This window comes from Dermacentor variabilis, chromosome 6 (genome assembly GCF_050947875.1).
Source record: "Dermacentor variabilis isolate Ectoservices chromosome 6, ASM5094787v1, whole genome shotgun sequence".
NCBI classification, from domain to species: Eukaryota; Metazoa; Arthropoda; class Arachnida; order Ixodida; family Ixodidae; genus Dermacentor; species Dermacentor variabilis.
In genome coordinates, this window is record NC_134573.1 from 126,166,775 (window position 1) to 126,310,953 (window position 144,179).

Consider the following 144,179-nt stretch of genomic DNA (forward strand, 5'->3'; position numbering starts at 1 on the left):
GCAGTCTGCTACCATTACAGTCCAGGCTTTGCTGGACTTACGTGTGCCACCTCTGTGCTGTGCCACCATAGAGACCGAGGTGTAAGCTTCCCAACTGATTTGATTCTGCGATACCTTGAACAGGCGAGTCGGAGATCATTAACACCTTCTCCTACTAACCAGTGCTTTCTGTGATGTGTCACGTGAAGGTGATGTCAGGGTAGTCCACAGATGATGGCTGCAAACCAAGGTGACCAGGCTAATGTAGGCCACCAAGCAGATTGTCCAGTAAGAAGAACCCAAACAAGCAACCTGACCTGAGGTTGGCCGGGCAGGCCCATATCATATGATTAATGTCCGCTCGTCTGTCGTGGCACTAGGGGCAGACTTCAGAGTATTCCCCAGGATAAATTCTGGAATGTAGCTTTAAGTTGGGGAAGGCGCCCGTTTGCAGTCTCCGCCAAGTGACTTCTTGTCCCTTACTTAGAGATTTGCCGCCTGCAGAGTATAGCTTCCTGCTCAGGCGATAGTGGGTGGTGATCTCCTGGATCTCCTTTGTTCCTGGGCAATGAGGAATGCGGCGGTGCCCAGATAATAATGACGAGGCGCTGATATGAGTTTTGTTTCATGATGTTATAAGCCTCGGGGGAGATTACGCCCTTTAGAGGAATTACGAACAGCTGACTTGGAGTCGCTGATTATAATTTTGCAGTTGGAATAGGCGATGTGGCAGCGCCTGTCTCGGCGAAGCTTAAGGGATAGTAAATGCGTTGAACACACGTCATCTGGTATAGAAAATGTCTATTTTCGGCCTGCACTAGGAAGATTTTAAAGCAGTGACCGTAGCTTGCAATGTCTGATTACAATATTTACCTGATTCTACACGAGCCTTTTTCAAATTTTGGCAGAAAATTTGCCTGTGAGGTGCAATCAAACACTACCAAAACCGCCTTCGTGTCGTGTCTATGCTTTAACGCATAACACGGTATTGCGGCGAAGCCGACTTTTAAAAATTGTGCGGCGAAGCTGACTTTAGGAAGCCGACCGCCGTTGTGCAATACATATTGTCCTTTGCCCATTATTCTTGCTACAGAACCGGGTGCACATTACATTTCTACTTTGTTTAGGAACTTTGATGTCATTTCTGCGTTAGTTTTCTGCTTTGACTCGTAGAAAGTGGGTGCGCACTTGATTTGAGGGTATGTTAGAATCGAAAAAATACTGCCAAATGAATCAGTGGTGTGTTGGTGCTTTTCCTTCTCTTGTTTAATTCGACCCGCCGGATAATTCGATCAATTTCGCCGGTGCTGTCAGGGTTGATATAACGGAAGTCGACTGTACTAACAGTACCAATAGCTTCTGGGTGGCTCAGGAGTTGTTCCAAGTAAACGCTCGGCCCTAAACCACCTGGTAATTTGACCTTGTGGGAAAAACTCGTGGAAGTGAGAATGTGTGTCAGTTTACAATTTTTGCAACAACGCAGCATCAATACCAACAAGCTCCTTCAGTTGCATGCAAGTTGGCAAGAACAATGTCCAAGTTCACTCACAGTAAGCAGAAGAAATAGCTTTGCTACAAACCCATGCTACGTTACTTTGGGCAGCCATATCTTGCCCCTGTTTTCCAGCCTGTGTCCCTTCACTGCAATTCCCTGCTGTCAATTTACTATGATAAATGTAGGCTGGTTCCCGCAATGCCTTTCAGCAGATTTCCTTCCACTGATGAAGCTAATTTACAAACAGGTTATGTGACAGTTTCTTTAACTTTTAGTTTAGCTGTTTTCAGGACGTAATATTAAAGGAAATATTTTTAAAAATGCCAAAAATGCTAAAGATCAGTGTTGGTGTTCGTATATCGTACAGGCTGAGTGACACCCTCAACAGGTCCAATTTATCTTGCTCATAGTTATTTCCGAGAAAGAGGGAGATGATCATGTGTGAACACAAAACAACAATTCTAAGGAAATTTTGCAAGGAAAGCACATGACACGACTGCAGCCCATGTCCCCTCAGAATGATGCCATGCCAAATTATCAAAAAGTTTGTGTATACTACACATTATTCCCACGGCTATTGAATGATCCCCACTTGTAAGATGCAACAGAAAAATTGTTGCAACGACCGAAACTTTTGACATCTTTTAGGATCTACTACAGCTGTTCTTGCAATCGAAATTCATGTTGCAGTGACAGATTACTTCACTGCCGTCCAATTTCCTTAATTCTGTCATTACAGTAAAGCAGAAAATCTTATTCTATTGTAAGCCTGATGTATTGCTGTGACAAGGCTATTGCTGTTGTTCTTTTATGAAAACAGTGAGCTGTAGCTTCTCAGTAGTCCTTAGTAGTTCTCTCGCTGGAGCAACAAATTAGAGATGTACTGGTGAACAAAAGAGACACAGGAACAAGGAGGAAGAAGAATATGAATTTACGGGGCTTACTTCTAATAGTAACTGTTATAAAAAGTCAACAATGAAGGCAAGGAATGCATTGCATGCCTTTTGTGTGGCCAAATTTCTTTTCTCATTTAAAGGATAGCCACTGTGCCATGTTAGCCGTGGAAAGGGGAACTGTGCAAATGCATGATGGACAATTGAAGTTGATATGTTTTCAGTTGTGCTCTGCAAACTTTGTAGTGACATTGTGACCATGAAGTTAATAATTGAAAAATTAATCATTGCTCATTGTTCTATCAATAAGAATACACAAGAATACCAGAGGCTTCTTACTTTAGGGGATTGATAACAAAATGCATTTACTTTAATCTGCACAGAAGACTTTGCTTTAAAGGAAGAAAAACTTGCTGCACGTTAGCTGGGACACCCAGTAGATGTGCAGAGAAGCACAGTTAATAAGACTGCAGTGGCAGATACGCCACTGTGCAACTTCGAGAATTTGTAAATATGCACCAGTCAAATACGTAAGCTTATTTTGGTGACATTATAGGGAGGCCCACTTGTTTCGATGTCGCAACCCTGCTAGTTCGACCTTGGTTAATTAGACTTTTTGCTTAATTCAAACATGCTAAAATGTCCCAGCGAGGAATTGTATATTGCTATGGAAGAAATCTCATTTAGTTCAAACATGAAAGAATGCCACTTCGGTTTATCCCTCAATGGTGCCCCATCATAAATGTAGCAGTCACTAAAAGCTTAAAAACACAAGACAGTGTTGAGGTCTGTGGGTGACTAACCAACGAGGACCTCTAGGGTTATTGTAATACTGTATTGAAGCAGTCTGTTGTCACTAGACAGTTATAGTATAGCGTACGCAACTATAGCATGTGCTAAGCAGCGCACGTTTGTTATAGTTTTAGCTGCCCTGTGATATCTTCGGATCTCAGAGGCCATATACCGTCGTTGGGGCTATCTTGCGACTGGAGCAATAGGTGGCGCTGACAGCTAGAATGTTTCTTTCGTTAGGCTTCGACTTGTTTGAAACGAGAAGCGATCTCTAGTGAGTCCACAAGGTTTTCCATAATACTCTGTTGTCAAAGTGGTCTGAGACAAAGCGAAAGTCGTTTACACAATCATTTGCTACGAACAAAGTGCAAAGCAACGCCATATTCAATTCAAAGCGGGCAGCGCAAACCATGCACAGATGCCAATGCTAAATTTGAGAAATAGCATGCGTACGCTATACGCTATGGGTCGTTTAGCGTTCTGCGCATACACAGTAACGACCCGCTATATTATATCGTACGCAATGGTATAGCGTACGCTAAACTAAAACTGTCTAATGATGGCAGAGTACTTAAAGCAATGAAAAAGACAAAAATTCGTTCATTTTGTTTTGCCAAGGTGTTAATTTGACCAAATCTTGTAGTCCCGTAAGGGTCGAATTGATGGAAGTCGACTCTGTATCGACGTTCATCAGAATTGAGGATCGGAAAATGACTAGAAGGGAGCGTCACGTGGTAATATTGAAGCCTAGTTATAGAAGAAATATCCAGGAAAGGCTGATGGAAACTAAGTTCTTACTACACGATAGACAAGCAGTAATTTACATTCAACGAGCGCGCGTAGCCTACATAGCAAAGCGAGTAGTGAGGGCCAACTCGTGATGAGGGCATCACTATATAAAAACTACCAGGAGCAAAACAGTGCCTTGAAATGTTAGACAACCACTGAGGGCCTATTTCCCAAGAGTCAACGGCAGATGGGCCCCTAAGGAAAGGAGGGGTGGTGACACAGGAGGTTGGCTTGCCTAAGGTAGGTGCATGACGTCTTGCTCTCTCAGCCTTCTTCCTACCTCCATGTCCACCGGAAACTATTTTTTGGAGAGCGGAGGCACGGAGGGTAGGTGCACTGTGGTTTTGTGGGCGGATCTTGTAGCGCTCAACCATGCCTAGTGTGATGCCTCGCTGGGCACCATACGCAACTGTTTCTACCATGATGACCTTCAGCTAGTAAGCACTGATACAGTGATCGCAGCCCCAGCACAAAACGATGATGCCATTACAACACTCTGGGAGGAACTTGGTCGGCTTCTCGATGCTTTGCCCGAAGTGTTGCCTACTACTCGTGGTATTGTTTCCAATAAATGAATTCCTTCCTTGTCAATGGTTTCCATCTGACCTCGTTCACGCCGGTTTAAATTTAAAATAGGTAGCGAGGCACTGGAAGTGGTAAGGGAACACATCTACTTAGGGCAGGTAGTGACTGCGGATCCGGATCATGAGACTGAAATAATCAGAAAAATAATGGACTGGGGTGCGTTTGGCAGGCATTCTCAGATCATGAACAGCAGGTTGCCATTATCCCTTAAGAGAAAAGTGTATAACAGCTGTGTCTTACCAGTACTCACGTACGGGGCAGAAACCTGGAGACTTACAAAAAGGCTTCTACTTAAATTGAGGACGACGCAACGAGCTATGGAAAGAAGAATGATGGGTGTAATGTTAAGGGATAAGAAAAGAGCAGATTGGGTGAGGGAACAAGCATGAGTTAATGACATCTTAGTTGAAATCAAGAAAAAGAAATGGGGGGCATGGGCAGGACATGTAATGAGGAGGGAAGATAACCGATGGTCATTAAGGGTTATGGACTGGATTCCAAGGGAAGGGAAGCGTAGCAGGAGGCGGCAGAAAGTTAGGTTGGCAGATGAGATTAAGAAGTTTGCAGGGACAACATGGCCACAATTAGTACATGACCGGGGTAGTTGGAGAAGTATGGGAGAGGCCTTTGGCCCTGCAGTGGGCGTATCCAGGCTGAAGATGATGATGATGAAGCCTCCTCTCACGGTAAGAGAACTTTTTTCTTTCATTGTAGAGGCGAAATTTACCAATAGAGTCAAACCTCTCACGAAACGGTTTATAACTAAATAATGGATTTAACTAAGTGAAATTTCCCGTGAAGTCCTCATATCGATTCATAGTGCAGTACATGCGATAATGAATATAGCAAAGTAATGGATATAGCGAAGTAATTCTGGCTCCTCCTTCGACGTCGTTATAACGAAGTTTCGCTTATACCCAAGCTTATTTTACAGCTAAGCTGTTAGGGGGCCCGGTGATTTTCGCAGCCGTTTTCGTTCGGTGGTGAAGGCCGTCGTGCGCTGGCGTGCTCTGTATCAAGCCAGCAACGCAACTTGCATCGAAGTCTTGAGTTCTTGCTTTGAAATGTAATTATCAATTATAAAATTAAGGTTGCTTTGCGCCATATTTCGCTCAAATAGACAACTTCATTGCGCGGCTTTTTAGCCATTAATTCATAATTTTTTTGTCTCGCGTCGTGCTTTACCTCCTCCCCTTTCTAGAATTGAATTCTGGGCTTTTATATGCCAAAAACACGATGTAATTACGAGGCACGCCATAGTGGGGGAGTTCAGATTAATTTTGACCATCTGGGGACCACGTGCCCCCAATGCAAGGGGCACGGGCGTTTTCGAATTTCGCCCCCGTCGAAATGCGGCCGCCGCGGCCACGGTTCGATCCCGCCACCTCGTGTTTAGTCACCGCGGCGGGTCTCCCGTTTCTAGGCCAGCTTGGACTTTGTGAGGCTGCGGCGGTGAAAGGCTGTGACGGCGTGGTCAGTGTTATGTTAATCGAAAGGGCGTCGCTGAGAACGCGCAGGTGCATGGCGTCGGTGATTAATCATGCCAAGAACAGCCAGCATAGTAGTTATATTACTAATGCTTTACTAGTATCGGCCGTTGCGTTGCCAACAACGCCGCGGCCGCTGTATGACCAGGCGGCGTCGGTGATGAATAATCGCCAAGAACAGCAGTTAGTAACATTACCCTATAGTGCTTCTTACGAAAGGTGTGGGAACCCGCTGATACAGCTTTACTGGCTTTGATTTATCAGTTTTTTTTTATTTTTCGCGTCACTTCAACCTTTTATTGTAAATTATGCACAAGGTACTTGTTTTCTTGTCATATATATGTATACTGCAACGTACTATGCAGGGAATTGACAGTGTAGCTATAGTGCCACTCGTGCGGCGGCTCCGAGGGCTCGTTCAGGTGAACAGTGGTGTCGCCTTTAGCCACGGAGACCCCGCATTTTGTGTTTCATGACTCAAATGTAAATAAGTAAATAAATAAATAAATAAATAATACTGTCCGTCGAAGAGACACAATGGCTGTGTTGTTTTTGCTGCGGAGCGAAGTGTCGACGAGTTCGACTTCCCTGCAGTGGCTGTGGTCCGGTGGAGGTGAGTAGAAGAATGCTCTTTTGCCCACAGTGCACGTTAAAAGACCTCGTAACTTCAAAATAAGTGTAAAATCCAAAATATATTGTGCAATTGTTAATCTCGAGGGCAGGGAAAACGGAAGCAAAGAATTATTCCCGTACAGCCAAATGTTGTTTTTTTTTTTTTTGAAGAAGAAGAAGAGGCCCTTTTTTGTTTTTCGTTTATGAGGCAACAATTTCTTTGATCATGTGAGACCAATAAACTACTTAGCCCCGCCCCATCCCACGAAACTTTGATACTTGAATACAGCGCAAAAAAGCCACACATAGCATCGTCAACTGCCCCACCCCCTCCAACCCAAGCTCTGGAAAAAATAATAAAAAAAAAACTTGCGGAGAAACCATCAACAATTACTATCAACGTAAGCGAATGGCCTAACGCCTCTTATAGAAAGTTATTCGCTTTATTAAAAGGGCGATGCGCTTGATGGCGTTTAATTGTTACGGTGCGGATATTTAACTGCCGTTTGTTGTTTCATTGCGCGATTCCGTAGATAGCAGAGCCGTTAACCAGCACACCGTAGCGGTAGCATAGTGATATCTGTGTTGCCTGTATTGCCTGCATCGCCTGCAGCGGCGCGAGCGCCGACGTGATCCTCCTCTCTCGCCGGAGAGAGAGAGGGCAGGCGTTGGGAAAGGACTGATGTCCTTGCCGAGCGCTCCACATCCTTCAAACGTAACGCCGCGAATCTCACGAGCCATAGCACGCGTGTGTGTCTCAAAAGAGCTATTCAAAATCAAGCAGGGGGCCGACAGATGGAGCAGCACATTGCGGTGTAGAAGTTACATAAACATGTATAAAGTGCCTCAGAAAAGCTGGCCAACGTTTCGATAAGTGGACCTATATTTGTCAAAACGGCAAGATAGGTCAAAGATAAGTCCAACTACCGGAACGCTGGCCAGCCTTTCTGAGGCACTTTATCCTTGTTTATGTAGTTTCTTTACCACAAAGAGTTATGCGCCGTGCAACTTGATTGCGTAGTAGGAGCACGTGACACTTTGCATCGGCGCCTTTTCATCGACGGTGAAATTCCGACCGCCAACCACGAAAGCGGGCGAAAGAGTCGAAGAAAGCTGTTCGCATTGAAATCGGAAGAAAATGCATTTTACTGTTACACAACTCATTCCACTGCGGTGTGGCAATTCAGTATTGCCGTTTTCTTATTTTCTTTTTCTTTTTTTACACTGAACTCGAAATGCGCGCGGTATTGTGAAAGCTCGAACTGGGACATTGCGACGCGATTCGCGCATATTTTTGGTCAGTCGATCGAAGGGTAGCAGAATTTAGAAAACAGCGGCCGCCTTGCTCATGATTGTAGATCGCGTTTGTGGGCGGCGAAAGACGATGGAGCGAAACGAGCTACTGTCACGCTGTGTTATTGCACTAACTGCTGCGGCGCGGTAAGACGCAATGCCGCGTGGAAAAATCGCGATTGCCTTTAAATTAAAATAAATAGTAGGTGATAGTTAGGGCAGCCAAAGTCCATAGCCTATAACCAAAATTCCAACAAAAAAAACTAGCAGTTTACAGAAGTTTATCGACAACTATATAGCTTATTGGTCGAATAAATTCTTATGTGGAAAACCAAGTTGACAACCAATATCTATATTTGGAATCTAATAGAAATTATTTTGATAGACAATAGCATACTATATTTGTTGTATTGGTGTACTTACAACTTGCTAGGACAGAAAGCTCTATCTAATTAATTCTAATACATTGACGGCGAATTTAAAACGTACTTCTGTTAATCTATCATCAAGCACTGTCACACTTATCGCACTGTATATGAACGAATACAAATAACTTCGAAGTGTGCACCTAACAAAAGTTATATGCAGAAGATAAGTACCTAACGTAAATTCTTAACGGGCTAGAATTAATCAGCTATTGCACTATAAAGACTTATGTAAACTCCTGTCAGACACATATCTTACACATTATCTACGCCTTTTTTAGACTAATACAGATGTCTATTGGAACTTTCGCTGGGGTAAAAGGCGACGGAATGCATGAACTCTTGATAGCCAGAGGTGAAGACGGATAGCTGACAATTAATGTGACAATGCGAAAGCGCCGGAAGCTGTCGTACCAAAGTCGCAAGCCTTTAAGATCATAGCATGCTGATGAATTGAGACATTTATATCAATGTCACAGCTGCTGGTGCAGCTTATTAGCCGTGCATAGGGATGCCATTTAACTACATCGTTACGATACTGGCTACTAGAAAAAAAAACTGTTTTATAACGAACGTTAACGAATGGACAGCATTCTTCACCACTTATCGCTGGCGTCAGGTCAGCTATCTTTTCGTCAACCTCAAATAGCGCAAAAAATAAAACATAATAAATGATAAAAAAATAATAATAAGGAGATTAATGAACCAAGTTTGTTAAGCTATAGTATGACTCAAAAAGGCTTTCTAAGGGCCATTTAGTGTATACATGTCCCGTGTCCATCCCCTTTTCTTTGTCGTCTGTCTCTAGTGCTAATTAATCATGATGTTAAGCTAGGTTCACACTCTTTCATAACGATCTGCTAGTGTCTGGTCAACGATCGGTAGCAAAGGTGGCTCGATGCCAGCTCCAATACCGCCTATTCAAATGCAAGTAAAACACAGAAGTGCTTTTATGAGACACGCCCTAGAACGATTTTAATGAAACCTGTTGAATTTGAGATAAAAAGTTGTATTCTAATGACTTTATCAAGCGGAATTCTAAATATAGGGCTTACGATTTGTGCCAAGAATTTTCGAAAATTGGTAAGTTTCAGAAAATTGAAGCACGAGGCTTACAGATCCGTAGCTCTGTAAACTGCATCCGTTAGAGTATCTAAAGCGAACAAATTTGATTAAAGAGTTTACTGCCTGCGTAAAATTGTTAAAATGTTTGCGAGGGCGTTGCAAAACTCCTACTCACAAATTCGTCGTGTATTTCAGAGCGGCGTATAATGTGTTGTTGTCAGCTTTATCTTTATTATTAGTTGCAGTTTACATAGCTGTGACACTATTTTCTTGCTGAGTTACACAGTTGTAAACTTCATCGCTCATTTAATTGAAATCTTGCAATTTTCAATAATTTTTCTAAATAGGTTGCCCACCAAAAATAATTAAGATCCGCTCCCTATGGTCACTAGATCATAACTTCTTTTTCCCCTTTGAAATGCAACAAACTTTGTCAAAATCAGTGCAGTGATTGCTGAGAAAAACGATTTCTCAGTTCCCGGGTATCTAATCAAATCGACTTTTCATTAACTACAAAGGAAGGAGCAACGCGTAAAATATGCTAGACTAAGCAGCTTGACGAGGCGGTCACACCCATAATTGGCAGCTCGGGACAGTCAGTTACATATAGAGAAATAAATACAAGCACTGCTTCACTGCAGCATTCATGAGTATTTTTACTATAAATAAGAATAATAAACAGTATGTACAGATGTAAACAAGAACAGCAACAACAAAATATCAAGAAATTAGGCCGCGTGTAATGTAAACTATGTAGACAAAGCAAAATTCTTTGCATGCAAAAAGCGAGTAAAGTAGTCACTCCGAATCTATTTTCGCATGAATATGTCGCATAAGTTCTTCAAGAAAATAAATGAAAAATTTATCTCATCATTACACACTATACGGTGTGGGTGAAGCATCGCACTGAACATAACAAAGCGGAAAGAACACAAGGGAACACGACACTCTCCACTTTGTCCTGTTCAGTGCGCTGCTTCACCCACATAGCATGATGATTAGTCACCTACTCGCCCAACTTTTCACATTACTGATCATCATTATTGATAAGCTCATTTAGCAGTGCGGGTAATGTGAACCGGAGCTCCCATAATTAGTACGGCATCAACTGATACGCTAATGTTCAGGACGGCGAGCGTTATACACTGTTATATTCTCTCTAAGCTGGGCTAATTGCGCTATGGGGTCATCATTCTTACTCACATTTAATTTATAAATGCGACTGAGTCTAAATTCGCAGAGGAGCTCGTACATGGGAGCTCCCCGAACTGAAGCTTCCTTTTAAACCAGACAGACAGACAAACGAGCAAAGAAACAAAAGCAAGAATATGTCTTGCGACTGAGGAAACGCGTAACGTGTACCTGACAACGCACGTGAACTGATATCCCTTTATCGGCGAAGAATGAGTTTTCGATCACAAATGCCTCATCGATTGCGAACACCGGCAGGCGCGTGTGTTTTGCCGGGTAGAGTGGTCTCTATATACGTATGCTCTACAGTAACTCTAGTTGAGTAGTGTAGAAAGGAGTAAAAACGATTCATAATTTTTGCGTCACACACACACACACACACACACACACACACACACACACACACACACACACACACACACACACACACACACACACACACACACACACACACACACACACACACACACACACACACACACACGCACGCACGCACGCCCACGCGCGCGCACACATGCAAACACACACACGCGCACACACACACACACACACACGCGCACACACACACACACGCACGCACGCGCACGCGCACACACACACACACACACACACACACACACACACACACACACACACACACACACACACACACACACACACACACACACACGCACGCACGCACGCACGCACGCACGCACGCACACACACACACACACACACACAAAGAGCGACTAGACGGACACTCACGTTTCGCTCTTCGGAGAACGGCTGGTAACATTAATCTGCACGTCACAGCGCAATAGATAAGAGTTACCCAACAGTGATATAAGTAGTAGAACAGCCTGAAGCAACAATCGATAACGGTGGTAAAAGAAAATCAGCGGTCTTCAGGGATCCCTCCACGGCCCTGAACTCAATAACACGTCCCTGACAGCGGACGTCGCCAAGAATAACTTCTTTGCGATGTTGCGCAACGTATAGTCTTCGTCCGGTAAAGTATTGCCTGCTGTTGCCTACGAAATACGTGCTCAGGTGCCGCCAGACTGCGTGGCACGCCAAACCCTGCACGTAACTGTTTTGTTTTTGTTTTCATTAACCAATTCATTTTTGAGTCATTCTACAGCGAACTACACGCGCACGCACGCACGCACGCACGCAAGCACACACAAACACACACACACACACGCACACAAAGAACTGCAGCTCCATAACCTCTTACGGCATACTCGGTTCTTAACTGATTGGTGAGGTTGAAACTAAGTATAAGAACGGGGCCTTACGACGCAATAACGACGACGACGTAATGGAAAGGTCGGATGGATACACGGAACTTCCGTCGCGGCAAAATCGCATTCATTCACATGATCGCATTCACTTGAGCATTCACTTTATTGACGAGCGTTATAATAATAGCGGCGAAACTGCTATGTAATCTGAAATGCGTAAATGGTCTAGTTGTGAGAAGAAACGCTGAAAAGTGCGCATTTTCAGTACTTGTAGCTTTTCATCGACTTACCTATATCGCACATGGACGCACCCGCCTATAAATACATAGGAATAGCCTTAAAGTTGGCTTTGTTGCATTATTAGTGTTCTTGCAGAAAAGCCACATTTAAAGAGCGGCTTGCTTTGCGGGAGCAGTCGCATCCGACGAAGTAATGTTGTCCCGACCGGTTTTGTCAGTTAGTGCACAAACGCAAACAACCTTTTTCTGCGTATGAGGTAGCTACGCTGCGTTAATATAAGTGCATTCTGTAGCTTAATTTACGCAGTTCCACGGAATCATCGCGTATGCACCTTTCTTTCCCTTACAATACCTACATTACCACTTTCATCCTTAGTCGTGTGTTCACGCGGGGTTAAGTGTTATTTTTGTCCCTTTCCTCATGAGGCAAAGTTCCCCGCCTCTCGGTGTTACGTACAACATTGTTAATTTATGCTCGCTCCTCCGCAGCTGGCCCGCGCCGCAGTTAATAGTGTTCACTTTAGCGTCCTCGAGACCAGCACTGTACGTTTCCTTCAACGTCGCCACGCCACATTTCAACCCTTCGCGCCCACCTCAGTTTTCCGGCGAGGGGCGGTTACCGTCCAGTTCCGCCAGGCGTCTACCCAACGGAGAGCCCCGCTCTCGTCGCGCCTCCTGGAGGGCTTGCGGCGGAGCGCGGCGCTTCGACCGGCGCCTGCGCCCTGTGCCCGCGGCAGTGGCGACGGCCGCGCAGGCCTCGCGGCGGCCATCTTGGGCATGGGAAACGAGGCGAGCGCCGAGCTGCCGCCGGGCCGGGCGGCAGCCGCGGCGGGGCCCCGCGGAGGCCCCGCCGCGCCGCCCGACCTCGACCTGAGCAGCCTGTCCGAGGCCGAGCGGGCCAAGATACTGTCGGTGATGGCCCGCGCCCAGGACCTGGAGGAGCCGGCGCCGCCGCCGCAGCCACCGCAGCGGTAAGCGCTCGCTGCAGCCACTGCGGCGAGACCGGGCGCGAGACCGCGCTTCTCTGGGTGCGCAGGGAGCGATGTCCCCTGTGCGGTGGCTCGGACCTGGAGCTTTCCGGCCGATGCGTGGACTGCGGCCGCGCGGCGTGCGCGCGCTGCGGCTCGGCGTTGCCCCAGCCCGACGGCAAGGTGAGGATGCGCGCGTCCCCGCCGCGGCGACCGCGCGCGCCGCGCCGCTCACGCCGCGACCTGCCCCGCCCCCGCCCGCCGGTCGCAGAGGCCATGGGTGTGCATGGAGTGCCAGTCCAAGTTCCGCCAGTCGCAAGAGGCTCGACGCCAGGATGGCTTCCGGCAGCCGGCCCCGATGTCCAAGGCGCCGCCTTTAGCGGCTACGCAACAGCAGCAGATCCAGCGGGCCGCCGGCGTGATGCAGCCGCAGCAGTATCCCGCGGCGGCCTCGCAGCAGCCCGCGCAGCAGCGCGCCACGTTGGGCGTGCAGCGTGCCGGATCCCTGCAGCAGTCCGCCACCGGGCAGCAGAACCACCAGCAGCAGTACCAGCAGCCGCAGAACCACCAGCAGCAGTACCAGCAGCAGCAGTACCAGCAGCCGCAGTACCAACAGCCGCAGTACCAGCAGCAGCAGTTCGCCGCTGCACCTATGCAACCTGCCGCTACGCAACCTGCCGCCACGCAGCAGCCTGCCGCAACGCAACCGGTGGCTACGCAGCCTGCCGTGCGGCAGTTTACAACGCCGCAGCTTACCTCGTCGCAGTACGGCGCGGCGACAACGCAGTTTGGAACACCCACTCAGCCCACCACTACCGTGATACAGCGTGCCACGACGCAGCACGCCGAGCAGCAGCCTCCTTCTTCTCCCGTGCAACAACGTGCCTCTTTGCAGTCCTCTGCCACGCAGCAACGTCAAACCATGCAGCAGACCAACATGGTGCAGCAGCAGCAACAGCAGCACCAACAGCAACAACAGCAGCAGCAGCAACAACAACAACAGCAGCAGCAGCAACAACAACAAATGCAACAACAAATTCAACAAATGCAACAACAAATGCAACAACAAATGCAGCAGCAGTTGCAACAGCAGCGAGCAGCTGCGCAACATGCCGACGCCCAGTCTGCGGCAGCTGCGCAGCAGGGAGCTGTCCCAGGAACGGCCACGGTGCCGACAGAGCAGCAGCCGGCGCCGACCGCGGAGGACGAGCAGGAGGCCGAGCGGCGGCGGATACAACGCGAGCAGATGGAGCAGCACAAGCGAGAACAGGAGGAGCAGCGCCAGGCCGAGCTCAGCCAGGCGGAGCAAGAGCGTCGGCTCGAGCGCATGCAACAGGAGCAGCAGCGCAGGCTGCAGGCGCTCGCCTCACGGCCGCCGCCTCAGCCGCTGCCAACGCAGTCGGCCGACGAGGAAGAGAGCGACGAGGAGGAGCTGCCCGCGGTCGCCGCGTCCAGCAGCGAAGCGAACGCAGAGTCCATGGAGGCGGACGCGGCCGCCGAGGACAAGTTGGCCAACAGCGGCGGAGGCGGCATCCCGCGCACGGTGCCGCTGCCGGGTCGCGCCGACTGGTCGCCGGTGAGCGATCTGTCGCCCATACTGGACGTGTCGCCTTCGTTGGAGGCAGCCGAGCAGGAGCTGATGGAGCAGTTCCACGAGGAGCGTCGCATGCCGCGTGCCACGAGCGGCACGATTTCGGGCATGCTGGCCGACTTCAACAAGGCGCTCAGTTTGGCATCGCCGCCGCGCACGCCGCGCCGCCAGCTGCCCGAGCCGTCCCCTCCCGTGCCGGCGCCGCGGTGCCTGTCGGCAGCCCCGCCGGCGAGCAGCCCGTCGGTGACTCCCGAGCCGGCCGAGTCACCCGCCAGCAGCGAGCCGGACGCCAAGGTGCGCCGGCGACTACCACCTCTGCCACGCGACCAGGAGCCCGTGCCTGCGCGCCGCGCCAAGGACCGCGCACGCGTGCTGTCGGCACCGGAGCGGCCCAACAGGCCGCAACCACCTCCCCGGGCCTGCTCTGTCGACGGCGGCTTGGCCGCTTCCTCCGGCGCAGTCAGCGGGATGAGCAGCGTCAGTAGTGTGATCGGCACGGCCGGCTTGGTAAACACGATGAGCACGGCCAGCACAACCGGTACTTTCGGTACCTTCGGCAATTTCGGGACCCTGGGTTCCGTTGGCACCGGCTCTATCGGCTCCATGGGCACCGTCGGCGCGCTGGGTTCGACGGGCCCGATCAGCACAGTGGGCACAATGGGGACCTCAGGCACTATGGGAACTGTGGGCGCTATGGGGAGCGTAGGCACGATGACGAACGTGGGCACGATGGGAAGTGTTGGAACGATGGGGACTGGGGGCACGATGGGGTCTGTTGGCACCATGGGCAACGTCGGCACTGTAGGCAGCCGTCTTCCCTCGTACATGAACTCGCTCAAGCAGCAGCTGCGCGAGGAGCTGCGCAGCGTGACCGACGAGCGGCGGCGCCTCCTGGAGTTGCGCGATCGAGACATGCGTTCTGAGGGCGACCTGGCCGCGCTGCTCGGCTGGTCGGGGCGGCGCCGAGCCGCCGACCAGTCCTGGACCGCTGCCCCGGAACCGCGGCGATCCGCCGCCGCCGCCGCCGGGTGAGGCACGACGCAGTGGCGGCGGCGCACACCGCCTTCCGTGTTTCGCGCGTGCCCCGCACACTCACCCTGTCTATCGCGCAGGCCTGACCCGTGGCGGACGCGGCGGCGCGGTGACAAGGGTCGCAAACCGCGCTCGTGGCATCCATCGCCGTACGGCTCCGAGGACGAAGAAGACACCTGCGAGCAGCGCAAGGCGTCCATCAAGGCCGAGATTGCCAAGCGGAGACAGCAGATCGAGGAGAACGCCCGACTGCACGCCGAGCTTTACAAGCTGGCACGGTTGCGCCAAGGTGAGTCTTCCGCGCTTCTCGGACCGACGCGATATTTGCTTTGCAAAGCTTCAATCGCTTTCGCGACGTGACGATTACGTGTAGCTGAAAGCTGACACATTCTGGCCAGCTGCTTTCGTCAACAGAGAACGCAATAGGATGTCTGCACTGGCTCTTTCTCTGTGAGTTCTACAGGTGGCTGAGGTACCCCTCTGGAAACCCGTCATCCCATCTGTACAGCTGCACCTGTACAGATGTTCTGTACAGATGTACAGGTGAACGCTGTACACCTGTACAGCGTTCCTTTGGCCTTTTGACCTCCCATGCAAGCAGCCAGGACAGAGTATTCGGTAGAGAGCGCTTAAGGAGGCAAAGAACATGCTCCGCGGAAAATCATTGTTTTTACATTTTCTAGGGATGTGCGGATATTCGAAACTTTCAAATAACGAATCGAATAATGTCTTATTCGATTCGGTCATCGAATCGAATAGTCACTATTCGTAAATGCGAATATTTTCGAATACTTTACGAATGTTTTGAAGCGTCCACTGCAGACGGTAAATTTTCACCCCGCGGACATAGTGACATAAAACACGAGCACTTGCGTAGTGGAGCAGGCTATGCGTCGCTTAAGTAGCCAAATTTTACAGGCTATACAGTGATCATTCACACTTTCTGAAGAGTCCTGTGCATGCGGAAAAAAACTTGTTTGCTCCTAATACATCATTTGCGCTTTCAATAAACAACGCTTCATAACGTAATAAGTATGAATGACAGAAAGTTGCTAACTTTAAGAATGCTGGGATGTGAACATCGGTTGATGTTAATTGTTATAACGGCTGTTCATTATTCGAAAACTATTCGAAAAGCATTTCCTATTCGATTCGCTTCTGACCCTATGCGATTTGGTCTCAAAAATCTCTATTCGAACACTCCTATATTTTGTATTCTTGTTTTGCGTCTTTGCGCCGTTTAATATGCAGATAATTGATTATTGCCCGCCTGCAATACGCAAGACCGCTCATTATGGGGATTCACACAGAACGCGTCGTCGACACACACTATATGTCTGTTATCTCCTCACAAGCTCTTTCGTGACGTCTACAGGGTGATCAAATTCAAGTTCTACGGAATTTTCAAAAATAGCCTGTTGCAGATAGCGCAATCCTAGACTTTGAGCTGGATTATTCAGAAAGGCGGACATTACTAGCACGATAATTCGAAACACTTATTCAACCAATTAACGAAAATTCACGTATTAACTTCTGAATTAATTACTTCACGGCACACATTATAATTTACGAATTGTAGCCGACGGGCATGCAAGGCGTATCCACTTGGAATTAATTTCAAGAATGGCGCCAGTTTGGTGATATGCGCCATCAAACTCGTTGTAAAAATGCACTGTTGTTCCACTTCGTCGGCTACAATTCGTAAATTGCAATATCTGCCATAAAGTAATTAATTAAGGAGTTAATATTTGAATTTTCGTTAATTCGTTGAATATGTGTTTTGATTTCTCGTGCCAGTAATGTCCGCCTCTGAATAATCCAGCTCAAGGAGCAGAATTATGTTATCTGCAACAAGCTATATTTAAAAATTCCCATAACTTTATATATATATATATATATATATATATATATATATATATATATATATATATATATATATATATATATGTATATATATACTCACTCACATGCAGGGTGTTTCCTTAGCTGCACCAGATTTTAAAGAAATGCCTGTGGCAGATAGTACAATTCCAACCCTTGATCTAAATTACTTGATGAGGCGGCCATTAATTCTACGAGAAATCAAAATACTTAAGTGAATAAGTAGCATAATTAGAGTAATTAACGTTTTCATTTATTTTACGGCATATATTTTCATCTACGAATTGTACCTACTGAGTTCGCAAGGCACATCTACTGGAACGAATTTTCAGGACTGCACCAGTTTAGAGACATTCATTTTCAAAGCGTCAGACGAAGTGCATTAGTGTTGCAGTTACTTTTGTGCCTCAATGCATAAAACAGCGTTACCGTCAGAAAAGTGACTGGAAGGCCGATGCATTTCGTCGGCATCACGATGCTGGAGAACAGGCGGAAAAAGCTGTTGAGATCAATAACCTGACAAAGCCCCACGCGCCCACAAATAGCAGCTGCACACGTACATGACTTCACATACACAAACATGTAGCAAGCTTGCAGAAACATATTAACAGCTTCAAGGTGCATAATGAATTAATCGCGACAGTTTAGAAGAAATACATTTTACATTTGCAGCAGCGAGAAAGACTACTAACGAAAATCGATGTATCATGTACAGTATGACGCAATGGTAAAAAAAGAATACGATAGAAGAACGAGTTGTGAACATTAGCGTCGAATCTTGTGCAGCTGAGCTGATGCTTGGACAGACTCTATGCGACGACGGCAGAGGAAGGCGGTTTTATTTCGTGACGTGCAACGCATCTTCGTGCAAAGTGCACGAAGATGGGTGGATCACCGTGTCCCGTCTCTCTTCCACCATTCTTCGCGTATTTTGCGCCAGTACGTTCCCCGTTTCGTGAGATGTCTTCTTTAAAGGGACACTAAAGATAAAATATTACTCTGTATCAGTAAATTACCTTTTTACGACGCCAAAAACACCACTCTTACCACGATGAGAGGCTTGGAAAGCCAGAAAAAGCGCAAGAACGGAAGACGGATGGCGACGCCTCCTTGGAGTTCCCGCAACTGGTCGCTGTGACGTCATGGAATTTGATGGCATCTTCTAGGGCCTACTTAAGTATATAGCGGTACAGATTGACTACATTGTTTTCTAAAGGAACCAAGTATTAAACATGGCAAGTTTCGGGAACATTTACTCAGCCAACGCGGCCCAAATGCGAAAACATACTTTGGTATCCCTGACGTCACGCTGACGTACCGGCGTCGAGGTTTCGGCGCGAAATTCAAATAGGGATGCTTCGACCTTCCTTTTCTTATCTAATAATCAAACTATTATTTTCAAATGACTGCCCGCAGAGTTCTCAAACAATGCTTTATTATTCCAATTTATTGTTTCGCTTTAGTGTCCCTTTAACGAACGAAGGGTGGGGGAAGACAATGCGAAGAGCCACGAGTTGCTTCGTGAGGTCTGTGCCTTTTGAAATGGCCAGTGATGCGCGAGAGGCAGGGCCCAGTGCGTCTAGCAATCCTCTGCGTCGTTTCCGGCTACCGCGACGGAATGAATTGTGCACTGAAAACAAATACGCCGTTCTTTTGCAACGCTTGTTGGGTGGCCGCCATCTTGTTCTGGGGACTGCGGGAGCCGGCGAACGAGTGAGAGGGACACCGCTCAACATGCTCTAGGCGCATGCGCAGCGCTCCTCCCCCTCCCCACCATCGCCCGCTATTTGGAACGCGCAGCTGGCTTTTGTTGCCGATTGGCTGACGCGAGCCCTAGCGTTCGCTTCACTGCACGGAATTAATAAGACGGGGCATGCATAGCTTCCAGTGATCGGTGTCGCAGCCAAGTGAACTCGACATATATACGATGAACTCTCGTCATTACTTATTTGAACCACGTGGACCGCCTAAACCTAACGCACGACGCAATGTCACTTGTAAGCTGCAGAACCTCGCACTTTCACGCCTTTACATTAAAGCTCAGCTAATTAGTAAAGCTTTTTCACAGTCCAGCATGCTAGACATACTTGTGATAGAAGGTATAGCGCTAGACATACTCACACGGGGCGGGTTCAAAGAACAAGTGCTAAAGGCGCACTGTTTATTCACCGGCACGAGCCGTTTAAATATGCAGGATACACAAGAAACAAAAACCACACGCGCGGAACAGGGCTTTCGCAACGATGACTAGACGTACGCGTCAAGAAAATACTCCTCTCTGTTGCACACGTTGGTGGGACGGGTCGCTCCCACTTGTTGATATGGAAAAAAAAAAAATCCTATCCAGAATCTTTATATCGTCAAGTCGGGGATCGCAAGTGCATGTGCTAAATATTTCGGGGCCTCTTCTATGTTTTCCCCAATTCCCTAGTCTCGCAATTCACTCTGCGCCGTCTGTGTAGATGAACGGCTCCTCGCGGATAATCTGTGTTGACCATGACGGGAAGCGAATAAACATTCCAGACGGAACTAGCGCAATACAAAGAGCGCAGACGCGACGACTCTTACTTCATTATCATTATTTTATTTTTTATGAGGGCACTGGTAGGGAAGCCGAGTTTTGTTTTGCTTACACATACAACGCGCTGTCCACCCGCCTTATTTATGGCCGGGCGAGGAAGCCGACAGGCCCATATCACTAAAGTTTTCTTACGCAGGAAACGTCAGTTCGCGATGAGACACGCATCCGGTGCCGAAGCACTGGATGAAACTATACCCGAATGGTCAGAGAAGGAAGCGTTAACTCTCCGAGTTAGAATGCATGCGTACAGTTCAGGCTTTGAATGCCAGTACTGTGGTTGTGGAGTGGGAGCCAGCTATAACTAGAGCTTGACGAACGGTTTCATTGTAATTTTAAGTTAACCATAGCCAACTGCCAGCCATACAGTGAATTTTCAGCGCAACAAATTTTTGTTCACTTGTTCTTTTCCTTTTCATTTAGTTTGTCATTCTACCGTGGGCAGGAGCAATCAGGGCGGCCTATATCTGGACCAGTAGCGTAGTGATTTAGACAACATTCGGTACTTTTATTTATTTACTTATTTGTTTGTTTGTTTGTTTGTTTGTTTGTTTATTCACATACCATCGCTCGCCGGAGTCTACATTACCCAGATTTGCAACAAAGAAAACACTTCAACGGAGGAATAAGGACAGGTAGCAGCGTGGTTCCTACACAAGGCACGTGCAGCCGCGCAGTTCATGCGGGAGCTTGACGTCTTTCTCTGTGTCCGCAGCATTCCTGTGTTCCGCACGAGATTGCTTTGTACTCTGCACTAAAGCAATGCGGGCGTGCAAGGATCACATCTCGTACCGTCTCATTAGTTGTTTACAATAGAAATAAATAAGAAGGGTTGCCCGTTGCCGAACAATCACGTGTAGTTAGTAAATAACTACTGAAGCGCTCTCAGACATTTGTGAGCACTTACTTTTTTTTTTACGAACGTTATAGTGGTAGCGATGAATCTGTTGGAAAACCTAAAATGCGTAAATATCCCCTTCTTTTCTTAGAGCAACACTGGAAAGGACTTATTTTATATCGATGTGGCTCTTCCCCGGTTACCAATATGGCACGTAAAAGCGCCCGCCTATCAAATTGGCTGTCCTGCATAAATATTGTTACTGCGAAAAAGCTACATTTGAAGGGCAAATTGTACATCTCTTGTTCTCTTTCCTTCTTCTTTTCTTATCCTTTCTTTCTTTCTCTTTTCCTTTGTTTTAACAATATTATTATCTTTTTGGACGTGGGACGTTTTAAAAAAGGCTCGAACGGGGTGGGGTCTCTTGTTGAAACCGATGTAGCGAAGACATGTTACAGCATTATCGCTTATATCATTGCAGCAAAACTACCCACACACCTCACTTTGGTATCGTCGTGTAGAGGACGTAGAGGACAGAGGCGAATGCTCGAACCACACACGTGTTGCGAGTGCAGATGGCGCCGTCGCGGTGGCACGCATGACGCAATCGGAGCTAAATTAAGCCTCGCGCGCGACGTTCAGAGAGACGTAGCGCGGCAGTATGCGTTTGTCCATCCGAGCAGGCTTGGTCGCGCTTGAGAGAGCCCACTATACCATATATAGTAGGTATAAATTATCAAACTCACATTGGCGTTCATCGGGAGTTGTAAGGTCTATAGATATGTGCAATATTAAGCAAAAAAAAAAAAGAAAAAAAGTATTCACGCTTGCTCGACTTCCAGCGGGAAGCTCTTGAGGAGTGACTCCTTCAGGATAGCTTTTGGACGAGTTTGTCGAAGTTCATGATGTAACTGCAAATGCAAAGCACTGAAATGTGTGAAGAAAATAGGTGTGGGTAGGTACGTTCTTTCTCTAACCACACGCCTATGTTCTTCCGCAATTCGGTGGTTTATTTTGCTTTATATATGCCAGTGGCTTCTTTCTTCGGCTACACGGTAAAGAGTCTTCTCTCCATATGAAAGATAAATTTGTCGTCAACTTTACCGTAGCATGTTGCTACAAAGAAAACGAATACATGTTGTTTCGTAGTTCACGGATGGATATATATATATATATATATATATATATATATATATATATATATATATATATATATATATATATATATATATATATATATATATATATATATATATATATATATAGGTGAGAAAGATGGCTCATGGCCTACGTGGGGCTGATTTTTCTTCTTCTTTGTTTTTTAGGTTCCGGGGAGGGGGATTAAAAGCATACGATTACATATTTGCCGCTCTGGAGTGCGTAAAAGCCAGAGAACAATGATGTATTTCATGACGGGATACTGTAAATGTCGAGGAATCCAGAGAGGGCGAGAGATAAAAGGAAGGCAGGGATGTTAACCAGTCAGGAGTCCGGTTGGCTACCCGGCGCTGTGGGAAGGGAGAAGCGCAATAGAAAGAAGGGAGAGAAAGAGAGAGATGGGGGTAGAGAGACGTGCACGGACAGCACTACAGAGTCAAAGGCGCTCACACAAGCCAGACGTTCGCAAAAAGCACAGAAGTGCATTCATTGCATTCTGAGCCGGTGATCGGTGGGGACGGCGTTCTAGTATTGTCTGTTCACTCAGAAGACGATCATCTAGCTTCCTGAATGCGTTGAACATAGATTGCCTTTGGGCTTCAAACTGATGACAGTGGCACAATAGGTGGTCAGCGTTCTCCTCGCAGCCGCAGACATCACATGCAGGACTGTCAGCCATTCCAATTACTGCTGAATAAGCTTTCGTGAAGGCAACTCCCAACCACAACCACAACAACCAGATGCGGCAGCGGCACACCATCAGAAACACTCGCTCTGGTTTTGCACAGCTATAAAGCCAATCACGGCTGACAAAAAAAAGGAAAAGAAAGAAAAGGAATTCGAGGAAAATTATTCGCCTCGCAGTATTCCACAGAAATCACCAAACTTTCTTTCTTTCTTTCTTTCTTTCTTTCTTTCTTTCTTTCTTTCTTTCTTTCTTTCTTTCTTTCTTTCTTTCTTTCTTTCTTTTTTGCACCTGGGGTGCTAGTTTAGACTTTGGCAAACTTCGCCATATTGTTCAATTCACCGTCTGGTCAGCTCTTATTTGTCCATGGGGCTGCCTCTCTGGTCGGCTTAAAATGTCGCCATTACATAACTCGACAATATGGCTGAATTTAACAGTGTCCAGAACATGGCACGTCCTGCTCTGCCGTCTCTCAAGTCGCGTCATGCACACGCGCGTACAACTACCTTCGCACGTACGCGCATGAATGCGTTTACGCTGCAGGCGATACCGGAGTGTCGCCCGAGCTGAGCGTCGTCAGCAACGCCACCAGCACGGGCGGCAGCGTGCTCGAGGCCATCGACCAGGTGCTACGCCAAGAGAGGCGCCGCTGGCCCGCCACCTCCCCGGGCCCCATGACCAACGACTCGATGGGGCTCATGCACCCGCCTGCCGGCATGGTCGGCAGCGCGGGGGTGGGCCTCATGGGAGGCGGGGGCCTGATGCAATGCGGCACCAGCGCCGAGGACCGCAGCATGGCGCTCATCGCGTCCACCTTCCCGGACTCGCCCATCTCGTCGGAGGAGGAGGACGAGGAGCCGCCCGCCATGCCGCTGCTGCCGGACATGCCCCGCCGGCGGCGCCTGCACCACATGATGCCTCAGGTGACCGACGATATTGGTGCCCACTGGGGGAACAGGGGCGCTGAGCACCCGGGGTAGCGATAGCGAGCAGTCGGGTTCGGCATTCCGGTTCCTAGAACTGGCTGACCTTCGTCTCCTCTCTGTCAGACATACCTTGTGGACGGAAAAGACATCGAAGTGCGTGACTTTGCGTCTAAAGAGGACGTTCTACGACGCAAATTGCACCAAGTGTGGTTTTCAATGTGGCCCTGTGGAATATCTTCAAATAGACCAAAGCTTATAACGAGGTACTTTTCACGCGACTTCTCTGAGTTTCTGGGAGACGCACGGTCTTTATTTGCTGTAACTTAGTGGCGCTACTAATCGCACGCGTCATGTGAGCGGACCAATGTCGCCCCACAACCCCCAATCTTGCTGCAAAGTTAACCCTGCCTGTGACAACTCACTTGGTCGCTCGATCACTTATACGGGTGTCACACGGTGCACTTTTGATCGCGATCTAGCCCGATCCGGATCGAATTTCTCAGTCGCGATTGGCTTAATTCTTGGCTGAATTTGCGGAAGGGAACCAATCGCGGTGCAGAATTTCGATCCAGATGGAGCTCGATCGCAATCGAAAATGGCCTTGTGACACTGGTATTACACGCTTTCGCCCAGCTTTAAAATCTTTGATAAGCTAATGCGTCTCATAATTGCTCCGGCTATAGACGCTGCAATCACTGGCACGAGGAGTATGCATCTTATGTTGTGTCGCGAGCGTTAAACCCGCACTGACGACGCGTGCCCACAGAACGAAGGGCGCTTCTCCCTGGAAATGTACAGCCCAAATCTGACGCATGCTGCGTGCATAGAATTCCCAGAAGCGGTCTTTATCATAATAACGCACTACAGAAGCAAGAAGTCGTTGTAGCGCAAATAAACACGGACAAAGAAAAGGACAGGACGACGCGGGCACTAACTCAGAACTGGTTTATTAGGTCGCCCCAGAAATAACAGGAAATAATAGATTCTTCCTTCCTGTTTCTCTGGGGCGACCCAATAAACCAGTTGTGAGTTAGCGTTCCTGGTGTCCTCTCCGCTACTTTCCCTGTGTTTATTTGCGCTACAATGGCTTCAATGTGTATCGTCGAAGTCGCCCAGGAAGAAGCTTTACTACAGAAGCAAGATTTAACACGCTGCGTGCACAAACAGCTAAATCCAGAAGCGGGCTTCACTACAATAAGATAGATATTGTGGAGAAGCCAGCTTTGCTGCATGTTGCTGGCACTAAAAATTTGGACAGAACTCAACTGCAATTGCTATGAAAATGTGCGAATAGCTGAAGTGCGTCAAGTGTGAGGCGTGCCGGGATCTTCTCTCGCGTTTCACCTTCTGGCGGCGCCGCAGTGGAGTCCGCGCGTACACATTGACAGACGGTGACCCAAGTTGGCATCAAAGAGGCTCATTCAAAGAGCGGTACATACTCAGTGGTGAGTGCCCACGCGAACGGCCCTCAATTTTGGTGGGATATGTGGCTAGCTAGATAGCCGGAAAGAAAACTGTCTTAGTGTGCCAAGAATAATATTCACATCAACATCTGATTCCACATAAAGATACACACGGTGAGGAAAACTATCGCGCAGAGTGCGCGCACGAACTTTTACTTTCAGAAGCGGCCTTCACCATAATAAGATACCTATAGGGGAGAAGCTGGTGTTGATGCACGCTGTGTGCACCACGCTGTGTTCACGGACATTAAATTGCAAGGTAGGGCTTCGCCACACAAATACATGTACTGTAAAGAAGACAGCTTTCGCGCACGCTGCGTGAACGATCCCGTGATTTCAGAAGCGGGCTTCCCCGCAATAAGTACATTATAACAGAGAAGCCAGCTTCGATGCACATTGCGTGTACAAATATTTTATTCCTAAAATGGGTTTCGCCACACGAAAACAATTATAATGGAGAAGCTAGCGTTGACGCGCACTGCATGTAATATCTTACCTGCCTATCTTACTACTCCTGTTGTGTACAGGCCGGGCGTATAGATAGATTTGTTTCAATTACACGTGTTAACAAAGTCAGGTCCTTTAATGTACTTAAGAAAGCGGTGGAAGAAGAGCTTCCTGACTAGAGTGACTGCGGCAACACTACGCCATGTTTTTTCTCAAATTGTGGCGAGGGACAGGTCAATCGGAGCTATGTACAGATTAACGTCTCCGACTGTACGGACTCTATGCACAACTGGTAAATTTGTTCGCGGTCCGTTGGGCTGCCGATCGCTCGAACCAGTTCACCGGTGTCTTGTAGGCGGCCGCAGAGCGTAGCGAAAAAATCGAGAGTGACCCGACTGGTTAGGTCGAAGCTTTTGTTTCCGCTTTGACGAAAGGCAATAGCAGCGAAATGCACTGACGTTAAAGAGCCGCTCGCAAGTTTATTATAGCGCTCAGCAGGCCGTTTCCTGGGCCGCAAAGGCGAGCCGCGGAAAGAGAGAGAGAGAGATGGGAATACATTATTTTTCTGTTGGGTTTTTCCTTGCTGCGGTTATTCTGGCCGAACGCGATCGATACTGACGGCTGCTCGTACGAGAGCGGCATTCCAAACTGCTGTTGATCTGAAAACATCGCCGCATTCCAGCGCCACAGAAATTGGCTTTCACCGCTGAGATATATGCGCACCGCGCCTAAGCGAATACCCACACTTTTGGCGGTCCTCATCTAGCATGCGCCGGTTGGGCTAGGTGTTACTCTTCACAGTGTTCGAGGCCGGTGTTGGTGCCCACCGTGATAGGAATGAATAGAGTTCCGGTCATTATGGCTCTCCAGTCACCGTTCAGGAGAGTAGTTGAGAAGGCCCAACTTCAACAGCTTGCCTGGTTTAGACTTTGCTACCTCCGGCCCCCCCTCCCCCCCGCTTTTCTTTATACTTTTTTTTACTACCAATTCTTCATTCAAGCGCATGTCAGATATTATGCTAAACTCCGTGTAGAGCCCGCAATCCTGAAAAACTAGTATTTTTGTAGAACAGGGGCCCTATAACGTAAAGCTATTCCAATGTGTTTTTATTCCAATGTCCTGACTTAAAGTTTGCGTAACCACCGACGCAAGCATCGGGCGGTCACCCGCCGGGTTCTCTAAACAGACCAATCAAACGCTCTCCTTGTTCATAGGTCACTTTTGTTTGCTTGAAAAACGAATAACATTGCCTACACTGAGCGCGTTCTCTTATGTAATTGGCTCACAAGAGGCGAGGAGCACGCTCAAGTGGAGAGGGATTCGATAGGGCCGAGCCACTGCACTCAAAATTGATGACCGAATGAAGAGGGTGGTGCCGGCGTCTTCGATTGGTCCGCTTTCCCTTACTTAGCTTGCGATGGCTCGTCGACAATCGCGGCGGCATGCAAAGGAAGCATAAGAATGACGCTAAAACGGATCCTCAGCAAAGGAGAGTTGGCAGAATGAGGGGGTAAACGTGCCCAAAGTGCTCGAAAACGTTACATGGCCACGCAAGAAGCTTTATTATGCGCAAATACACCCATGCTCTCCGGCATGTGCGAGTTGCCAGCGTCTGAGCGATCGGCGGCAGCCATCTTTAATTCCTTTCGGAACGGGGTAGCCTGCGGCTATTCCGAAGAAAATTCAGTTTTGTGCGCCTTATTAATGCATCTTTATCGCGTACACGCCACTTTGACGCGGGGAGTTTTTGCGGTTTTGTGACGTCGCGTGAGAGGCAGGTGAAGTGGGCGCAGCCCGAAAACTTTTGACCAATGGCCGAGGGCTAATGGCCAAGAGGCGTCGAATCGGAAATAACTATATTTCTTTTGTTCGGTCAAATCATGCATAATCCGTGTGTACACGTTATATCAGATGGGGAGCTATCGCGGTTCTCGTGACGTCGCGTGACAGACAGGTGAAAGGGGAGTGGTCCAAAAAGTTTTTGACCAATCGCGGAAGGCTGATTGCAAAATTGGAATAGAAAAGTTTGGAATAGTTTTACGTTATAGCGCCCCAGTTGACAAAATGACATAAACATCTTTTTCTGTATTTCATTACATTCTCACGTCATTCAAATCAATTATTTCAGCAATCTGCTTAATTCACTGTAGCAATGTGTATACTGGCTAGGCCTTTCTTAGGGCGAGTGAATGCGCTTGTGCACAACCTTGTGTCTCATTAGACCAGCTTCGCCTGAAAATTGATCACAGAATGATCGTGTTCTAACTAGGCTCTTTCCAAGTTAGTCAGACGGTGACAGCAGCGCTCTACATCAAGACCCCCATATTAGTCATATTTATAAATATCCGTGTTTTGTGTTTCTTTTCTTTTCAATTTACGTGCTGTCATCTTCCCAGCAGGTTTCATCAGGTAATTGGAGAAATCGCGCTACCAGATTCTTGTAACGTCCGCACCTTCTATGAATAATTAATTCCAGCCTTCCTTCTTTCATTTCACTTCCTTCCTTCCTTCCTTCCTTCCTTCCTTCCTTCCTTTCCTTCCTTCCTTCCTTCATTCATTCATTCATTAAAGTGAAGACCACTGAGTTTGTGTGGATGCTCGTTGCAGGAGCCCGAGCCCGACATGGTGGGCGGCGGCGGCGGCCGGGGCGGCGCCCGGCGCGTGCTGCTGACGCGCGACCCTCGCCGTGGAGGCCTGGGCGTGCGCGTGGTGGGCGGCAAGCGCATGAGCAACGGCCAGCTGGGCGCCTACGTGGCCCGCGTCAGCCGGCCCGACACGCTGGGACAGCTGAGCGAGGGGGACCGCGTGCTCGAGTGGAACGGAGTGCCCCTCACGGGAAAGACGTACGAGCAGGTGCAGCGCATCATGGACACGCACACCACGGGCGACGAGGTCGAGCTGCTCGTGCAGAGGTACGCACGTCGCGCACACGCGTGGAGATCGAGCGATAGACAGGGTCGTATACACGCGCGCGGACAAAAATGCGCGCGCACATATTATACTCCCATATGGTCGCACCGACATTGCCTTCAACGTTCATACGCCACGGCATCGCCATATTCTCGGGTTACTGCTATCGAAGAACGTCGTTCTACCTCGTTTTCTGCCGTAATGCCCGTAGCTGCGTTGACAGTCGCGTGACTTGCACTTCTGGAACGTTCTCCCCCGAGGAAATGAACGAGGAAACCGGGGGGAACTAACTCAGCGTTCAATCTATACAGGCCTGCATCGCCCATCCAAAACCAGCAGCCGTTCTACATTCACTTCTCTTCTTTTTTTCCATGACATCTGTCTTGGTCGCACATGGACATGTAAATTTACATACGTGAGCACTGCGCAGTATAACCTCACCTTCTAAAGACGCGTCAATGCGTAGCCAATATACATTGGCAATGAATGACCATGTGCTGCCTGCCGTACGCCACCTCCACCTCAAGGAAACGGCACTCTTTGATAGTATCCAGCCGTGTGCGTAGTCGGGATGTTTAATTACTATCGGCATTCATGGCAAAACAAGCGCGCCCAAAGAACTGTGTTTGTTTGTAAGCTAGCCGTGTCCTTCGTTCTTTGTGCGGACTAGTTTTACCATGAACACTCACTAACTCGCCCAGCTTTCAGTACTACTTTGAGCATGCCCTGAAACGACGTTTTACTCTGAAGGCGCTGCAGCAAAGTACGCACTACAAGTCTACAGGCAAGCGGCCTCAGTAAAAGAGAGGCAGGCTAAGTTTAGCAGGGGGCTGGAGCCAAGGGTGGGTCCAGATTAGCACCAGTGGGTGGAGTTGCGTCTTACCTTTTTTGTGTACCTATGTAACTTGTTGGTTCAGGCTAAGGAAAGGAAAGACTGAAACGCAAGTTCCAGTATATACATCTGTTTGAACTGCATAAATAGTTTTCTTTTGTTTCTTTCCGTGCTGCTTTCCGAAATCTTGAAAACGTCTCAATCCTGTCACAGAGCGGCCATTCGCAGCATGACAATTGCGCTGGGATAAGTAGACAGACATTATTCAAAAGAACATTCTATGGGTTACTGCTTTGTCATAGGTCATAGTATGTGCTTATAGGACTTCGCCAGAAACAGGCGGTGAAAGCCACTGTTCGACATACACTTGCTGCGAACGGTCCACCAACTCGTCACTTTTTTCAAACCCTGCACGGCGCTGATGGTGTAGTTTGTGTAGCTTATGTCCAACTGTTTCTGAAATATTACATTGCCTTTCGCAGTGACTGGGATTCGTTTGACAGCCCTGCACCCACGCAACGACGACGCCAACACGGTAAGTGCCTGCAACTGCTGCACGGAGTGAGCACCTCCTTGTTGACTGTTACTCCCTTGTGCCGCCATTTTAAACACCGCGGGCCTGCAACCAAGGAGTTTATACTGAATATCCTTAGCTGCAATGACAAACGATCAGTTGTTGCCGTATCAAGTGGCACAACCTTTACGCAAATGTTGAGCATAAGTGCTGAGCTGTGACCAAAATATTGAGAAAGGTTTTGCATATTCGCACCGGATTTCAAGATCCGACGTCTGAGGGGTCTTCGTACAGACTGCCAAGTCTGCACTCCGTACCCATTTATTTAGTGCAATGGAGAGCTTAGTGGTCTGAATGTCCAGTCATACAGTTACATAGTTGTAAACAGTAAAGTGCCATCGAACAATTTTTATCAGAATTTTCCGATCTGCATTGAGGATGTACTTGTGCTCAATAAATGTGCTGGAAACAGTGATAGGTGAGCGCGATAGTGATTATATGCCGGCATTGGTGGGAAGCAGACAACAAATGCGGCTCTGGCTGTAAGAAAGTTATATTTTGTTTATCAAACTGATGTTCCTGCAGTTCCTGTTTTCTGAAGCGTTGAATTATTTCTACAGTAATAGGTGGTCTCCGAATCAAATCTATGCCCCAGTGTCGGCTCTCTCCAAGTAACACAAACTGATCTTGAAGGAAATGCTTTTGCTGGCTACATGTGCCAGGTGCATTTTTTTAAAGCCAAGTCAAGTGGTAGGATATGCCAGTAGTGCTATTATTAACGCAAAGTCATTATATGTCCCACGAGGCAGAAAATACGGCCTGACCAAGCACTTACCAACGAGCACCATGATCCGTCACATCATCATTGTCTTGTACGATGTCAGTAGTCATAAAGAAGATAGCAAATGGTATAACTTTAATTAGTAGTAATTATGGGTAACTAATGAGAAATATAAAGTTAATTAAGGGGAATTAGAGTGAAGTGAAATAAAGTTAGAACTTAAGGTGGAGTAAAGTGGATTAAGGTTGGTACAAATTAGAGCAAGGTAGATTAATGTGGATTAAGGTTTGTACATGTTAGATCAAAGTGGATTAAGGTAGAGTTGTGAAGGACACGTGACAATGTATGACACCATGTACCATGGACATAATCAATTAGAGAAGTCATAATGCTCTCGCATTAAAATCACATAAGGGTACTGAAGTGACTGTCAATTTTGCAATGCTGGCACCCATTCACGGCACAATTCGTCGATAGCATTTTTTTATCTCACAGAGACCACAGAACTCGGGTTACAAACTCGCGAATTCACGTGTGTACAACAGCCCTAATGTGCGCTGCAATGCACTGAACAACTCTGCCTGCTTTCCTGCTCCACTCGTTACCACGAAGGCAGCGTCGCTCGACTATCATTAGTGTGCACATTTAGAGCGCAGCTCTGAGGGGCCTGTTGAGCACGCTGAGCATGCGTTGAGCATCGGCATTTCTTGTAACCGAACAAACGAGCACAGCGAAGGATGAAAGAGCAAACGCAGAGCGCAGCAGAGGATGAAAGAGGAGAAGGAGGTCACAATGGAATCACGAGGAGGAGGAGAATATGGTGAAAGGGTGAGGAGAAAACTGGAGTGCCGCACGAGACATGCTCAATAGCAGTGACCAGGCATGCGGCGAGCGCGTCCACCGATACCATACATGGACAAAGCGCTGGCATGGGCTTCGAACCCATTGCGTATGCCCTACTTTGCCTCGCCGCTAAAGAATATGCTCCACGTGTTCCCGTGTTCGCGCTTTCTTTCTGAACAATGAGTGACGCAATCGGTGGAAATGCTTTGCCTGCCGCTGCCGCTAAACGAACTGCCCAGGCAGAGGCTCAACACTGCCTAGAGGACCCCTGTCATTGTGAATCAAATTATTTGACACAATGTATCGTGAATTCATAACATCTAAGCAGCTGCACTAAAACTCTGCATTAGATAGTATTGTAAACATTGGTGATTTTTTTACTTCGTAATACGTGTAGAATTAAGTGCTAAAGCCTAATAAAATATGACCTGCAATGATAAGCAATATTTCGCTGTGCTTAATAGACAGTTCTGGTTTAGCATACGCAAATTATAGCGTACGCTATATGCTATAGTGTAGCGTACGCTAAACAGCGCACATTTTTTACAGCTTTAGTTGGCCTGCGAAATCTTCGGATCTAAGTGAATTTTACAAAAGCAATGCCAAATTCAATTCAAAGTGGGCAGCCGGGACCGCCACCACGTTTCATGCAAACTCCTCAAACCATGCAAAGACGCTAACGCTAAATCTGAGAAATAGCGTGCGTACGCTATACGCTATGTGTCCTTTAGCGTTCTCCGCATGCGCAGCGACGACCCGCTATTTTATAGCGTATGCAATGGTATAGCATACGCTATACTAAAACTGTCTAATAACAGCCAACTTACGTACAGTAATCTCACATACTACATCCGAAGTACCAAGACTTCGTCGCCAGGTCGCGCCACTCACTGTTTTTTAAAACTTTCTTTGCCAATTTAAAATTATAATTCCTACTTGAATGGCGAACAGCATGCTGGATTCTCTCTCTACAAATAATGGGCATTTGATTTCCATCAACGTCTCATACAGATTCTAACCAGTTGTGTCCCTTTAAGTGTGGTGAAGTTACGCGCGTCGTACATTGGAGAAGAGAAGGAGTTATGGAAAGGCACACTTTGCGCATCATGTCTAATTACATCAAACGTGTAACTAAAGTGTGCTGTGGTATACATATGATACATACGCTGTGCTTCGCCAAGGCAGGCAGCTAAAGCTGTGAATGTCATTTTCTCTCAAGGCAGGCGAACGCGGTTCGAGTGGAGCCCACCCAACGAGTGGCCACAGTCGACAGCAGAGATGCTACAAGCGTCACCGCCGACATCGCTACGCTCCTACCGGTCAGTGAGTGTTCTTGCAAGGTCTCCATATCCGAACAGACGAGTGTTCTCACAGGAATATTACAGCGCTGACAGACTATGTGGACAAAAGGAAGCAAAAAGACCTGATTGTCCTGTAGTGGCCACCACTAGATGGTGTTTGATGAAAATATAGAAGAGGACGGTGGCTTGCACAGTGTATCATGTCAACATTAACATCAACCTTTTGCAGGCTCGTTTCCGTCTCTGTACACTGTATATTTTAACTAATGGGTGTATAAAGGGTGTTAGGAGGAAGCTTTAGTTCGGGGGCTAACTGCAATTGCCTTAATCAAATACATGTAATCACAGAAATGCTTTTGAGGGAACTGCTGGACCAATCTGAACGAAATTTGTTGCAACTGTAGTAAGCAAAATTTTGATTCGGGGACTGAAATTTTTTTTTACAAAAATTGTTGAGAATAAGCAGTTAAATATAATAGAAGCACGAGGTTTACAAATCTGTAACTCTGTACCGAAAACAGATATCGCAGTTCTGTAATGGCGACTCCAACTAAATGCTTGCCCCCTAGTGGCGATGCTGAGAAACAGCCGATCCAGGTTCAAGCTTGAAGTCATGTTGAAGTGAAAGAGGGCCTCCTATGATGCATGCGCTGAATGCCTTGCAGTTCTCAAATGCAAGCCTGAAAATGAAGAAATAGGGATGTCGAAAGACTTGCAGTGTACAATTATGTGTCTCATCGTGGTGGAAAGACAGCAATGCATGATTTCATCTTTTTGCAAAAGAAGCGGACGAAGGGTATTGGAGGGTGACTTGGGTAAGAAACTTCGCATTGGGAAAAGGTGACGACTGATACTATACCGGTTCGTTCGAAACGCTTCACTCTGGACTTTTCTTCCCGGCGAGCATAACATTGCTTTCAATATCTTGCCAGCATATTAAATTGCGGCGTGTGATTTTTATAGGCAGGCGCTTTAATAAATTATAGTGGTGTACGTTTAAGCTTCATTTGGTTTTGTTCGTTTATAGCTTTCTGCCCCAGCACGAGTTTTACCAATGCTCTAAGCAGAAGGAACAATCTTGCTAATGTACTTTCGTCTGCAGGCATGACAGCAGGAATGAAAACTGCCTCAAAAATTCTGAAGTTGATCATGACACATGTGCCATGAGGTGACATATAGTTTTTATGGCATGCTTTAATTTAGTGGCGCAGGTAGAAGATATGTTTTCTCTCAATGCACTGATTTTATTTGCTTTATTTGCTGGTTGCATGGTTTATTTGCTTGCTAGAAATTTAGAAGCAACATCAAACAGCACTCATTCCAGCTTTGGAGCGTTCAACCTACGCACAGTGCCGCTAGTTTGCTTTTCGACACTGCACACACCTAAATTCCATTACAACTGGTAGTTTGTTCCCAAGTCATGCATTCACACTAGTACAAGTGACTTTGCCCAGAAGAAAACCTTCATTAAATTTTGAAGACCCGTTGAAAGAAACTCAACTTCGTCCGATTGATTGTTATTCACTTCTCTCATTTCACTATGATTTGAGAATTTCTATGGGCAGCGGGTGTCTGCTGCGTTCGCAAGCCCGAGCCCTACCTCGAACACTGTGTACTGCAAGCACGAACAAGCACCAGTCATCAGACGCAGGCAACCTTATCACATCTATCAGCTAACTACAGAAAGAAAGGTGCGGTCCCCACTCACAAAGGAAACTCTCATTTGTTTCTATACCAAGATACATACCAGGTGACGTCACTTTTTTAGCTGCAGTACAGAGTATTCATATTTAGCTTCTGAAAGCATGACAGATGTTACTGCCTGTGTATGACGAGATGCTATACATGCCATACTACAACACAAGTCACAGTGCGGAGTTGCCTATGAAGGTCGAAAACAGTCGAGTATAGTACCTGTACGAATGGAGCAACCTTGAACAAGTGCTTACGCCTTTCAGAAGCCCACTACACACAAACAGCTCCCTTTTTTAAACCTCCGGCTCACTTGAAAGGCTGTTAAAAAAAAAAAAAAAGAAGCCTGATGCAGCTCGCTGGGCAGGCCGGACGTTGGCAGACACAGTGCAACTATTTTAACAGTATGGTCGCTGAAATCCTTGAGACCGATCAAAATAAAGTAATCGGCAGCAAGGACCCTATTGGTTTTGACGAAACACCTCGATTCGACACCACAAACGAGAAACGCGTAAGCGCAGCGCCAAGCAAAGCAGCCACCATGAACCTGGATGTCGTAGCCACCTCTGTTTATTTGGAGTGTTGCCAGCACAGGTAATGTATTTTGGAGTTGCCAAAACTGCACCCATTCTAATATCGAAAGCCGACAAATTTGACATATGAATTTAATGCTTATGTAAATTTGTTACAATATGTTTACAAGGGTTTCGCAAAAGTCCTACTTGCAAATTAGTGGCATATTTCAGAGGGGTGTATACCAATTTTGTTTGCTTTAAATGTATCATTAAGGGCAGTTTACAGAATTGTGATACCGCTTCCCAATGCTGAGTTATAAATTTGTAAAAAACTTGATAGTTTCGCTTTTCTGAGTTTGCATATTTCAACAATATTTATTAAAAAAATTGACAGCCTAAACAAAAAATCTGCTTCTACAGTCATCATACTATAACTTCTTTTATATATAACAAAGCTCATCAAATACGGTTCAGTGGCTGTCGAGAAAAACGATTTCACTGTTACCATCTAGTATTTAGATAGGAGCTCCTGAGGTGGGGTCAACTGAAGTTTCCATTTTTTTCATGCGATTTTTGTGGCGAGCAAACATCTTAGCAGCTGCAACAGACATGAAAACTGCACAAAATAAACTTAACACCCATCACTTTCAAACTCTCATGTCAGAAATCTCAGTGTGCACCAGGTGGTCAGAATACAGTTTTCAATGAGGACTTATTGCTATCACATACCAAAATTTCTATAGCCTCTAGGGCAAGGGTGTTAACCATGGGTCGAACCAGCATCCTTAAGCGTGTTGAAGACAGGGTCTTTCTAACCGACTTCACACAGGTTGGCATCTCTAGGTATCTTGTAACCACTTCCAGAAAAGAAAACCCTTTTGTGCATCCAGAGCATTGCAGCAAATTGCAAGAGGTATCAAAATGTACACCTCAACAACACACAAAGCGAGAATAGTCACAGAGTAGGTGATGTTGAGTCGATACTTAACATTGTACCTTAGACTGCATTATCTCCAGGATCGGCCCACCTGGCCTCTTGGTTAAAACGTGAAGGTCAACCAAGGGTCGATGCTAAGGAAGACAAGGTCGACGTCTTTGTGCATGAAACATGATGCAAATAAGATACCAAATGAGTGAATAATGAAGATTAAAATGAGACAGAATAGTTATATTGAACATTTAATCATTTGAACCACCGTGCATGTCGACTTTGTCTTCTTTAGCATCAACACTTGTTTGACCCTTTTATCTTTTTATACACACCCACACACACACACACTGTTTGGGCCTTCGAAGGCCCCTAATGTTGTGGCATGGCCTGGTACTGTCACGTCAAGATTATTTTTTTACACGAGGCATATTTAGTAATTTTCTCCTCCAATCGGTATGGCTGCATACGGCTTAGGAAAGCAACATTCGATTGCACATCCACAGGACGTGCCTTGGCACTCGTTTACAAGCTGGCTGGGACCCTGCACCCCTAATTCCTGCTCACTCTTCACACACCAATGACGATGCACAAGTCAATACCTTGCATGAGCAACATAAATTAGGCAAACATCACCATGATAATGCTGAAATCCAATTCTGGAGTGTCACGTGCCAAAACCAAGATCTGATTCTGAGGTACACCGTAGTGGGCAACTCCGGATTAATTTTCACCATGTGCATGATTTAAATGTATAATCGAACCTAGATAACTCGAATCAGAAGGGGATCACAAAAAATTTCGATATATAGGTAATTCAATATATAACATGCTAGGCCCCGAGGCAAATGGCGGCCTGCTGATTGGTATGTGCGTTTTCACATACCACTCCCATCAGAATGTGGCCACAGCGGCTGGCATCGAACCTGCGACTTCCAGCTCAGCAGAGCAACGCCATAGCCACTACGCTACATCACGACAGGTAGTAATACTGAAGATTACTTTTCATGCAGCGATTATGCTGGCGCACTTATTCTAACGAACCTATATTTATGCATCTTCCGAAAGTCGCATTCCCTCTATCCATGAATTTCATAACTAAGTAATGTTCGAGCAATTACACAGTGAACAAATTGAGTTCCAGAACTTCGTGTTTGTCTTGTCAATGTCCCATTTAGGCACTGTTTTGTCTTAGCCATGCATAAAATGGTTGCATGAACACGATATTGCAGCACAGTTGGCTGGCAGGTGGCAAGTGAAATGAGACGCTTAACACTGGCACAGTGACATCTTCAATGACACACAAAATTAGGCGCTTTTGACATACACGCTGTCACTCGTAAATTGAAGACGGTGACTAACGGGCACCTTTCCCCCGAAGGTCTTGCTAGCTTTGACGAAGACATTTTAACGTGATTAGCATTTTTCACCCACTCAGCAGCAGCATGTACATACGTACGTAAGAGGTAAAGCCATATCTAACATCTCACTAATTAATAGCAGTAATTTAACCTTCAAATCAAGTAGCGTGATAGGAGAACAACAGGCCATTCATTACCTCATGATGCATTGGGTCCGCTGTTAGTGTGTGCAGCCATCCCCGCCTTCCCTCTCCAGCTGTGTCTCATTTTCGAGCACTGAACCTTGCAGTTTTATATTCACAAAGCAGTGTATGACAAGAAAAGAAAAACAAATGCAGTGCGGTGTCCCAAGCACTTGCTTTATTCCAGCCGTCCACTTTGAAAAAATAAAATAAAGAATTATAGTAAAGCCTGCACATGCAGGCCTTCACACACACACATCACGCCCGCTTGCTTACGCCGTACACGTATAATGCGCGCACGAGCACCCAACCCGTTTTCCTCTTGTGCAATTTCTATCTACTCCCCTGGAATGGTTGCAGGGATGCTTAGCAAGCGCGAGAAACTGGGCTTGTCTGCAGGTCATGGAAAGACGCTTGTGTTATATATAACTCACATACTCTTTACAGGCAAAAAAAAAAGAGAATAATAAAAAAACGAAGAAGTAAAGTCTCTTCATCCACGTCTTTTCATTACCAGTGAGTCCTGGAAGTCCAGAGCAGGGTCCCGAGGAAATCAAGGAAAAAAAAAAAAGAATATGATAAAAGAAGCCGCCCTATGTGCTGCCCGTGGAGCGACTGACGCATCCGTGTGCTTTCGCAGGGCATCATCGGCGGCGGTGGTGCAGCATCAGCAGCTACAGCCGCGGCGGCGGCGTGGCCCGGATCCATTGACGGGCCGGAGGAAAGTGCAAGTGCCTTGAGGTCCGTGGAGGGCCCCTGTTTCTTCTTCCAGAGGCGCACACAGATGGCGCCAGTTGGGGGAGTGTCTAGCAAGCACGAAGTTGAGAGAGGGAGCAGAAGATATGACACAAACACACACGCGATCACAAGAAGGAATAAAGCCTAGGAGGCGTCAGCTGGCGGTTGCGGTTGCAATGGTGGCGGTGACAACTGCGGCGAGGATGACGTCCGGGGTGGTGGCTGCAGCTGTGCTTGTGGCTGTGGCTGCGCCGGCGGCAGCTGTGCCTCCTGCTGTTGGCGCGCGGCAGCCATCCAGGCATGGTGCTCCTCCTGATAGCCCCGCAGTGGAATCACGAACACGCTGATGTCGTCAATGGTGGCTGCCCGGTTGTCAACTGTCCGCCAGCTCCGTTCCTTGAGCTTGCCCCGGGAGTACATCACCAGGTCCTGGGCGGCGGAGATGTACCTGCGCATGCGCACGGCGTTCACAGACTGCTCTGCCGTGCAAGACCAGGGACTTCTAGTCTAGACTTGGCTGCACGGTCTTGGGCAGCACGACCAATGCCGCACTGATGGCTATGACACGACGATGACGACGTGGACCAGACCGGCACACACGGAGGGCGGGGGAACGAGGGCACGCACCCCCACACTTTCCGCTTTCCTTTCTTTCTCTCTCTGCCATCCCCTCCTCTTTCCTCAAATTGATACAGCAGCAGCTGCTAATCCATGTTGTAAGCTCAAATGTTACATGACTGTATTTAGTCGAATGAATGCCAGGACAATAGAGATAACCTATTCTCTGCAAAAAAAGAGAAAAAAGATTTAAGTGATGCGCAGTTGCTCGCTTACTCCCGAGATTGGGTCCTGCAAAGCGTCGCCTGTGTGTCTTCTGCCACAGTTGCTTTGGCATATGATACACTGACGGCACCTTGCAAGAGTATTCAACATCTCGGCATGCAAGCACCAAAGGATGTGTACTCGCGCGAGAACAACGTTTCGACTTGGCTGCCCACGTTATTACTTTGATCTTTTAACTATGTTTAGCTTCATCAAGAATTCTCCAAACAACAGTAAAATGTATTGCACATTACATTCACCTCTTTCATATTTTCTCAGATTTGTAAATAATTTCCGTCCACCACTGATTTAGAAATTCTTTTCTTGAACCTTCACTAGCTATAAAACTAGTGAAGACAAGTACATAAAAAGCTTTTTTTCACCAAATACAGTAATCTTGGTCTCATGTGAGAGGATTCTTTTAAATGTCACTCACATTAACGGGACAATCTGGTTAGCGAAAATTTCTATACTTATTTTTCCTTCCCATCTAATTGTATGCATTTCAAAACTGAGTCGGCATGCACATCCTGAGCGGATGTCCATCAGACAAGCACCGCTTACAATAATCCGCGATGCCTCAATTTTCCTCAACGCTTTACTAACTGTACAAAGTTTGGCTTGCCTACTTTAAAGTAGTAAGAAGGGCTCTTACAATACTACTCTTGAAATGGCCTTTCGGATGCATTCACTTTTCCGAGACTGGTCACTGCTCACCACATTTAGGTAGACCTCGAGCAAGTTATTAAGGACTAGAAGACCACCCCACCCCTCCCTCCCTCATGCAGTATGCGGTAACTGTACTGCTGCTCGTTTCAAATGGCAAGACGCATTATGCATGTACAGAAATGATTTGTGCTGAGCAGACTGGGTTGTAGTGTACATGAAACTATTCGCTCGCTCTTTAACGGCCGCTCATATCAAATGAAGGTACTGCCTCCCCCAGTGCATCAGCGCGCCTTCGGTTTTGCTGCACGAGAATGAGATTGGCTACCTCAACTTGTATTCTGCGGTGGTAAGCCAGCTTATATAGCATGTATAATATAATGACAAACAAAAATTTTGCTGCCGTTTTGTTGCTCCCGCCTCGGGTGAATACAACACTGTTGCTGCGTCTTTTTCTTCGGAAAAATAAAAAAAGTGGTAGTCTGTGCTCTTCCCATCTGCCTGGTGTCCCAAACTATTTGCTTGCCTGTATCCTTGTGCTTGGATTATAACCCTTTAACCCTCAAGCTCTCTCTAAACCTGCCTCAGTAGCCCAGTGGCTATGGCATTGCACTTCTGCACTCAAGGTTGTGGGTTCGATACCGGCCACAATGGTTGCATTTCGATGGGGGTGAAATGCAAAAATGCTCGTGTACTTAGATTTAGGTTCACACCAAAGAATCCCAAGGGGTCAAAATTAATCCTCGGCTCCCCACTACGATGCGCGTCACCATCAGATCGTGCTTTTGGCACGTTAAAACTCCAGAATCTAATTTTCTAAGCTCTGCACTTAAAAAAATAATAAAGAAAAGATTTCCAAAATACTTCATTTAATGAAATGTATATGGATAACATACTGGTTCCGAAGATATATGTATGATTTATCTGAAAGCATTGAGCCAATATATTGAACGCTACTTAGAAAAAGAGCCTTTCACTAAAACACGTGGAAGTTTTTACTTTCAAAACATGATGATAGAAGGTATGCAAACTCTTAAAATAAACAGCATGAGTTTATCATCTTAAGCACACTTCCTGAATGAATGAGTGCGGTTAATTCTAACTGACAAAAGCAACAAACCCGCGGCCTCGACAAGCAGAACTCGCACCCGTTCGACAAAGTGGTGAAACGAGTGCGGCTCAGAGCTTGAGAGTTGAAGGGCTCAAAATTCTTCAGCCCTGAGACACTATAGCAATTCAGTAGAGTAAATTACATGGTTCACTATATTGAAACTGAATGATGTGAGAAGGTTACATGTGATTGATGGTGTGTGAAACTCACTGTGCACATTTTGAGGTCCCTCTTCTGCCAACTGATTCTTTGTTCTACTTAAGTCATGTTGAATCTGGTGCTGTACTCAACTTGAAGCATAGGACACAGTGCACGGTAGCCCTTGGAAACAACTTATTGCAAAATGCTGCCTTAAAGTTGCAACGAAGTTAGCTATAGTTACCTGGTTGTGAATGCAATTCAGTTGTACTAACCACATCTGTACAGCTACAGTTACTGACCAAATGTAACTAGGTCACTTCCTATTTGCTTGGAAAATGCACCAATGCCATCTAAGAGTTATGCATTTATCAATGTAACCAGAGTACTAAGCCACTTCCCTAGTTTTTGATGACTTACCATTCCCTATCTCTCCAACTTTTCTTAAGAAAACTGAGAGCATTTTAGAAGGCACTGAATCAACCACACAGAATTCAGATACGAAAAAAACTCAATGCCACTAGTGAAAAACCAAGTTGTTACGTACAGCTGCTGGTAAATTTTGCATGACCAAGAGCTCAAACATTCAGTGTTCCTTTTTTTTCAGATGCATTGCTGCCTACATTTGCTGTTTAATATAATCCTGCCAGATGAGGAATGTGGCACATCACGTACGACACAGGGTTAAAATAGATGCACGCTTAAAAGGAACTAAATAAAAATCTACTTGCGTAATTTAAAAGGCTGCTCATTACATGGAGGTTGATAAGGTTGATGATAGCAGCAAAATTTAAGACTATTTTCAAAGCTTCTGTTACACAGGAGCCCTTCTTCATTTGTTGGCAGTTATGATAGCAACCAGCATGTTAATGAGAAGTTTGCCACTGCCATGGCAAGTCACTAACATCACCTACATAATAGAAACTTTATGAATATCTGCCCAGCTTTTAAACAGGTACTCCATGACAGCCTTACCTTAGCCACATCTGCATTCTGGATGAGCTCAGCTCCAACGAAGCATCTTTGTGTTGGCAAAGCATGGCTTCTATAATGTACAAACTTGCGCAAGAGGCTTCATTTGTAATATTTTTGTTAGTAAATTACTTTTAAAGTGTTTTATGGTGTTCTGAATGCTGCTTGTTTTCACAGTGGAGAAGAAAAATATTTTAGGCATGCTAGTGACTCGGAATGGATGGGCAAGAAAGGAAGCAGAAGATTGAAGGTGCTAAATTGATACTGGACACAAGTAAAAGAAGCAATGCTGGAAGTGAAACCCTTGTCAACAGATATTGCATATGCTCATATGACCTCTGTAGATGCTGCAACTACAAGTAAATGCATTACATGTTTGCTCATAAAAACGCTTTGGATTCTTTCCCCGTCTGCAACTACTATAACACGTTTATGAAACAAGTAGTACAGTAGAAATCCATTGATTCGTTTATTAGGGGACTACGAAAAGAGAGTGCGTGATCCAAGAAAATGTAGCATACGATAATGCTTGCTCCCAGAAGCCGTACAATTGTGGCAAAATGCTACTGTGATAAAAAACATTAACTGAAGTTGATTAGAAAGTCAACAAACTATTGAAATCCTGCTAAATAAAGCTTTCCATTGTTTCTGGTTGTTAGGTTGAATGTTAAACACCTTTATTTGGAGTGGTTGAGTCCTTGAATAATACTAAATAAACCTCTTGATTTTCATCTGGCACTTTTGTCGAATGGTTTATACAATCAAATCCTGGTGATACAATCACACCCCGTATGCATTTTTCGAAAGTCCCAGCTCAAGTCGTTAGTCCAATAGCTTACAACATGCTACATTTCGAATGCTGGCAATCACTTTTCATGCTGTGGTGGATGGTATGAACAATTGAACCATCGCGTGATCTCTGCCGGAGCTGATGAGGAGACGCCAGCGCACCACTAGCACCAGACACTGGCTGTTATCAGGCCAGCAGAGCGCTGCACCAATGCATCGATCACATTCCTGTTGCCAGGGCGACTTCCATCACTCTGCCTTGACTGCAACCCCTCCTCCCCCCCCCCCCCCCCGTCCGAACGCAATAACAAATTGTGACGCTAGTTTTCCCTTTATGTGCTTGCTTTTGTTGCTTTTATTTCTGCATGGAGAAATACAGTTCTGAGACTATCTGAATCTCCAATCTCTCATGTTTACAGCACCACCAAGATGGTAGCGCTGCATCAACATAAAGCTGTGCTTGCGCGATCAGTGATGCGATAGCGCCCCCTGAAGCCTGACTTTTTTCTCGATTTCAAAACACACTAAAAAGTGCACTTTTCTCAAATTCCGCTCCTTATTTCTTCTAAATATTGCGCCATGAGATACAGGAAGGTCTGCGAGTTTTGAGTTCTGCAAAAAAAAAAGATAATTTAAAATTTTGAGCAAGTCAGCCATTTCATTGCCCCTTACCACACCTATTCAAATCGACTGCCGGTGAACTATGCTTTAGAATGCCAATTTCCTCTTATTGGAGCCGTTTCTTATATGTATAAGGCCATCCAGTAGTTAGTGCAGGCACTGTACTTTCAGAATCAGTTTAAATTTTCGCACACCGGCGATTTCGTGATTTTTGAGAGACCTTTTTGCAAACTAATGTGCACATGTTGTAGCGAAAAGAGTTGCGGCTGTCACCTTCTGCCACGCTTGAGAAGAAAGCATGTCGCTTACGATCACGCCACACTAGCATCAAAATTTTGCAATCAAATGACTCCCAGCATGTCACGAACTGAATTATATCGCCTACTTTGCCATCAAACAGTGCTGAGCAGTGATAATTAACTGAAGATGACGCCACCTGTTCACTAGTGAGCTTTGGTTTGGAGTCCGAGTCGTTTTATTCCACTAAAGTGTATTTCTAAAGGTCCGCCACATGCCCAACATGTGGACCTGGCTTTGGAGCCAGTTTCCAGAAGTTTCTGTAACACTTCTCTTGTGAAATCTCGACAAGGGGCGTTGCCGGTGTCACTGCGCAGTTATTGAAAGTCGATCCCATGGCGTCGTCCCATGCGGCTGCGTCGCGAGAAAAGCGTATTGCTAGAAACTATGCTGCACCCGTACTTGAATTTAGTGACGAGGACTCGACTTTGATTCCGAAGACTACAATAAAGCAGATTCAAGCTCTGACGCCGACAATGTGTTGAGTCAGCATGGGACATCTGCAGCTGTTTACCGGCAAGTTTCCTTTACGGCCTTGAACGGTCTTCTCCTTGTGCGCGCTTATCTGCCGATCTTTTTTCATGACCTGAGAGCTTTACTGATTATCTTCAGGGTGCATACTTCGCTTGGTTATGATGTGCTGCCATCGGCAGCAAAGAAACTTTCGTTCACACCAAGAAGGCTGTCTGTAGCACATCTTGGCCCAGCACCACGAACCAGCGCAAGACAGTTCACAACGGCGTGGGATTTCTTTCTACTGTTTTTCTCTGTAGAGATGATAAAGACAATGTGTAAAAGTGCAAACAGATATGCTTGGATGCATAATCTTGTAGTTGGCCAGCTACACTGAAAGCGATCGGTTTTGAAAGAGGTCCATGACTCTAGACGAAGTGGTTAAGTACGTTCCTTGGACTTCTCATCAGACAGTGCTTAGAAGATGCCGAAAAGGCGGAACTGAAAATGTGTTACGAGGACCGCAAAGTTGAACAAAAACCATATGTTTTGTCGGAAAATTGTGCAGTGCACCTATACTTCACGAAATCCACGAACTGCTTCACTGCATGGCATGAGCAATGAACTGGTCTTAGTTTCTTTTTTATGTCCGAAGAACAGCATGTACTGAGCATTTTTTCAGACACTATTCCTGGGTTATTTATCTTTGAAATGTATATTCTGAATTTTCTTTGATATCAATATTTTTATAGATATCGTTTTTATTGTTATTTTTATCAACTGGCAGCAAAAATGGCACTTTCTAGAATTTTTGTTTTACCTAATAATTTTTTTGTTTTGTTTTTGGAAAGAGCGTTTCATTATGCACAATATGTTATGCTGCAATGTGTGCTGGAACATTATTTGTAGTGGTAAATAATATTTTTTAGAGACCTATAAAGAACGGCCGTTTTCTCGGGGCAACGAAAGAGTTAATTTCCACATCTTTTTTTTTTTCTTTTTCCTTTTTTTAAACATGTTTAGGTGACACACATTTTTGCTCCGTCTCGACAGATTCGTATCACTGAGATTCTACTCTAATAACAGCCTCTTTTCGAGCACTTGCGGCTCTTCTCAGCTTCCACAAGTAATCGTGCAATTGTGGAAGGCCACGACAATGGCAGGTAATGTAAGAAATGCAGATTAACAATGCTATGTTAGTAGCGCACCATCACAGTTTTCGTATGTAAAAACTGGGATGGGAAACCAGTGAAAAGCTAATACACATGTTGTGGGCAACCAGTGGGAGCCTACGGACAACAGCATTCTTGGCACTCTGCCAAGACGGTGCATTGCGCTGAAAAAGTCAGACAGCTGATTGTAATGTAAGAACTGAAGCCCGCTATCAGGGGAGCTTAGAACAGGTTCCAGATACACAGGAAAAATTGATGCAAATTTTTGCGGCATAGTGAATTTTTTTTTATAATTTTGTATAACAAATATTGCATAATTAGTTTCATACAGCTTAACTAACTAACTAATAAATAAATAAACTGATCAATCCCAGGTTCAATCCAGTGCCACAGCAGGACGCAGCAGCTGGCTTGACTGCTTACCTGAACTTGAAGCGTTGAGTGTCGCTAGCAGGAAAGTGGTCAAGCGACTTGAGCACAATCTGAGCTGCCTTGTCATTGGCTAGCACATCCCAGAGGCCATCTGTGCCCATGACAAGTACGTCGCCATCCGTAAGCTCCTCCGCACAGACATTGAAGATGCGAACCTGCAGGATGCACAGGTGTTAAATTAGTGCGCTTATTTGATGCTAACATGGGCACAAAGTTCATTCTTTTCCTCATAAATATAAAGCATCCAAAGAAAGCATTTGTGCATATGATCAGTTTTACAACCTACCAATGACATTGCGTTCCTGTAGCAGGGGGCTCCCATGCACTATCGCAGAAGGCAGGTAAACCACAAAGAGGATTCAAGCACGAAGATGAAATATACTGGCATTTCAGTAATGAAGTTATTATGAAGATGCAGTTCATCTTGTCTTGTAAAAAAACTGAATATGAAATGTCAATGTTTTATTTGAGTCCACTAATATGTCCACTGTCTTAAAAAGGACTTTCCGATGAACTTGCTGAGGACGCATTGGTGGCTTAGTTTATTGGCCATTATTGCTCTAAAGGCAGTGCACTTATTCACACATGGACAAATGCAAAAGCAGACAAACATGAACGCTTGTGTTTGTCCGCTTCTGTGTTCCTTCATGTGTAAACATGTCCGCTGCCTTTAGAACAAGGATCTTCCAATAGTGCTGTCTCAATTTGAATTTTACTGTAGGGCTTCATTTGCTAATGACAATACATTCTTTTTTTAATTTGGATGAACTGCATCTTTTTGAATAAAGCTACTGTAAGTGATCACCTTGTTCGCGCTTTCCCATTTTGTAGCCCAATTCTAAAAAGTCAGTTTACTGCTGGCAGTAAATATGCCTGATGTGGTTCCACTATGGAGCAAGCCAACACATTATACTATGTATACCTCGGGCTCTGGAGTCAGGAATGGCTTGATGTCCACACTGCTGCTTTGCGCCTTGAGATCATGGTCTCCAAAGCCTCGTGTCACTCCGATGGTCGCCAGAACTCGGCTCTGCAAGGCACAGGAAGCAGAGTTCACTCCATGATTGCAATCTTTAAAGGGATAGTGAACAAAAAATGTGTCGCAGAGATTTCTGTCTCCAGTGATAGCTGTTGCACCGAGAGCGACCAAAACAACTCTTTCTGAGGAGAAGTGAGCGAAAAGTAATTATTTTAGCGAATACGTCTCAAATCACAGCACCTACCGGCCTCCTCCGAAAGCTCCGGCAAAACCGGATATCGCGTCACGCTTACCCACCTCAAGGCCCATTGCGAGCGATCGTCCACACTGAGCACGCAAAGGGGCGAGTTGATGTTTGCAGCGACGTGCTTTCTTTGTTCGAGCGTCCCATTCGCACCGCTTCCTCGTGTGAGCTGTTCAAAAACCTCGTCTTTCATCTCGTGGTTTTGTGGATTGATGTGTGGAGCAGCCGTGTCAATGCCGCAGAATGTCGAGGGTCTGCGGCACGCAAGGGTGCCGAAATAGTATTGTCGGGCGAGACACGCCGTGCCACTCTTTTCCGAAAGATGAGAAGCTGCGCAGAACCGTAATTTGTTGTTTGTACGACGTTCTGAGCCAGATGTTTGGCCAATTCTGCCTCGCATCATCTGAAGCAACGGCTGACGAAAAAAACAAAATTCGCTGACATAAGACTGGCGGCGCCATCTCATTTGCACCAAGGTAAGGAGTGCTCAGCTGCGATGAAACAACGGGAGGGGGCGCATTAGCTAGCGCAAATGTGCTGAGGTGCATGTTACCTGCTCACCACTTAGGTTCCTTGTTGGTGGCAATACTGCAGGCTGTGCCTAAAAAATCGGCCTGCGATTATGCTTCTTGGTAATGCAATTTTTGAGGGCAGCTGCTGTGCTATTTCAACCGTAGGCGACCGCATACGCAACACGCTGTGCCGAACGGAGGCGGCTGTGCGTTTAGTGATTCTAGCCAGCGTTTCGGCAATCGAACACCGTGCTCAGGTCGCCGCCGCGGAGGAATGGGGGGGGGGGGAGGGGGGTAAGGCGTGCCTGCAGTGGATAAAGGAGATGGCTCTGCATTTCGGCTTGGCTGAGCGGGTGCTCTGGCTACCGCCGCGGAGGGGTGGCACTGGAGGATGAGCAAAGTGGAGAGCAAGATTTGCGTGCGAGATTGCGCCGGGAGCGCGCGCAGCTAGAGCAGCACGCTCGCGCCGTCTGCGGAGCTGGGTTACGGCGAGGGTCAAAGGCGACGCCGATGCAAAGTTCAGGAACGGCACGTAAGAGCTGTGCTCTGAAACCTTATTCCTCCGTGTTTAGATCAATCATCAACTTCTTGGTGAAAGTACGGAGGAACTTGACTACGCACCCCCCCTGCGCAACGCGAGGAAAACAAAACTGCGCAGCCTGTCAATTCGCCCCGCGGCTGCTGACGGTAGGTGTGACGTCAGATCCGCCGGCTCGTTGTCGGGAGCGCTTTGCAAGTGACGTGGTGGCTGCTCAGAGAGCATCAAAATACAGCCATCCGCTCAAAAGTAACCTAAATAATGACTATATACTATAGCAATTGTGTCTTAGGAATGCAATTGTGGGGCTTTCTCTACATTATTGGATTTTTATTCTGTATCCCTTTAAATAAAGGTTCCAGGCAATGTGAAGATAAACAATTCTGGCCTGGCAAAACCAAAATGTGCACCACCAATGTGCACCATCACTGTGCAACAGAAAGATATGTGAAATGCAACCAAAGAGAACATTTGTTCATATATAATGCAAGAAAGTGCAACTAGAAGCAATATAAAGATCAGGCTTGCCAGTGGGTCCAGGTGACGTATTTTTTACCCCAATTACAATGCTAAAAAAAGCCTAACGGTACTGTCCACGGCCGCGAGAACCTAAAACCGTCCCAATCTGCCCATATGGGCAGGGTCCAAGCAATTTTGACCTGTCACAGAGGGCTAAGGGAGGTTTGGAATAAAAACAAAAATAGATTGTAATAGCTTTACGTTATCCCAGTCTGTATCATTTAACCCTGTTGTGACAAGCAGCAACCATCAGTGGTATTTAGAAGGGCGACAGCACTGACTGGGCTAATGGCATGGCTACTGTCTTTTTGTGAAGAGACGGGGAAACAAATAGCCACGCAATTTTTACCTCTTCTTTGTCACACGCATTATAACTTGCAATAAAAGGTGCAGTTGACTTCAGTTAATCCGACCCTGATGATATCGACGAAATTGGTCATATTGATCAAGAGGCAGAAAAAACTTAAAAACACACATTTGGCACAATTTGTCGACTCCAATAAACCCCAAATCGGACACACAGCCACTTTTTACATGTTAAGAGTAGAAAATAAATGCAGAAATGGCACTTGACCTCCAAAACAAACATATCAACTGCACACTAAATTTATCAATAGATATGTAGCACACCTTCGATTATGGCAAAAAAAGAAGAGAAAACCATCATACCTTACCATCACAAAAGAGGGCTTTATTAACTTAATACGCATATATCATCATCACTAAGGCACTTTATCGCTGTCCATGAAAAACCACAGCATCTCATCCTCCACATGGCGCATAGCGCGTTTGATGATCTGCATTTATCCAACGACTCCGCAACAATCGCAAAAGGGATGGTGGCCCAAGCCTAAACTAACCACTTCGCTAGTCTGCCCAGTGACACGACTTGCTGCTGCGAGCTTAATGTGTAAAATACCTTACCTTTGAATGAGCTTTCCCAATTAGGAATGTATGAATATGCAAATATCACCAAATTGAATAGCGAACATTCGAATAATTCGATTTGGAAATTAAATATATGTAGTATTTGAATTTTCGAACATTTGGTAAATTAATATCTGCACAGTGCTGTATGTGCTGCAGAGCCCCTCATACTTAATGTTATGCAAGCAAGCACCTCACTTCTTTGTTTTCGGCGCAAAAGGAGTGCCATGCATTCAGTGGGGTGGGAAGCGTTATGCGAACTTGCCGTGGCCCTCCCGACTTAAGAATTTTCAACAGGTAACAAATTACGCCAAACCTGGAAGATGCCTGGTCTTTACCGTCGGCACCAACTGTGGTCTACCCACACAGCACCAACAATGATTATATGCGGAGTAGAAATTGAGTGACGTGGTGCATGGTCAGCGCTTTCGTTTGTCACACAGATTGGCTTAACGATAATCCACCTGCCGCGGTATAATTCAATGCTACACGAATACTGAAGCAGACACAATGGATCCCAGAGCATGATTTCGCGCTGGAACACAGTAGAAAATTACAGTTTCAGTGTCTGTGCGCACAACTGCACGATGTGGGAACAAGCAGACAAAACGGAAGTAGGTACATCTCTCTTGCTTCTCTGCAAAGTAAAGCAAAAAACACATACACATTCTGTTTGTGTGTTTTATTATTTCTCTAAACTTCAATTCGCCAATTCAAGCAACAGATCACATGAAAAACAGATGTTGCCTTGAATAATTCTCGAAGTCGCGTGTCTCTATGATTGACGTCACACTGCAAACATGAGTACGTATGCACAGGAACAGGTGTATGTCACCGTCCGGCTTGGAGAGCCGTCGTGCGAGGGAAAGGAAAAACAGCGTTCAGATTGAAATTTCAGACCTTTCCGCGGGGCGTAGCTATGTAATACTTTGCAAATATGATTGTTAGCACGCATTCTATGCTCTGTGCTAGTCAGTTCAAAATGGCCTGACCTGGTAAGCGGCCCTTAACTCTTTTGTTACCGCGAGAGAATGGCCATTTTATATAAGTCCTGGAAAAATATTATTTACCATTACAAATAATATTCAAGCACACACTGCAGCATATATATATATATATATATATATATATATATATATATATATACACACATACATACACGTAGCCAAACAAAAAAAATTTATTAGGTAAAACATAAAAATTCTAGAAAGCACCATTTCTGCTGCCAGTTGATAAAAACAACAAAAAAACATATCTACAAAAACATTAATATCATAGAAAATTCAGAATATAAGCTTCAAAGATAAATAATCCAGGAATAGTGTCTCAAACATATAAATACTCAGTACACCGCCATTCTTCAGACACAAAAAGAAACTAAGACCAGTTCATTACTCATGCCATGCGGTGAAGCAGTTCGTGGATTTTGTGAAGCATAGGTGCACTCCGCACTTTTCCCACAAAACGTATGGTTTTTGCTCAACTTTGCAGTCCTCGTAACACATTTTTCAGTTGTGCCTTTTCGGCATCTTCCGAGGATGGTTCGATGAGAAGTCCAAGCAACGTACTTCACCTGTTCGTCTAGAGTCATGTACCTCTTGCAGCACCGATTGCTCTCAGCGTAGTTGGGCGACTACAAGATTATGCATCCAAGCATCTATGTGCATTTTCGCAGATTGTCTTAAACACCTCTACAGAGAAAAGGAGTAGGAAGAAATCCCACGCCACTGCAAACTGTCTTGCGCTGGTTTATAGTGCTGGGCCGAGATGTGCTACGGGCGGCCATCGTGGCACGAACAGAAGCTTCTTTGCTGCTGATAGCAGCACATCATAACCAAGTGAAGTATGCACCCTGAAGATGATCAGTAGAGCTCTCAGGTCGTGCAATAAGATTGGCAGATAAGCATGCACAAGGCAGGAGACCGCTCAAGGCCGTAAAGGAAACTCGCCGGTAAACAGCTACAGATGTCTCATGCTGACTCAGAACATCGTCGCTGTGAGAGCTTGAATCTGTCTTGCTGTCATCTTCGGAATCATAACTCGAGTCCTCATCACTAAATTGAAGTGCAGGTGCAGCATAGTTTCAAGCACGACGCTTTTCTCGCCAGGCAGCCGCGCGGGACGACGCCATGGGAGCGACTTTCGATAATTGTGCAGTGATACCGGCAGCGCCCCTGGCTCTTGGAAGCTCTTGGAAACTGGTTGAAAATGCCAGGTCCACATGTTGGACATGCGGTGGACCTTCAGAAATACACTTTGACGGAATAAAGCAATTCCAACTCCAAACCAAAGCTCACTAGTGAACAGCTGACGTCATTATTGCTTAATTATCACTGCTCAGCACTGTCGGACGGCAAAGCCAGTGATATAATTTATTTCTTGACTTGTTGGGAGTCATTTGATTACAACATATTGATGCTAGTGCAGCGTAATCGTGAGTGGATGGCTTTTTTCTCAAGCACGGCAGAAGGTGACAGCTATGCCTGTTTTCGCTACAACATACGCACATTAGTTTGCAAAAAGGTCCGTCAAAAATCATGAAACGGCCTCAACATGCTGAAATTGGTGATTTAAAGCATTGATCACCAGTGATCAATTTAGATAGGCGTGGTAATGAAAGAGTTACGGGTGGACCATACTGTATACAGTTAAACCTCGATATTACAAAGCAGGTAAAATTTGCTTCATTTTATCAAAATTAAATTGTATTGAAATTCGGCCTTTTATGCAAATAAGTACAGTCACCAATCGATTTTTCTTACATGGAAAGGGGCCACAGAATTTTCCGAATTATTGGGCAATCATTTTGATGAATTTGGGAGTTGGCGCTGAATGATACAGTTTCGTGCCACGTTGACCATATCTTCACATTGGCAGTACAAATTAAGCAAAGTCAGCCAAGTTTTAACATGCACTCCGCCCCTGCGGCTGATAGTTTCACTCGCACTGGGATGGACGGTGCTATCATAAAAAGCGCCGACAGCGGGGAGCAACTGCTTCACTTCGTTTCCCTTTCACTCCAATGGGTCACCGAAACTCAAGATTACGCAATCTAAGATGCAGCGGGCAGACAGCTTACATGATGCCCTGCTGTCTCTGCACGACCACTCTTTGCACACGCGGCAGATTACTTCTAAAACAAGGTGATATATACGTATGCACTTACAGCGATGCCAGTCACCACCGAGACCCCGCACGCGCGCTTGATTGCATTTCCGTGAGCTCAGTCCCCTACCCTCTTTCCTTTGTACACAAGGGAAAGCGGCAATCGTGATGCCACCATCTTTCTTGTTTCATCCTCGCACACTTTCACTCGTGCCTAAAGCACAAAGTGCGAGGGGGGGGGGGCACGACAAGGATCTTATTGCACTTGGACTTTATTTGGAACATGATGCGGCTCCACTTTGTCGTCCCTCTTGTCCCTGGTGGCATGCGATTTGAGAGGTGAGTTTGCAAGCAGCCGCTTGTAATTCAATCGTTTGGCCATCTGCGTCCGTGGAAGTTTCCGTTTATTGTCTCGCCATTCCTTTGTGGCGGAAGTGAACTTTCGTTATATTGAAATTGCATACAAACACACTTCATTAAATTGAGGTTCTAAATACATGGTGTTCTATAGACAAGATGTTATGAAACATGTAATACTTCATTATATCGAGAATTTCGTTATGTTAAAGTTTGTTATATTGAGGTTTAGCTACACCTTATATTTATGTACCAAAGTTAGCTGTACGCACGCCAACCTGCTTCCATCTCCTGTGTCTTGTCGCTTGGGCTTGATTGCATTACAGCAAGCAACTTGAAAACAACGTCAAAGTCTGTGCCAAACTTACCCGCTTGCCTTCTCCATAAATAAGTGGAAATCGGAGATCCTCAGGCGTCACTGTCCTGTAGGCCCTGTGCATCGTGAGAAGGTACACAAAGTGAGAGTCAGTGAACAAGATGCTCATTTTCGTCGATGCCCAACACAACGATGAAAAAAAGAAAACAGTGGCACATCCGTGCACAAAAGTTCCTTTCGTTTCCGACCAGCATCTTTTCAACTATGTTTTTGCTTTGGACAATGGCAATGAAGAAATACCAGTACTACAAGCGATTAGTGACTGGGCCGGCTAAAGTGTGATGCTGCTGTGCAGGAATGCTTGTCCTTTCGTTCTCACAACAAGGACAGACTAGAACCATCACATCGGTTCCATTACTGAAGCCAATGAATTCAAGAAAGCGCTTATTAACGATTTACTGTAACTCTAGTATGGTGCTAAAATGTGTTCGACATTTTTGTTGAGATAACACCCTGTAATGCCTCAGCCCGGAGACAAAGTTAATAAACCAAGAGGCAGGAAAAGTAACATAGTGAAAGTGCTGGGTTTTTTCTCACGTGTTCGGCAAGGAGGAGGTAGGCAGGTACCTACAATCACGTTCGAGTGATTGCGAATCTGAATCATGATCTTTCCAAACTTGCGTTTGTATGCTGGCCAGCCATCAAAATGACAATAATTCTGAGCCGAAGCTGAGCTGGGTGTAACAAATTCAAGCTTTGGTTTGAGGCGTTATTCACTTTGTAATAAGATGTACCCAACCAGTCTGAACATTCCCTTAAATCGCTTTGTTTCTTTGATGACAAACTGTATCACGAGCCTTACGCTATTCATGCAATGCAAGTGACGAAGCCAACTCACCAGCCTGTCATGAAGGCGTCCCGGCACAGCAGGCGTTTGCCCAGGTCAGATCGCACTGGGCGTCGCACAAACTCCAGGTGGGTGAACTCACTGCCCAGCAGCTCGGGGCACTGCATGCCCTGCGAAAATTGCCCAGGTGTTAATGACAAGCAGCACTGCTGTGCAGCCATGCACTGGGCGACAACAGCAACCACAATGATGACAAGAACAATAATTCTGTTCATAAAACATGCTGCAAATGGTAAGCCGAAATTCCTGGACATAGACAGCAAAAGATACCAATCTAGCTGATCTGAACGATGCAATACAGGTGTGTGCATGCATTGTTCGCTCAAATATAAAATAATACATGTGTCAATAAATTCTGAATAGCTATTTCTAGCTATTCAGAATAGCTACCTAGTTCAAAAGATATGGTGCTTTGCCGGGCACCATGACTGGCTGCAATAATCGCATACTTCACATATTCAATAGCTTCACTCTTGAAAATGTAACTTATTTTGTGCGTGTATATGCACACTTTAAAATTTGCCAACAAATTTTATTACCATTGAGCTTCTGTAGAAGCTACCATGCTTTCTATCTTTGTGATAGTCCATAGAGCAGAATCTGACCCACATCACCATGGAGGAACACTGTATTTCTCACACAGCATATAAAACCTTAAATCAAAATAAAGAACAAGCTCGGATATGTAATACTACGACAACTAAAATTCCACAGCAGCACGACGAAAAACACAGCATGTGACCGCACTGAAGCAGACACTTCGGCAGCTGATACAATTTTACACGTCATTCAGGCACCGACAGCAGACGGCACCACAGTATGCCCTCGCCCCCAATAGACTCATAGCAATGGTTTGTGCTGCAAGTGTCCTATTAAGTCCTTTATTTCCTGTGCAAAGCTTACTGTGTATGCACTGTTGGGAAGAAGTAGTAACAGTAAATGGTAAAACGGTAATGCTATGCTAAAATACTATGATCTTAACCAACTGGCTGTATCTGTCATCAATGCTATTCAGACTGATTTTGACAAATCTTCTGTCATAACATATTTCCGGCAGACTGCAGCTCTCACTCCTGTACCTGAAGGTGAACATGGCAGTAACTGCCAGGTGAATAAATTTTAGTTGGGTCCTTTCCAGTCAAGCAACAGGGAGTGGGAGACAATGTACTGTCTAGACAAGAGACTGTCTTGATTTTTGTGTTCCTGTGTTGACAAGTAGAGTAACTCAGACGCTATGTTCTCTTCTGCCAAATGTATCAAGATGAAATGACGACATCATCTTAAGCTAAGTCAGCCATTGAAACAATTTCCAATCTCTTGTCACTCTGTTCTGCTGATTTTGAGTCAGGTGTTTGAGTCAGTCAGTCAACGTCAGGGTTTGAGTCAGAGCACACAAAAATGAAGCAGACAGAAGGCGCTGTGTTTTTGGTTTGAACAGCACATTACGCTAAGACATTTAGTATCTAGAATTTTTCCCAAGGTAATAACAATATTGCTTTATTTATACCACAAAAAAAGTCCACAATAGCAATAAAGCACAATGTACTTCTACATGTATAAATAACTACCAGTTTTGTATGACTGTCACCACTGCACATCAGTTTTTTATTTAGGAAGCACTTGAACATCTGTTTGTTTTACCATGCATCAGCACATAAGTATTTTTTCTGCAGATCCAATACACTGCAAAGCCAAGAGTCCATCAATCCTCAAAGCTTCAGCCTTAGCTTGCATTTTTTCTTCTTTCTTTAAGTAAAGCTGCAATCTACTGTTGACTGATATTTTATGCAATGCAACAATGCTTCATGCACTGTGGCAACACAGGTAACTCACCAAATGCTTGATCCGTGACCTCTCTGTCTCGGGTGTGAAATCATAAGACATGGGGATCACCTGCTCTCCACGACAGATGACGGCCCTACATACACACGAATCACACATGTGTCAGCACATCAAGCCACGAGATGCTTTACAGCTAGTTATTGCCGACAGCTGGGCGAAACAGTTATTGGAATGGCAAGACATAATAACAGCAATAAAAAGGTAGAACAAAGACCTGCATATGCCATGCGTGGTTCTTTGTACCATCCTTTTAGTGCCATAACTATAGAGTTCTAGCCTGCAATAGAGATGCAAAATTTCTGAAAATTTTGTATGTTCTTGCAGAAAAATACTGGAAGTAAACTAGGTTTCACACTGTCCCTTACAAATATTTTTTTTGCAAGGCGATTCTGTATGCTCTGCAAGTATAAAATATAAACACACCATCAATACTGTCGAACCCAGATGTATCGAACTCGAAGGGGATCGTGAAATAGTTTGATTTGATACATAAAATGGAAATGCCATTAAAACATTTTCAATGGGGATATTACAGCTGCTCGTTATGCACAATAATTTGTTATATCCAGGTTCAATGTAAATCTTACTCAATTGTCCACAAGTACAAAATTAAACAAATCTGTCAGAGTCAGCATGACATCGAAACAAGCTTTCTACAAACACAGTGTAAACTTCTTGAAATACATAAAAGAAAAACACAAACATAAACAAACAAAACACTTAAAGTAAACTACGCAGATCTATAATAATATAATATAATATTTGGGGTTTTACGTGCCAATACCACTTTCTGATTATGAGGCACGCCGTAGTGGAGGACTCCGGAAATTTTGACCACCTGGGGTTCTTTAACGTGCACCTAAATCTAAGCACATGGGTGTTTTCGCATTTCGCCCCCATCGAAATGCGGCCGCCGTGGCCGGGATTCGATCCCGCGACCTCGTGCTCAGCAGCCCAACACCATAGCCACTGAGCAACCACGGCGGGTTAAACTACGCAGATCAACTGTACCATTTTGTTTTTACCTTTTTGTCCCCTTTCTGCACATTTTAAAAAATTGTTATGTTGTTGCTTTTGGGGGCTAGATATTTCGACCAATTTTTTAGGAGGTCAAGAAAAAAAAACATATTTTTCTTCCGTAAAATTTTGTTTCTTTTCCCACCATTTGCGTCTCTAGTCTATCCACATAGGTATTACCAGCTAAAAAATAACCAGGTTACCAGTGACACAGGCTTGAGCAGCCGTGTTGATGATGTCAACCTGTGAGGCCAAGTTAACCAGAGAGAGCACAAAGCTTCTATTGCAGTGACTAACCACAAGTTAATTGGCTGCTGGTGTAGAGCATTAGCAGTGATGTAATAATAAACACCCAGTACTTCCTTTTTTTTTAAGAATTTTCCTTTGACAGGAACTTTTAATTAAGACAATGCTTTGTAAGGCAGGTTGGACAGAACATCACGAATTGTAGCCACGAGTGTTGCTACCACCATATACATTTCCTGTAACAAGTATTCCATAAAAGGTCCTGTATTTCCCAAAAACATGAAGAATTTCTCCCCACTTAGGTAAGGGATGCTTTTTTGACGAAACTATCCTTAGGCTAAAGTACCCATATAATAGCACCAAAGAAGAAAGCTCAAGTTAGCAAGCTCATCAAACAATATGTTCGTTTAATGTCTTAAATATATTACATGTATGCATTAAATGTTCAGCAATCTTCAAAGATACATCACAATGAGTAGGGAGAGAATAACAAAATCCTGTTTTATCTGGCATGTTCCTCGCTTAGCTCAATGTCTTTATCTTTAAGTGACTCCATTTAATTACATTCAACTTTCGCAGTGCAGCAAACTAAGAAGCACCACTTTCTGACTTTGGTTGCCCTGTGAAAACAGCACAGTTCCTCGAGAAACAATGGGGCAACATATAACTAGTTTGGCCTCCATCATGAGGTCACACCTTTTGGAATCTCAACCTTTTCGATGAACTCAGTTTATCCAGCAAAATTTTGTGTTGAGATTGCATTACTTCAGCTTAACATTTCACCTTGCTTTGGAGTACACAAAAGGTATCTTGGTTGTGTAGCAAGAAAAAGTAATTATTATGGGTTTGTGGATGCATATCCATTGTCCCAGAGCAGCCTTTACAAAAAAGCCCACTTCCATATACATTTGCAGAGCACCATCTGAATATCGCCAATGCATAGACTAAATGCCCCACATAAAAATTACTTCAATCATAGCCTGTTTCAGTACAGCACTTGTTACAGTGACACCTAAGGCTTAATACTATAGATGAACACTGTTACCTTTAACACTTTATGAATAAGTGTTGCCTAATAAACTATATTTTTTTTTTGGGGGGGGGGATCATTTTGTGCAGCTGCAAGTTTATTCAAATACGATTTTACATGTGACTCAACACTTGTCTGCAATATCTCATTGTATGGTGGTTTGCCTCTTCTCTGCCATTCTTGGTGCTTGCATTAAATATTTTAAGAAATTTTTACGTTTTCAATGAGACAAATGTCACAAGCTTTTGTCCGTTTGAAGCTTTATAAAAGGCATCGTTTGCATATGTGAACGGCATGGCATGCCACCTTTACTGTAATGCAACTTTAATGATCGCCAGGAAGAACTGCCATCCCATCATGTTTAAAAAAAAAATGCTTGGCAAATGATGTACAACTGGGTAGTGTTGGCTGGTGCTTTTTAATGTTTTTAGTTCGAGAGCCACATGAACCGATGCAGCTAGTACAATGACAGGGAAACAATGTTTGCTAAACTACCATGTTCCTGATAACACCGAATACATTTGAATGTTGTTCCATTTGATATTCCTTTAAGTGTATATTCATTACTTGCTGACATTGGAAAGAGAAATTTTAGATTTACTTCATTACACCAGCGATATATCAATGTTAGAGTTGAATTTTTAAGCACAGTACACAAGTACAAAACACCAAAAAAGCAGCTGGCAGGTTTCCCATAGCAACTGCATTGCCCTAGCATTTTGTACACATGCGATCAATGGAGCAATGTTTGCAATACATAACACAGAGTCAGTGAAAGGCAACTTTTTTTTTTTTCTTGGGATATTTTCCACAAGGCATATGTAATCATGTAATGAACAAAGAGGAAGAAACGAAGGACATCAGATGAATGGATGCATCTGCATGGTGCAGGTATGGGAAAATGTGGTTTGGTTAATAATTCTGTATTGCTAATTAATGAACAAGCCTAATGATGAGACGTGCCATTATCAAGCTTGCTCGCCAATTCCTTGCACTAGAAGTAGCACACTAGCAATAAACAACTGCGTTTCGAACTTTGTGGCCATCCAGAGAACTCCTCTTTGCATTGGTTGTTTTGGCCAAACAACACAACACGTGGAAATTGCTTAACTGCTTGAGTACAGCATGCCAACTGCTGTTCTAGAAAGGAAGATAGAAATAAGTTTTGCACTTGCACCTTTTCTGTGACTGCAATAATCTGTGCATTGAATTGTAACTGACTGAATAAATACAGTTTTCGATCGAACTACACACCTTTCCATTGGAGCAATAAGATACCCCTCTGGATTCTTGAGCATGGGTGCAAAGTGCATATGCTACTATTGTTCCTAGTGCTTTTGAGCAGTTTCTCAAAGAGTCCAGACAGCAAGGTGGTGGCACCAAGGGAGTTCTCAATGTAAATGTCTATAAACAATACTGAAGAAAGCAACACAGTGCACTGTGCATTCACACAAACAATTTGGTGTTTCATGCAGGTTACTACCGTACAATCTGCCAACTGAGACCACTCAAATTTTTATCGTCTTAGCGACATGTAAGCATGTTCCTATAGCAGAAGATTACAAAACACTCCTTGTTTCATTATCTGTAGTCCCAAGCACAATACTAAGTGGGTTCAATGTCTTCTTATAAATGGCGAGCCCATGATGTCACAAATGCCATATTGGTGTTTGTGACATTGTGACAACAACCTACAGCCACCACTGCATTGCTACAGATAAGTAGCAGAGATAGAATAACCAGATCAATACAATTTTTCAAGTGCCAGCCATCTGTATAGTTGGTGAAGGCCACTTATAGGAGCACGCTCTTGTCAAGCAAAATTAGATGCATGTTGGGCAAGATGGTGCAGTATTGATGGAATTAATACATTAACTATGGGGTTTAACACTAAGAAGCAAAACATGGGCTAAGAGAAGTGCCATAGTGGACTGTTTTGGGTTTACATTTATTGCCTAAGATGTTCTTTAATATGCACGCATGCAAGGTTTGCAGGTGATTTTGCATTCTGGTTACATCAGAGTGCGGCTGCAGCAGCTCGGAATCGAACCTACAACTTTGTGCTCAGCAGGAGAAGGTCATTGCTACTGTGGCACATGATTAATAAATCCTAAAGCATAACTGACAGAACAGGTTTGACATATTTTCTCAAAATGAGCCACATTCGTGGCACAACAAGCAGTTCCAAGTTTGAAATATGTCACTGTATCCCATTTGAATGTGTTATCAGTTATAAATCTTTACAAGCCAGCAAAACTTGAGCTGACAGCAGCCAGTAATTTGATGATTTCCCAGTATAACTGGTCATTTTTTTCACCTGAGATGCTATAATTACTTTTGACATATTTCATAGCCTTGAATAATAAATGTCCTAATATATATATATATATATATATATATATATATATATATATATATATATATATATATATATAATGCAATTTAGTGGTATGTCATATACTCTTAAGTGCTTGAACTCTGGCCAATGTGTAAAACCATTTGTGCTAGAGAAGCTATTTAGCTAAATATATTTGTCCTGACAAATGTACTACATTAGAAAGATGAACTAATTTCACACAAATAAAAGTGAATTGAACTTTCATGTGACCTAGCGTGTGACCATTGCAGTAAAGCAGCAATGAATAAAGCGTGCCCCATGCCTGTGATATGTGCTGATGGAGGCAGAGCACTGAGAAAAGTGCTAGATCTGTATGTATGCGCGGCAGTACAGTGCTTCCCATCAAGTGGTATTGCAACATATGCTTCATCAGCTGTTCAGTACTCTGCATCAGGGAAGCACCGGGACAGATAATTAGCGACACAAATATTAGCTGCATGGTACGAACATTGAAGCGGCGCGGCATTTCTAAAAGAAACAGAGGTACAGCGATTGAGCCAAAGCAGCAGGTCCCAGAGAAACAAGCCAGTAGTTTTCCTCCACCGTACCTGCTGTCACCGGCGTTGGCCAGGTACAGCTTCCCAAGTATGAATAGCGCCACGAGCACGGTACAGCCACCGGTCATCTTGTAGTGCTTCTTGTCACGCGCGATCTGCTGGTCCATGTCCCAGAAGGCCGTCTCGAGGGCGCCGATCACGAGACTGTCGGCGGTGATCTTGCGGTCGCCGAAGGGTAGGAAGCCGCCTTCGGGTGCGGCCTGGGCCCCGCCGTCCGGCACCAGCAACTCCATCACGCTCATCAGCTTGTCCTGCGCGCGCCCCCGCCACCAGTGAAAAACGTGTGCTGCGGCTCGGTGAGGCGCGCTCACCTGCAGCACCCGCTGTAGCACGTTTGACGCGGCCACGGCCACCCCGGAACCCGCGTGGCCGTCGAAGAGCGCGAAGTAGACCCACGGCAGCTCCGCGCCGTCGCCATGCGCCCCGCGCCGCACAGCGCCGCGGTACACGGCCGCCTGGTCCTCGTTGCGCAGGCTCTTCCCTGCGTTGATGGCCCTGCACCACCAGCGGCACACCGACCGCCCACCGCCAGAATGAATGGGATGCACTCGCCAAACACCCCGCGCACCGAAACCCTACCCCAACCCCACAGCCCGCGCCGCTCACTCTGCATAGCCAGCGTTCCACGGGATCTTGCTCACGTCCCGCGGCACGATGATAGGCCGGATGACATGGTCGGCTGACACTTGCACTTCGTCGTCGGTGGTCAGCTGAAGGAAGCTAGGCCTCGTGTACTTGAACTTGAGTGGTAGCTTGTCACCGTCGCCGGGCGCTTCGCCGTCCCTCACTGCCGGCAAGGCATCGAGGCCGCCCACTACGCTGTAGAGGGCATTCTTGACCCGGTTGAACATGCTGGTCGACGACCGGGCCTTCGACGGCGCCTACTGCATCGCGAAAACCGATCGCAGAGGTCTGTTCTAAAGCATGCTGCCAAGACAGCCAGGACCCGCTGCCATGCTTGCGAGCTGGCGTGTGCGGAAGTGACGCCAACCAATTTCCACGTGATGTAAACACAGGACCTTTCTACGCGCTCGTCGAGCGGCTTGACAAGCGAGGAAAGCTCAGCTCACGGCGAGGCGATACTGGCTTGGTAGGCAGCAAGCGCAAACTGAGGCAAACTTGGTTTACGATCAATATGTAGCGGTAGCGTATACGGCTTCTCTTGAATGATCATCACTGGCCAAACCGGTGCAAGACGGGAAAAAATGATATTACCGCATATGTTATGCAACGACACCAGCCACTTTCTTGCGTTACTGGTCAGTGGTGAGATTCATACATTTCTTGCTGCAACACGTTGCAGTGCACGTGTCACAATTTCCGTACAGCTGGACGTTACCAACGCGTTCATGCCAGCCAGCACGCAGCGTAGCGTAATACCTGTGGTAATACTCGTTTACTTGTTTGAGTGTGCTGTTATAGGGGGCGTCGTGATCGCGTCACTATTTCTTAAAATTTCCTTTATTCAGGGGCCAGTCATCAAAATCACAAAATCCGTTTCCCCACCCCAGCCACAGACTCCGCGGACCGCCGAAAGAAACTAGTTCAGATCGCTCCATTCACCTATCGCCAGTCGTAAAGCAACCACGCCGTTCGCCGTCGAGCCATATTTATTCTATGGTGCCATCTTTAGAGAAGGACAAAAGTTTACCATTTTCCCTTTCACAAGCTTTTTCTTCGACGATCGGCATTCATTTGAGGCTGATTTGAGGCAAAATCTAGGCTGCTGCATGCATTCATTCTCACATCGTCAACATCTAATTCTTATGTTATACTGGTGTCACACTGCCACCACAAGTGCCACTTTCGATCGCGATTGAGCCCGATCCGGATCGAAATTCCCTCTCCCATATTGAGCAAAGCATATGGAGCAAGGAGGCGAATCGCGACTGAGAAATTCGATCCGGATCGGACTCGATGGCAATAAAAAGAGCGCCGTGTGGCACCCGTATTAATCAATTTCGACAATTTTACCAACGGAACCAAGACTAACGCCTGCCGCCACTTCCCAAAGCCATAGCAAAACATTACACGCGCATAGTGGCCGCAGAACATTGCAAAAATTAAAATTACTTCATCCTTTTCGTAGTTGCGTTACCTGTGGTCGCCTAAGAAAGACAATTTGTGCAATAAATCTTAACATATAATCATAGTGTAATACGTATTTTAGTCAATAGATGACGCGATAATATCTGTAGTCACTAGGGTTGCAAGCCATTGCACCTTTTTGTTTCGCAACTGTTATTCGTCATCGGAGGTTGTCTACAGTGTTGTCTCTCATCGGCTATTCCGCCAATCAGAGAGCGGCTGTGGTGTTGAGCGCTGCTGCGCTGGTGGTGTTTGAAATCTCGGCCGTTTTCAACGCCGAGCTGACTTGATAGTTTGACGGGCAGCCTCTCGTTTCCGAAGAACACGCGTGATCCAGCCGGAGTTAGTCGCCGTGTACTGCTGTGATTCCCCAAGAAAAGCCAAAACCCGTAAGACCTCCGTCTCCTTGCTCGCTGGAGACTTGCTGTAATCAGTCTTTAGGGTTAGCGAATGAAACGTGCGAAGGCAGTGAAAGGCTCATACAGGCGAGTCTGTCGCGGCATTTCGTTGTGTTGGACGGGACTGTGCTGCTGACTTCGAGGAATGTAGCCACGACTGTTGTTTAGTCCGAGTCTTGCACACCTATTTCAAGACTTACATCTGTCATTTAAGCTCGGTAGTGACTTACCATCTTGGCCGCGCATTTCGTCTGCGTAGTACGAATGATTACTTTTGTCCGCTGTGCAGGTTCACCATGCCTACCCAGAACCGAATAGTAAACTTCAAGAACAAGGGCAAAGACCAGCAGGTAAGATGACAACAGCATTTGTGGCTGGGCGTGTGGCTGTATCGGTGGCGGCGTCATTTTGCAGGAAATGCGGCGGCGGAGAAACGAAGTCAGCGTGGAACTTCGCAAGCAGCGCAAGGACGAGCAGATCCTCAAAAGGCGAAATGTCAGCTTCAGCGAGGACCCCGTCAGTCCACTACACGAACAGAACAAGGTACGCGTTATGGTGGCGCCAAATTCCATTGCTTGACCATCATCCGCAATCTCATGTGCTTGCCGCAGTTGTGGTCGCACGAAGATTAGCGGTCCTTTGAATGTCGTCGCTTTTTGGAGATGTGTGTAGACAGCTCGCGCTTGTGAACAAGCAGTGTGACTTGCACCGTGACCCAGTGACAATAAATCGTTGTTAGACAGCTGATGTGTCCCCATAGGCCTCCCCATTCAATGGTGACACCGCTTCGACGATTATATAACTTAAGCTGCTCGCGTGACGCAAGTGTTTGCGCGTGACGCAAGTGTTTGCGTCGTCTTTCGTGCTGATGTCGTGACGAGTAGAGATTTAAGGTGAACACTTTAAATGACTCATGGGTCGAAAAAGTCCTTGTCTGGCGTTATCGTAAAATTGAACTTTCGGCGTTATTGCAGCAAACTTGATAGTGCCACCCTCGACCTTTGGTGGGACCGAAATTCAATGACACCAAAATTGGTGGTGCCACCATTGATGGTCAAACCCACGACCATTGGTGGGAGTCGAACCCATGACCTTTGGTGTTAATTAAGGCATTCGAACCCTCAGCCTTTGGCGAGACCAAAATTCAATGGCACCAAAATTGATGGTCAAACTCGCAACCTTTAGTGTCAACTAAAATATAGGTAAAGCACACGAGCCCAGAACCTTTGGTGGGAGAAAACAATAGGAAGCAACAACTCATTCGAATGAGGATGTGGAGTAATTCAATTAATGTCTTGTGAGCGCACAGGCTTTCCTCTTTAGCATATGCTAAAGTGAGTGTCACCTTTTTCTTTCTGAGATTGTGTGCTTACTGTTCACTGCAGTTGTTAAGCTGCAAGATCTTCCCACAGTTGATTTGGTGTATAATAAAATGAAGCTGTTGCCCTGTTAAGGGCAAATCTCCACAGTAGGCGAGTTCCATATATAGTTAATTTCTACAAAGGCGCACACAAGGACCTGCTGCTAGCTAGGAAATTCGGTCCTTTGACAATAGACAACCTTGTTCAACGTAGTCTTGAACCACCCCTCGGGCTTCGTAAAAAGCAATCCATGGGTAGCATATGCTGCTGTCAACATCTCGGCAAAGCTTTGCGCTCGCGCGCGGCACGTGGGGCTCGCAAGCGGAGCGAGAAGTCGCCTTTCAGACACTATTTTCAACAGAACCCTGCTTCTCTCTTTTCTGGACGCCTTTTTTCATAATATAACAGATTCCTATTTGTGGCTGCTATTGCACAATTGCTGACATCAATCAAGAAGGGTGTTTAGATCAGTGTGCTGCTTCCTACTGTTACTGTGTATATTTAATGACGAAGTTGGATAAACAGGCTGAAGTAAGGAAAAATCTAATTTTGAATTTCAGTAATACTTATAGAATACACTTATAGAATCTACCATTACAAGCAGATTTCACTTATGTGATCAGTTTCTGTGTAGCCACTATAGTTCTTGAGTTATGTCCTACACAATGGCACCCGCCGTGGTTGCTCAGTGGCTATGGTGTTGGGCTGCTGAGCACGAGGTCGCGGGATCGAATCCCGGCCACGGCGGCCGCATTTCGATGGGGGTGAAATGCGAAAACACCCGTGTACTTAGATTTAGGTGCACGTTAAAGAACCCCAGGTGGTCAAAATTTCCGGAGTCCTCCACTACGGCGTGCCTCATAATCAGAAAGTGGTTTTGGCACGTAAAACCCCAAATATTATTATTATTACACAATGGCAAAATAGTGATTTTGTGGGCACTTTATTGTGTAATAAGTTTTCGCAAGAAGCTTTGTTCTGTAGCTTATTTAGCTCTTTGTAGACTGCTAAGTACCGATGTCTATTCAAACAGCATCTACAATTACTACAATCATAAAAAAAAAACATTAGGACACTTCAAATTTTTTTTTGCAATCGCATGAAAATAACCTTTTACATTTAGAATTGTCTTATACAAACGAAATTTGGCATACATACTCTTCAAGGTATGTACAGTGCTGGTACGTACTTGAAGTAGCAATATCTCCCTGCAGTAGTTGACAAAGTACAAGGTTATATTTGAGGGAATCGACGGAAAAAATTTGTTGAAATGCTGTAATCTTTTTGCATAGTTCTAGTAATTGTACATGCTGTTTGGCTCGATATCGGCACTTGATGATATAGAAAGAGCTAAACAAGCTACAGCACATTGCTTTTTGTAAAAATTTAGTACATAAAAAGTGCCCGCAAAGATTACTGTTTTGCCATTGTGCATCGCATAACTCGCACTATAACAGCTACACAAAAAGTAATGACATATTTGAAATCTGCATAGAAAACTCTATAATTGGCTGAATTTTGAAACCTATAATGCAAGTAATAAAAACATGGTTTCAAGAAGCATCTCCCCTTAAGGTCAGACCACGTGCACGCTGACTCCTGGTGGCTCCTGGTTAGATGCCTTTGCAGACTTATTGATATTGCTTCAGAATGTGCAAGTTGGATGTGGCTACTGTCTGTTGGCCAAGCTGGTCAAGGACAAAGCCGGTTTGCACCACGTAGCAATGTCAGACTGTAACCTAGCGTGAGCACGCATTAAAGCCCTATCGGGGGGAATGGCAAAGATCTGCATATACTTCGATTTAGATGTTAAAGGTGATGAAAATTAAGAGTCCCACACTATGGCATGCCTCATAATCATAACATGGTCTTGCTACGTAAAACCCCAGAATGAAATTTTGTTAAGTTTTGCATGATTACATGAGGTCACGATAGTGATGTCAGGTCCAAGTGAAAAGCCAAGAGATGGGGAATGGAGGCACAAGGGATCGCCTTGCACACATTCGCGGATACTAGGGAACTTTAGCATGTCCGGTATTCTGGTAAATGCAAACAGACTGGGCATTTTACCGGAGGAGCTGAGGTGCAAACGTGAATGGCCTGCAAAGTGCAGCCACATGGTGGCGCAAGGGTCAATCAAGATAAACACAGAGCTAATGTTGCAGTAATGAAGTGTATTCTGCTTTGCTGCTGCTGCAAGTTATCGGCAGGGGCATTGTCATGTTGCGGCCGAAAATTAACACCAGCAGCAAAGCGAAATATTTTTGGTTTCTGCAATATGATCTGCGTTTGTCTGGTTAAGCTGGGCTTCACTGTGCAGGCGGCTCAAGTTTACACCTCCGGCACTCCATTAAAACACCCGGTCTGCCTGCATTACCGAATATCGTGCAAGCTAAAACTTATATTGTCTTGTGGCCTTCAGCACCTTGCGTGGTTATTTTGATATACAAGGAACCAAGGAAATTAAAAAGGCTGTGTGTGCTTGAAAAGATGCTCTTATCATGCAAGAATGTGGCCCAAGTGCCATAAACATATGCTCCATTTTGTGCAATTCATGGCTGCAACCACTCCAATAAGTGTAACATTGAATCTAACTACCAGGCAGTGATAATTAGCTTTTTTGAGCCGGTTTCTAATTTTCTCATAAGCAGTGCTGCTGCAAACGTTATTGGATATCACATTTTCACGGCTCATGCATTTAGCATTTATCAATGCTGCGCAGTCCTGTGGCACCATCTGTTAGCTGCAATTTGACACTTTCCCATCTCAATGTTGTCCTTCGAGTGCTAGCAGCATCAAAACAAACTGGTCACAGTAATGACAAAACAAAGTTTGTACTTCGTCCGCAGCTTGAGATGAGACAGCCATGGCTGATATTGCACTTAATTTTCTGCAGTCATGACAGAGGAATTAACAGTTGAATTAGGATTGTACCAGACGGCCTGGGCACTGCCATATTGTTAGTCACTGAAATTGGCAGGAGCCACCTGGTAAACATTGGAGCCCAGTAAACAATGCACATGCACAGTCATGGCATCCAGTATCGGTAACAGTAAGACAGTAACGCTGTGCTTAAGCTTTCTACTTTTAATGATGGCACCGAGAATCTGCCTCAGTGGCTCTACAATTTTGAATCTTTTGTGTACCTTTGGCTTCAGCCTGTGACGCCAGTCTATCCCCCCCCAAGAGCTGACTTTGACATGTCCAATGGTTTTGGCGCAGGGCTCCTTCGCATCTGTGGAGGAAATGGTTGCTGGTCTGACCAGCCCAGACCCAGACGTTCAACTGATGGCAACACAGGCAGTGCGCAAGATGCTATCAAGGGAGCGACACCCCCCCATAGACGCTATGATTCAGGCTGGAGTTGTGCCTGTTCTTGTGTCGGCACTGTCCAATGACTCTTGGTAAGTGCAGATGTGGCCTTGTGCAGCTGTTGTCATCAGCCTGGTTTCATAGTTCCTTACCGAAATTATTTGAAGGAACTCTGCCACCGCAATCGCTCGGTTACGCTGTTAGGGATGTGCAGTGCATAGATTTGTCTAATCTTATCTCAGTGCTTGTGCATACCTGGCAGCTTTTACAATTTTATTATAAAATAGTAAAATATTGGGGGTGTGTGAATATTAAGATGTTATTGAATATTATATTTCTAACCATATTGAATTAAAAAAGATACTTGAAAATGATAGAATATTTGGTTCGATACAAATATTCGAATCAAATCGAATAAGATGCTGGCAGCGAGAGAGCAAACACGCTTCTTAGCATTTGTTTCTATCTAATCTAAGAATATTGAGGCACTATTGTGCTTAACTTTGCAATAAATCTGTGCTTCTAGCGAAATTTTACCTGTAAAGCACACTTAGCCACTAAACGTCTCAGATGTGTGGGAAAACCAGCTTCTTAGTAGCAAGCGGTGTGGGTTTGCGGACAGCGAGGTTTTTTTTAGAGCGATAGCTTTACCACTCCAGGTACAAACCCAGAAAACGTCTGGTTCCGTAAATCTTGCCTTCAAGCTTAGCCATGGTCAAACTGGGATTGGACAACCTTCTGTCTGAATCGAATTGACAGAAGTTGGCTGTATAACGAAATCCTCAATGTAACAAAGTGTTAGAGTTTTTGTAACTTAATGTTGAGAACACCATTAATTAACTTCCAATGTAACAAAATTTCCTTGCTCTGACAAAGGAAGAAGGCAGCATTTAATGAAAACTATCGCAGTCACCGGTGGTCCAAACGGTTGAATTACATAACTCCCAAATGCACCTTATGACCTAGGCCATAAGGTGCATTTGAGAGTTGTGCATGTATGTTATGCTTGTATGCCTTGAAAAGGGTTCCCTTTTGTACAGCCATCTGCTGTGTGTCCCGATGTTGTTTACCTCTGCCCCTCATCAAAGAGGGGTGCAAGCTGAGCGCCATCCATAATGTTGAAGGCGCCCTTCTCTTGGCATTCCAGCTGGGTAGATATAAACCTCCCTGGTTCTTTATGGGTTGTGGTGCTGAATGCAAATGATGGCTTACCAGAAGTACCTAGCAATCTGAATTTTGTCACAGAAGTTGAGTCAGAATTTTGAATTAAGTAAAAATTTTATATTATGTGCACATGAGTGACAAAAGACAGGGAAGAATAGAAGATTCCACTGATGTTTTTAGTTGTTAATCCTAGGTTTTTCTCAACTGCTGGCAACTCAAGGTGTAAACAGCTCGTGGTTCTTTAGACTTCCTAATTCACAATTGTAGTGGTGTGAAGTACGGCTGCAGATTATTTGAAGACCAATTACGCAGCAGGCTCCAGATACTATACAGCACACAGCCCTAATGTCACCATGATGCATCACATGGGCATTTGTGAAGTACCGGGGAGAACTGCTTATCTGCGCCACAAAGTCAACAAAGTATACACTAAGCATTGCTGATGTGCATATTTCTCTGAATGGTGTTGTGTTATGCGACCAAAACATGATTCAGACTAGAATCGTTGGCCCAGAAAGGGTTAAGCATGAGCATCTTGTGCCTCTCGTGGTAATGGTACGTGCGCCGTGCAGCCCGTCACTGCAGTTTGAGGCGGCTTGGGCCCTGACCAACATTGCATCTGGAACAGCTGAGCAGACTGACACGCTGGTGCAAGCTGGCGCGGTGCCCCTGTTTGTGCGGCTGCTGGCCTCGTCCCATGCCAACGTGTGCGAGCAGGCCGTGTGGGCGCTGGGAAACATTGCAGGCGATGGCCCCAACCTGCGTGACCTTGTGCTGCAGGCTGGCATCCTCAAGCCCCTGCTGGCACTTGCCCGGCCAGATACCCCCGTGAGTGGCCTCGCACGAATAAGCAATGGTGCAGTCAAACCTAGATATAACAAAGTAAATAAAAGGTGGTCTCGCCACTGCTCATTCGCAACAGATGTAAAGGTGATAATTTCTAAGTTTTATTGAGTTAAAAAAAAAATCATTGGCGGCAGGTGACATAACCTTGTTCTTAAGCTGGATTATTTGAAGAGGCAGACATTACTAGCACGAGAAATCAAAACACATGCTCAACGAATGAATAAAAATTACAAATAAGCAAGGTAACATCTGCTATTGATTGATACCAAGGTCGCCGCTGCAAGAAAATGACTGCTAAACTCCTGGATTTGGTGTAAAAGCGAAAAATATCGGCAATCTTTTGCAAGCAACTTTGCTTACCAATCTAGCCAATTCTAACACTACCTGAATATAATGCACACCCAGTTTATACAGGTTCATCAGTTCAAATCTAAAATGAATTAAATTTTCTAACAGGAAAAAAAATTTCTTCAGTTTTTGCTATCAATCTGCTGAATTTACCTTCTCAGATTTTAAATTTGTGGTGACATAATATTAAGTTATCACTGTCCGCTTTTTATCACTGAATGTGTATTACAGCCAAACGTCAATATAATGAACCTCAATTTACCGAAATTCATGATGTAACAAACTGTCCTCATTTGCCAATCCTAGTTTCATAGAAAACTATTTTTGTTTTGTTTTTTCTTGTGCAATTTAACATAGCTTCATGATTTAGTTTTGATATAACGAAGTTTTTTGCAATTTCAAGCATATTCCTAAGAGCCTGCATGTTGCTAGTAAATCTTGGCAGAGGCAAAAGTTATTTGCGAGTGCCCTTCTTCGTGAAAAGATTGAGCGGCAAAAACGCCCTCGATGCTCACGCACAGGGATGCAGTATGCCGGAAGTGCTGCTGTACCGTTTGTGGCATTGGTAAACAATTTGTGGAGGCCGTGAGGTGCACAGCAGCTCTGAGCACTCTGAGAAGCACGAGCAAGGAGTTTGGGAGGAGGGGGTCATCGTGGAGTGTTCGCGATCGAGTGAGACCTGTTCATGATTGCCTGAGCGAGTGCAACACCAATAAAACTAGGAACCTTTTCTCTGCATTTCTGGCAAAACGGCAACATTCCTTTTTGTCAGGACAAGTATTCGTATCTTTCTACTCTTTCGTTCTTAATTTTGTGGGTGCCATCCAATGATGCCTGCGAGCACTACGCGCCGCCAGCCATGGCGTCCAAGATATAGTGATGCGCGACCAACACTCTCAAACCTCGGGACGCCATGAGCCTCGCCGATGCATTACTCTCAGCGCAATCTGCACTCCACATGCTGGCGCTCATAACCGCGCTATTATGGCCCAATCTTCTTGCAATTTGTTTACAAGTGCTTACTGATGATATCCACTGGGAATGTCCTGGAAATGAAATTATTTTTTACTGCTGAAACTTTCTGGCCCCCAATCCTCTGTACAGGACCACATTATATATGCTAGTTACTGCCCAAATGAATTGCAAAAAAATATTGCTTCCCAGTTTTTCCTAATGTTTGTTCACAATATCACTCAAGCTGTAACCTCGACTGCGCTGAAGTTTTATTTGTTATTTCCAATATCGGGACTTTCATAAGGCAGATACAGGGCACCATACACTTCATTATCATCTTTTGGCACTAAGACAGGGTTGCCTGTGCTCTTTTGAACGCCAGTGGTTCGTGACTTCCGTGGCACATGTTTAGCTGCACCTTGGGAGACGGCGTCACACTGTGTGGCGTCTCCTTCAGGCGTTTTTCTTCTTCTAGCTGGGCAGTACACTCCGTCTCCCTGGTGTCTTTCGCTGCCTGTTATGCTGCCTTCGGCCAGTGTACTTCTAGCTGGGGAGCGTCCATATGGACCAGTGTACAGTACTGAAACTTATCAGTGAATCAACAAACCTTGCAATTTAAGTTTTTCATGGCATGTACACTTTCGTTATGTTGAAGTTTGACTGTATGGCATGTAAACTTCCATGCAGTTAATTGCGTTTAATATTCTGCATTTTTGGAATGACTTTGCGACGGTTGTGAGTGGTATGGTGGCCAATGCCTTGATAACCAGTCTGTCGGTTGATGAGATGCATGAGAGTCTCCTGAATGCCAGAAATGCGTTGGCAATTCATCGGCGCCTGCTTAGCGCTTAAAGTAATTTACTTTTGAATTAGTTTTTGTAGTAAAAGCGCCATATAGTCGCTGCAGGTATGCACAAAATCTTGATTCTGTCACTATCTTGCGACAACAATGACGACACACTGGCTCAGACTGTATAGTGTTGTCAACACTCCGAATGCAGTTTCATATTTGATTGTAATGAGGAGTCAATTTTCAGACTCGTTTTCTTGTGGGGTAAAAAAGGTGCACTTTAGAATTGGGTAAATACAGTATAATGGCTTTTTTCAATGGTCGATCTGGAGCGGCCGCCGAAATCCTCGAGCGAGCACTAGGTTTTCACAAATCTGAATCGGCCAGCGGAGTGCCAAAACGCTCCGTGGGTGATCACACAGAAAGTCTATGTACTTGTCACACAAACCGGTTGCAGAAACTATGCCTGACTTCCGCCCTGTACATTTCCACAGCAACCAAAGTCACCGTCCCCTGTGCGTAATTTGACTGCAGCAGTCGCAGAGTCCTTCATTTCGATGTCGTGCCCGCAAGGATTGTGCATGGACAATGTACATAGAAGGCTTCAAACAGCACCTGCATAACCTCGTAACCGCTGTCGTCCGAGCTCTCACCACTAAACGCGAGCTCTACAGCAGCACCGGATGCAGCCATATTGTGAAGTGACACAATGTGATGTGTACCGACCAGGTAACGATTTCGCTCAAAGGCTGAAGTAACGCGAGCTACCGTATTTATTCGCGTATAACCCGCACCAAAATGTGAAAAAACGCGTTTAAAAAGTGGGGGTGCGGGTTATCTGCGAATTTTTTCCTTGGGAGGGGCAGGGTCGGCTTCACCGCAATGTGCGGCGGCCTCCCCGTGTAGTCCGCCATCCCCATCGTCATCGACGCTTGTCAAGCCGATGAAGGGCCAACGAAGGGCCAGCATTGTTGAGCCTCGCGTTAGGCGCTGTTTAGTGTACTTACCCCAGTTTGCACTGTTTGCCTGCTTTGTTTTGGCATCATGAGTGCGACTCGACGGCAGTGTTTCACAGCGAAAGAGAAGCTAAAGATTATAGCCGCTGCCGAAGAAATCGGCAACAGAGCTGCTGCAAGACAGCATGACGTCGACGAGTCGTGCATTCGCGACTGGAGGAAGAAAAAAAGAGTCTCGAAGCAACGAACCGGAACAGGCGAGCGTTTCGGGGTCCGAAGACTGGCGCGTACCCCCACCTCGAGACGCAGCTTGCGAAGTTCATTGAGGAGCAGAGAAGTCGTGGCCACGCTGTTTCGACTGAGATGGCGCAAATGGAAGCCCTGAAGTTGGCCCGGGAATTGAACATTCCACGTGAGTTTCGTGCAAGCCGTGGATGGCTTCAGCGCTTCATGCGAAGACATGGATTTTCTATGCGGCGGCGAACAACCATGTGCCAGCGGCTTCCTGAAGCCTACGAGGAAAAGTTGTTGAACTTTCAACGATATGTGATCGCACTTCGGAAGGAGCACAGCTATTTGCTGTCTCAGGTGGGAAATGCTGATCAAACACCTGTGTACTTTGAGATGCCGATGGACACGACCATGGAAAAAAAGGGCTCCAAATCAGTCAGCGTGCTGACCGGCGGAAATGCCAAGCTGCGCTGCACAGTCATGCTATGCGCTTTGGCTGACGGCACGAAACTGCGCCCGTATGTGATTTTCAAACGCAAGACGCTACCTAGCATTCCACTGCCCCCAGGAATCGTGCGTGCGGAAGAAAATTCGTGGATGAACAGTGGCCTAGTCGGTGACTGGCTTCGAGTAATCTGGGAGCGAAGACCAGGTGCCTTGCTGGCACGCCGGTCGATGCTCGTACTAGATTCCTTCAGAGGCCACTGCACTGATGCGGTGAAGGCTCGCCTTGCCGAGACCAGCACCGACCTCGTCATAATACCTGGCGGCATGACGTCCATGCTACAGCCACTCGACGTGTGCCTGAACAAGCCGTTCAAGGCACACGTGAAGCGGCTGTATGCCCAGTGGATGGCCGACGGCATGTACGCCCTCACACCGACGGCACGCGTGCGAAGGCCTGATATTCCATTGCTGTGCCAGTGGATCGTGGATGCGTGGAAAGCGATACCGGCCGATTTGGTGCGCAAAAGCTTTAAAAAATGTGCGATCAGTAATAGTCTGGATGGTTCCGAGGACGACTACGTCTTTGAGAGTGGCGATGAAGCCTCGGATGGCAGTAGTGAGAGCGGCGACGATTAAGAATCGGATAACCAGTGACGTGGTGGCGGTCGTTTGAATAAATGTTCTGAAAACGAAATGATCACTGAGTGTGAGTTGCATCTTTCTAGCGCTCATTTTTTTTTTTTTTTTCAGGTAAACGTGCGGGTTATACGCGAGTTTTTTTTTTTTTTTTTTCCCGCCGAGTTCAAAGTTAGGGGTGCGGGTTATACGCAGGGGCGGGTTATACGCGGGTAAATACGGTATTTCCGCCCAAATCTACGCCTTGGTGGTGGAGCAAGTGAGAGCGTTCTGGCGCGGAGCGAGTTGATCTGAAACGACCAACAAAAACTCGAACTCTCTCCAGATCAACCAGTGAAAAAGGCCATAGTGTGTGAAACTGGGCATCCTGACACCCATCTGTGTTACTTTCTTTTTTTAAATAACATTGAAAACAGTTAGTCACAATCCAATGGAGTAGATTAAAGGGAAGTCAACTGTAGCGGCATACCAGCAGGAGGTCTGCTGTGCTGGTTGCTAATCGTCACATATGTGCGGACACTGCTGCAGGCACCATTCATCCGCAATGTGACATGGTCCCTCTCCAACTTGTGCCGTAACAAGAACCCACCTCCACCCTTCGAGACCATCCGTGAATGCTTGCCTACTCTGGCACAGCTCATCCATCACACTGGTATGTGTCCCTGTCAACTGACAGCAAGAGTTTCCTGCAGGACTGTTGCTTTCCTTTCTAATGCGCTTTGAGTGTTGTTGTTTCTGAACATGTGGCAGAAGTATCATGTTGCATTGTATGGCATAGTCTCTTTTGAGGCTTCAGAAGTACCTACTGGAATTTTCCATGTGCTTCTCAAAATGTATCATGTTTTCTGTATGATTCTTATGGGAATTATGCAGGATTTATATGGACTTTATATCAATCCCACAAAAGTATATGGAATTGCAGTAAAAACTTATTTCAGATTTCACTTGATTGCAAACAATGTCCAAATTAACCGAGTGCCAAATTATCGAAGGTATCAAGAAAACTAAACAAATGCTTTACTTCGTCAATGTGCTTTTATTTACCGAATGAATTGGCATATGCTGCTTGTGTTTTGCACAAAAGCAGTGCGGATGCTGCAATTCTCATCTCGTGATTGATTAGTTCTCGCAGCAATGACGGCTCGTGACTTCCTTCGCAGCGCGGCTGCAGTGCATGTATTCATCTGAGACATGCTTTTCAGTACCACGCTCTTAACCCAATTACTTTTTTGCCAGCGAGCAAGTCGCCAACAGATTGTCTGTCCATTCCAATCTTGCCGCTGCCCTTCATCCTCAACAGCTTCGCAGCAAGTCAAAACGAAAATACTCTTTGCCGTGTCTGCTGCGGTCAAAACCGTGGCCGCTATCGGTGTGATCATGGGCGGCAACATTGTGGTTCTGAAGGCACGCTGCCGATGTGCGCACAGAGTTAAAACAAAATTGTTTTCTGCAACTGCTGCGGACAAAACCGGACGCGGTTGCTATCGATGTGATCATGAATGGCGACTACGTAGTTATGAACGCACACGGCCAATGTGGTGTTATGCATAGCAGTAAGCACAATAATAAAGCCTTGAAATGCACAGCTAGGCACGAAGCATTCTGGCATTGCTGTCATTCACGTACGATTTCCGTTGATGACTATGGCAGCGCGGGCTCCGCTGCTTCGTTTCGGTTGGACACTAGAGTAGTTGTGGCTCTTCTGCAGCTCTCAGAACTCGCCAAGCTCCGACAGTTGTCCGAATTAAACGGTGCTGCCAAATAAGTTTAAATTAACACGAGTGATTGCATTAATTAATGTGTACACCAGCCTCGGGACCAGGACGAGTCCGAGTTATCAAATTTTTTGAACTGAGGTTTTACAGTATTCGAATGGCAAACAGAATGTTTAGAAGGCTATACAAAGTGAAGCTCTAGGGACACTTAAGGAGGATATTGTTGCTGTACATACACAGTGCAGTTTTGCTCACTCAGGCAGGACTTTCAAGTTAGCAAGCACATGCAGGCGAGAAGGTTTTATTAGCAACCAGCAGCACATGCAACACACAGTAGAAACAGTCAGGCAGAAACACTGACAGAGGTGCAGACAGGCTGTGCCAGCTAGAAATCGGGCAGGTGGCCAACCCTAGTTTTCACTGTGCAGACCGGGAGGTGGTGGCAGATGCCTGCTGGGCCCTGTCATACCTGACGGACGGTGCCAACGAGCAGATCGAAGAAGTTGTGCAGCAACCTGGTGTGGTTGCCCGTCTGGTGGAGCTGCTGGGCGGTGGGCAGCACCCTGTGTCGGTGGTGACGCCCGCCCTGCGTGCCCTGGGCAACATAGTGACGGGCAGCGACGCACAGACGCAGGCCGTAATCGACGCTGGCGCACTGGTGCCTCTGCGTGCCCTGCTGCGCCATCCAAAGTCGAACCTGCAGAAAGAGGCCGCCTGGGCCGTGTCCAACATCACCGCAGGCACCGAGCAACAGATCCAGGCCGTCGTGGACGCTGGCCTCATCGAGCCTCTGATTGAGGTGCTTGCCACAGGGGACGCCCGCAGCCAGAAGGAGGCCGTCTGGGCTGTCACCAACCTGACCTCGGGTGGCTCCCTCAGCCAGGTGAGAAATCACTGGTTTTTCTTTCTCTCTCTCTCTTGCTCTTTTCTTTATGGGGAGCCTCTCTCTCTAGCATCCTATGGGTGTTTAGTAGGGGTGTGCAAATATCAAAATTTTCTAATACGAATCGAATACTAATACTTAGCTTCGGATATCGAATAATGATATGCACATGCACTTGTTAGCAAGTTGGGTTAATTTGTTATGTTGCAATTGCATTTTCAGTGTTAAAAAAACTACACTAGTAAGCAGTTATACTAAAGCATTGTGTATGTTGCTGATGTTAGACAATTTAGCAATTTTCACTAGCTGACCTCGCCAGCCTGTGCCCTATTATACTGCATCAAATGCCCATAAACTCGGAGGCGTTTGACCCTCTGCCAGTCGTCACTCATCGCACTTGCTCTCGAGCTCAGAGTTAGGGGTGGCGCCGAAAAAAAAAAAAAAAGAAAAAAAGAAAAAAAAATGTGCGCCCTCGCTGTCCGCAAACCCGTGCCCCTTGGTACTGGGAGGCTGGCTTTCCCGCAAAGTGCAGGCGTTTAGTAGCTAAATGCACTTTGTGCTAAAGGAAATATTTTGCTAGCATAATGCAATTATCACAAAATTCAGCACAAAACCTCCCCAATATTTTTAGATTAGATAAAAACAAATACTAAAAGCCGTGTTTGCTCCTGCACAGCCAGCAATATATTAGAACATTTTCATATATGTGCTTCGAATACGAATATAATAGTATAACATTTGAATTTTTTTAATGTTCTCACACCCCTAGTTTTTAGTTGTCAGCGATGGTGGTGGCTGAACTGACAAGAGGAGGATGTGGCTTGTGAGGAGAGGGAAAGGAGTGGTTCTGAAAGTGCTAGTAGTATACTTGTCGCTTCGCAGTCACCACCTGGAGTGGTATTTTTGGGCAGTTGCTTTGAGAGAGACTATCACTTTTGCCATATTTCACGAGACTGTCGCCAGACGTATTGGCACCTATGAGTGATGGCATTCCTGGTATGCTGTTGTGCCAGTGCCTGACCAGAATGCTGTAGCCCGTAGATGCTGAATGCATCAGGCGCTAATTCTCTCAAAAACTGAAAGTGCGAGTATCTCCAAAAATGACTACCCAGGTATACTGCCTTTGAACTGTTCTACGGCTGTGAGAAAGAATGGGGAAAAGAATCTTGCTGAGAGGTGATGGGAGGAGAGGTAGTACCATATTTAATTGCATAATGATCGCACTTGCGTAATGATCGCACCCCTGAATTTTGTCTTCAAAATTTGATTTTTTTTTTTTTGTTTCTTTCCCGTGTAATGATCGCACCGCGAACTTGCCGCAGCGACATGTTGTGGGCCAGGTCTAGCTAATGATGATCGCGCTTGCCATTTGTCGAATGCTACGCAAGCGACTCTTCAAGACATACCAAGCAGTCTGCACGCACCAAACATTCTGAAGCTGATGCCCCATTTCATTCCTTTCATCACTGTCCACACTTGCACGAAAAAAGAAGCTACAACCATACTTGTCTTGGCATTATTATTTGTAGGCTTTATAATAGTTGTGGTCAACAACAATAACAAAAGACAAAGGCTCGTTTCGATTCTTCTCGTCTGCACTTGTGGGCATGCAACAAATCGAGAGTGGCAACGATAGTAACCACGTTTACACTGGTACGTTAGGAGTGTACCATATTCGTACACTGACATTTGTAACACAGCTAAGATATTCGCCCACCCTTAGCGGAAATGTGCTGTATTAGGATAGTAGTGAATACAAATGCCGTAGTTTCTGCAGCATGCCTGCCATGTGGGCCATGTGTTTCTGTGTCACTGGCAGCTAAGTGCGCCCATCTCAGTTTCTGTCCCCTTAAAGTGGACAAGGCTACGTTATTGCCGCAAACTTGCTGATATTATCGACATTATTCACTACTGATACAGAAGAAACTGTTTCAATGCACGTAATGTACTCACGAGAAGAAAAAAAAATCTCATTCGGCACATTCGGCTTGCCCTGCTGGCTGCCATTTTTGTTTTGGTGTCCTGCACTGTTACAGCGGCAGCCACCTGTTTGTTGACCTGTTGTCATCCAGCAGCAAACGTGGGATGAAAAATTTGTTTTCTTTTTGCGGGAAATTTAACCCGTGTAATGATCCCACCAATGAATTTGAGTGTATTTTTTTTTTTTTGACAAAAAAGTGCGAGCATTATGCGAGTAAATACGGTCATTGTATGCCGAGTGGACCCCCAGCGGTAGATGTGCTGGCATTCATGTGGTGCACTGGTGGTCAGCCATGGTAACATCAGATACACAAAGATTTCGTTTGTTCCAATTCCCCCAGTGCGTAAAATGTGGAAAGTTTTGCTTCTGGTTTGGCTCTAGCTCGGCACACCTGATCTTGGGATGTGTGTGAAGCACTCCAAGAGCACTTCTTTTGTGCCTGAATATTTGTCTAAACCTTTGGCAAGTAAAGTTATTGCCTTTTTTTTCTTTTTGCTGATTTCACTTTCACACAGCCATCTTAGCGCACATGTTGCAGTTGCAGATTGTAAGCTGGTTAGTGTTTGAGGCCTGTCATCTAGTGGGAATCTTGAGACTTCTATACCATCAGTCTGATGTGTACAATATATGATGTTACCCTTATCTTGACAAAACAATTCTCTCATCCCTTATGAGCCAAGCTCACCATCAGCTGTTCGGATGGTACAGCTCACTGTTACAGCATTCATTCATGCATGGGAAGGTGTCTGGTAGTTCCATTCCAGCTATAATCAACATGCCTTATGCCCAAGTGTATTTCAAAATCATCATACCTTCGAGTTCTAGAATTCCACATTTCGTTGCTGTGGATCTGTGTTGTAATTGTTCTTTATGCTTCTATTACCATAAATTTGGGCCCATTAGAAGGTCCTGTAGAGCGAGGTTGTGATTGCACTGAAATTTCTCTGGCATGCCTATCAGTGAACGGAATAAGGTGCCTATCAGTGCTGCAAATTAAACAAGGTTGGATGAGAAAGGAAGTTGGCTAGGGACACTTAACTGCCTCGGTCAAGGCGTCTGCCAACTGGGAAAACCGGGAATTCTCTGGGATTTTGAATAGTCTGGAAAAACTCTGAGAAAAAAAACTAGGGGAATGTGTGCTTGAATCCGGGAAAATTAGCTGTCATTTTATTGAAAGGGAATGAAAATCGCCCTACTGTAGGCTCGAGTAAGAGAGGAATCGTAACGAATTGTCTTTGATGCTGTGTTGTTGGCTGGAGGTGTTGCCACTGTACAAAGGGGGGACACGGGTGTTAAAAACCAAAAAAGCGCAAAAGAAATTAAGATTTTGGAAGTGTTATTTTCGAAATCTACAACTATTTTTCTACCTATCTGCCAAGTTTCTCGTTTGTAGAATCAGTATTTTAGGCTAAATAATAATTTGCGCAATGAGTTCCGGCTGAATTCCAGCCATAATGAACCCCAAAACGGCCCTTTCTTCCCATTGCCCAACTGCTGTTTCACGCTGCCTATTGCCACCATCTCGGTCTCGTTTAAAAGAGCTTCCTGCTTAAGTTTCCCACCACCGCCGCTCAGTTTCGACCATTGGATGGTACAAAATAAATCGGTAAAGAAAAGCACATTATTTGTTTCCTATTGGCTGAACGAGCCCCCATGAGAAGACCGCGCCACCTGATTGGCGGAGCTGGCTGGTGTCGTCTGCTAAGCGAGCTGGCCCGCGTGCCTCCGTTGCGCTGAGATGCCATTTTGAAAAACTGCGTGCAGCGACTGAGGAACGCAACAATACCCGGGTCAGCGAGAAAGTTTCATATGCTGAACAAATTCAGCAAAAAGCGGAAGAAATCAATGGTTGGTAATGTTAAAGGTCGCTGCACTTCCCCAAGATGCGCCGAGGGCGATGTAGAGGCTACATTGAGTGGAAGTTGGCGACAATGGCGTGGGTCCAGCCTGTGTGCCAGCTTGTAAAGCCGACAGTCCACCGTGACGCGGTGATGCTGCAGCCTTCCGATGTAGAGCAGAACAGGTTTCAAATTGAGGAAAAACTCCAGGAACTCGCGTCAATGGCAGCGACGAGGCGGAAATCGGATTGTTTCAACCGAGACAGCGGCGTGGTCGACAGTACGCTTGACGAGACGGCATTCATGGTCGTCAATTTGGATCTGCAAAACCAATTTTGAGGTCTGCAGAGTGCACAGCGTGTGATAGCGGCAACATTGAGTTCAAGAGAGCGGAGCAAGAATATGACCTTGCTGTGAAACTTATGCTCTCATGTTCCAACTGCGGAGACATCGCATCTGCATGGAGCTTGCTGCGCGTAAGCGGCGATCAGACGGTGAACCAGTTCGTTGTAAATATGTTGGCAGCGCGTGCTATGCAGTGCACTAGGAACCAGCAGACAGCGCTTAATATTTTTTCGGTGATGAACATTTCCAACCGTGGTCTCCACAACAAGACGTGGCAGAACTACGTGAAAAAAATTGACCCCTGCAGCAATTTGTGCGGCCAAAGAAGTGAAGTGAGTCATTCCCTGGCCGACAGTGTTGAAGGGGCACTGAACAGACATTTAAACAGCAGCAGACAATTAGACTGCATTCCTGGTGGTTATTAGGAATGTACATGTCTAAATATGTGCAAAAGATTTAACTTTCATTAAATTTTCTGCTGTTTTTTTTTTGCATTTTTCTCAAAACATGAATATTTGGCTCCATGCAATATTGAGGCCTCGATATCTCAACACCTGGAACAGTTAGAACTGAAATTCTTTTTACAGAATGAAGTCTAATGTGTACTCTATGAAAGATAGCAAGCAGGTTTCTTACCTTTCATTTCAGAAATTATTTTGCTACATTTTGTGCCACATTTTGTGGGCTTACATTCAAGGTGCTGTAAAGTATTTATTAATGGTCACATCAAAAAAGTGCTTGCTATACTTCAATCCTTACTCCTTATGCTATCTAACCATGCCTTACAAATAATTTTTATTGTGCCATTTATTTTTAATCGAGGCTGCAAACAAAGGGAATTCAATGTTAATTACCTTAAGAACTAATTGAGCTACACCAAAACAAAGTACATATTTGAAATCAGTGCAAAAATATCGATGAGACCGACAGGTTTCATTAGTATATATGGGAAAATAAAAATTTATATGGCAGTGTCCCCCCTTAACAACCGATTTTCCGGATGCCCGATTTTTGGGAAATTACCGATAATGCGGATGGCTTCACGGCACCACCACGTGTTCCATAGAGTCAATGTATAAGAATGTGTGTAATTTCAGACGCAAGAGCCCTTCTTTGTCCGATTTTCTTGACTTTCTGCCGCGACCGCAGGTCCGAAACGGCATTAATCAAACTCAACACCGCCGTTTTGATGATCTCGTTGCCTCGAACCAGTGCTCTCGCACGCAGATCCGCTGGCAGCTATAGCTACCACCGCGGCAATGCGAGGCTTAGCTGCTTCGACGTCTATCAAGTTTCATAGCGCGCTGCATAATGCAGGTTCCTGAATGGCAGCTTCGCCTTAGCACATGGGTGTTACGCAGTGAAGTGTATGTGAAGCAGTGCGGTGAAGCTTAAGCATGGGAAAGGGCAATTGTTACGGGACACCAGTTGGTATTCCATAATTATACACGTGTGCACCTGCCGCCTCTTGTCACAGTGTGAGCACCAATATACCTGATGAGTGTACCGGCAGCCCTCCAGAGCTTTTTCGGATGTGCCTGTGATGGTTTGAGCCCTTAAGGGCAGTAAAAGACATGCATTCATTTTTTTCGACTGCCCGATTAGATTTTTTTTACATTTTCGTGGCCCCCGTAGAGTCCGAAAAATCGGACGTTGACCGTACAGCTGACCAAGAGGATGCTTTAAGTGGTCTCATGGGTGAACGTACGGCGGAACGAGGATAAGAACAGAAATTACTGTCACATTGACGAATGATCGGGGAAGGAACTGTGTCGCCTCTTCTTTAGGAGCTTGAGCTGAAAAAGCAAGGTGTTGGGCTGACGCAAAGATCCAGGTGACCCTCATACAAACCAAAATAAACTCTTGAAACAGTAAAACACAAAACGAAGGCATTTTGCGTGCGCTGAGAGTATGTGAGGGCAGTTGAGGTTGCCTTTCCAGCTGCTGAGAAAATCACTTGTGACAAAGTTCAGGCCTCATGCCAATGATCTTGCTATCACTTGATAGAAACAGCTCATTTTCGAAAATATTTGCTTCTGTAGCGTCTCTTTTTATTCGTATTTGAAAATGTCCGACTCGATTTACAATGGGCTTTATCATTTTTCTTTTTCGAAGACATTTTAATTGCTGTGCATTTTACTATCCCCTCCCTTCAGTTTTCTATATTGAATAACATGAACACTACTCCTTACTATTCAAACTGGATTAAGTTCTTTTTTATTTAGTTTCTTAAATTGCTTATTGAGTAACAGCAACTGGCAACGTCGTGTCAGCCTGTCTTGACATAAAATAAAGTTCTGTATCGCTCAGGGAAAACCTGGAAAACTTGGGGAATTTAAGAATGTCAACTTGGTAGACACCTTGTAAGTGGACTGTAGTCACTTGGATCTACCTTGTGGCCGGAAGGGTGAGAAAGATGGAGTTGAGCGCCATGAATGGGAAAGACATTACACCATCATGTCAGTCATGCTGTTAGTGCACAGGTGAAATATGTGCAGTGAAACCTCGTTAAACCATAGTTGGCCGGAGCTTGGGAAAGGTACGTACTAAACGGTAGTACTGTTTAACCGAATAGCATGAGATCACCCACTTACCTGTCGAAAACGGAACTCGGAGAGAGTGCAATGAAAGGGGAAAAAACATGCAGTATTTATTCACTTCGCGCGACAAAAGCGTTATTTTCGTTTGATGCCGCGGCGGCCTAGCGCGCCGACGACAGCGGCCTCAAACTTACTGAAGCTGCGTGCCAGCTTTTCAGCCAGCCCCCTCTTCTCGGCAAACACTCGCATGGCAGATTCCTCGTTGGCGTACGTATTCACCTTGCACGCACGTGCGCAGTAGTGCTGCAGAAGTCCCGGGGGGGCCTTTTTCATTACGGGTGCCGGAGTTTGGAATGATTTTCATTTGGAATAGAGTTACGTTATCGCGCCCCTATTGTCGTCGCGACGATTGCATTCATGAGGCTGACGCAACGCGCAGCTTATGCCACTGTCGGGTCTGAATCGCCCGTGCTATCGCTTTCCGTGTCGTCCTCGTTACTGTCGCTAGTCGACACTTCGGCAACAACAGAGGCAACGATGGCGAAAAGTCGAACCTCGTAGCCGACATATCTTCGCGGTCGCAGCAGCGCTGCCGAGCAACTTCTTCGCATTCCAAATGCCACACACTGTAGTCAACAGCAGATCCCTGTTGCGTGTCAGCGCAGACTTCTTCGTGTCACGTTCGATAGCACGGGCGATGTCTAATTTTTCTTCTATGCTGAGCACCCGGCGTCTTTTTTATCCAAGCTTCGGAACGACGAGAGTCCACGCTTGCACGACGCCAAACGCTCTCTGGCACCATGTCGAAATGATGTTGATGTGGCTTCACACGCAAACGCACAGGGCGCTTGGAGGCCGTTCCGATCTCTGAGGCGTGTTGTTCTGCCGGGCCGCCCGATGGAGACGGCGCAGCGCCATGTTTGCGCGACGAAAAGTTCAAACACTACGTTTTAACCGATGCGTACGCAGTAAGCTGGTACGGTTTATGCGGATACGAAACACATTATGTTCAATGGCCGCTGAGTCGGGGATTTGACTTTACCACTTTTAAAACGAAACTACTGTTTAAGCGGGTACGGTTTAAAGAGGTTTTACTGTAGTATTACTGAGGTCCTGCTGTGTCTCGCAAAGTCCCTGCAGACTCTTCAGCGGTTTCAGCACGGGATTTGTGCTCAGAAAATAAACATCGTCCATCTGACACTAAAGTGACACTAAGCTACTCAGTCTGACAAAGTATTTTTTCAAAACTCTATTTCAGTAAGATGTTGGCTATTAGAAAAGAGAATGAATTCCAAGCCTGTCCTAGCTAGAAGTTGTTTTAGGCACAAAATAAAACATGGACGAAGAATGGACACGGACAGGTGCATTTGTAGCCATGTACCAACTAGTCCGACAGCAGACATTACTCAACTCTAGTGTGTCGGTATGTCTCCGATTTCAATGTATATTCGACTACATATAGCACTATGGTGCAAAAATTACAAGTTCTCTAAACTGGCTAAATTCAGTCTGGCTCGTTTAGAATACAGTGTAGTTTGTCTTTGCAGATAAAGAACTACAGTCGCCGACCGTTTATTCGTACTTCACGGGGACTGCGGAAATGTGCGAATAAACAGGTGTCTGAAAAAGCAGATTAAGGGAAAAAAAAGGAAATCCTTTATTTCCACGCACTTATTAGGGCTCGGCAGTAGGCTTGAAGAAATCGTGAATGCGCCGTTGCGCGCTGTTCCGTTTACGCACAATCAGATAGGCCTGAATCTCGGAGACTGTCGTACGGTCACTATAGGCGGCTGAAAGCAGTCATTGCTTGTACGCGCTCCGCATGCGACGGCAGCGTAGAACATGGTGCGTCATCTTCCGACTCGGAGTCATCGTCTGGTGGCGCAGGAGAAACCTGACGAATGATCTCGCCGTCGTCGAGTTCTGCGCATATCAGTACAACAGGATGACAGGGAAGCTGCAGACCCCCCACTATGGTGTGCCTCATAATTGAATCGTGGTTGTAACATGTAAACCCCCCCCCCCCCCTTTTTTTTTTTTAGGCGGTGTATGCACTGCAAGCAGGTGTGCTGCCACCAGTCTGCGATTTGCTCACCGTCCAAGACCCCAAAACCCTGCTGGTGGCCCTGGATGCCATTCGTAACCTCCTGGCAGCTGGTGACAGGCTGAACGAGCGAGATCATGTCTGCTCGATGATTGAGGAAGCTGGGGGCCTGGACAAGATCGAGGCTCTACAGCATCACGAGAATGCAGAGGTCTACCGTGCTTCTCTTGCCATCATTGAGGAGTACTTCTCAGAAGAGGTGAGTACCCTGAATGCCACACATGGGGGAGGGAGTCACTTTTTCTGGCCATTGGCAAGTGGTAGTGTGTACCACACATGTGCAATGTCGTATGTAGGAAGGTCTTTTCACGCCTGTGCTGTCTGTTGCTGCTACACTGCATATTGTCATGTTAATGAGTCTCGGTCACGGACCAAGTCAAGGAGAAAATCATTTTCAAGCCTGTACAGATTCCTTGGTCACACTAAAAATATGAAACGTCTCTTTTGTTTTTTCCTGTGACTTGGTCAGTGACCCCCAACTTCATCATGTTACCTGATGAGATCAACTTTCATCAGTGGTGGGTGGAAGACTGCCATAGCTACCATGAGGAGCTTGGCATCCTGGATCCAAGTGTTCAATGCCGGAGTTTCCCAGTGGTTGTGTACTTTTGGTTGCCTGTACTGCTGTTTTGTATATGCACATATTTTAAAATGTTTCTTGTAGTGCAGTAAAAGTTATAGTGAAAGTGTTGTTAAATTGAGCAGCAAGGTTTTGTTACACATTTTGTTGGCCGACCTATACAGCAGATTTTTTTTTTTTTTTTGCCACTTTGCAGCCGGAAGATTACAACCTCGCACCTGAAGCTGGCGGCGACAGTTTTGCCTTTTCAGCACCAACCACCTCTGACCAGGGCTTCTCGTTTTGAGTGTTGTACAGCACCTCATGTACAGAATGTTTATAGCCTAATTTTAAACACCTGAACTTCCTTTTTTTTTTCCTTTTTTTTTTTAAACACTTTGTATTAAAGGTGTGCATGCCTGGAAATGCGTGTTCATGTTTTGATTCTGCTCCATTGTAGAGCTGATCATAATATGCAGAACTGTCTTCACCTTTGAATTGTGTGTACAGGTAGCTTGTGCCAACATGAAGGGGAAGCTGACACACCACAAACACGAGTTTTCAAGCCCATCAGCCACAATGGCTGCTGGGGCTTTGCTAATGCAATTTTCTTTTTGGAGGAGAAACTTTAGCTTGAATAACTTGGGTATAACTTAATTATGTCGGCACTGGCCAACTGAATGAGCCCAACTACCGACAGTCACCCCTGAAAGTGAAATGTATTAGCACTATTCTACTGCACCCCCAATTTAAACATGCAGCTATCTTACTGCCAATATGTATATACAATGGAACCCCGGTTTTACGATGGATTAGCGCAGTCCCGGCAAAGTCTCCATTGAAGCAATGCATTAAAAACCCCAGTTACCCGACGCAATTTCACGCCTGACCCGTGTTATACAGTGGCCCTCGCGAAGCGCGCTCATTTCTCTCTCCCCCACCAGCAGTTGCCTGCGACGCTCGCTGTGCTGAAATAGCGCCTTTTCTTCTCCACAATCACTTTCTCCCTCTCTTCTCGGGGGCGTTTCTCTCCACCCAGTTTCCCAGCAGCAGATCGCCGACAAGGTAGCGCGGAGAGGCCTAGGTTTATCGCACATGTTCTTCGTCGTAATTCTAGCAACCAGCTTTCAGCGAAGATGTTGAGTTGTGTGGAGCAACGCGACGCACGATGTCCCGAAAGCGGACAGCTCTCTCGCTCGGCGATAAGCTGAATATTATCGAAGCGGAAAAGCGGCATGGAGCCACGAAAGCCAGCATTGCTCGGGACCTTAAGATACCTGAATCTTCGGCATCATTAAGTGCGTCAAGCAAGGGTACCGGAAGCGGTTAGTGCAGTGTCGGCTGGCGGCTATGGAGCGCAGCGAGTTGGGAAAAAAATATCACTGTGTGTGACACGATGCATTTTATTGCCAGTTCGCGAAACGCAGTGTCATGAAGCACAATCGCTAACTCGTTCAAGCACTGTGGCTTTAAGCGAGAGACTGCCTCCTCTGCTGGGGAAGCAACAACCTCGATGCCACTCGAGGCCAATGCAGGCTTCGTCGACGACGATTTTGAGGGTTTAAACCTCGCTACGACCTTCGCTGAGTATGTGGAGGCCGACGACAATGTTATGATCTGTGGCGAGGTGTGGCTGGATGACTGCATCGAGGAGGCTTTGCCTAGTGCCGACACTGCTGCATCATCGAATGACGACGCCGCCACAGATGCCGTGCCTGTGCCTACCACGTTCCCAGAGGTGCTACGGCACATAGACGGCATTCAGAACTTTATCTGTTCATGCGACGCTGCAGAGGACCTCCTTTTGGACGTTGCGTAACTCGAGCGAAAGCTCTTGGTTCACGGATCAAACAAGGTTCAAAAGAAGCTTATCAACTTTTTTTTAAAGTTCGCGCCGGCTGGCGGGAATCACGGCAGTGGGCAGTGGAGTGCCATAAAGGTTTGTTTGAATAAGGCATTGTTGGTACCTTAACTGCAGCATTCTTATTGCATTTACTTTTTTGGTAATTTCGGTTTCCGAGTCCTGCAGAGTATCTTAGTAGTTTACATTGAAGTTTCTCGTAAATCCGTCGTGCGAAATAAGTAGTATTTTTAGAGGCATAATTTATATTCGGATTTTACGCTTTTTTGCGGTCCCGAGAAGGTCGTATAATCAGGGCTCCACTGCATATATAAAAAATAACTTGGTGCCGACTCTGCCGTGCACATCAAGTAACAAAACCAGAGTCCACACGTAACGTGTAGAAACGTTATTGTGGAACATACAAAAGCACACGGACATAAACACAGCTGAATCTTGGCTAGTTGCTGTCATAGTCCGATTACACCTCCTTTTCGCTGTCTGCCGACCACTAAAAGTGGTCTTCAGTTCCATATAATGCATTAAAAGTTCATTTGTCACTGCCAACTGCCGACGCATGTCTTAAGAATGTAGCACCCGTGACCCTGCCCGGTTACCCTGTTCTTCTGCCAGAAGGGTCCCCTTAAGCTTAAAGAATGCCACGTAATGAAAACATTCCTTTTTTTTTTTTTCGTCCTGCCATTGGACTACCTCCACAAAAGGCGGTTTAGCAGAAGCGCTACGATAAGCATATGGTGAACTGGAAAATGGTGACCGCAAATCAGGGAATAAAATGGGTGTTCAATTGTAGTGCCACTAGCTACCTTGCAATAGATTTTGATTTTGAGTGGAATAAGTTACAATTGTAGCGTGCACATGAATTTGAACGCACTTTTTATGAAAAAACATGCGCGTTTGAATTGTGCAAATATGGTATATGTGCACTGGGGAGGTACTAAACTTCAAGTGTGCATCACCTCGTGGGAATGTGCAGGGTTTGAGTAAATCTTAGTGACATCCTATGTGGACTGCGTTTGGCTATGTGCCAGGATTAGCTTCCTTAGTGAACATTACTTGGCACAATCTCCCATCCCTTGAATCATTTCTGGTGCGATTGTGGGCGGCTGCTGAATGCACATAAAACTGTTGGAGACTTGTTGGGTCAATTGTGTGACTGATGGAAAGGCATCGAGACAAGTTGCCTCCGTGGGTTTGAAGTGAGGTCTTTATGTAGCTGAACTCCTTTGCATTTAAATATATTGCAATGTTGTCACTCATGTGCTTTCATGCCAGTGGCACCGCACTGCTGTGGTTTCAAGGCACTCAAAACCATCACAGTCGGAAGTCGACCTTACATTGAAGGTGAGTCGTAAGGTACAAAATAGTCAATTTGTGTTCGTTCAATCGTTGCTTGATAAACCACGCGTTGCAACCACAATGACATAACTGCTGTGGTGTAAGGTGCTGATAGATGTGGATGGTTCTATTGCGATAGCAATTGCATGGACACTCCAGGCACATTTCTGCCATCGCTGTGATCGCTGCCGCCACGTGTTCCATGCTGTGTGCGCGACTAATGGCAAATTCCAGTGTGAGAACAGGAGCACTCAAAAGCTCGCAGAAAGTGCTCTTTCCAGGCGCGGTGTGTTTCAGTGGTTGAAGAGGAGTGGTAGTACCGTCACCCAGTGGTAGAACAAGAGCAGTTTCGCTGCGCCGAGAGCAGCCGGGAGCAGTCCGCACTGCTCTCACCTAAAAAGGGGAGTACGGAGAAAGTCACGCACTTCAAGTCGTCATATCCCCCTCATTTGTACTTCTTTTGCTTCAGCCGGCGAGCGCGGCGGCAATGGCGGCAGCCAAACGTAGTCTGTGTTTTGGCCCCAGCGACTGACGTCGTTGATATGAACAAGCTTCGCAACGATTCAGCAACAGATACTGGCATTTATAGTCCACTTTGCATCTCGTCGGATGCGCGGAGGCAAAGTGTTTTCACCTTACTGAAGTGCTTGAGACGCTTGATGGTGACAGCAGCGAAAGCTACTGCCACCGGATGCGTCGGCGTTGCACAAATGTATGCTATACGCGGTTGCGAACCAGTGAACACCCGGCGAACAAATGATTACATGTGTTTTGCCGCTCTCCCACAGAGAATGCTAGGACGTCGATTGCTTGTGTCACATGGTAGATTTCTCATGCGTCTCCCTCCAACCTGCTCTTCGGATGAATGCCGCATTCCAGTGGTGGGTCGAGTGTTCCAGCTCTCACTGTGCTGCCACCTGACTTCGCACTGCACCGCACTCTGCTCCTGTTCCCTCAATAGAATTCGCCGTAAAAGCTGTGAGGGCGAGCCGACGACGGTGGCTCAATCTTGTGCACGCAAGGGAGGAAAGTGGGGAGCAAGCGCGCCATCTTCCATTGTGCGCAAGGCACCGGAGGAAAGGGGTTCTGCACGGGCCCCATCTTGGCAGCGTTCTGCAATGGGGACAGGGTGTGCAGAGTGCTGATAGCTTCGTGTGGTGTTCTCGCCACTTTGTTCGTGTTGAAGCGAAAGGCAGCACGAAGGTCAATTCGCTCACTGCTGCTGCCGTGCTACCTTACTCCAGCGTATTGACAGCGAGTGAGATGTGTTCACGTTAGCAACACCATGCTTGTTGATTTAATTAGTAATCGAATACTTACAAGTTTATATGGCCGATCCTTACTTTGTATGGCTGTCAACTAATTTGCTATCTCAATCGATGCTTCGCCTTTCGGGCAAAACTGCGACCTTTTCTCATCTGGCTTGCCTTGTGTAGCAAACCAGATGCTGTGACTGCAACATTGGAGTAGATGCACTCTTCTTTGCTCCACTGGCATTTGCATTGCATTGCAACTATAGTCCAATATTCGCAGGTTCGTGAAGCAAATGTGCAAAAAATATAGTGTCCCTGCAGTAAAAGCTTCATGTAGGGTTCCCTAGTCGACGTGTGTCTTGCATATCCTGTATGCAAGCTTCATCATATCAAAGGTGAGCATCTTGGCATTGTCCACGAGGTTCCCGTCTTCAGCTTGGAACAGGAATTCTGTTTTCCATAAAAATGGGGTTCCCGAGATCATGCGGAAGTCTCAAAATTCATCAAGGAGCCACAGTCTCGCTGTCTGATTTTACTGCTGTTTGCAGTAAAAAGCAAGGCAGTCTCTCTCGAGTTTTGAATATAACCTGTTTCACACAGGCAAGAGAGATTTTAATTACAGCACTCGAACAAGTGCAGTGTGTGCCTCTCTTGAAAGAAAAATGTTGCTTATTGTCCATACGTAGTGAAAGTGGTTTAGACAAACTTAAATCCAAAAAGTCCTTTTCCTTGTGCTTCATTTAAGAGCTTGCCTTCCATAACTGATCTGGGAATACAGAAAGGTCAGCCCGATCTGGTACAATTTAGCCTGTTACTCTGCACTGGAGAAGAGGAAAGGAGAGTGAAAATACAGTGACGAATGATAAGAAATGGATGTGTGTGTGTGTGTGTGTATGTTATACAACTGCATTGCTACAGTCGCTCATCCAGCCCTGAGGCAGACTGGAAACTCCATTAATGCTTTTGTTTTGTGCCTTGCAGTTGTAGTGTTGGGCCATGGGTTTAGAACAAGATTAATGTCAGTAGGTGGCTAAAGTGTTAAGCTCTTCAATGCCCTGATCTTCAGAGTCATGTCACATTTCTGCAACTCCTCGCTATTTGTTATTAGTGTGGGGCTAGCGACTCTTGCACAAGGACAAGAAGCTTGCAACAGAAACATGCATGCCCGAATCCCTTGGTCAAATAAAATTGTTTCTCTCCACGAGGAAAGACGTGGATAAATATGCTAGAAGCAAGTGTAATGTTGGTAACCATGGGACTGCTGGCGCATTGTCAGTTGCTGCCCCGACTGGAGTGGTTAAATTTATGGAGATCATATTCTCCCTATTGGAGCATACAGGGAAGATGGGGGGCATGCTGAACAATTCAGTCAGGCACAACATTTGCGAAAAGATTAATTCCTGCAGAGCCTGGGAACATAGCTTCAAATTCTAAGTGCATAGTAGCTTCTGCAACCTAATGAGTTATGCATTAAATTAGTAGGCTCATGCCTTAACTGAGTAGAAATTCACGTTTTTCATCGAAACCATGCCTTGCAAACGTTTGTGGCCGACTGTACTTCTTGGAAAAGTGTACGTAACACCTTGAAGACAAACCAATGAGCTTCATGTGGCCGAGTCTCTGAAGTAGCCAGTTCTAATAATTGAAACCTGGCATGTTGAGGACTCCAAGTGTGAATTCGACTGTCCTATTCCATATTTGACATTGTCTAAAAAATTTTTTGGTAATAACTTGCTCAACTGCTTTTTATCACCACATAGGCACACACAACAATAAGTTTATTCTCTGAACACACAACACACTTATTCCTGATTGAAATATTACACGACAGTCTTTCCGTTCCTGGCTGAAAATTCAACAATCCCTGTGATCCTGGCTGAAATACAACAGTTGCATATCAAAAATAAGTCTCTGCAATCATGACTGTGGTAATGTGCACAAACAACTCCACGCCACAAAACAACAACAACCCAAGGGATGTGTGACAACTTGAGAGGAAAGGCACAACTTGACACCCGTTAGTTCAGCTGATACACGATTGGAAGCACTTCTTGACAGCATCCCTGCAAGAGAGAATGCAGAGTAAAGAGTTGGAGACAATCTGACAAGCCAATTTTCTTAAGAGAGTGTGTAATTGGACTACTGGTCTTGTCATCGCTACTGGCAAAATTCTCGCACTTTAGGTGCCCACAGAATGATGCTGCACGCCGTTGCGCAAGAAAAAAAAAGAAGTCTGGCTACTGAAGCAGAAACTTGGTGCAATACAACCACTAAAGCTGATGTTGTTACCCCACTTCTACAAACTGTGCACAGGGTGTGTACAGAGCATTAGATGAGTCACAAATTATGGCATTTCATGTCCTGAAACTGCACAGCAGGCTTTATGAGGGCACCCTAGTAGGTATCTCCAGATCAAGTTCTACCATGGTGGGTTCTTTAGTGCCAGGTAGAGTGTACTAGACTATGGCTGAGTGGGCCAAACGACGCTCTCCCACTGAGGCGCTGGCATGTAGAAAAATTTTGCGAGGGCGCTGCGAGCGAACTGGATTGGGGCGCTTCACAGCAGATTCAGCACAATTTCGATGCGGGCACTGAGACCGATTGTGCATACACTCTTATAATGATGCTTAATAGTATTGAACTTTCCATAACCTCTTGTCCATAGAACATTACGTATTTAGAACCTCAATTTAATGAAGTTTGTTTGGATGCAATTACAATATAATGAAATTTCACTGCCGCCACACAGGAATGTTGAGACAATAAATGGGAACATCTGCGGGCGCAGATGGTCAAATGATTGAATTGCAAGCGGCAGCTTGCAAACGCATCTTTCAAATTGTGGTCGCGTGACACGAGCAACTGCCGCAGTGGAGCCGCACCATGTTCCGTGTAAAGTGCAACTGAAAGTGCGAAGGTGAGACAAGAAACATGGTGGCCTTATGAGTGATGCCTTCCTGCATGAGCAAAGGGGATAGGGGGAGGGCAGCAAGGTCGCGGTGATGCGATCAAGCACGTGCAAGGAGGTGGTGGTGGGGAGGGGTAAGTTGGCGCGCGTCTTGGCTGTAACGGCATGGCTGTAAGCACGGCTGAGCGCATACACAGGTGAGCCCTGCTTTAATGTAATCTGCCACACGTGCAAGGAGTGAGCATGCCGACATGGTGTGGCACCATGTACGCCGTCTTCCCACATGTTTGGCAGTGGAGGTTGCGTAATCTCGAGTTTCAGTGACTCGTTGGAGCGAGAGGCACACGAAGCATTCGCTCGCCGCTGCGGGGGTGGAGTGCATGTGAAAATGTGGCTGGTTTTGCTTAATTTGTCCCGCTGATGTGAAGATATTGTCGACGTACGTGGCATGAAACCGTATCATTCGTTGCAGACTCCCAAATTTATCAAAATTAATTGGTTTCTCACTCAAATTTGCTTTTTTAGATTGCCAATGATTCAGAAATTTACGCGGCCTTTTCCCTGTAAAGGAATCTGTCGCCGACTGTACTTATTTGCATAAAAGGTCGAATTTCGATATAACAAAGGAAGTTACCAATTTTACAGACTTCGTTATATCTAGGTTTAACTATTTCCCAGTAATGGCTCCCTCACAGTAACGGAAACCAATCTCAAAGGACATTTTTTGCTGTACTATAGTCACCGAGAACGAACAGTGACATCGCGTTCACCGCTTTTTAGACCACTTATGGACAAAGGCAGAGACGAAGAAAAATGTGAATTTTTTGTCTTTCGAAACCAGGCAAGTCACAGTGCCAAGTGATTTGCTGCACAACTGGGACCATAAAATAAGAGCACACTTCTTTTTTTTTTTTTGGCTTTCTGAAATAAAAGTGCAGGCCATTATCCAGTTGTGGAGTAGCACACCCAACATGCTCCTCCAACTAACCTCTTCACCTTCCTTATTACCGCACTGCTCACTCCCTGTGGTTTGGCTTTTGCCATGACTTGTGCTCGCTTGTTCCTGTGACTTGCGAACCTTTCAAGTTCGAGACGTACAAGTACCCCCAAAAAGATTTCTGTTTTAGATCTAAATGAGCAAAAAACAGTGAGGATAAGCATAATCAACGAAACAAAAAATATATTTTATGGAAACTTCTTTAGCAATAGGTGTGAACCAACAGGCAGAAAATGAAGTGGGCTTCACCCCAAGTCACCTATGGCTTTGTTTGGAATTTGTAAAGACCACTCTCGTCATATGGGAACCACAGGTGCGCATTTCATTTGCTTAACGTCATGTGTGCGATACCACCAGAGCCGAAGATCTTGCAGTGGTCCATCTCCCCTGACTAAGCTTTCTAGTTGCGTGCGAAACTTTCTCGACCTCTGTTCCTGCTCTAAACCAACAGATCAGCCAATGACATTGAGCCAGAAAGTCCGTACTAATCCCAAAACTCTGTAAGGAAAATGTTTTTTTTTTCTTGTATGCCGCCTGAAGGTAACATTTGTCCATAGAAGGTTAACATGATAACATTATGCACAGCTCAAACCAAGGCAGTGAAACTGCTTTTGTGGCTCTCAACCTCCTATTCTTTTCCAAACTGGAGCAGAACAATGTACTGTATAGACTTGGCAGCCCAAAATATGTTTGGCGCTCCGATATCACGCATGCCTGCATCGGCAAATTTTCGTGCACTATGGATTGACCTCTAATGTTATGGTACATGCAGGGATCCAGGGTGCACACAAGTCGCCGGCTGTGCCAGCACCATTTTAACCAAAAGGTTAGGTCCCATGCAAGGGCCGCACCTCGTCAATATTGTGGGAAAAAAAAGGTGCGGCGCGAACACGAGTCTATACGGTAGTATAGTATATGCTATTGTTGGTGCGCTGTTTTAGTTCACAGCAGTAGTGAGATTATTTACAAAATGGATGCGTCTGTTTACTTCTGTCAATCAAACCCTTCTTGGTCCCGTTACATTGAAGTCACTGGCGTCTCTTCAGTATCACTTCAGCTACAATGATACTGCGAATAATATTGAACATAGGGCCAATCCTTGCGGAATGCAATATCAGGTTAACAAAAATATGCTCGCACTGAATTTCTTAATCGCTGCTCTTAGTGGTTCACAACAGAAACATTTAAGCAACCTTCACACTGATAAATCAAGCAACTACAAAGGCAGTAAGGAGCTTTGTGGTGCAACCTACGGATGGCCAAATGGCCACATAGAAAGTTGAAAGAAACAATAAGAGCTGTTCATGTAAAACTACAAGGCACTTTTGAAGAATGTAGTGATTAAACACCTGAAGTTATGTAACACCAGCATGAACTGAAAGTTTGAAAAAACAAAGTAAAACACTTCTTGAGCTAATTACTTGAAACTGCAACAAAACTGAGCACTAAATTTGCTTTAGTCTATCTGTGATTGAAGCACACAGTGTTACAATGGCAATTGTTGAATCTAAATGTGCCTTATTCTTTTGTTCAGTTTACCCTTCATTTTGGCGTGGTCAAATGTGAAAGCAGCATTCAAGTGGTACTTACCGAGCAAACGGGATGTATGACAGGGAGTACCACGTCATGGCTATAAACTGGATTATGCAGAAGATGATCGTCAGCAATGCATTTTTCCACTGCAAGGCAAGTGATTGCCCATGGAGGTTATAAGAATAAAGGCTGAGCACACAGTCATTTCTTGGAAGTTGTCACTTCAATCTAGCAAACTCCTTGCAACTGAATACTCAGCATACACTGCATACTCGTGTGAAAGTTCCAAATGAACATGCATTGTCGACTCTTGGATAATTATTGCGACCATTTGTGTATCCTTTACAGAAATGACTACAATGGGCACTTTAACAATTTTATGAGACTTCATGGTGATGCCAGCCTGAGGTTGAATTTCAATGCAGCTGAAAGAGATTGCATGCTTGGTTTCAGCGGGGTGCCCACCCAAGGGGTTACACGATACTCAAGCTTGGAAAGGGTTGGATGATTTGTATTGCTATGACAGAACAGACATCAGCTTTTTATCAGAGGTAGGCTGTGAGATTGATAATTATAAATGGAGTTGTACTTTTATTTATATCACAACTGCACGCATGGGCAGTCTTCAAGGCCAACTGCAACTAAATTCTGAGCCACATAAAAAGCCTAGTTTCAGGTGGTGTGAATATAAAAAACAGCCTCTGGGCAAAATTTTATGCTTGAAATACGAGTGGGCATGTCACAAGATGCTCGCAGAAGTAGACGTTAATACTGCAATTAAGAGGGGAGGGGGGAAGAAGAGACTCTGTTATTACTAGCCGTAATTCATGCATGACTTGCAACAAATGATTCCTTGGAAAAACCTACGAGACTGGGTGCCACTGGCGACTTCCTGCAGTGAACTGAAATATCTTCGAGCAGAGGCGAAGTGCTGGGACTTCCGTCACGTATGCTGACCACCAGGCGCACACGCTGTCTGCTTAGGTGCTATTTAAAGGCTGCCCAACAAGAAAATTGGACAACTACAAGCTCTGCCAATATTGCTTCCATAGTATATACTACTCATTTACAACCAATGAACCACTGATCGGCTAGACCAGTCACTAATTAATCCTAGTCAATACTTGTAAACACACAAAAGAACATGGCAAAATATGCTGAAAATCTGTTAACTCACAGTTACCTTTAATTATGATTTTCACTTTTACTATTTGGAAACAGGCATCTCACATTTCAGAAAATTTTTCTGTGAAAAATTCTGTGAGGCAACCACAGAGATAATCGACACATAAAATGCTCCTCCTGTTAAGTTTCAGTTGAGGTTATGTTTTTGTAATGAAATTAAGTTAGGAACTGGTATGCTCTGCACATGAATGGTGTCTACTAATAACAGAATAATGTCTATCGCTGGTTATATAATTATTATGCAATTACTAATGGTTGAAGGTAAGTTTTTTTACACTTTCATTGCAAGCGTCGACATTGTGCCTGCTTTAAGAGGTTGACCACAAGTTAGCTTCTCGTAATGACCAGAGCAACATGTCTGGCTGAAGATCAAAAAAGAAAGAAAGAAAAATGAAATAAAAGAAGAACACAATATGATGTTTACCCAGCTCACAAGGGGCACTTTCGATCGCGATCGAATTTCTTTATCGCAATTGGCTCCCTTCAGCAAATTGTGCAAAGGCTCGGTCGGGATTGAAAGTTTCCCGAGTGTCAAGCGTTTAAAAAAAGGCGCGCGGTTAAAAGGGTACACGGTTAAAAGAGTGTGCGATTAAAAGGGTGTGCGGTAAAGATAAAATGTGGTAGGAATGCCGTTAGCGTGCTGATCTCCGTAAATACTCAGGCGTATGTAAACGGAACATAACCAATTCAATACAAGCATACATAGTTGCACGATAAAGTCTCCTATTTATAGCGTGGATCACTTCTTCACAAGTAGATCACGGTGAAAACGGGTATAAGATCAAATTGTGTCTCACCCAAAATGCCGCCATGAGTGTGAGCACCAGGAATGCCTGCAAAAACAGACAGCGGTGTGAGTGCGCCGTCAGCTCCACGCTTTTATCAAAATCAAGAACTGTCCTTGTCAGGGTATACCTGCGCTTTTCATGGCGCGCTACTTGTTACGTTTCATTTTTGAACAGGTGTACTTGTCAAGGCGCCTTCATACCGCACGGCGCGCTTCTTCGTTAGCCGTCATGCGCTGCTCGTCAAATCACACAACTCCGCACCAGCACATCCAAGCTGATTCTGCCATCTGTCAGCTCTTAATGAAAGCCTCGAGTCCCTAGCTATAATGTCACTGGCTTTTGACAGGGGCTACTTACCAACATGACGCAGGTGGCGATAGCCCGCGTGGGCGCGAACATCTTCTTGATTTGGTTGGCGGGCCCCATGAGAAACAGCGTGCTGCCTAGCGCTGTCAGGTTTCCCAAGGTGTAGAACACGCCGAACATCCTCAGGCCGCCCGGGAACGCCATGAATATAGAGCCCACCAGCGAAAAGACGAAGCCCAGAACGAAACAGATGGCGAACCCCTTCACCCGCGTTGACCAACTCAGACTAGTGGTGTCCACGATCTGAAACAGCCCGAACACATTGCTTACACTGCAGTATGTTTCTCATCGTGTCACGCATATGCCGACACGGCGATGTCTTACCTGGGTCACGATGCCTTGCTCTTCGTCACCACGCTCCTCGCCGCCGCTCAGCGCTCTCTTCAGCTTGTCCATCGTTCGTTCGTTTCGATATCGAGGGACGCGTTCAGTCCAGCCGCATTATTTTACAAAAACGAAAACGGAAAGCGCTACGCCCCTGCATGCACCGCAGCACAACAAGTAAACAATCCCCCTACAACTGCCCTGACGTAAAGGAACCTCTACAGCCGCCCATCTAGCGGCTGACGGCTGCTGTAAAGCGGCTGGCTGTTAACGTAGCCTGCCGGTACGTCAGTAACATATCAGATAGTACAATAAGAAACTAAAACAAGCTCGTACACCATGTCGCACACTGACGCGTCGGCTCTTCAAGATGCTGCACAAGAAGAGAAGTTTAAGGTTTGGTGATGCTTTAGGAGCATAAATAAACATCAGGCATTACCTAATTAAATAATGAAGCATGACTTACGTTTTCTCGCATGAAAAAGAAATATTATTTGACATCTACATTTTGTGAACTTTTAATTCTGAATTAAATGTTTTTTTTTTCGAAGACTAGAAAGAAGCGTCTTTGGGGATTGCGCAGAATCAGTGTTCCTTATATGCTGGTTCTGGCGGGAACCGAGTGCCAGACGACGGCTGGCAACGCGAAAAAGTACATCACGTGTCCTCTTTTCCGGTCGTCAGCCATTTTCGCAGAAGTTCGGCGTAAGGTCGGGCTTAAGCACTCAGTCGAATTGCCCTTGTATACTTCTCCGGCCTTGGTCTGCTCTGCATTGGACTTTTACTGCTCACCAAGATGAACAATTTTAGTCAACTGTTGGAAACTGCGAAGAGGAGCCCGTTCGTGAGACCGTTTGCGGCGAGATGCGACTCGTCGATGGACTCGACGCCGGTGGCAACCACTGTGGTCCCAAGGACCTTCAGCGCTTGCGCCTCGGACGGTGAGCAGCGCTCCACTTGACCAGGGATTTCTCAAACTTTGCTGAGTACATTGTGTGGTAGTGTGCAGGTCTGACCCACCACGTCTTACTGTATCATTTTGGAGTAAATCACTGCAGACTGCCGCTTGACCTTGTACCGAAATTATAGAGGACAGGTAGCCGGCGGGAGGGCGACCCTTTGAATGACAAATTGGCTTTATTACCATCGAAACTCTTGAAAAGTTCCGACGTTAGAACTTTGTGTGTTTGATGCTTTGATAGAGCTCCGCGTTGCTCAGAGCATCAAAATCGACCTTGGTTTTGCTTGTGTGTTCATGCGCTGTTCTCAGTACCCGAATGTTTCTGCAAGCAAAAGTATGAAAACTTGACAGATGGATAGGTAAAGTTTGAAAGGGACTACATACTCCATTGCGAGCGTTTTCCGTTAACAGAATTCTTGGGTTAAAAAAAGGTCTCTTAGTTGCGCAGCGTATCTATTACGTGAAGCCTGGTGGTCGCACCTAGATCGCAGCCTCTAGATTTATTTATGCATACGAAAGTGCAGCGCAGACGTTTTGACTGCCTGCGTTCCCTAAAGAGCGATTGATGGCACATTTTGTGTGCTTTGACGTGGTTCTTTTTGCTGTCTAGACCCCGTCGAGTTCGGCTCACTTAAGTACTACGCCCTCTGCGGGTTTGGAGGAATCCTTAGCTGCGGAATCACCCACACCGCCATTGTCCCCCTGGATCTTGTGAAATGCAGAATCCAGGTAAGGCCCGCATGTTTCAAATCCGTTCTCATGCCTTGTTTCGCTTATGCTTCATTTTCTGAATGAGAGCTTTTCATACTTTGATGTATCTTTTATACTTGCAGACCAACCCAGGGAAATACAAGGGCATATTTCAGGGGTTCAGTGTAACAATCAAAGAGGAAGGTACAAGAGGTCTTGGCCGAGGCTGGGCGCCGACAGCCATTGGCTATTCTTTGCAAGGGCTTGGCAAGTTTGGCTTCTATGAGGTGTTCAAGATATTGTACAGCAACATGCTTGGAGAGGTAACACTCATTTTCTTGCTGTACGTACGGCTTTGATAGTGCATCTGACCTGATATTTAGTAGGCAGCCTTCTGTAAGCTTTCAATGTCATCTGTGTTGCATTTGTTCGTTGCAGTATTTTTTGATCTCCTTGTTCATAAATGTGAAGAAAAGCAAAAATTGAAATCCTTCTGTCTGGGTGAATGAGCATGCTTGTTGCAGAAATACTGTTTTTTTGTAATGAAACCTTTTGGGCATTTGCACCAAAAAAAGTTTTTGTGCGAGCAGAAGTTGGCTTTATTGTAGTTAGGGAGACCAGTCCTTTCAATGAATATAGCAGAAAATTAGTGGAACTCTTCATTTTCTGGTGCTTCGTAAAAGCATCGGGTGAGATCAGGTGGACACTTGTCTTCTCTAATGCATAAGTATGTGAAGGGTAAGTGACACTAGTACTAATGGGACACTACTGGCAACTAAGACGATGTAATAGAGTTAAGGCCAGTTTGGTGTAATGCACATGAAAAACAGTTCTTACATTGTGCATGATAGCCAAATAGAAATAGGACACAGTGAACAGGCATTGAATATGTTTTAATGAGTCTTTCCTTTTGCCAACACTAGTTTGTGCAATGAAGACGTAGTTGTCAGTTTGTTCCTTGCCTTGTTGAAGCAATACGTGACCTTGGAATCGGAGGTTTAATATGCAGCAAGGTTTATTAGAAGGACTACAAAAGAGGAATATTAATGAGAAACACTGAATCAATTTAGACAGCGTTCATCGAAAGCTGTTTCCGTTTGATTGCAAGGAAAGAGATTCATTGCTAGAAAAGAAAAAGCCTAATTCCATTTTTTGAATCTTGCGTTGTAACTTGAACGCTGCATGTCGGTGGGTGTCGTCTCAACTTCTAAAGCTTTTTTTCTTGCATTTTGGCTGTTGTGGCACTGTAATTATCCTTGAAACTTGCTAAGCTCAGTCTTCGTATCCTTTAGGATATACTGTACACCCTTTTTACTGGTTAACAATGAACTAGGCCTAAACAGATGCTTTGAAGTTCATGTACCAGAGAGCTGGTGCAGGATCTTCAAGGCAGTGTTGCCGGCAGTCTTGTTTTTGTGCCTTTTCTGGCTTGCCAAGCCTTCTTGTTGGTTGCGTGTGTTTTTAAAAAATGTACGTATGTATGTAAATTGTGGAACAGTGATCTGCTAATGTTTCTCTTTAGTGTCCATTTCTGTCCGGTTATATCCGTAAATTATGCAATAGCAGAGAGAAATAGCGTTCCTCTCTCACTTTTACTGTGAAAGGAGGGATGGTAAAACCAAGAAATGCAAAAAAAAAAAGTTGGGGGAAGATAGTCTTCATATTCTATCCCCAGCTTGATGATGCGAATTCTGAGTGGTTGCTCAGGTCTAGTTTCTTTTTTTTCCATAATGAAGGACCAAATTACGTTATACTATAACCAAAAAACTTTTTCTGAGCCAACACTGACAGGATAAAGGAGAAAACAATTTAAAATCCACATTATCACATGCATGCTAATGCTGAAGTATTGGCACGAAATTTAAAAATGTGTGGCCTTCATTTTCTTTACTTGTAATCACTCCTTTCCCCTCAAATGAACACAGTTTTGAAGGAATGCTAGTCAATAATAAAATGACATGCATTTCAGTGTCCCCTTAATAGTGGTCACAATTTATTGGTGACTGGATCATTTTGCTGAATACTGATCTAGATGCCCTGTAAACAATACCCCTTGGCTATCACTTGAACCTAACCAGCGTGCATGCCCCATCTGTAGGAACTGTCCTACTTGTGGCGGACGTCCCTCTACCTCGCGGCCAGTGCATCGGCAGAGTTTTTCGCCGACATTGCCCTGTGCCCAATGGAGGCCTGCAAAGTGCGCATCCAGACCCAGCCTGGCTGCCCCCCGTACCTCAGCAAGGTGGCACCCATGATCCTTAAGGAGGAAGGGCTGAATGGGTAAGGGTGCACCAGTCCTGCCTTGTTGGGCTGTTCAGTAAATACCATAGCCACTGAGCCACCTGCATTCTTTTGCTGAGCGTGAGGTCCTGGAAGCAGCGGTGGTGGAAAAATTGAAATAATACTTGTGTACTTAAACACACACAAATATGTTCCTTGACATGAAACACCTTAAAAAAAAGGCTCAGGGGGGTTTGCTTGCTGGAATCAATGTAACTAAAGCACGCTGTCAATATCACTTATACAGTGAAATCTTGATATAACAAACTTCAGGGGACTGGTAAATTGTTCATTCTGAAAGAGTGTGATAGTGAAAGATCCAAAATTAACCATTCTGCCCCTCAAACCGTCAGTTCACAAGTTGTCACCATATGAGCTACCCATGAAAACATTGCTGTTGGCTCTCAACATGCGCTGTTGCTATATTCCATAGACTCCACCGCCACGCACCATCAAAGCACCGTATAATAAGAGTGACGCGCGCAAGACAGGCGCTGATGCCGAGAAAACTACTGACAAAAAGGTGGCTCATGCTACCCCCAAAGTGCAATGTTTGTTGCTTTTCGCTTATTTTTCACGTTTCTTGCCGTGGACACAACTGTCTCGCTTAAGGCAGACACATGAACAATGTCAAGACGCAATACCGCATAAACGACACCGTCTGGAAAGTGCAAAGTGTGACCATGTGGCTTGTACGGAGGTTACATTTCACCATGTGCATAGCTAGTACCATGGAGTTTTATACAATACCGTATTTACTCCCATAATGATTGCACTTTCTTGTACAAAAAAAATTATGCAAATTCAGGGCTGCGATCATTATGCTGGTTAAATTTTTCGTGAAATGAAAAACAAAATATTTCATATTTGCTGCGAGATAACAGGTCAACATGCGGGTGGCTGCTGCTGTACCAAGACAAAAATGGCAGCAGGCGGAGCAAGCAGATTGTGCAGAACGCGATTTTTTTTCTTCTTGCGAGTACATTACATGCATTGAAACAGTTTCTTCCATATCGGTAATTAATAATATCGGCAATTCTGTGGCAATAACGTAGCCATGTGCACTTTGACGGGACAGAAACAGAGATGGGCGCACTTAGCTGCCAGTGACATAGAAACACATGGCGGGCATGCTGCGAAAAGTGTGGCATTTGTCTTCACTACTATCCTAATACGGCACGTTTCCGCTAAGGGAGGTTGAATATCTTAGCTGTGTTACAAGTGGTCAGCATAGGAATAAGGTACACTTCTAACGTATCAGTATAAACATGGCTACTATCGTTGCCGCTCGCGATTCGTTGCGTGCCCACGAGTGCAGACAAGAGGAATCGAAAGGCGCCCTTTTTTGTTGTTGTTAGCCACAACCATTACAGTCGCCGACCGTTTATTCGGACCTCACGGGGACTGCGGAAATGTCCGAATAAGCAGGTGTCCGAAAAAGCAGATTAAGAAAAAAAAAATGAAATCCTTTATTTCCACGCGCTTATTCGGGCTCAGCAGTAGGCTTGAAGAAATCGTGAATGCGCTGTTGCACGCTGTTCCGTTTACGCGCAGTCAGATAAGCCTGAATCTCGGAGAGGGTCGTACGGTCACTATAGGTGGCTGAAAGCACAGTCACTGTCTGTGCACGCTCCGCTTGCGACAGCAGGTAGCACATTGTGCGTCATCTTCCGACTCGAAGTCATCGTCCGGCGGTGCAGCAGAAACCTGACGAATGATCTCGCCGTCGTCAAGTTCTGCGCATGTCAGTACAGCAGTGTCAGCACCTGTGAAACTGTCAAATGAGACGGTGTCCGGAATCGCAATGCAACCACTGCGCAGGTTTCGGCAGAACATTTTCCGCGTCAGTAGGGTGCACATCAGAAGGCGGCAAATCTTAGGCCTCCTGGCACCCGCTTGCCGGCATTCCCCAGCAAAGTCTGCACGGGCACTGTCGGCGTCATTAGACACTTGACGCGATGTTTCCGTACGCCGCGTTGGATCACCGAAACCTCAACATAGCACACAAAGCAAACACCACCGTGCCGACACCAGTCACACAAACGAAAAACGTAGCTCGCAGCGTCGTGCGCGAAGAAACAAATCAGCTGCTGGATTGTCTTGACATGGCTTACTAAGCTGAAACCGGAACTCCTGTAGAGCCACGCTATCGAACCAGGCAGAAATGATGATGATGAGCGGGGATTTCCAGTAGCGCCACTTCGTGGGGCGGCAAGGAGGCTCTGTTCAAAACAAAAATGGCGTTCAGCAAGTCGAACCATGCGCCGGTCATAGTCGGTGCATGATGCTCTCGATCGAGTTGGCTCAAGGAGTGTCCGAAAAATCAGACGAGAGGTTGCAACGTGGCCGAACTTTCGGCAGTTGTTATACATTATGGTCTATGGGGGGAATGGCAGTGCCGCGAAGCTGACCGAATAATCGGCGAATTTTTGGAGTCCGGAAAATCGGTCGGCGACTGTATAAAGGAAGCCAAGGCAAATTTGGTTGTAGTTTTTTTTTTTTTTTTTTCGTGGAAGTGCGGAAAGTGACGAAAGGAATGAAATGGGGCACCTGCTTAAGAATGTTTGGTGCCTGCAGATCGCTTGGTATGTCAAGAGTCGTTCATGTAGCATTCGACAGCATTCGACAGATGGTAAGCATGATCATCCTTAGCTAGTATTGGCACACATGTCGCTGCGGCAAGTTCAGGTTGTGATCATTACATGGGAAAGAAAACAAAATCGAATTTTGGTAAAATTCACGGGTGTGATCGTTACGCCAGTGCGATCATTATGCAAGTAAATACGGTAATTGCTAGAGGCAACTCGGGTGCTAGTGTTTACAGGAGCTGCAATGGGAGTGGTTGTATGAGCAAGGGAATTATGGGAAGTACCGTAAAACCTCTTAAACCGTACCCGCTTAAACAGTAGTTTCGTGTTCAAAGTAGTAAAGTCAAACCCCCGACTCGGCAGCCATTGAACATAATGCATTTTGTATCCGCGTAAACCGTACCAGCTTATTGTGTACGTATCGGTTAACACGTAGTGTTTCCACTCTTCGTCGCCCAATCACGGTGGTGCGTTATCCCCATCGGGCGGCCCGGCAGAACAAGCCTCGGAGATCAGAACGGCCTCCAAGTGCCCTGTGCATTTGTGCATGAAGCCACATAATCATTTCGGCGCCATGCCAGAAAGCGTTATGGCGTCATGCAAGCTAGGACTCGCGTCATGCCAAAGCTTAGATAGAGAAACTCCGGGTGCTCAGCATAGAAGAAAAATTCTAAATCGTTTGTGCTATCGAACGTGACACGAGGTTGGCGCTGGCATGCGACAGGGATTTACCGTTGACTACGGTGTGTGGCATTTGGAATGCGAAGAAGTTGCTTGGCGGTGCTGCCAAGTGCACAATTATGTGATTGCGGTTGCAATAGATTGCTCCATTTGCGCTAAAGTTTATTCTAAATGCTGTTGTTTACTACAGCACGCTGTTATTGCAGTGTTCTTTCTGAAACAAATGCACTGCAACATTTCAGGTTCTATAAGGGTATAAGCCCACTGTGGATGCGACAGATCCCATACACTATGATGAAGTTTGCCTGCTTCGAGCGCACCGTTGAGCTCCTCTACAAGCATGTGGTGCCCAAGCCACGGGACCAGTGTTCCAAGCCAGAGCAACTGGTGGTCACCTTCGTTGCTGGATATATTGGTATGGAACAATATTGCATGTTGGGTTTCTGGGAAATTATGGAACGCAGTCACACCTTGACATACATATCAGCTCTTAAAAAAAAAAAAATTTTTTTTTGTTGGGGTGTGTAAATATCAAATTTTCAATTTCGAAATGAATTCGAATATTGAAAACCAAGTGTCAATCGAATAGAATATTCTTCGAATGCAAATATCATTACTTTTGCAAAAATTCAGTTTTTTTTTCCAACAACCAGAGGTACGAAAGCAAAACGCAAGCTTATTGCACAGCACATAACGTATAGGAAACTTACGCTTTGTGGACAAAATTCTCTAGTGCGACGCTTTTGCTTGGCAGTACCATAACTGCAGTTATTTAATGTTGTCATGAAGAAAGGATAGCTGCTTGACATGTTTAGGCAGCAGCAACACCCTCTTGCTTGTTGCAGTTCCTTCAGGCACTGAAAAGAGCTGCTCGCTTGTTAACCAGTGTTGATACTGGCAGGTATCTCTTCGCAAGCCCATGGTGTCCAGCATTGAGAAAAACTGGAAAAGTCTAGGAATTTCGAGCCACCGCGAAAAGTTGGTAAATTGTCAGGGAATTCGTCAATCAAGCGAGGCAAGTCGAAAACTACTTTCTTGAGGCCCTTTCACACTAACAACTTCCTGAGGTCTTGCTCGTTCACTTTTAAACGATCGCTTTGGACAAAAAGAGAGCGGGGAAGTGACACATCCATAGAAGGACAATACGTGGTGTCCAGATCCCATGCGGAGCGTGCATTTATGGTAGTGAATCCTGAAGACAATGCTTTTTAAATGCATTCAGCAGCTGGCTAGTCCTTGCATATTGGGGAATTATCTGCTACTGCTTATAAACAGTAGCAATGCTGCCTTAGTCCTCTTGCTAACTGGTCAGTGTGCATGTATCTTCAGTGAGTAGTCGTGTGTGTTTCTTGCTTCTGTGACCAAAAGCACTAGGTAAGTACACATAAAGAACATATCAATTCAAGCTGTTTAAGGCCTGCTGCTAAGAGTCAAGGTAACTTCTGCCGAATGGAAGGATTATGTGTGCATTGCAACACATTTTCTGGCTGTTTAGCAGGATTAATTATTTGCGAAGTGTAAGCCATTCATGAAAACTGAAGTCAGACACTTGCAAAAATCAGGCCTGTTGCAGTACAGTCAAACCTTGATATAACATGGATATAACAAAGTAATAAAAATTTATGGCCATGTTTCATTTTGATGAGCGTTCTACTGCTACGTGTGACAAAACTGAGAACGCAGTATGTGACATCGTATCAGTTACAGCAAAGTAGTTTTTTTGCTTGTATGCTGTGTGAATGAGCAGCCAAAAAGCTCGCAAATGTGCTCCTCTGGACATCATTAGGCATAAAACATTCTTTGATCACTGTCACGATCAATGAAAAGCACGCAAAGCTAGTCTCTGGCGAAAGCATGGCTTGGGGCCTTGTTTCGTTTGCCTAATTCTGTGGCATGGCCTGACTGTGGATTTGTTGCGGAAATTTGTTCCGAACATGAATTTATGTTGAGGTTCAACTGTACTCGTAGCGCACTTGCCAACAGGTAGTGAAATAACTACACAACACAGAAAGCTCGTACACACACAGTGTTTGGTGTGTGTGTGTGTGTGTGTGTGTGTGTGTGTGTGTGTGTGTGTGTGTGTGTGTGTGTGTGTGTGTGTGTGTGTGTGTGTGTGTGTGTGTGTGCGCTCGCACCACTTACATGTTCTGGGGTTATTTCGCTGTCTGTCTGCAAGTATTTTATGCCAACCTGCCCAGCCTACAGCCTTAATAAATTCACAGTAATACCTTGTTAACTCGAACTCGCATATCGAAAAATTGGCCACTTGCCAACAGGTAGTGAAATAACTACACAACACAGAAAGCTCGTACACACACAGTGTTTGGTGTGTGTGTGTGTGTGCATGCGCTCGCACCACTTACATGTTCTGGGGTTATTTCGCTGTCTGTCTGCAAGTATTTTATGCCAACCTGCCCAGCCTACAGCCTTAATAAATTCACAGTAATACCTTGTTAACTCGAACTCTCATATCGAAAAATTGGCCGAGTTGAAATTTTCCGCGGCACCGAACCATTTCTCATATGTGCCACGTATTTATTGCCCTTTATCTAGAAGTATTTCTGGGCCAAATTGTGGACATATCGAAATCTTGCCTGAGAGCGGAAGAAAAACTCCGCTGCCGGAATGTTTAACAAGCTTAGCGTGAGGCTGCCGCGCCTACCACAAAGTGGGTGTTTTCCCTGAATGTCAAGTCTTAACCTAGCAGCATAACTATGTCAAGCAACCATGTTGTGGTACGTCATGTGACGGGAGAGACTTGCACAGGGGCAAGCTCTGCAAAATAGCACGCTTGATGCAGTTTGTTTTGTTTGCTTTATGCAACGCACACGATTTACCATCGGAGGTGTGGTTTCTGTGTTAATTTTATTCTATGCAATGCACAATTTTATTCCATGCAATGCATGTAGCACAGATTTCTTACTCTACGTAATGTAGAATAAAAATGCACGTGCCACATACGTTCCGATAAATCCTGCCCGTATAGCGCATACTCTAAATGCTCATATTGCTTGCATATGCAACACACGCGGCACGGACTTACCGCAAACGGGGCCACAAAAAGCGACGTGAGCATTCGGGAGTATGCGATACGTGGGCAGGTTGTACCGGGTGAATTTACTGGCACTGAAGTCGCTTGGATGGCTACAAACGGAGGGGGAAGGTGAAGGCTGCGAGATCGAGAATGACCTCGAGAGGTGCCGCCATCAGCCGAAGCAAGAAACAAGCTTCGCTTGCTGCAAAGTAAAGTTGAGTGCAGTAGCAGGAACGATCCACATATGCAATGTGTGAAGCAGCTCAAGGATGCTTTTCTAGGTCCAAGTGCTACTGCGAAGCAGACCAGCCTTGCGCAGTTTTTATTCTCCGAATAAAATGGCAGTGCCGAAAAATGGAGCTGGTTGATATCTCTGGTATGATATTTTTTTTTCTTTGAAACGTTTACGAAGAGCCAGTTTATAAGCGTCTGTTGAAAGGCTGTTCAGTAGTGGTGAATTTTTTAGAAAGAACTCTACTTTTCACTGCAATTTCCGCAGCTTTGCTTATCTTGAAAATCTGCTTATCTTGAATTTTCTTCGTGTTTTTACTACTTCGAGTTAGCGAGGTATTACTGTACTTGTAGCACTCGTAATAGCAGCCTCAATACACGCAGTGCTAAGAAGCGCCAACAACACTGCTTTGGCTTGTTTGATGACCTCTGTTTATGCCTTGTCTTGCAGCCGGTGTGTTCTGTGCCGTGGTGTCCCACCCTGCTGACACTGTAGTGTCCAAGCTGAACCAGGAGAAGGGCAGCACTGCCATTGAGGCTGCGAAGAAACTTGGCATGGCCGGTGAGTTTGCGCATTTACAGCTGCGCATGTTGGAGATATACCGTATTTGCACTATTTTAAGTCGACCCCCCCATATCGCGTGACAGGAAAAAAAAAAAAAGCATACTCGAGGGCGCATTCGATAACGAAAATTTATTAGTAGCTGACATGATCACTGGGCTACCCATCTTCACTAGTTCTGCCATCGTCATTGTTGCTACGGTCCCACAGCGCGTCATCGTCCCGCGAAATTTCACATTTGGCAAACGACCGCACCACGACATTTTGTGGAACAGCAGCCCATGCCGAATGCACCCAACCACACGCAGCAGCAGGGAGGCTCTTTTGACAGGTCCGGTTGGTGTAATTTCGCGGTCTTTTGCCACCAGCCACTCATATTCACGGCGGAGCAGGTCCTTAAAAGGCGAAGATCCAGGCTTGTTTCATGACATGTCGCACTTCACTGGCAGGGACCGATTGCGCATTTCAATGACGTACGCTACAAGCTTAGCCTACAGCTCCGAAAGGTGTCCAGACTTGGCATGTGGGAAATTCCTCACTTGCCGTCACAGGTGAAAATTTCGCTTCGCTGCAGTCGCCACTCTCGCACCACTTGTTCAGAAACGTAGAACTTGCGGCCCGCTGTGCAGCGATTTGTTTCTTCGGCTTAAAGGATGGCAGCCCTCTTGAACGCTGCTGTGAACGAGTGCCAAATGATTAGTGGGCCTGGAGGACTCATCACGACCGAGGAAGCATAGAAGTAGCACGTAGCCGGCAGTCGAGTGGAATGCGTTAAACTATAGAGAAAGCTAAGTGCAACAGGCAAAGAGAAAGCCGCAGGCGGTGTCTGCTCTTCCATGAACTACCGATGCTCCCCGCAAGCGCCGCCGTTCTGAGGATGCCTCCGTGAATGGGACGGCGGCGCTTCCATCAACTATCGACTCCCCCTCATGAGTGTTGTCTGCACTGTAAAACTCTCAAAAATGTTGAAAAATCCTTCTGAAAAGCGAACAAACACGCGGGATAGCGAAAAGCTACGGGTAGGGCCATAGAGCAAGCATAAAATTGTAACTACGTTGTAGCTCCCGTTGGTCTCGCTTTTTTGGCGGTGCCATGTTTTGGTTTTGATTGTAAGTCAACCCCACACTTCAGATTTTCAAATGTAAAAAAGTGGTCGACTTACAGTCGTGTAAATACGGTACTTTGTGGGTTTTGCATTGATACGATGTTGCAGGTTGAAGCACTATTTAGAGTGGCATGCTTTTAAAGGGACCCCGGAACGATTTTGACAATTTTGTAGCATAAATGTAATGAGTCATTAGGCTGGTCCTTCTGATCATTGACACATTTAAACACTCTGCATAAGGCGTGTAGTTCGATGATAAGGTTTTAAACATGTGCATTGCTACCAATTGCAGCGGCACCGCTCTCCTGAACTTTCATCTGCCCCATCATCATCTGCGTAGCGGGCACGCATGACGTCAATCGTGCAAGTTACCCAATCGGCTGCTCACATAGCGTGACTGATAATTTTCTTAACTTTATGGTGAAAAAATGTTCATAGTAGTTGGAATGTTGGTTAATTTGTTTCTATAAAGAAAGTAAGACAATACACAATTTATCACTACACTCAAGCACTCCTGGCACACAGCAAGGTCGTCTGCTTCTGTTACAACTAGCTGTGTTGATGCTAGCTGCACGGTCAGTGTTGGTCTCTAGGGTTTCTTCTCGCGAGGACCTTGAATTGCCCTTGTTGCATTGTGGGCTGCAAATCCACTGACGGGTGACATGTCGAGCTGCGACATTGTGTCCCTCTGCAATGCTGCAAGCACGCAGAGTGACTGCAGCGCACCAGGCTGTCGGTATTTGATTGGAGCCAGCATCTACGCATTCGTGGCCGTCACTTCATGCCAGAGGATTACCACCATAATAGCTTTAGCATGTCCCGGTATTCCAGTAAAGGCAGATGGACTGGTTGTTTTGCCAAATGGGCGGAGACAGTGTGAGCGGCCTGTGGGGTGCAGCCACCTGGTGGCAGAGAGCTAATAGAGAGCTAATATAGCAGCAACCGAGTGTATTCTACTTTCCTACTGGTGTAAATTTTTGGCAGCAGCATAATCATGAACATATCTTTTTAAATGTTGAATGTTTTACACTTGATTGCAGCAATATTAGCTTTGTGTTTAGCTGGTTGAGATCTGCACCACGGGGTAGTCGCACTGTGCAGGCTGCTCACATTAACACTTTTGTAATGCGTCTATTCCCATCGATAGCATGTTATCGATGATTACAAATTCAAATTTTCGCCGCTCTCTGAGCATGGATGGATAGATGCTATGAGCATCCCCTTTGGAACGGGGTGGTGGGTTACGCCACCAAGCTCTTGTTACTATATTGCCTAATGTCCTATCTATGTTTAAAAAAAAAACTTGCGTTGCATTCCCATAACCAAACTTCTGAACCCCTATTGTGAGCTTTGTTTTTGCTTGCCTCCGTTGTTTGTCGTTTCCCTACTTCTACCAATCTTCCAATTGCCACTCTTATGGACAGCTAGTGCCATCTAATGGGTCAAAACGAAAATATTTAATCGTTTTTGTTTTTGTGTTTGTCTTTACCGCACGGGGATCTTTAGAGCTCCATCGTAGTTGGGAAGCCGCATTAAAACCCTCGTGAGAACACATTGCACTCTGGTATCAGGATCAGCCCACCATGTTGCCACCTTTGATTGTACTGTCTCTGCGATTGGTCTACTTTGCTTGATCGGACAGCCATCTGCACACAATGGGGAGAAAGAGCCTAATAAAGCTTACCTTCAAAGAAAATGACCGTGATTTTTGTGGGGGGCGTACGAGTCGTGCAAAAAAATGGCAGCATCTCAGCCATAGCATTAAGAGACCAGTGCCACTTGCAACACAGATAATATAGATGGTGATAATATAATTGGTAATATAGTTAAGGGTTTAAGCTAAATTTATCTGTTGGTATGTGGTCGTCACAAGAGCCTTGTCTGTCATGTACGCATACCTTTCGCAAAGCACCAAACGCTAGCAGGATCCAAACTTACTGGCACGGACCTCATCAGTTGTCTCCCAACCTCTAAGGTTCTCTATCCCATGGTGCTTTGCAATCAGCCTTGTTCACATGCACTCACCCTTGCATCCCTTGTGAAGATGTCTCTAGGACTGCACACTTGTATGTGTGCCAGCTTATGTTGCCTTCGCATGACACTTTTGAAGGAGCGGAGCAGCGAGGAAATGGGACGAGCTGGCAGGGCCGCACTGTACTGTGCTGCCACTCCGTATTTGTGGCCTCTACAAACTTGTACCAAGCCACATATACTTAAAGCAGCAGCACCTATCCTGTCGTGTAGGGCTGATTGGGCTCGTTGAATCTGGTATTCTTGCTTTTTGACCTTATGCACGTGCATGTTAATGGTACATTCAGCTGGTATATTTAGCATGCTCTGGTGGGTACGCTTTAGATTCAGCTGGTCAAAATCGAGTGCTTGGAATACGTTCGCTCGATCCCATCAAGCTGGGAGTACAACTGAAATTCAAAAGAATTTTGGTCATGTGGCTGCTCCAATTGCTTTGGGAAGTAGCTCAACGTTTTTGCTTCGGCACCTGTGCTTTCTCTGCATATGCCATTCCAATCACAAAAGGGCTCTTCATAGCTGCAGACAAAGTCTGAGCAGGCTACGGAACCAGCCGAATGTAGCATTAGTAAGTGCGCTCCACCACAAGCCCCTGCTAACCGATGCTTGGCTGTTTCACCACATTTGCAGGTCTTTGGAAAGGCCTGACGCCGCGTATCATCATGATCGGTACGCTTACGGCGCTGCAGTGGTTCATCTATGACGGTGTAAAGGTGTGGCTGCGCCTGCCACGACCCCCGCCCCCGGAGATGCCCCAGTCGCTGAAGGACAAGCTGGCCAAGGCTCAGCAGTGATCCCGAGGTGTACTAGGCCAGTGGGGCTGCCCAGTTGCCATTGTTATTATTCCCAGCTGCTACTTGTAGTTTGTTGGCTGCCCTTGTACAGATCACATTTGCCCTTCGACGGAGAAAAGAACTCTGGATGGCTCCCACACTGCCGACTCCTTTGTCTCGTTATTTACATAGACCACTGTACCTTCCTTACAGTGATGGCCTTCTGTTAATGCAGTAGCAGTGCTTGGGGCACTTTACATAGTCTGTGGTGATGTGGCGTTGGAGGGTTATGGTGCACTTCGTGATTTCGCACCGCATTATTCGGAGCTTCGAAGTCTATACATGTGGACTTTACATTACCATTTCATGTGCACTGATCGCAGAAAGTGCCTTTTTTCATATTAGTGCACCTCATGAAAGTTATTTTTGGCAAAGGCTTGTTTAACCTACTTCATTGAAAATAAAGTGAAACAAACTAGAAAGTACTTTCGTGAAATGTTACGTTTGCATTCGTCTTTCCTTAAAAAAGAAAGCTGGCAGGTGATTGTAACATGTCCGACAATCCATGTTGCTTCCCAATCCACGCTTTTTTCCGTCCTCCGTGCTATCTGGCATGCTCTACAAAACACATTAGAATTGTATTTTTCCACTGAAGGAAAGAACGGTACTTAAATTTTTTAGGGGACAGGGGATGGGGATTGGAAACTCCAGAAACTACTACTTGAGCTGGCAGCACTCTTCAAATAAAATAAAGGTGGCTAGAACATTCAGGATCACGGCGGCTCTTCCGCTTGGTGGTGTGGTTACGTTTCTCTTTTGTGGCGTCGAATCAAGGTATTTCATGGAAGCTGAGAGAGTCCTTGCTGCCCATCACCTTATTTTGATTAGTCTCATGGATTTGAGTGATGAAATCGCAGATGTAGTTACACTGTGCATTCAAATGTACGACCTGCCCAGCGAGCCACATCAAATATTTTTAAGGACAGAGCCTTTCAAGCTAGCCAGAGGTTAAAAAAAGAGGTAAGTGTTTGTGCATAATGGGCCTCCGAAAGGTGCAAGCAATTGTTCGCAAGATTGCACCACTGCTACAGGCATGATACTTGACTCGTTTCGGCCTTCATATGCAGCTCCACATTGCGACTCCTGTTGCAGCATATAGCATAGAGCATCTCAATATATAGGCAGTAATGTCTGTAGGGTGCTCGGAAGCTGTACAAGTATATTCTTCATTGGTAGACCGAGGCTAAAAACTGTAATGTTACCTGGTTAGTGCGCCTTGGTATAAAAAGAGTTCAATTTACGAGTCTGGGTGCACCTTCTTTCTATAGTTGCTGATGGCTGACAAGGTCGCCTGCGTCCAATGACTGCCTCTTGTTTGCGCTCGCGGTATGTAGTGTTCGAGGTAGGGCCCGGGCTTGGGAATACAGCGAACAGCTGCCTATAGAAATTGCCAAACCCGGCAAAACATGAAAATAAGTAAATAACCAATCAGAGCAACTTGACTTTGTTCCAGCAGGGTTCCAAAATTTAGCGAGGGTTTTCTTTTGGCAAAGTCAGTTGTATTAGTGTAAATGCTTGACTTGGAAAGGAATAGAACCAATTGTAATGGAATTTAGCTGTGCACAGTGTCGGAACGCAAACTAGCGGTAATGTGTGCTGGCCGAACGCTCCAAGGCTGGAACAAGGGTTGTTTGCAGTTCCTTCTAAATTTCTTGCAGGCAAATAAACTGGCAACACGCTGTGTTGAATGAGAAAACCACACCTGCTTGCGCTGCTAAATTAAAGCATGCTATGAAAACGATGTCACTTTGCAGAATAACATGTCATAGTCAACTTCAGACCTTCCGAGTCCGTTATAATTCCTGCTACCGTGCCTGCAGACAAAAGTACATGAGTGAGAATATTCCTGCTACTTAACACATTAGTCATACTAATGCTGGAGCAGAAAATTATAAAGGAACAAAAACCAAATGAAGGCTAAGCAGACATAATTTATTAAAGTGCCTGCCTGAACAAAGTGTACTTCGCAACTTGAAATGCCAGCAAGATATTTAAAATAAAAAGAAAACAATGGTCTAGTCACCGGAAATAAAGAAGTTGACCCGAATGAGTGTTTCGATACTGGTATGGTATCAGTCACCTTTTCCTAATGCGGAAGTTTCTTATCTAAGTCACTCTCCGATGCGTGTTCTCTGATTCTTTCTAGAAATGATGCAATCGTACATTGCTGTCTTTCCACCACAATGACATGCATAATAGTATGCAACAAAAGTCTTGCGACGTCCGTCCTTTTTCATTTTCTGTCTTGGGCATAGTGGCATCGCGATGATTTAAGAACTACAAGGCATTCAGCGCATGCCATGATGGGACACCCTCTTTCGCTTCAGACCTGAACCTGGATCGGCTGTTCCTCGGCACGGCCGCTAGGTAGCGGGCATTTAGTTTTAGTCGTGAAGAGACGCAATTATTCCTAAAATTTTGAGTGGTGTGGCAATCTTTTTAACAGCGGAGCTGTTTAAGCTTTTAGTTCTGCTGTGGAGCGTTACCAGGAAACTCAGCCCAGCTGTGTGCCGCCTCATGTTGCCTAGCAACCTCCTGCGAGAGCAGTGAGCCACGTAACCTCCTCACACCCCATGCGCGTAGGGCGGAGCCGTGATGTCGCAGGCGAGTAAAAGCTTGGAACAGCCGGTGTGGTGACGCACCTCTTGCCTCCACTACGTGCATACATGTTAATGCCATGGGAAGACCGAAGAAAGTCCAGACGCCCGAAAAAGGAGCAGCTTATCAGGAAGAGAGCCGTACTGCCAAGCGAGAATCGATGCGTCGCCGCCGAGCTGATCCAGAACACTGCGCCGAAGCTGCAGCTGAGAAGAGGAGACGTCGAGTCGAGCATCCAGAGTTTAAGTCCAGGGAACACGAGAGTCAGCACCTGAATGCTTGACGTTGCTGAGAAAGCGATCTCGGCCTGCAACTGCTCGAACACTTCCAGCGTCAAACCCGCTGACACAACTTAGCAAAACCTAGCATAAGCTCGCAAAACCTAGAAACGACTTAGCCAAGCCGACAAACAACTTAGCAGAACCTAGCATTACCTCACGAAACCTACAAACTTAGGCAAACCATGGAAAAGCTAGGTGATCACAAGCTCCGCTGTTGACTCCAGCTTTGCACCACTAGTGCAAGCTGCGCATGTTTTTTTACAAGAAAAATGGAAATTTTGGAAATATATGCGTAAAATGTAAAGTGTATACTAAACTTGCAGACAACTTACTCTGGCTATGAAGGGAAAGCTACAGATGCAAAACGCACACAAGTGAGAGCACTTCTGAAGAGAGTCCCACATTTTCATCCACGTTAGTTTAAGCTGGGGAAGAGAAAACATAAACGCCTTATTAACAACAGTTAAAGACAAAGCGCCCCACTGAATGTAAAAGTTTACTCATTTTGCAGCCTTTCCCTTCTGTGTGTGGGCAAACGTGAAACCATTGCATGTGGAAGCTGCATCGTTTCACTGTTCTGAGCAACCAAAAGTACTGTCAAATGCTGTTGTGACTACTTGGCGCGGTAGCACGTGTGCAGAAGCTTTGTCCCTGTACCTTTTCCTTCAAAGCCACAGAAAGTTGTCCGTGAGTATAGAGGTAGGTGAAAATTCGAAAGTTCGAATAAAATATTACACACTAACTATTCATATTTGAAAATGGACTGTTTGGTGTATTCAAAAATTGAAACTTGCCAGATATTTTGCAGCAACCAGCTGTTAAAGTCTGGTTACTGTGCTCTACCTGCTAGTTACCAGGGTTCAAAAAATGACTTTTTGAGGTAATGCAGAAACAAGATGGGTAATGCAAGCTTTGTTTTCAGTTTCACAGCAGATATCTACATGTCAATCTGATTTTTGTGTGTAGTAACTTAGTGTTTAGTTTTGCCATGTAGCAGTTTTATGTTTCCCTCAGACCAGGCCAGTTTACATATGTCTATGTCATAAGTCTCTTTTTGGTCGCAGGTCACAATTGGTTGTGAGACCTCCTCAAGTCGCTTGTGCGAATGAGTTGTTATGCTGAAAAAGAAATAAGTCGTTTGATGAATATAATTTTTTTAATACTCTTATGGCAATAGCAACTATATGGATGTTCGATGGCACATACGTGCTGGCTTAACAGCGATTCTGTCAAGCTATGGATGGTGCATGCACGGCACACTCGTGGTCTTCCAAGACTTGAAGCTGCAAGGAAAGTTGAGTGGACACACCCTCGTGGTTTGCTGAATTGGCTCTGTAGTGTAGCCAAGTAGTGGAGCTGTGAGTGAGTATGCCGACCTATGGCAGCTGTGTGTATACCACATCATCTGCATTTGTCTGATCGGAACGGACAGCACACTTCTTAGTACCACAGCAGAGGGTTTTCCTCCTGCCTACTTCCGCACACCATTGTGGTCCAGCTCCTGCAATGCCGATGGTAATGTTCTTAATCACGCCAGTGCCCCGAAATGCCTAAAAGCTACCCAGGTGCTGTTTCCTCGCATGGCGTGATGTTCCAGCATATAGCCCTCGCAAATTCTTTAAACTCGGTCTGATGCCTTCCTGTCGCTTTCAGTGCTTCGACATTAGGGCTAAACTGCCCTTTTTGTACGTGAAAGCGTCAAAGACCCATCGAGCAAAAAAGCCGGCGGTGTCTGTAGCAGCAAAATGGTGCCTAGATTCCCATTGACTGCGACGCCACGTCACGTGACGCTGACTCACGTTTGCCGACTTGGGCCTCGACGGAGCAGGGCTAGCGCGCGCCACGGACAGTAGGCGGGTGCGTCTCTGCCAAGTTTACAATTGCGACCGCTTTTCTTGGTGAAGGTGCCACTGCTTGGGGATACTTTCGTGAGTTCGTACAGGGGCTAAGCGGACATTGGTTCTCGCGTCAGAATGTGTTTGCCTCGTGCTCTATGCATCCATCTCGTGCTTTTTTGTGTGCGTGTGTGAGCAAGTTGGTTTGCGTCACAAGGTGTTTGCCTCGTGCAATATGCATTCATAGTGCTTTTTTGCGTGTGTGTGTGTGAGCAAATCAGTTTGCGTCAGAACATGTTTGCTTCGTGCGATATGCAAATTCATCTTGTGCTTTTTCACCTGCCTGTGCGTGAGCAAGTTTGCCTTTGTTAAGGCTCTTCGGTGTGCGCGTGTGCCGTAGTCAGCCTCGTTAATGTGGCACGATGCCACACAACTGTTGTGTGTCACTCTGCTACACAAATGCCAAAAAGGACCCGACTGGGAAATATCATGAGTTCTCCTGCGACTTGGAGCATCGAGAAGTGTGGCTGAAAAATATCTCACCAAGGAGTGTCGGGAAAGGGAAGCAAGTGGGAACCAAGCGACAGGTCTCTGGTATGTTCCCTGCACTTTACAGAAAATGACTATAAAAAGAACACAAAGCTTAGGCTCCTGTTTCTGACTGCAGTACCGACCGTATTTTGCAAATATCCACAGTACCTGCAAAAAGAGAATGTGCAGCCCAAGAAACACTGTCGAAGAAACTTTACTGGTGACACAGTAGTTGAGGCAGGCGATGATTGCGGCAGCTCAGGAGAAAGCCCCAACATTGAAAGTGGCTCGCACTTTCTCAGCGACGAGGTGGAAGCTCTAGTTCCAGAGACTGCCTTAAATTTATTGCTCTGAACGTAGTTTTTCCGTTGACCAGGCCTGCCAAACTACATTAGATCTTGTGGACGTCCTGGAACAGTCAAAGAAAGCAGTCAAGAGTTTGAAAAAAAGGTTGTCCGTCAAGGAGAAGAGTTGAAAAAATTGCAGTCTGAACGGGACGAAATGAGAAAACGCCTCTTCGTTTATGAAAACAACAATGAAATCTACTCCTTTGTTCAGGTATCACAAAGAGCGGAAAAAGGAGACGAATCTGAAGTTTTTATCAACAACCAAGTGGCCACTTCAGCGAAAAAAAAACCTGCCTACATCGAAAGTATCCTGCGGGAATGTGTTTTATGGAAAGCGTACTCAAATAAAGGGTATGAGCATGTTCGAAGCAGAGGCCTTTTGAAGCTTGCATGTCGTGCTACACTTCAACAGTATGTAGGACACTCGCCTGGCGAAGTTGGTGTGACAACATTGATAAAGGAGCGGCTGCATATGGAGCTCGAAGGGCTTTCTGTGGAGCAGGAAGTTTACTGTTAGCTCATTATCGATGAAATCGCCATTGCTCAAGAAAGTTGTATATGACCGTCAGGTGGATGAAATAATTGGTCTCGTTGACATGGGCAGCAAGAACAGTCAGGTGCAGTACCTCAAGAGACTAAACCGCTTGTTATGCCTCGTCTTACAAGGGCTGTCAACAGCCTACGTCATACCAGTTGGTCATTTCTTCACGTGGTGCCTCAAGAATGGCCAGCTTTCTGCAATGGCACTAGTAGTCATGAAAGCAGCCGAAGATGTAGGTTTTTGTGTGTTGAGAATTGTCACCGACAACCACCAAACAAATGTTGCTTTTTTCAAGGGTCTTGCAGAAGATGGCACCCTTTTTGATGCTGTGCCTCCCCCTCTGTGAAAAGGCCATCGCTCTTTTTGTCTTTCGACTCCAATCACCTCATAAAAGAACCTTACAACTAACTTTCTTGAGCAAGAAATGATGGACGGCAAAGGACAAATTCAAAGTGGCTTATAAATACTTAAAGAAGCTCCTTGAAATCAGTCACAGTTGTTAGTTAAGCCAGTCAGATTTCTTACCCGTGCGCACATTGAATCCAACAACTTAGAGAAAATGAATGTGCACAGGGCCGTTCAAATATTTTCTCCACCAGCAATAGCAACACTTCAGTTTCTTCATGAAAACCCACGATGCCATCCTGATGCATGCCAGTTCAAAAATTGCTCGGCAACAATCGCTTTTATGAAGATGATAGCGAAATGGTACGCCCTTCATGAGAGAGCAGTGAAGGCAGGTGGACAGCATGAATAACCATTTTTCACAACAGACAATGAACCACTCTTCTGGCTGGAACTAGATTTCCCCTGTTATCTAGAAGACCTCCAGATGCAAGGCGGCTGATCAAGTCTAATGACAAAGGAACCTACAAAGCGACACTGCTCACAACACGATCAACAGTGACACTGATTTAATTTCTCCTTGACCATGTAAAGTACGTCATTCTTTTTTCGTCTCCATTTTCAGCTGTTTACATCAGTGTGTTTTGCAGGTTGCTTTTATAATTGCAGTTACCGCTACGTCTTGACACGCGGTCTAAACAGCGACCCTGCGGAAACGCTGCTTTCGCTGTTTTCGGCAGTGTAACGGTGGCAATGACAGGGTGAATACCTGGACTGCAGCTTTCACAGTGGAGAAACTGCTGAAGGTACTGTAAAAAAGATATTCTGAATTGCATTAATCTAAAATGCTTCCTTTTTTTTTTTCAGGTTGGCATTCTTCAAGCCGCAAGGAATGGAAATGTGCCCACTTCTGAAATGAAGGCACCACTGAGGTTGGCCATTTCACATGCTCAAACATGTACTCTACCAGCTGCCATTGAACTGGCTATCAGGGAGCTTTCCAGTGAGCTCGAATTTCTAACGCTATTGTCTGATGCAGAAGCAGATCTTGAACTAGCACCAGTAGCTTTTCTTGCTGGGTACACTGTACGAGATTGGGAAGAAAAGGTACGAATAGTTTCTTTTCTTCTTTTTTTTGTAGTGGAGACAAATCTTGTTTTAAATTTAACTTAATGTTTGTGATATTAATGTTCTGACCTTTTAATTGACCTTAATGTGAGTGTTTTTGAAAGTTCCGAAGCCTGTGCATAACTTTGCGCTGCATAACTTTATTTATACCGTTATGACTCTGAGCAGAACCTTACCACAATGAAGTTGTTGATTTATGAAACATTTGACACTGGTTTTCAGGTGCCATGTGAATTGTGCAAGAGCCTACTGGAAGCACCAGAACCAACCGGTCCACTCTATGGACTGATAGCAAATATGGACAATGGAGGCTTGACATACCCTGAAATAGAAGTTTTTGAGTGTTGCCAGATGACTTGCATCTTTGTTCAGTGGGTCATGAAGGCATGAGATTCGAAAAAGCAGCAATCTGTGCCACCTGTTGATGTCAGCATTACCTGCACATTTCACACAGTGTCGGCAGTTAATGTGTGGGAGAAAGGACCATGCACACACTGAGGAACTTTGCAAAATATTCTTGAGGAAGTTGCTGCGGCTCCTCTTAGCCAACTGGGCTGGGAATATTAATTCAACAGTGGAGTGACTTTTGAGGTTGTCGCATGAACCTCTCTCAAGGAAGGTTCTCCATTTGTGAATACCTGTGAATATAATTCTTCGTTGCTTATGACAGTGCAATAAAAGCATCAAGCTGCTGGCTGCACTTTTCTTGGCTGCAGCTGCACTTGTAAACTTCTGACAACTTCACCTGTATTGAATTGTTTGTTTTAATGAATGACTTAAATGTGGACATCCAGGCATGTGGCCAGAATTTTTTCGTTGTTGTTGGAAAGAGCCTGAGGTGATTTTGATGCCAAACAGAATGGGGAGAGGGAAGGCGCTGTTGAGCGAGTCATACTTGTCAGGAACACTGGCAAGAGAGAGGAAAAGTTAAACTTCTTTAAAAGGGGCGCACTCTTTCGATAAGCTCCAGCATTCAGTAGGCTTCGTTTTGATGAAATACAATCTACTGATGATTATTCCCAATGATAAGCATTTTTATTTCATCTAAGTTAGTTTGCATTACTTGGGGAAACTCGGTACAAGTTCTCCCTATGTAAAGTTTTTACTTTGCGCACGTGTTTACGAGGAGTGTATAAAAGTACTGATAGATTGCTTGAAGCAAAAACTGTATATGGAAGTGCGTTAGCCGGTCGTGCATCGTACGGGCAACCGTCACGGATAGCATTCAGGCGTATTCTAGAACAGATTTGCACCCCTGTGACAATCTGTTGGTGTAATCAGCACTTCTAATGACGACTTAGACATTTTATCTGCAATTTCTAAATATAAAACTCATTATTTACGCCTTGATTGAAGTGGAGATCATCACGTGCCGACGCAGCTGTAAAGACGCTCTCTATCAGCAGCCGTCCCCTAACAGTGGCGCCGCAGCGGGCGCACAGAGAACAATCTCCAATGGTATTCACTGCTTGCTTGGAGTAAGTATTCAAGCTATTAAACTGGGTAGGCTTAGTAGTAAGAATCAACGGCGAATATCTAAGCAACCTTCGCTTTGCAGATGACATATGTCCTGTTCAGCAACACTGATGACGAGTTACAATAAATGACTGAGGACCTTAACAGAGAGAGTGTAACAGTGTAGGGTTGAAGATTAATATGCAGAAGACAAAGATAATGATCAATGGACTAGCAAGGGAACGAGAACTCAGAATCACCAGTCGGCCTCTAGAATCTGTGAAGGAGTACGTTTCCCTAGGTCAATTACTGACAAGGGACCCTGCATGTGAAGGAAATTTACAGAAGATTAAAAATGGGTTGGAGTGCATACGGCAGGAATTGTCAGATCCTGACTGGAAGCTTACCGCTATCATTAAAAAGAAACGTGCACATCAATGCATTCTATCAGTGCTGAAGTATACGGAGCAAAAACTTTGAGATAGACAAAGAAGTTCGAGAACAAGGACCACGCAAAGAGCGATGGAATGAAGAATGTTAGGCGTAACGTTAAGGAACAGTAATACAGCGGTGTGGATCAGAGACCAAACGGCCGGGGATAGTCGATGTTCTAATTTACATTAAGAGAAAAAAATGGAGCTGGGCAGGCCGTGTAATGCGTAGGTTAGATAACCGGTGGGCCATTAGGGTTACAGAATGGATGCCAAAATAAGGGAAGCGCAGTCGAGAACGGCAGAGGAATAGGTGGGGTGCTGAAATTAGGAAATTCGCAGGTGCAAGTTGGAATCGGTTGGTGCAGGATAAAGGTAATTGGGGATCGCAGGGAGAGGCCTTTGTCCTGCAGTGGACATGAAATAGGTTGATGATGAAACTTCAGAGTGCTTTCAAAAATTAACGCCTAGTGGGGAAAAAGCGAACTGCCTAGAAAACAAAAATATAGTTTTCCTCCTTCACGTCCTATGGCTTAGAGTGACCGTGAGCGGCGCAGAAGGTCTCGAAAGCGGCCTTTCAAACCATCGATTTCAGGTAGCCATTTTTGCTTTCTACTTTGACGATCGCGAAAACATTGGAGTGCGTTAAAAATTGGAGGACGCTTAAGCTTCGCCTTCAAGAGTGGAACGCGATAGCGTTATCGAACCCTGTTCGCATCGCCCACTCAAACGATCTACGCGAGCCAAACGTCGCGATCGACACGGACAGCCGGGCCGCGACGCGCCATGAAGGCGGACGTGATCATGGGGCGAGTGGCGCGCCACGTGTCGGGGCAGCGCCGTCCATTGCCGCGAGATGGCTCTGCGTGTGCGCAGAAGAAATGTAGCGGAAACGTACTTCCCTACTCGTGTAACTGCGACTTCTGTAATTTACATGCTCATAATTACCTATATACAGCGCAGTATAACGTGCTACGGCACGTTTCTAAGGCAACACCGCATTCACTAGAGGCGCTTTTGTCTCGATTTCAACCATCAAACTCGTGGCTGAGTGGTAGCGTCTCCGTCTCATACTCCGGAGACCCTGGTTCGATTCTCAGCCAGCCCATCTTGCAAGTTGTTTTTATTTATGAAGTGCCTTCCGGGATTTTTCGCTCACGGTCAACGACGGCGACGACACCGGCTATTCTGCGACACAGCTCCTTAACGCTATCGCGTTAAAATTACCGCCTAAGAGGATGGGGTGACGGGAAAGCGAACTGCTTAGAAAAGAAAAATATAGTTGTCCTCCTTCAAGTCGTATTGGCCTCGAGCTGCACCACTAAAAAAGCTCGCGCCACCGTCGGCGTGACGTGCTATTAGGGATCACGTGGATGGATGGATGGATGGATAAAACTTTATTGAATCTATTTGAATGTGGTTGGGCTCCTAGACGTCCGGGAGCCCCCTGGCAGACATCTCTAGGCAAGCGCGGTCCACCAGCCAGAGCTGGTCATCCGAGCAAGTGGCCCGAAGAGCGGCCTCCCACGAGGAAAAGGAAGGGTTGGGAATAGGCTCTACCGCCATGGGCGTGGGGCAGCTCCACAGACAGTGGAAAAGATCTGCCCGGGGCGCTCGGCAGGTGGTACATTGTGGATTATGGAGACAAGGGTGAAATAAATGTGCCAGATAGGGAGAAATAAATGCTTTGGTCTGGATCTGGCGCCAGATTGAACTCTGATGAGCGGTAAGGGAATGGTGAGGGGGAGGTAAATCTCGTCTGCCATCCCTGTAATACGTGGTAATCTGGTGGTAGGTGCAGATCCCCTCTCCTGGCTTTTCCATGGGGTTGGGTGAGTGGTCGTCCAGGGTCCGGAGGGAAAGACCTCGGACATGCGCATTAACGCGCTCGTTCCCGGGGACACGCTCATGCCCAGGTACCCACGTGATAGTCACCTGGTGGGGAAGCGAAGGAATGTTTTGCAAAATGTGTGTGACTGTCTTAGGTGCTACGCCTTGAAGGAAGTAACGGTATGCACTTTGGGAATCGGTGCAGATTTCTGTAATGGCAGAATCCCCAGCCGCATGCGCCATTGCTAGGGCTAATGCGACCCCCTCAGCCACATCGGTGCGCGCTGTTTTAATCGAGGCAGAGATGTTAATGCGTCCGTCCTCCGTCATGGCAGCGGCCGTGGCCGTTCCTCTGAGCGGACCGACCGCGGCGTCGACATAAAGGACGTCTTCGCGATCTTGGTAACGTCGGGTGTAGTAATCAGCCCGCGCCTTACGTCGACCCGGATAGCGGTGCGAATTCATGTTTCGTGGCAACGGTTTGAGTTGCATGTTAGCTGTGAGTCTTACAGGAATGGGGAACCACGGCTCTTCCATCGGGATCGTGCCGCTTGGCTCACACCCCAGAGTTCGGAGTAGGTTTCGCCCAGTGGGTGTTCGAGTGAGGCGTAGAAGCTGATTACTCCTCTGTGCCTCTATGATTTCCTGGACGGTATTATAGAGACCAGTCTGTAGGAGGCGGGTAGTGCTAGCGCGCATCGGCAGCCTCAGTGCGGTCTTAACCGCCCGTCTGATTAGACGATTAGCCTGATCCATTTGTTTCTGAGTGAGGTGGTGATACGGGAGGTGGTAGGCAAGGCGGCTGACCACTAAAGCTTCAATCATTTGCATGGTGTCCTTTTCAGACAGGCCGTGATTGCGTGACGCAATCCGGCGAACCAGTCCTGAGATTTGTTTTATTTGTTTATCGAGGAGGTTCAGTGTAAAACCCGCATCTAGGTTAGATTGGATGTGAAGACCAAGGATCCTGATTCTATGTACCTTAGGCACTTGTTGACCGTGTATGAACAGATGTATGCCTGGGTCGCCTTTGTGGGGTTTAATAGTGAGCAATTCGGACTTTTCTGGCGAGCAGAAGAGCCCCATTATGCGAACATGCCGTTCGATAACGTTGATAGCTGTTTGTAGGACATCTTGGGCCTCCCCAATAGAGCCTTGTGACACCCATAGAGTCATATCATCAGCATACAAAGCGTGGTGCAATTTAGTGATACCTGCGAGCTCTCTGGCGAGTGGGGCCATGGCTACGTTAAATAATAGTGGTGATAGGACTGCTCCCTGGGGTGTGCCCCTGTTTGGAAGGGCAAAGGCGGCCGATGTGAGTGGACCTAATCTAATCTCAGCGGTACGATTTTCCAAAAAAGCTTTGACATAGTGCCAGATCCTACGGCCGCAACCTGTGGTGGCAAGGGTCCTGAGGATATGGTCGTGTCCTACATTGTCAAAGGCCTTTTGTATGTCTAATGCTAGGATGGCTCTGGTGCGGGCTGTCCGTCGTTTGGGATTTAATAAGGTCTCTTTAATATGCAAGAGGACATCCTGCGCCGATAGGTTGGGGCGGAAGCCAAACTGAGTGTTGGGGAAGAAATGCTTAGCTTCTAAGTGCGGTTGTAGTCGCCGGACAATCACATGCTCAAAAAGTTTGCTTACACAACTCGTGAGAGAGATAGGTCGTAAATTCTGAAGCAGTAACGATTTATTCTGTTTCGGAATAAGATTAATCTGAGCGTGTTTCCAATCGCCAGGCAGTGTGCCCTTTCGCCAGTGTTCGTTAAAGAGATCCGTGAGCTCCTGCAAAGATATGTCATCTAAATTTCGGAGGACTTTGTACGTTATCCGGTCGGGCCCTGGTGCAGTGTCCCTGGTAATATAGCCAAGGGCCTGTTTCACCTCCGGCAGTGTGACATCTGAATCCAGGTTTTCGTCTGGATCAGGGGGTGTTAAAGGGGCTGCGTTCGGATGGGTAGGTATGGGCTGTGGAATATACAGATTTTTGATGTGTGCCATAATATCAGTGCCCTTTTGCTCCTCTAAGTAAATCAGCTTTTGAGTAGTAGTGTCCGCATGAGTTTTGGTGGAAGTGGGATCGAGAAGAGCCCTCAGGAGGTTCCAAGTGCGTTTTGTGCCCAGCGTTCCTTTCAGTGTGCCGCAAAAGTTGGCCCAGTTTGTTTGAGCAAGCTGGGTGGCATATTGTGCAGCCTCCTCCGTGACTGCAGCGATACGAAGGCGAAGTTTGCGGTTTAATCTCTGGCGCTTCCATCGTTTGGAGAGGCTTCGACGAGCCTCCCACAGATGGAGGAGGTGGGGGTCTACTTGGGGGGCATTCTTGGTGTTCTTAATCTTTCTTCCAGCTCTGTCGAGGGCATGTTGTATCTTTTGAGTCCAAGACTCTAAGGTCTGCGGTGTGGTATCCTCCACGGCGATGTACGAGCGGAGTTTATCCCAGTCAACGAGGGTCTGAATTTTGGGCCGAAAAATTTTGGAATTTTGCGTTAGGATTGTTTGTATCACGTGGTGATCGCTGCCTAATGTGTCCGGCAGGACCTCGTGTGCTTTCACCATCACATGTGTGCTTGTCATCGTGAGGTCTGGCGTGGTGTCTCTTGCCGTACTGGTGCCCACTCTTGTTGGTATAGTGGGATCTGTGATTAAAGTAAGTGTGTGGTGCATCATAGTGTTATGTATAAGGTTGCCCTTCGGCGTGTTATTTATATAACCCCATGCTGTATGGCGGGCGTTAAAGTCGCCCACTATGATTCGATGTGTATAGCGTGTTTGAGCAAAAATTTCCGGTATCCTTGTGCCCTTATCTTTAGGGGGACTGTATATGTTGACAATCAACAGTCCTTTTCCCGATGTGGGGTTGGACGGGATAATCTCGAGAGCGGTGCACTCGGTTACTCCTTCTGAAGGACCCCCGGTAGGGGTTCGGTCTATGAAGGGGAGGGTTTTATTAATAAGAATAGCGGTACGCGATGTTACGGATGCCACGTGATATCCCTGCAAGGATAGAGACGCGGACCCCGTTTCCTGCAGGGCCAGTATATCTGGCGGCTTCGGAAAAAGTTGAATGTATGCGGCCAATTGGGCGAGTTTCTTTTTGATGCTTCTACAATTCCATTGCCATATGATTAGGTCAGATAAAGTTTGGTTTCCGGGTGGAGGAGTTAAGCCCACTCTGCCCGAATTCTGTCGCTTATTGGAGTTGGCCATGTTGAGTCGTTACGGGGGTCGAAACCCCCAACTGTGGGCTGGTCATCTCCTCCGTGGGCTGAGGGGAGTGAGCGGCGGCGGCAGGTTTGGGCTGTTTATGCTTACGGGTGGGTGATGATTGGGCATGCAAATCGAAGAGGTGATTAATTGCAGATTCTATTTTGTCGATGCGTTGATTAAACGCGGTCTGCACTCTTTGTAGGGCCTGCTCTTGTTCTTTAACCATTTGTGTTTTGACAGCCTCGAGGCTGTCGCTTACAAATTTCAGAACTAGTTGCGTGAGGCCTTGTGTAAATTCTGGAGTTTGGAAATATTGTGCACAGATCTGTTGTGAGAGGACTGGGGCATGGGGCGGCGCTGGATGGGGAGGTATTGGGGAGGCCTGCTCAACGGGTGACTTACCAGTGTCGGCCAGGGGGTCCTGCCGTTGCTGCAGCTGTGAGTCTGGATCCAGGCGCCCCCCGGTTGCCAAACCAGATGAAATCTTCAGACCCCCTCTTGCCGCCGAGCCAGGCGCATGGGTGGGCAATCGTTGCGGGAGTGCCGGCCACGTGGCGTCGCTTCTCGTGCCGCGCTGCACAGGAGGGCGTGGCGGGTGGTTCGTGAGTGGTGTCGCAGGTGTCCGTATGGCAGGAGGTACTCGGGGTTGAACATGTGCTTGTTTGGTTTTCTTTTCGTGGTATGATATTTCCGGTTCCTTCGGTCGGGCTGTGCTGTGAGGTGCTTGGCTGCAGGCATTCTTAGGAATGTCGTCAGGTTGTTGGTTTGTCGTTGATATCTCGGTACTCCGCCTCGGTGGAGTCGTATCGGGTCCCTTTGGGCGCTGGCGCCGCTCTTTCACCGATCGGGGCCCGAGTCTCCTCTGACGAGCCGGGCAACTCAGGTCGATGGTGGGATGGTCATCGGATCCGCAAGTAAGACAGCGTGGAAGGCAACCTTCGTGGTGTTCATCTGGGTTAAGCAAGCCACAGTTCCCGCACCGCCGTTCTTGTGGGTATGGGCAGATGTCGTGCCGATGTCCGGTTCGGAGGCAGCTGTGGCACACTTGGGTGACTGGGCGGAAAGGTCTGCATCGAAATTCTACGCCTTGAAAGTACACGTAGCTGGGAACTCGCCTGCCCTCGAAGGTGTAGAGGCATGCTCCGTTCGTTCCGAAGGGTCTGGCTTGGATTATGTTGATATCATGGGGGTAGGTGACCGTATCGTTCATGAGGGCTTCCTCGGTAGGTATAGGTAGGGCGCCTGTGATTATACCCTTGCAGGAGTTGTCCGGGGAAGCCACGTACGCGGAGACTTGATACGATTTGTTTGCGAGCAGGAGCGTCTGAATGTGGCAAAGCTGTTCCGCCAGGTCAGGATCCGGGGTGCTGACTAGTGCGATGTTCTGTTCCTTGCGTACTCGTATGCGCGCCGTCGGAGGCAGCGGGGCTCGGAGTGCGGTTTGTATCGCGTCTCGCAGAGGTAAGACCGCTTCTTGTTGTAGTGATATACCTCCTCTTATTCGGAGAACCACCTTGTGGTCCCCTGCTGGGAGGCGCGGCAGTCGAGGCCAGCCGGGTCCGTGTCGACGTTCGCGTGAGTCGAATGGGGCGGGTGGAGTCTTGAAGGACTCCTCGGCGACAACCCTCCGTCGGCGAGCGTCGACCACCCGGTACCATGGAGTGTGAGGCACGGGTGGCTGAGGATGTGCATCATTGGGCATGTCGGCTGCTCCGCTCCGGCCGGGGCGGTAATCGCAGAAGTCGATGTCGCGCTCGGGCTCCAAGTCGTCTGCATCCATGCAGTCCAGTTGGCCTGCCGGGTCGGAATTGCTGGTGGACATCTCCGCGGCTCGGGCCCCTACCCTGGGAGCCGCGTTGCAGGGTGCGTCGGATGCCGACGCGGCGTCCGCGTCCGCCGTGCCGCTGTCGCGGTGGCGCGTTTAGGCTTAACGCGGTGACCGCCGCTTAGGGATTTCAAACGGCCGTCTCGGGCTAAGAAAAGAGTCGAGCCCGGAAATACTGGTGTCAAGTAAAAGCTGGTGACTTGCCAGTGACGATGGTTGTACGATTTCGTGCTGATGGTGAAAGATTCCGGGTGGTTGAGGGTGGATTAGCAGAACCCGCTGCGACGCGATGTGCATCCTCCGTTCCCGTGTTTCTGAAAAAACATCACGTGGACATAGCGGCCGCGTCGGCTGCTTCGGGAGCGCCGAAGCGAGCTGAAAACGATGGTTCCCTCGTACGCTGCGGTCCTCATGCATTTAGTGGCGACATTTTCCCGCCTCGAGTGTCTCCTTTAGAACGCTTGAAAGCACTACAATAGGTAGTGGCTGCCTTCGAAGGCGCGCAACATGGTAGACTACTGCTCGGTGCCGCAGTGCCGGACGTACGCAACGGAGCCCGGTGTCAGCCTTATTCACACGTAGCCGCAGGACAAGAAGCTGCGTGAAGCTTGAACCGCGAAACATAAAACCGGCAAAGAGTCATCGGCTACAACTCGGGTATGCAGCAAGCACAGACGCGAGGAAGATTTCTCCTACGGCGCCGGGTCTGCGATGTTCGGAAAACGCGCACTGAGACGCTCGCCCGAGTCCGCTGCCCGACTAATGTCATGACGGTTTGGTCTATGAACTTGTCGATGCTATAGATACTGGCAAGTTCACTGGAGTGGAAAGGGAGCTGTAAGAAGCACATTAAAAAAGTATAACATATGGTCATGTTTGTCTTATGAATTAATGCACTGGATTACAAAAAAAGAAGCAGCGGGAAATCGCACGCTGAGAACACCGATAAACATATACAGTGCGACGCAACTGGAGAAATAATATTTAAACGTCCAAGAATTTAGAAGAAAAAAAAAAAAGATTGAATCGACGCGACGGCACATCACAGTAGGCGTCGAAGTCTCTACAATGAAATTATTTTTGAACAGTTCTGATAGTGCCCATGCAACAATGGTTGCTTGTATACTGTCCAATGCTCATATTCTCATAGGCTCATGGCACGGTGCGAAAACGCGCACGCGGTGAAAGCGAAACAGTGCGCGGACAAGCATGCAGACGCGCAATCGGTCGCTGCGAATCTGTGCGATCGCTGCATTGAGGCTTCATTCTATTACGCTCCATTTAGTTATACAAAAACACTATGAGAACATATTTCACATAGTTTGCTCTCAGCGTTTACCTACCTTTCACGCAAGAGGCGGGTTCGGGAGATTCCATCGCGACGACCGCGCGCCGTGGCGTTCACTGTACGCATTTGGTAAAGAGATAGCGTCTGTAAACGATTCTGCGCTTTCAGTTTGGCCAAGATTATTATTTAGACAGTAAAAAACTTCTCTCGTTTCGAAAGTACTTACAGAAATGTCCGGGAGAGCTTCCGCGTGGTGTTTTCAGTGAGCGCTGACAGCAAAACCTATGAGGAGCGCGCCGCGTGATCCCTCATACTACGCCAGCGAGGCGCTTCCGATAGATGGCGACTCCGTAACTCCTCGCCGCCAATAGCGCAGTGTCCGTGAGCGGCGCAGAAGGTCTCGAAAGCGGCGTTACAAATCATCTTAACGGGCTAACGATGCCCAATGGGCACGGTACGGAAAAGTTTATTCATACCGCTGTATTCCAGCCTTTTAACGTTATGTCCATAACTTTAATTGCATCATTCGCTCGGCCGCCCTTTATAGGTTTTCAAGCTTGTTTGTTAGTACTCACACAATGCAGTAATTGTACCCTTTTCAGAGATAACAGTAAACTGCCATTCAGTACATGCTATATTTTAATTATTCTGAAATTTATCTTAAACTTTCCCTCTCGTGTTCCCTACACACTGTGACTATACTTGGCCTACAAATTCCTACGCAGGTTCAAGAGGCAGGTTACCAGTCACGAGGCTTCGTTCTCTCGCCATGCTATTGGAACTTACCCGAGTTCTTTCTATCTTTTTTTACATATTAGTTCTTAAACTTGCCCTCAGATTTTCTCGTTGAAGTCCTCAAATATTAGTTGCAAATCATCCTCAGTGTTGACACTTTGCCCGTTGATTATCACACTCGATACTTCCCAGTTAACAGCGTAAGTACAGCTTACAAGCATGCGTTACTACCAACAACTTGTACTTATAAGCATGCCAACATGCCGATCACATTCTCTAGTTGACTGCCGTACACGTGAACAATGGGGATGGGGGAGAGAACTGAGAGGCAAGAGTCCACATAATTCACGAGCTCTATACAAGACGCAGTCGTGGTGAGATTTATGTTTACACATGGTTTATACTCGGAAGTTTCCAGCTACCACTGGAAGCATGTTGGCTGACCTCAATATACGGTTGGAAATGTATTCTGTAAGAGTTCATCTAGTGGACATGTCCATTTCGTCTGCTGTTGAAGTTCTGATCTGCGCGTCCGCAGCAGCCAGGCAGCCAATGAGCACTTCAGCAGCAGACGAAATGGAAAGGGCCACTAGATGGACTCTTACAGAATACCGTCCCCGAGCTAGAAAGGTAGAAAGAAGCAAATTAAGCCAAGGAGGTTAGCGAGACGAACGTCCGCTTGGGTAATCCTGCAAGTGGGACATGAGAATTAGGGATTGAAAGAAAAGTGATATAGAATTTAGTCGCACGGACGCGCTAATAAATGCCATAAGCAAATATTGTGCAAATTCCACAGCACGGTCAGGCGTATTTCCGCAAGCATGCTGGCGAGACGTTGCAAGGCGGAGGTTTGCGCCATCGTGTAGACGCTACGGGAATAATCTTTGTTTTATCTAATGTGCCCTTTCTCTGTCCTTATCGTTCCGTCTGCGCTACAGCAAAGTAGGAGATGCCATACCTACAAGGCTCATATAATTATACCCTTATCCGGGGATCAACGTGGAACGAGCATTAGGTTCCCGCCCACCACCACCAATGCTGCCTCGCGAGCCGAAATGACTTTTGGTTTTTAACACTTCGCCGTGCACACTTTCGTTATTGCCTCGTCTTCCCTGGGCGCACAAGGAAGTGGTTCTGAGGCGCGGAGACGGTGTACTCGCTTCGGCGAACGCGAACTTCGGGAACACGAACCATCGCAGGGCGTCGTGTTCCGTGTTTGGAGCACGCGGCGTCTTGTTTACCGCGCATAATTTGGCAGTTTAAGGTCGTTGAGAAAGTAAAAAAAAAAAAAATATAGCGCAAATTTGGAGGTCGCGTTCGGCGGGACGACCTCCAAGAGCTGTCGGCCGAGACGTCTTCACTGTGGTGTCGCCAGTTCTCAGCTTCTCCCGTGGGAGAGGCAGTCGGGCCGGAAGGAAAGAAGTGAAGTGGTGCGTGGTAGAAGAGCGGAGGGGTTTACCCGAGCAGGACAGAAAGCGAGATTGTACTCCGCACTTAAAAGGAGGTTACGGGGTAGGAAGGCGGCATTCTTTGAAGAAGAAAAACGAGCCACGAAAAGTGAGCTACGCGAGCAAATAAAACGGTCAACCTCAGGCATAAGTCGCTTGCTGTGCAGTGTTCCTGCTAATGCAAAAAAGAAAAAGAAAGAAAAGCACTTTAAGCTGGGGGGGTGCAGGTTTTGTTCTCGGGAGATCACTTTGGGAGATGCTTTCACTTTCGCGAGGTTTCACAAGACTAGTGCCGGAAGCGTTCGTCAACTTCAGGCCACAGCATTCTGGCAGTGTGCCGAGCGAGCATGCCAGGAACGCCGTCGCTCGTAGACGTCGACGCGTCCAATGCAGGTCTCGCGAAAATGAACGAATAGAGAAAGAAATTGTGAAAGTATCTCCGAAAGTGATCGCCCGAGAATGCCGCCCCTGGAGTCACACGATGGGACGGATCATCGATTAATTCCGCAGACGACTGTGAAATGGCAGAACTGCAACGAGAAAGGTGTCCAACCGAAAAGTTTTCGGGTTCTGTTCGCTTTCAGGTTCAGGCTTCTCCACATTAATGCGTTACCATTCTTAGGCTATTTCACGCACTTTCCGGGGTCCAAGTATCTATCTAGCTGTTGGTGTATGTTTCTATCTATCTGGGTATAGAACCGTGTTCCGCGATGATGATGATGATGATGATGATGATGATGATGATGATGCGGTTCCGCTCCCAATATCAAAGAATGAATTATGCTGCATTATAAGGGCAAGTTCTTTCAAAATGTGTAGAAATACGTGGTTCGACCAGAATTCTAAGAGCTCTGATTTGTATCATATCAATCCGTTTATTAAATTCAAATTTCCTTTGTCATTAGGCAGGAACATGAAAACCGTTATTCATCGATTAAGGCTAAACACTGCCTACGCAAAACATTTCTTACATGGAATTGGCCGTGCCTAAACTCCCGAATGTGATTGTGGATTAGTAGATGAAGATATACATCACCTTCTTCTAGATTGCCCACATCACGACACACCAAGACGCCGCCTTAAATCAACTCTCATGGTATTAAACCGCAGACCTTTCAGTTAAAAAAAAAAAAAAAACTTTTGGGCCCTTGGCCAACAACGACCTTGCAGAAGAGCGCTTTAAAGGCATTAAAGCTTTTCTCGAAGACAGCGGCATTGTTGGCCGTTATTAACGCTTTTAATGTTCCTTTTATTTCAATGTCGCTGTATATATGTATGCGTTTGTGGCCCCGGAGGGGCGTCTGCGTGAGCAGGCATGGTGTGTTGCGACACTACGTACCCGAGCACACGAGGTTTGGACCCTCCCGCGTCTAACCGTGCGCGCCTTAGCCGTGTCCGGGGAAGAGGGGATCTTGGGGGTTGAGCCAATACCGGGTGTTAGGACCTTTACGGCCCCTCGGTGGCGGCAACACATCTCTTCGGCCCTGCGGCTTCACGTAGACGGCACTTCTGGGCTGACCCACCCATGAGAAATCGGTAGTCGCCTTTTCATATCCTTCTCTTTCTCCCTTTTTCTTTCGTTTATCTTTCATATCTGTCCTGTCGCCTGATACCTTCTTTTGTTTCCGAATTTCCTGGCGGCAAGGGTTAACCCTGTGGAAATGTACTCTCTTCGTCAATACTAAAGGGTTATAGTAGCGATATATGGCTAACGTCAGTATACGTTCCCTATATAGTTAGACACCGTGGTGGGTGGCCAGCACAGCTACCGAATAGAATTTTGTTTTTGTGTAATCAAGAACCCCCCCCCCCCCTCCAGAAATGATCGGCCCCTTAAGAGGGGACGCACCGAAGCAACTAAAGAGCAACTAAAGTAAACAAAAAGGATGAATTTACGAAGTTTTCCATAATCACATGTATGAGTGAAACCAAAATCCAGGACATGTCGCCTTTCCCGATAGGCAAAGCAACCCAACAATGCGTCGACGGCAACTACAACACGAATAGAGGAATTCTGGAGACATACTCATCGCAGTAGAAACCAAATAGCAAAGCAACAAGTTAAAAAAAGTTAGAGAAAGTCGGACAACACGAAATCTCAGTTACCACACACCGATCACTGAACAACATACGAGGTGTCATACCCGACAGAGAACTACTTAAGAGCACTGACAATGAATTTGAGGAGGCTTTGGAAGATCAAGGTGTACTCGCTGCACGAACGATTATCATCCGTAGAGACAACAAAGAAATCCGTACAAAGAATGTAGTGCTAACGTTTGCCAGCACAACTATTCCTGCAGCAGTTAAAGCTGCGTACTTGTACCTACGTGTTGAGCCCTACATACCCAACCCTCGCAGGTGCTTCCGGTGCCAGAGGTACGGGAACGGGTCACAGTCATGCCGTGGAAATCCAACCTGTGTAATATGCTGTGTATATGTTTGCTCATTCGATATTATGTGCCAGATATGATTCCTGAGTGGTCGATAGATCGCTGTTTTTTACTTCTAAAGTTTCGTGTGTGACTTGGCGTGAATAACCTACACAAGGCAGGCTTGTTGCGGAAATAAACTTAGTTGTGAGTGGCGCCGGTCCTGTCATTTGTGTTATTCTTCTTGAGTCCTGGTCTTCTGCGCCTTGCGTTTATTACTTCAAACCTGTGTAAAGTGTGGCCAGAGCGATCACGATGATGAAAAATGCACGAACCCATTGCAATGCATCAATTGCAAGGGTCTCCATGCTGCATACTCTCGTTCCTGTCCTGAATGGAAAAAATGAAAAATAGTTACTAACACTCAAGACAAAAGAAAACATCTATTACCAAGAAGCGTGCAAACGCAAGGCATTCACCCAGAAGGGAAGCTATACACTCAAGCGGTGCTGAGAGGGCAGGCAGCGCAAATGGTTTCTGTGGACACACAGCTCCAACTCCAGGACATGATGGCCGCAGTCCATCCCTCAACCAAACACACAAATGTGCCTCTTCCCAGAGAGGTATACAAGCCTCGACAAGTGTTGGTGGCAACCAACAAAAGATCGAGGCAAAGCAGACCTCACCGACGGTGCTAAGGAGCCAGCCTCTTCTTAAGAGGCCAGCAGCCTCGCAGAACACCAGTAATGAGCACCTTAGCAGTGCCGATTCAATGGAATTGTGTCCATTGGACACTGAAGGTGTGGGAGACCCTGCTTCCGTTAGCAGGCCACCCAGGCAAACCGTCGTCCCTCCCCGCGGAGGAGGAAAAGGGGGTCGAAACCTAGTTTTGGGCCCCCAAAAAGGTACTTCAGAAACACATTGGTCGCCTTCTAGCTTACGGCTATAGTGAACTAAAGTAATCGTTTATTTTCTCACTACACATTTGTCTCGCAACATGGCATGCATCATACATCGGAACAGCAGAGGCCTGATACGCAACTTAGGCGACATTAATGACATTCTAACCAACTTCTCTCCTGTGGCTTTATGCCTACAGAAAGCCAATTTAGGACCAAAAAATATATTAAAAGGCTACACTACACGGTTATACGTCGCGACCGCGCCCAGGCTAACCGGCTATCGGGCGGTGTTGCAATCGTTGTTCATTGTGGTATCGCTGCCAGAGAAGTAACGATTAATAGCTTTTTAGAAGCCGCTGCTGTCACCATTCTGTTGCACAAAACTATCACCATATGCTCGATATATATTCCACCACATACGAAGCTTACTGCAAAAGATTTAGAGAGCATTGTGGAATAGCTGCCCGAACCCTTTGTAATAGCAGGTGATTTTAATGCACATAATACACTGTGGAGAAGCAGAAAGACTAACCGTCGAGTTCTAACTAACAATGTATGTCTTTTAAACACTGACGCTGCCACGTACTGCTCCCCAAGCACAGGAACTATGGGTTGTCTAGACTTGGCGCTGTGTTCTAGCTGTGTGTTTGTCGATTTTACATGGGAAGTAACAAACAATCCTTATGGCAGCGACCATCTGCCTTCCATCGTGAAACTAACCTCTCCACTTCCAATCGTACCCTCTCGACCGCCGCGTTGGAAATTACATCTAGCAAACTGGTCTCTATTCACAGAGAAAGCTACCCTTCAGAACGAACTTTCTGACCAGTTAACAATAGACGAAATAAATAACCAGGTTCATTTCTTGCATACTTTCTGTAGCAGAGCAAGTTATTCCTCAATCCGCGGGACTAGTAGGAAGAAAGCTTAAAATGTGGTGGACTAGCGAATGCACAATAGCTAAAGAACAGCAAAAAAGGCATGGTGTATTTTCAGGAGATACCCAACGCAATCTAGCATGCTCACCTTCAAACAAGCTAAAGCTAAAGCAAGGTATACCCGCAGGCAAGCAGAGAAAGCATCCTGGCAGAAATAAACTAACATTAATAAACAGCTCAACCACGTCGAAAAAAATGTGGGATCAGGTTCGGAGGTTCCCATGCTCCCAGATACACAGTTTCTATGCTCTCAGATCCAGGCACCGAGAAATCCCTACAAGAACAGGCTGACATATTAGGACACCATTTTTACACGATATCCAGCTCTGACAATTCCACGCAATCCTCTTTAAAGTACAAACAGGCGACAGAAAAACAAAAACTACCGATGACCGGAGGATCAGAGGAAGCATACAATATCCCTTTAACACTCCACGATATAAATAGAATACTTTCAGCAGGAAAGAAGGCAGTGGTTGGTCCGGACAGAATCCGTTACGCAATGCTCGCCCGCCTATCCCAGGCCGCCGTAGAAGCATTGTCCTTATTCTTTAATATGATTCGGGAAACAGGAAGAATACCAGCCAAATGGAAGACCGCTATTGTAGTTCCCTTTGTAAAAAATGCAAAGCCAACAACATCACCAAGCAGCTATAAGCCTATAGCACTTACAAGATGTATGGCAAAATCATTCAAGAGCGTAATAAGCATTAGCTCAACACACATCCTAGAAGCAGATAACTTACCGGACGTTCACCAGTGTGGTTATAGGAAAGGTCATTCAACAGATAATCTCGTGCGTCTTGAGCAGACAATACGTGTAGCATTCTTACATAGACAACACTACCTAGCGGTATTTTTTGACCTGGGATGTCGCGTCAGGATGCTTAACTGTTTGTCGGATTTTCTTCCAAAGCGAAGTTTTCAGGTACGTTTGGGCTCCGTGCTCTCGCGCGCATTCATGCAAGAAAATGGCGTGCCACAGGGTTGCCATTTTAAGCACAACTCTTTTCGTGGTGAAAATGAATTCAGTAAACACAGTGATCCCGCCTTCCATCATACATTCATTGTATGTTGACGACGTTCAAATTGCATGCCGTGCCTCAAGTATACCCACGTGTGAAAGGCAGCTCCAGTTAGCGGCTAAGGAACTGACGAAAAGGGCACATCAATATGGTTTTAGTTTTTCTACTAAAAAAGAAAGAAAACCGTCACCGCTTTGTTTTCGCAGAAGCGTGGCTTGTACTCGTATCCTGTTCTTAAATGAAAGCTCACTACCACTTAAGCCAAAACATAAGTTTCTGGGACTGGTTCTTGACTGTAAATTAAACTTTATCACCCACATTAACAACATAAAAAAGGCGAACAAGCCGCTTAACATCCTGAAAGTTCGATCACGGTAACATTGGGTGGCCGACCGAATGTGCCTTTTACGTATTTACTGCTCTGTCGTGCGCAGTATACTTGACTACGGATGCATAGTTTAAGGGTCAGCAAGGCAGTCCTATCTCAAACGTCTCGATGACGTCCATACTCACGGAATACGCTTGGCAACTGGTGCGTACAGAACTTCACCCGTCGAAAGTTTATATGCCGAGAGCAATGAACCTTGCCTGGAATACCGAAGATATCCTTGCTTACAGTATCCTATGTCCTAAAAACGAGAGCTAAACCGAATCATATATGACACACCGTGTATATTCTCATATCACGAACAGAATACGCTACACAAATAAACCACACACCATAAGACCACTTTTTCTCCGGTTTGAAGAAATATGCCAAGAATATAAACTAACAAACGAGGCTCTCAACGGTGCCCAAACACCGAACAGAATAGCTCCATGGTGTGATTTGGCACATTTCTGTGACTTTGGCGCGAGCACATTATGCAGGATTTCCAAGCACTACAATATATATATATATATATATATATATATATATATATATATATATATATATATATATATATATATATATATATATATATAACGATCACATCAAATTTTATACGGATGGCTCGAAAACACAAAAACCATACTGGAAGTGCCGTAGTATCCAAACACTTAGAATCTGGCATTAGACTACCACAGTTTGTCGCCGTTTTTAGAGCTGAAGTATATGCCTTGTTTACAGCCGTAAAAGAAATAGTATCAGGGAATTACCAGGAAATGAAAGAGCAGATAAATTAGCAGCAATGGCGACACACAAAACATTACTAATTATGAAAGTACCTTTCAAAGATTGTATACACAAATGTCGCACAGCATTCGACTCTATATATAAGGACCAATGGGACTCCAGGGTACACAACAAACTCCGAACCGTTAAGCCTATTCAACAAGAGTGGAAGTCGTGTCACCACCAAGAACGCTTTATTGAAGCTACTTTATGTCGTCTTCTTACAAGGAAGGACACACACACTTGACTCACAATTTTTTACTAAGAGGAGAAGGAGCAGTGGAGTGTGAACATTGCAAGGAGCCTCTCACTGTGAATCACATTTTAATCACATGTCCAGCGTTCGAAAAGAAAGACAAAATTATTTTCACGCATTATACAAAACACTAACACCATTTCAACCACATTTATTACTATCAGAGCATGCACTAATACCTATCAATGACGTTTTTAGGTTTTTGGAGGCCACACGCCTTTTAAATAAACTGTAAAAGAAGGTCTTATTTCTTTCGTCCGTTTCACAAAACTATTGATTGAGCACAACCTCGTGGCTGGCGCATCATAGCCGTAGTCGCTTTTGCGCCATTAAACCCTACATACCAACCAACCTATGTGTTTGTGGATTATGTTATGTGCAATGCAAGATAGTGCAATGCCGGGCCGACCTTCGGCGGAGGTGCAGCTCGCCATTAAGGGGCCCACATACACAGCTTCGCTGGTCATACTTCTTCACAGAGTTGAAATCACTGAGATTTTTTTTAGTTGTCGCATTACTGCACCCCTTTTCTGGGAATTTATTTCTCGGAGGGACACTATAGGAATACATTAAGCCGAATGAGATCGGTGGATTACTCATCTAAAGGTCTATCATTGCTTTCTGTGTGACAATATCTTCGTTACGAATGAAACTGCCGCTGAAAGTCTCGTTGCTGCTCTTAAATTTGAATCGCCCACGCCAAGGCGGACGATTGACGTATTCTCCACGTGACCTACCACTCTGCCGTTCTCTTTGAATTGGTCAGTGCTGAGTGGTACCGTAGTCGCGACTCCGATTTTTCATTTTCGTCATTTTTCTTGCTTACGAAAGCGCTCTTCTCGCTACGATCGAATGATGATTTCATTATTACACAAGCCTAACTTTTCATTCCAGCTCGATCTAATATTTTCTTTTAGTGTCCCTCTTATTACTTGCCTATACCTGGTCTTCATATTCAGAGGGGAGCTTTTCTTTCCCTTTTTTATTTCACACTCCCCCCTCTCTCTCCCTCTTTATTATTGTCATTGACAGACCTGATCATCAATCAGACAATGAACTATTACAAACCGGTGTGGCCAAATTTTTTTGAAGAGTGTCGCTCAAGTCAGACAAAATCGTCGCTAAAGTGTCGGCTAAAACTGTCAAGTTCGTTTTAAATAACGAAGGCGTTTTAAAACACTATATTATAAGCCAAGTGAAGTAAATCATATACTTAGATCTCTCACGTTTGTCAAATGTCCGTGCAGGTGACTGATAAACAGTGAATTGACCAACAAGTTGCAGTTGGTTTTTATTTATTATTTATGTACTTTCTAGTATTTTTTATCCAGTCCCCACTGGATATTTTGGCAGAGTAGGTTCGAAAACAAAACTGATTAAAAATTTTGAAAAAGAAATGTTGCAAATAGTAATAAAGGCACAAATCACAGCACGCAAAAGAAAAAAAAAAGAACACTATTTCTCGACACTAGTTTCGTTGACAAACTTCGTCATTAGTTGGACGCACACACCACACGTTAACAACTTTCGGAAATAAGGAGTACTTGAAGCAAGTCACACAGATGTATCAGTGTAGTAGTGCTCATTTATTAGCTTGTAAAAAATTAAGACCAAAACAGCGATTCCTCACCGAGAAAGTAGGTAAATTAGCCTTGGCCAAAAGTGTCACGTACGGGGCAGAAACCTGGAGGCTTACGAAAAGGGTTCTACTTAAATTGAGGACGACGCAACGAGCTATGGAAAAGGAGAATGATGGGTGTAACGTTAAGGGATAAGAAAAGAGCAGATTGGGTGAAGGAACAAACGCGAGCTAATGACATCTTAGTTGAAATCAAGAAAGAGAATTGGGGAATGGGCAGGACATGTAATGAGGAGGGAAGATAACCGATGGTCATTAAGGGTTACGGACTGGATTCGAAGGAAAGGGAAGCGTAGCAGGGGGCGGCAGAAAGTTAGGTGGGCGGATGAGATTAAGAAGTTTACAGGGACAACATGGCCACAATTAGTACATGACCGGGGTAGTTGGAGAAGTATGGGAGAGGCCTTTGCCCTGCAGTGGGCGTAACCAGGCTGCTGCTGCTGCTGCTGCTGATGATGATGATGATGAAAAGTGCTGTTACTGAAGAGTGTCTAAAACTGTCATATGAAAAACGGACAGAATCTTTTTTTTGTATTGTATCTATTTCGTCAATATCACATTTAGTGAAAGGGTCCCAGATTACAGCAGCATACTAGCATAATACACTTACTAGTGGCAAGACAACAATTTCATAGGCTGGCAACCGCACAGCAGGAGTTAATAATTTTAAAGCTCTGGAAAAATGAACGCTTTCCTGCTTGGGTTAGCTGCAACGTGCTCAACGTCCTTTCACTGATGAAGGTGTTATTGATACAATGTCTTAATTATTTAAAGATGGTTGTTTCAACCAGAAACAAATTATTTGCACAACAGCTACGTTTTAAAAGTTTTTGTTACCGAGTAATGGTCGCAAACAGTATTTTCAAAATTGATTTCCATTTTCCAGAACTGACACCATTCAATATTCTCCTGGAAGTTCTGATTCAATCTGTATTGGTCAGAAGCACTTTTGGTCTCCGACTAAATAACACAATCATCAGCGTGCTGTTTAACCTTAACTGAAGTATCTGTTACTATGTCGTTAATGAATATGAGAAATAAAAGCGGCCCAAGCACGGATACCCGTGGGTTGCCAGAGTATAGTGAAAGTCGTGAAGAGTCATCTTTGTAAACAACATAATGGCTGCCGGGTTTATTAGTTTGGCTGACAACCAGGTTATCAATCGTGTACGTGTTTTTGAGGACTTCATTTAATTTATCAAGCACTTCTGCTAGAAACATTGTTAAATGTTTTGTTGGATTTCACAAAAATTGCGTCAGTTTAGTTACCACTATTAATTGTTACTTGACAATTATGAACAGCATTAATTATCTGAGTAGATTTAGAATAGCATTTATTTTAGACCCGTGTTTGGTATCTTACTTATGTATTGACATGATGGATGACGACAGCTTAAATTCTGAGCTGAGTTTCAGCTTGTAAGACTGCAAATAGAACACTATTCTAAATAACACAAATAACCTAGTTTTCCTAGGGCGAAAAGATGCTTATAGTCCACATTTTCCCTAAATTTTTGTCGTTCTCGACATTCTTGATAGTAGAGCCATATTCTTCGCCGCATATTGTTAAAGCGGCGATCACAATTGCCTGTGCTTTACGCGGGTAAAATGCTACGCTTCCGCCCTTGATCTACCCGAAAGCCGCCGTAAAAAATTGATTGGTCTGAAAGCCGCAAGAAACGGAAGCGATTTGAGATTCACATGAACAAGCTCAGGCACTTAGATATCTAATCATTTCTAAACAGTCGGTCTGTATTATTCGCCTACTGTGTTCTGAATCTGAAAATGAAGTTTATTCCAATTGGCTTAGGTAAATCAA

At 45.8% G+C, this 144,179-nt stretch overlaps 5 protein-coding genes across 5 annotated transcripts; 3 read left to right on the forward strand and 2 right to left on the reverse strand.

Moving 5' to 3' along the window:
- Nucleotides 1-12,837: 12,837 nt before the first annotated feature.
- Nucleotides 12,838-38,237, forward strand: LOC142586282 (uncharacterized). The gene is made up of 9 exons (XM_075697530.1): nt 12,838-13,042; nt 13,108-13,222; nt 13,311-15,658; nt 15,743-15,951; nt 23,346-23,725; nt 28,246-28,550; nt 29,863-29,915; nt 32,738-32,837; nt 38,138-38,237. Exons 1-9 carry the CDS (start codon nt 12,849-12,851, stop codon nt 38,235-38,237), a joined length of 3,804 nt encoding a protein of 1,267 aa, XP_075553645.1. The 5' UTR covers nt 12,838-12,848.
- Nucleotides 37,654-62,568, reverse strand: LOC142585173 (protein phosphatase 1H). The gene is made up of 9 exons (XM_075695714.1): nt 61,809-62,568; nt 61,514-61,697; nt 61,194-61,453; nt 55,946-56,030; nt 54,104-54,222; nt 53,258-53,321; nt 46,631-46,738; nt 45,700-45,863; nt 37,654-38,683 (listed from the first exon to the last, which is right to left on the reverse strand). The coding sequence occupies exons 1-9, from the start codon at nt 62,051-62,053 to the stop codon at nt 38,380-38,382; spliced, it is 1,533 nt and encodes a 510-aa protein (XP_075551829.1). The 5' UTR covers nt 62,054-62,568; the 3' UTR covers nt 37,654-38,379.
- Nucleotides 62,569-63,491: 923 nt separating this feature from the next.
- LOC142585172 (importin subunit alpha-5-like) lies at nt 63,492-87,124 on the forward strand. Its single transcript, XM_075695713.1, has 9 exons — nt 63,492-63,679; nt 63,978-64,038; nt 64,103-64,231; nt 68,272-68,453; nt 70,098-70,353; nt 75,262-75,385; nt 76,877-77,331; nt 86,078-86,338; nt 86,916-87,124. The coding sequence occupies exons 2-9, from the start codon at nt 63,985-63,987 to the stop codon at nt 87,003-87,005; spliced, it is 1,551 nt and encodes a 516-aa protein (XP_075551828.1). The 5' UTR covers nt 63,492-63,679; nt 63,978-63,984; the 3' UTR covers nt 87,006-87,124.
- Nucleotides 87,125-92,904: 5,780 nt separating this feature from the next.
- On the reverse strand, nt 92,905-99,599 carry LOC142585175 (vesicle transport protein SFT2A). Its single transcript, XM_075695716.1, has 5 exons — nt 99,249-99,599; nt 98,916-99,167; nt 98,568-98,603; nt 96,643-96,731; nt 92,905-93,210 (listed from the first exon to the last, which is right to left on the reverse strand). Exons 1-5 carry the CDS (start codon nt 99,318-99,320, stop codon nt 93,171-93,173), a joined length of 489 nt encoding a protein of 162 aa, XP_075551831.1. The 5' UTR covers nt 99,321-99,599; the 3' UTR covers nt 92,905-93,170.
- Nucleotides 99,600-99,905: 306 nt separating this feature from the next.
- On the forward strand, nt 99,906-114,341 carry Mpcp2 (Mitochondrial phosphate carrier protein 2). The gene is made up of 7 exons (XM_075695715.1): nt 99,906-100,189; nt 100,820-100,938; nt 101,043-101,222; nt 102,998-103,179; nt 106,691-106,863; nt 110,165-110,275; nt 114,039-114,341. The coding sequence occupies exons 1-7, from the start codon at nt 100,045-100,047 to the stop codon at nt 114,200-114,202; spliced, it is 1,074 nt and encodes a 357-aa protein (XP_075551830.1). The 5' UTR covers nt 99,906-100,044; the 3' UTR covers nt 114,203-114,341.
- The last annotated feature ends 29,838 nt before the right edge of the window (nt 114,342-144,179 follow it).

What these genes read in the sequence shown, in the direction of transcription:
- LOC142586282 (XM_075697530.1), top strand. Translation starts at nt 12,849, where the DNA reads ATGGGAAACGAGGCGAGCGCCGAGCTGCCGCCGGGCCGGGCGGCAGCC. An exon ending in GCTGGCACGGTTGCGCCAAG is followed by an intron (nt 15,952 to 23,345) that starts GTGAGTCTTCCG and finishes TTTACGCTGCAG; the next exon opens with GCGATACCGGAGTGTCGCCC. An exon ending in GCAACGACGACGCCAACACG is followed by an intron (nt 29,916 to 32,737) that starts GTAAGTGCCTGC and finishes TTTTCTCTCAAG; the next exon opens with GCAGGCGAACGCGGTTCGAG.
- LOC142585173 (XM_075695714.1), bottom strand. Translation starts at nt 62,053, where the DNA reads ATGTTCAACCGGGTCAAGAATGCCCTCTACAGCGTAGTGGGCGGCCTC. An exon ending in GGTCACGGATCAAGCATTTG is followed by an intron (nt 54,223 to 55,945) that starts GTGAGTTACCTG and finishes CAATTTTCGCAG; the next exon opens with GGCATGCAGTGCCCCGAGCT. An exon ending in ACTCAACGCTTCAAGTTCAG is followed by an intron (nt 38,684 to 45,699) that starts GTAAGCAGTCAA and finishes GCGCATGCGCAG; the next exon opens with GTACATCTCCGCCGCCCAGG.
- LOC142585172 (XM_075695713.1), top strand. Translation starts at nt 63,985, where the DNA reads ATGCCTACCCAGAACCGAATAGTAAACTTCAAGAACAAGGGCAAAGAC. An exon ending in TTGCCCGGCCAGATACCCCC is followed by an intron (nt 70,354 to 75,261) that starts GTGAGTGGCCTC and finishes ACACTGCTGCAG; the next exon opens with GCACCATTCATCCGCAATGT. An exon ending in AGGAGTACTTCTCAGAAGAG is followed by an intron (nt 86,339 to 86,915) that starts GTGAGTACCCTG and finishes GCCACTTTGCAG; the next exon opens with CCGGAAGATTACAACCTCGC.
- LOC142585175 (XM_075695716.1), bottom strand. Translation starts at nt 99,320, where the DNA reads ATGGACAAGCTGAAGAGAGCGCTGAGCGGCGGCGAGGAGCGTGGTGAC. An exon ending in AGCAAGGCATCGTGACCCAG is followed by an intron (nt 99,168 to 99,248) that starts GTAAGACATCGC and finishes GGGCTGTTTCAG; the next exon opens with ATCGTGGACACCACTAGTCT. An exon ending in CACTCATGGCGGCATTTTGG is followed by an intron (nt 96,732 to 98,567) that starts GTGAGACACAAT and finishes CTTGCCTTGCAG; the next exon opens with TGGAAAAATGCATTGCTGAC.
- Mpcp2 (XM_075695715.1), top strand. Translation starts at nt 100,045, where the DNA reads ATGAACAATTTTAGTCAACTGTTGGAAACTGCGAAGAGGAGCCCGTTC. An exon ending in TTGTGAAATGCAGAATCCAG is followed by an intron (nt 100,939 to 101,042) that starts GTAAGGCCCGCA and finishes TTATACTTGCAG; the next exon opens with ACCAACCCAGGGAAATACAA. An exon ending in GAAGAAACTTGGCATGGCCG is followed by an intron (nt 110,276 to 114,038) that starts GTGAGTTTGCGC and finishes CCACATTTGCAG; the next exon opens with GTCTTTGGAAAGGCCTGACG.